This window comes from Furipterus horrens, unplaced genomic scaffold (genome assembly GCF_987537825.1).
Source record: "Furipterus horrens unplaced genomic scaffold, mFurHor1.1.pri manual_scaffold_7, whole genome shotgun sequence".
NCBI lineage: Eukaryota > Metazoa > Chordata > Mammalia > Chiroptera > Furipteridae > Furipterus > Furipterus horrens.
In genome coordinates, this window is record NW_028327177.1 from 76092215 (window position 1) to 76236393 (window position 144179).

At 40.2% G+C, this 144179-nt stretch overlaps 1 protein-coding gene across 1 annotated transcript; it reads left to right on the top strand.

Moving 5' to 3' along the window:
- Positions 1-16712: 16712 nt before the first annotated feature.
- Positions 16713-110539, top strand: RYBP (RING1 and YY1 binding protein). Its single transcript, XM_090283828.1, has 5 exons — positions 16713-16828; positions 17538-17663; positions 106569-106745; positions 106842-106940; positions 107360-110539. Exons 1-5 carry the CDS (start codon positions 16797-16799, stop codon positions 107610-107612), a joined length of 687 nt encoding a protein of 228 aa, XP_090139954.1. The 5' UTR covers positions 16713-16796; the 3' UTR covers positions 107613-110539.
- The last annotated feature ends 33640 nt before the right edge of the window (positions 110540-144179 follow it).

Sequence of the window (144179 nt, forward strand, 5' to 3'; positions counted from 1 at the left end):
TGCGCTGGGCTAGGAGGTGCCCAGGAGTGGCCAACCTGCAAACCAAGGCCAGATGCTTCTAGTGCTGGACCTGGGGCCACTTAGTGAGAGATCTGGGGCACTCCGAGGCTGGATGCTGCTTGTCTGAGAGATCTTAGGAAAATCTGAAACATGAGCCAAGATAGGCCATTTGTAAGAAAAAGTCACTGGAAACAGCTTGGGAGGGGCTACAAGTTGGATAGGGACAAGCCTGATTCTTTAAGTGAAATGACCTAGGTTCTCTCCAGTTCCTAAGGTACTCTAAGTAGATAGTTGCTTCAAGAAACAATGTTGTCTCTTAAACCACTGAATTAGCATTCAGTACAAAGCAGAGCATTAAATCTTAGCAATTAGAATAGAAATCTTAAACCTTCCTAGTTACTGTCCTTCTAGGGTGGCTTTTTTAGCCACCAAATGCTATTTTTACCTTCCTCTTCCACTGGCTCTAAATGTTTCATTAAAACCATTTAAATCTTGGTTACTTAAAACTTGGAAGAATAAAATTGGTGAGGAGAGAGAAGGTGAGGAAGCCAACACAGAATTATCAACTTGTGATTTGGCCAACTGACTACATTTTTAGAAAGGTAACTACCATTAACTATTTCCATCATTCCATTTAAAAAGGTGGCATTTATTTTATTTTATTTTTTTTCAGGTTCTGCTATGTTTTAGCAATGAAATTTGTTTTTTTTTTTTTTTTAAATTTTATTTTTTGGTTATTCAATTACAGTTGTCCCATTTTTCCCCCATTGCTCCCCTCTCCCAGCCCATCCCTTCTCCCACAATTATATCCCTCCCCGTTGTCCATGTCCATGAGTCATTCATATACGTTCCTTGACTAGACCCTTCCCTTAAAAAAGGTGGCATTTAAATTACACAACTCTCTGGGGTTCTCTCTCTCTGTCTCTCTCTCTCCCTCTCTCTCTCTCTCTCTGCCTTTCCCCACCCCCTTCTTTCGCCAAGCACCTGCACCTTTCCTAATCTTCTTGCTCCAGGCTGGTTCTTTACCTTCCTTTATCCTAAGCTCCAAGGGTTCTTCTTTCACCTCTGTTACTTGTTTCTTTAGGGCACGCAGCCCAGCTGGCTCCTTTCTTCTACAACTCACTTCTTCTATCTCTGTGGCTTTCTGAATAAACTTTCACTTGTACTTGAAAAAATAAATAAATAAATAAAATTTAAAAAAGTAATTACCCAACCCTCAAAGAAAAGAAAAAATATGGAAGGACGTAATCTTTAAATAAAAGTCTTTCCCAGGAATCAACTGAGGGTAATTTACTTGTATGTAGGAAAGTATTTATACATTTATCCATTAGTTTTCTCATTTTATGCAGATTGGGGAAAACTTCACCCCAAACTGCATTTTGGTACTCAGACCAAAAGAAGGTGTAACATAAGCTATTTGGAGAAAGGCTTTTTGCTTATTAACTTTACTGGGTATTCCTAAAGTTCAAATCCAGGTCTTAGTGAGTATGTATGTCTTCTGCCTGGGAGTAGTACTTGCAAATTTAAAGGCAGGAGGATGCTGAGTTGATAATGATCCAGGCCTTATTTTGGCAAGCACCAGTAGTTTTGCTTTCTTGAGTAAAAGAAAAGAGGGAAGCCTGTGAAAGCTGCACTTCCTGGTACATTTCTCTGGCCAATCTAAAGGTCCTCTCATTACCTCCTCCTTCTAAGGGGTCTGCATTCTTCTAGCCCCTCATTCATTAAGGACAACTGCAGACAGTCCTAGGTAGACAAATATTCTTGGGAAACTCATCAATGGTGTGGTGAAAAAAGTGGTGCTGTAATAAATCATAAATTCCTAACTGGGCAGGTCATGGTGGGCAGTCACACCCAGGCCTATACTTCTTTAATGAAAGGTTTTTAAGCCAACCATGTCCATTGTTCTTGAACATCTAGGTTAACACACCTTTGAAATGTTAGAAGTAATATCCTTCAAGAGAGCATGTAATTTTAACTATTCTATAATCCAATCCCCATCTTGCTTTCTTTCACCTCCATGTAATCTTCCTTATGTTCTTTCCTTAATTCCAAATGCATAAAAGAAACTGTAAACTGTTATTATCCAGAGCATTTGAGATCTTGCTTCCAGCAATTGTTGTCACTTTGAGCTCAAATAAAGTCATAAAAATTCTCTACGGGTTTGAAATTTTTTACTTAAGACAATGGCTTTCATGCATTCAGGATAAAGACACCATTCCCAGCTAAGCCTACCCTGCCATACAGGATCTAGCCAGAATCTATCTCTTCAGCCTTATCTCTCCTCTCCCTCAGGGCTCTGGTCACAGCTGCTTGCCTTCAGCTCTTCCTAAAACACCTCATCCAGAAACAATCTTCCCTTCTCTTCTCCTGTGCCATCTTAACTCTTTCAGGGATCCCTCCCTCCCTTACAACTCTCTTGACTTTGTAGCAATTGTCACAATCATAATTAATTAATTGTGTAAAGTTTGGCTTCTCAACTAGTATGTAAACTCCAAAAGATTAGGAATCAACTCTATCTTGTTTATCTGATCCTCTAGTTCCTGAAACAGGGCATTGCATCTAGATGCTGCTCAATAAATTGCAATTATTTTTTAAATTATATTTTATTGATTATGTTATTCAGATGTCCCAATTTTTTCCCCTTGGCTCCCCTTGACCTAGCTCTCCCCATTCCCTCAGGTAATCCACACACCATTGTTCATGTCCATGTGTCATGCATAAGAATTCTTTTTTTTTTTTCATGCATATAAATTCTTTGACTACTCCTTTTCCTATACTGTACCTGACATTCCCATGGCTACTCTGTAACTACCTATTTGTACTTCTTAATCCCCTCATCTCTTCACACATACTCCCACACTGTCCTCCCAATCTGGCACCCATCAAAATGCTCTCTGTATCCATCATTCCATCTCTGTTCTGTTTGTTTGCTTAGTTTGTTTTTAGATTCAATTGTTGATAGATATGTATTTACGGCCATTTTATTGTTCATAGGTTTGATCTTCTTTTTCTTAAATAAGTCCCTTTAATATTTCATGTAATTATGGTTTGGTGATGATGGACTCATGTAGTTCTTCTTGTCTGGGAGGCTCTTTACCTGCCCTTGGATTGTAAATGATATCTTTGCTGGGTAGAGCAGTCTCGGCTGTGGGTCCCTGCTTTTAATTACTTTGAATATTTCTTGCCAATCCCTTCTAAGCTGCAAAGATTCTTTTGAGAAACCACTGACAGTATTATGGGAATTCCCCTGTAGGTAACTAACTTCTTTTCTCTTGTTGCTTTTAAGATTTTGTCTTTATCTTTAACCTTTGGCATTTTAATTATGATGTCTCTTGGAGTGGGCCTCTTTGCATCCATCTTGTTTGGGACTCTGTGCTTCCTGAACTTGCATGTCTATTTCCTTCACCAAATTAGGGAAGTTTCCTTTTTTTTCAAATAGATTTCCAATTTCTTGCTCTTTCTCTTCTTCTTCTGGCATCCCTATGATGCAATTGCTGGAATGCTTGAAGTGGTCCCTGAGGCTGCTTATACCATCCTCATTTATTTGGATTCTTTTTTCTTCTTTCTTTTCTGATTTTTTTTTTCTTTTTCTTCCTTATGTTCCAGATCATTGATTTGATTCTCAGCTTCATCCATTCTCTGTTGTTTCTCTACAAATTATTCTTTATTTCAATTATTGTATCCTTGTTTCTGACTGGATCTTTTTTACACTGTTGAGGTCCTCACTAAGTTCCCTGAGCATCCTAATAACCAGTGTTTTCAACTTTGCGTCTGAGAGATTGCTTATCTCCATTTTGTTTAGTTCTTTTTCTGGAGTTTTGATTTGTTCTTTCATTTGGGCCATGTTTCTTTGTCTCCTCATTTTGGCAACTTCTCTGTGTTTGTTTCTATGTATTAGGTAGAGCTGCTATGACTCTCTGTCTTGGTAGTGTGACCTAATGTAATGGGCATCCTATAGGGTCCAGTGTCACAGCCTCCCTTGTCACCCAATCTGGGTACTCGAGGTACACCCTTCATGTGGGCTTAGTATACCCTCCTCTTATGGTTGAGCCTTCATTGCTGTAGGCAGGTCCATGGGAAGGATTTACCAAGGCTAGTGAACTGCAAGGACTGGCTGTGACCACTGACCACCAACCTCTGCCCTCAGTAGGGGCAGGGTGGTTGTGCTTCTATGTGGTCTGTAGCTGTCCACCAGGTGCATAGGCTTTCGGGTTTCCTGAAGGTGCAGGCCAAGGTCAACCCCAATCTATGTTCTGCCTGTGGCCACCCTGCCTGAGCTATAAAGCAATGTGAGATGGCTGCTACTTGTGCTGGACTTGGAGATTCCCAGATGAGGCTAAGCTGTGAATCTATACTAGCTGCTGTAGTGCTGGGCCTGGGTCCACTCAGCAAGCGGTATGGGGGATGAAGGCTCACTGAGGTCTATTGCTATTTATTTGAGAAGATTTAGGAAGTTGTAAAGCATGAGCCAAAACCAGCCATTCATTGGGTGTGGTGGTAAATTGGATAGGATGGAGTCTCATGGTATCTCCAGGGCAGGGTAAACAGTGTTAGCCATGTTGATGGAGTCTCAGATATAGCACGTGAATCTCAGATATGGCATCCACCTGCCTGCTCTGTGATTTAACGTGAGGAGGGTTCAGAAAGAGGACAATGTCTTCTGCCCACCTTTGTGTCAGGGAGAAAGCTGTCCCTATCTCTCATCTTGATGCCAGACACTTCAGTTTCTCCCTGTATGCAACTGGTGCCTTTGAAGTTGCTACCCTGGTGCTGGAACTCAGAGAGAGTGAGTCTGAGTAGGTGAGTTCATGTGTGGATTCTTTAAGAGGAACTGCTTGGGACTCTAGACGCTTCTTTCTCTGACTCAGTCCCTGCTGGGTTTTTTTTGTTTTTATTTTTTACGTTTGGCTTTTCTCTCTTTTTTTTTAATATGCTTTATTGGTTATGCTGTTACAGTTGTCCCAATTTCTTTTCCCTTTGTTCCCCTCCACCCAGAGACATCCCTCCCTCCATTTGCCCCCCCACTCTTAGTCCATGCCCATTGGTTGTGCATATAGTTCTTCCTGCTGGTTTTTGCCCCCAGAAATTATGGAGACTTACCTTCTTGGCACTGGAACTCTGGGCTGCAGGGCATGGTGTGGGGTGGAATGCCTCACTCCCAAGATATCCCTCCTGGATTTTTATCCACCACATGTGTGTTGGACCAGCCTGTTCCATTTCTCTGGTCCTCCTACCAGTCTGGATGGATGTGGTTCCTTTAATTCCATAGTTGTTGGACTTCCATTCAACTTGGTTTCTGATGGTTCTGGGTGATGGTTGTTATATATTTTAGCTGTTATTTTGATGTGGTTGTGTTAGGATACAAGCCATGTGAACCTATGCTGCCATCATGACCGAAAGTTCATAAATTGCTATTGTTATATGAAAAAATTTCATTTGGGGGTGAACCAAAAGAGGAAAAAATCCTTGCCTTTTATGGAGCTCATATTCTACTTGGGCAAGATCTTCTAAACAAGATAAACAAAATAATGGTATGTTAGATGGTGATAATTGCTAAGAAGAAAAAAGTCAAGTAGTGAAGGGGTACATGAGGCATTAGGCCATGGGCTGATGTATGAAATTTTTAAACTGGTTGACCAGGGTAACCACACTGAAAATGTGACTTTTGAACAAAGACCTGAAGGAAGTGAAGCAGGTGAAAACATGGTTACCTAGGGGGAAAGAACATTTCTGTCAGACAGAATAGCCAAGTGTAAAGACCCTGAGGTGGGAAGGCAACAGTTCAAGCAACAGCAAAGAAGCGAGTGTGACTAAAGTAGAGGGACTTGGGCAGAATGTGGTCTTTTTAATCTGTTGTATGCATCAGTGGAATCATTTACACAAGACACTTCTTGAGGAGCAGTTATAACCAGCATCTATTTTTAAACCATAGGTTTCATATAAATTTTAAAGCAGTAGAAATCTGCTTTCAAATGAAATATGAAGTAGAAGTTCAAGATAAGATTCAAAGGAGACTTTTCAGGCGATACAGGAGGGGAAAGATGGCGGCGGAGTAGGGGCAGTGTTCTCAGCTCGCTCCTGTTAAGGAGAGACTCCAGGAACGAATGCGGAGAGGAGTGACTGACAGCACCTCCACAACAGATCTCAAGACAAGGTGGGCAGAGTGACTCTCAATCAACTAACCAGAGAAAAAGACCCACCAAAGAGTAGCTGAAATACAACCAGACAGATGAAAGAAATAACATCAAGGACAACACAGACGGAGATCCAAGATGGTGGAGGAGAAAGTGGAAGCTACACTAACCTCCTCCCAGGACCAGCCAGTGCTGACTCAGCCCCAGTACAGCAGACAAACCATTCCCCTCCAAGTGGCGTCAGCATGAGGGGAAGCAAAAGCCCTGCCTACAGGAATTAAGCTGCCACACCCACGGTCCTTAAGCCTGACGGCTAATCACAGATTGAGTAGATTAACAACTAAAGAAGACAGACAAAGACAGTAGATCCCTGGAAATCTCCAATAGGCTGCCTAGGGCCAGTCTGGTACATGATCTGACGCTACCAGAGGCAGATCCAGGAAGTGCAGATCATTCTAAGAAGCACCAACAAACAATAGGAATCACAAAAATGGGGAGACAGAGAAACAATCCCCCATCAAAAGGAAAGGTAGATTCCCCAGAGAGAGTGCTAAATGAAATAGAGGGGAGCAAAATATCAGATATGGAATTCAAAACATGGATTATGGAGAAGCTGAATGAGCTCAGCGGAAACTACAAAGAACTCCAGGGAAACTACAAGGAACTCCAGAAAAACTACAAGGAACTTACAGAGAATTACACGAGCACAAGAAAGGACATAGAAGCTATCAATAAGAGCCAGGAGGAAATGAAGAATACGCTCTCTGAATTGAAGAACACAGTAGAAGGAATTAAAAGCAGGCTAGAGGAAGCAGAAGATCAAATCAGCAAGCTGGAGGACAACGTACACAAAAACTCCCAGACAGTGCAACAAAATGAAAAAAGACCGAACAAGACTGAAGAGGTTCTAAGACAGCTGCAGGACAACATTAAACATAATAATATTCGTATCATAGGAATTCCAGAAGGAGAAGAAGAAGAGCAAGAGATAGAAAACCTCTTTGAAAAACTAATGACAGAAAACTTCCCTAACATGAGGAGAGAAAGAGTCACGCAGGTCCAGGAAGCACGAGGGTCCCAATGAAGATGAACCCCAACAGGCCCACCTCAAGACACATCATAATTAAAATGGCAACATTCAAAGACAAAGAGAGAATCCTAAAAGCAGCAAGAGAGAAACAACTAATAACACAAAAGGGAGCTCCAATAATGCTATCATCAGATTTCTCAGCAGAAACACTACAAGCCAGAAGTAAATGGCAAAAAATATTCCAAGCAATGAAAAACAAAGGCCTACAACCTAGAATACTCTACCCAGCAAAGCTCTCATTCAAAATAGAGGGTGAAATAAGTAGTTCCCAAGACAAAAGAAGGCTAAAAGAATACATCTCCATCAAACCAGCAATGCAAGAGATGCTAAAGGGTCTGCTTTAAGAAGATAAAGAAACGGAGAGAGACACAGAAGAACACGAGTACAAAGGGGAAAAATGACAATGAATAAGTACTTATTGGTAATAACCTTAAATGTAAATGGATTAAACACTCCAATTAAAAGACATAGGGTCGCTGAATGGATTAGAAAGAATGACCCACATATATGCTGTCTACAAGAGACCCACATTAGAACAAAAGATCTATACAGACTGAAAGTAAAGGGGTGGAAAAAAGTATTTCAAGCAAATGGACATGAAAAAAAAGCTGGGGTAGCAATACTTATATCAGACAAAACAGATTTCACAGCAAAGGCCATAAAAAGAGACAAAGAAGGGCATTTCATAATACTTAAGGGAAAAATCCATCAAGAAGATATAATCTTTATGAATATATATGCACCCAACTTAGGAGCACCCAAATATATAAGGAAAATGTTGAAAGACTCCAAGAAAGATATAGACAGCAACACACTCATAGTAGGGGACTTTAAAACCCCATTGTCAACAATGGACAGAGTTTCAAAGCAAAGAAACACCAAAGATATTGAGGCACTGAACAACACTCTAGAGCAAATGGAGTTAGTTGATATATAAAGAAGTTTTCACCCCAAAGAAGCAAAATATACATTCTTCTCAAGTGCACATGGGACATTTTCAAAGATAGACCACATAGTAGGACACAAAACAAGCCTTAACAAATTCAAGAAAATTGAAATTATATCAAGCATCTTCTCAGATCACAATGGCTTAAAATTGGAAATCAACCTAAAGGAAAAAACTCAAAAACATTCAAACTCATGGAGAATGAATAACATGCTATTAAATAATGAATGGGTTGACAATGACATCAAGGAAGAAATCAAAAAGTTTCTGGAAACTAATGATAATGAACACACAACAACCCAAAACCCATGGGATACAGCGAAAGCAGTCCTGAGAGGAAAGTTCATAGCAATACAGGCCTATCTAAAAAAGCTAGAAGGATCTCTAATAAAAAATTTAACCCTATGGCTGCAAGAACTAGAGGAAGAACAACAAGCAAAACCCAGATCAAGTAGAAGGAAGGAAATCATCAAAATAAGAGCACAATTAAATGACATAGAGACTAAACTAACAATTCAAAAGATCAACAAAAGTAGGAGCTGGTTCTTTGAAAAGATAAACAAAATTGACAAGCCTTTAACCAGGCTCATCAAGAAAAAAAGACAGAGGACCCAAATAAATAAAATCAGAAACGAAAGAGGAGAAATCACAACTGATACAACAGAAATACAAAGGATTGTAAGAAATTATTATGAACAACTGTATGGCAAGAAGTTTGACAACCTAGAGGATATGGACAAATTCCTGGAAACCTATAGTCTTCCCAAACTGAATCAAGAAGAAGCAGAAAGTCTGAATAGACCAATAACAGCTAGTGAAATTGAAGCAGTAATAAAAAAACTCCCAGCACACAAAAGCCCTGGACCAGATGGCTTCACAAGTGAATTCTACAAAACATTTAGGAAAGAACTAACTCTTATCCTCCTCAGACTATTCCAAAAGATACAAGAAGAGGGAAGACCCCCAAACTCGTTCTATGAAGCCAGCATAACCCTAATTCCAAAACCAGGTCAAGACACAACAAAAAAAAAAAAGAAAACTACAGGCCAATATCGCTGATGAACATAGATGCTAAAATCCTCAACAAAATATTGGCAAACCGGATCCAGCAACACATTAGAAAGATCATACACCACGATCAAGTGGGATTCATCCCAGGGATGCAAGGATGGTTTAATATTCACAAATCAATAAATGTAATACACCACATAAACAAAATGAAAGACAAAAACCACATGATCATATCAATAGATGCAGAAAAAGCATTTGATAAAGTAAAACACCCATTTATGATAAAAACTCTCAGCAAAATGGGAATAGAGGGAGCATATCTCAACATAATAAAGGTCATATACGAGAAACCTGAAGCCAACATCATACTCAATGGGCAAAAACTGAGAGCATTCCCCCTGAGATCAGGAACAAGACAAGGATGTCCGCTCTCTCCACTCCTATTCAACATAGTCTTGGAAGTTCTAGCCACAGCAATCAGACAAGAAAGAGAAATAAAAGGCATCCGAATTGGAAAAGAGGAAGTAAAACGGTCATTATTTGCAGATGACATGATAGTGTACATAGAAAACCCTATAGACTCCACAAAAAAAACTACTCGACCTAATAAGTGAATTCGGCAAAATAGCAGGATACAAAGTCAATATTAAGAAATCGAAGGCATTTTTATACACCAACAATAAAAACTCAGAGGTAGAAACTGAAAGAAAAATTCCATTTACTAAAGAGCAACAAGAAAAATAAAATACCTAGGAATAAACTTAACCAAAGAGGTAAAAGACCTGTACTTAGAAAACTACATAACACTGAAGAAAGAAATTAAAGAAGATACAAATAAATGGAAGCATATACCATGCTCATGGATGGGAAGAATCAACATCATTAAAATGTCCATACTACCCAAAGCAATTTATAGATTCAATGCAATCCCTATTAAAATACCAGCAAGGGATTTCACAGACCTAGAACAAATACTTCAAAAATTTATATGGAACCAAAAAAGAGCCTGAATAGCCACAGCAATTTTGAGGAAGAAAAACACAGTAGAAGGAATCACAAGACCTGATATCAAACTATACTACAAGGCCACAGTAATCAAACCAGTCTAGTACTGGCATAAAAACAGACATATAGATCAATGGAACAGAATAGAGAGTCCAGAAATAAACCCAGGTTCATATGGTCAACTAATATTTGACAAAGGGGGAAAGAACATCAAATGGAGTGAAAAGAGCCTCTTCAACAAATGATGTTGGGAGAACTGGACAGGGACATGCAAAAAAATGAAACTAGACCACCAACTTACACCATACACCAGAATAAACTCAAAATGGATCAAAGACTTAAATGTAAGCTGTGATACCATAAAAGTCCTAGAGGAAAAAATAGGCAAGAAAATTTCAGATATCCCACGTAGCAACATTTTCACTGATATATCTCCTAAGGCAAGGGAAATAAAGGAAAGAATAAACAAATGGGACTACATCAAACTAAAAAGTTTCTGCTCAGTTAAAGAAAACATCAGCAAGATGAAAAGGAAACCAATCATATGGGAAAACATATTCGCCAATGACATCTCAGACAAGGGATTGATCTCCAAAATATATAAAGAACTCATACGACTCAACACCAAGAAGACAGACAACCCAATTTAAAAATGGGCAAAGGACCTGAACAAACAGTTCTCCAGGGAGTCCATACAGAGGGCCCATAGATATATGAAAGAATGCTCAACATCACTAGCCATCAGGGAGATGCAAATAAAAACCACAATGATATACCACCTCACACCAGTCAGAATGGCCATCATCAACAAATCAACAAACAACTTGTGCTGGAGAAGATGCGGAGAAAGGGGAACCCTGGTGTATTGCTGGTGGGAATGCAGACTGGTGCAGCCACTATGGAAAAGAGTTTGGAATTTCCTCAAAAAACTAAAAATGGAACTACCTTTTAAACCAGCAATTCCATTCCTAGGATACATACGAAAAATCCTGAAACACCAATTCAAAAGAACCTATGCACTCCAATGTTCATAGCAGCACTATTTACAATAGCCAAGTGCTGGAAACAACCTAAATGCCCATCTGTAGATGAGTGGATCAAAAAACTGTGGTACGTGTACACAATGGAGTACTATGTAGCAGAAAGAAAGAAGGAACTTCTACCATTTGCAACAACATGGATGGAACTAGAGAGAATTATGCTTAGCGAAATAAGCCAGGCAACGAAAGAAAAGTACCTTATGCTGTCACCTATTACAGGAGACTAATGAACAACACAAACAAATGAGCAAAATTGAACCAGAGCTATGTAAACAAGAAGTAAACTAACAGTAACAAGGGGGGATGTGGGAGGGAGAGAAGGGGGTAAGAAGGGGAAGGGTCAAGTCAAATAACATGTATAAATGACCCACGGACATTGGCAACTGAGTGGGGACTGAATGTGGGGGAAGGGAGGGACAGGGTGCAAGGAAGCAAGAGGGGGAAAAAAACTGAGACAACTGTAATGGAAAAACAAACAAAAATTTTTTTTAGTGGGGGACAAATGAAAATATGAAGAATGGAAATGCCAGTTCAGTGAATATTAGGGCAAAGATTTTCCTTCACGTTGTATATTTTTCTCGCTATCTGATCCCTCCAGAGTTTGGCATTCTAAACAAGTAATGACATAAGTTTCTTTGCATAAAACTAATAAGACCAGTTGTTAATAGAGGTTCCTTTTTTTTTTTTTTTTTTTTTGACCAAGTCTTTGACTGGAATGTCAAGCCTAAAGGAGACATACTTGGGCTCAAGTTGTTACCAAAAAGCCCTGAGGAACTGGGAATGACTTTCAAAGGTAATAAAAGTCTGCGAGATAAAAGGCCTGGTACCATGGTTGGTTGCGCGGTCCACAGCAATCTTTCCAGGGAAGAACGAAGGTTGTTTTCCTGAAAGATGGCTAGAAGGGACCTTAAGGTACAATGAAAAACCAGAAAGACTTGGAAAGGACAGGTGTGTACAGGCAAGGATGAATGCCAGGTATGTGGCCCAGCTTCTGTGCCCTGAAGAGCAGACTAAGGGTCACCCTAAATGTTCCTTGGGTAAGTTCCAGCAAAGCAGAACTAAAGATCATAAGTGATCATTTGCTGCTCTTGTTGTGTTTATGCAAATGAACAGGATAAATTAAAAATGGACTTAATGTAGTCCCTTTAATGACAAGGAGGGTAATCTTAGGGAGAAAATCCATTATTCAAGGAAAATCACAATGATCAGTGGTAGACTATAAAGTAGTGCAGCTAACTGTCTTAAAAGTTTCTTTTCATTTAAAATATGGTTTCACTTGAAAATTAAACCATGTCTGTGATATCATCAAAGATATTCAAGTTGCAGGCAAGTAGAATGTCAAGTGCCTTGCAACTGGATGTCTTCCCAATAAGACAGTCTTACAGATTTAGAGACTTGTTTGTGGGTTATGTTACGTAAATTAACATGTTTTCTGTTTTCAAAGGGCATAAGCTTATGACTGCATTACGTGAGTGATTGTCTGTATGTATAAGCCTCACTTAATCCTCTCTGCAGCGCTGCCTCCTGAGACTCAACGGTTTGGCTGAACTAAATGGCTGGGTTGGTGAAGAATGGGGTGGTCTGTGGGCTTCACTTTAAAACTGGTTTCTCTTTTCTATCCGAATGGCTTGGACAGAAAGGACCCAGAGGTCTGAGAGGTGGGAAACCTAAACTATTTCCCTCAGCCCAAACTAAGTATAATGGGCAAAAGGGTTTTGGACAGGTTAGATGTGCCTAGTACACCTTCCTCCAAAGAAGCCCTTTTCTTCTTCTTTTTTCCCCTAATGTGGAACATTGAAAAACTAATCCCTGCCTTTTGTCATCTAGTAGTTATGGATTAAATGATGTCTTTTAACTCTTTTTGCCAAATCTGTTGCCCCCAGAATACAACAAGGATGCCAGCCTGTTAAACCAAGCACGCTGTTGTCTGGAGACTGCCAACTGACCTGGAGTCTGCACGATCCTTCCCCATGTGGGAAGGCCACCCTTCCCTCCACACCCCCACTATTAATAGGGATTTCTGGACCCAAGGGTAGGTAGGACGACGACCATGTCCAGCTTGAAGCAGCTAGAGGAGCTTGAGACCTTCGCCCATTGTCCTTTACAAGATTACAAAGGGTCTTAATATCTGAGAGGGAGGGATCGTTATTTTTTATTGTTAAAATAATTAATTAATGACATATTTACTAAAAAAAAGAGAGAGAGAGAAGAAGAAGAATAATATATGAAAGGGTGAAGCGGGAAAGCTTGTATGTACGAACCATGGGTATGGACTTGGGGGGGGGATTGCTGGGGGAGTGAGATACTGTGTGGAGGGGAGTAAAGGGGAGAAAGTTGGAACTATTGTAACAATATAATCAATAAAATACATTATAAAAAAAGATTCAAAGGCGCCCAGGAGGGGCTCTCTGTCAACTCTACTCATCTTTTTGCAACACACTGGTTCAAGGCAACACTGCAGAGGAAGGATTGCCCTCCCCCCCCCCCCCCCCAGCTCAGGTTGTAACCATTCTCTAAGAATCATAGTCTGCTGTTCTGCTTAGAGCCATGCTATCCTACAGCAGCACACTGTTTAAGAAGTAGTATTGTCTGGCTCCTGTCACTTACAAGGAGACTTCCAGTAGATGATTTACCTACAACATGCAAATGAAATTAAAGCCTCTACAGTTAAAACCACATGGTGATGTGTGGGTCTAATATGTTCCTAGAAATTAGTTCTTTATACTGGAATGTCTTTTTTTCTTTAAAAATATTTTTTAAACTATGTTTTTGTTTTTTTCCTTGAAAACAGGTGAAAGATACAAAAACAAACAAACAAAAAAAAAAAAAACCAACCAACCACTAAAAAGTCTAAGTCTCCTCTGAAGAGTAAATTAGCTTGTATGCGATGGAATTCTACACACTTAAGCAAACAAACAAAAATGACCTACTGATATAGACAAAAATATGGATGAATATCACAATTATTACGTTGAGAAAAAGGTGCCAACTATATGAGTACATATTATATTACCTGTGTATATGGCATTCAAGCAGGTAATGCTAGTCTTTGGTAATAGAAGTTGAAATAGTAGTTACCTGCAGGGAGGGGACAAAAGGATGAAAACATTCTATATTTTGATCTGGATGGTAGATACAAAGATGTAGTATATATATAAAGCCCTGCCTGGGTAGCTCAGTTAGAGCATTTTCCTGCTCTGCCAAGGTTGCAGCTTCAATCCTTGGTCAGGGTACATACAAGAATTAACCAATGAATGCATAAGTAAGTGGAACAACAAATTGATATTTCTCTCTCTCAAATCAATAAATAAAAAGTAAAAAAAAAAAATTCACAGGCCTTGGCAGGTGTCTCAGTTGATTGGAGCTTCATCTTGTATACCGAAAAGGTTAAGGTTCAATCCCCAAAGGACATACCTAGTATGTGGGTTCTATCTATCCCCTATCCCTGGTGTGTCTGGGAGGCAACTGATGGATATTTCTCTCTCAAATGGATGTTTCTCTCTCACTCTCCTCCATCTCCTAACTTCCTCTCTCTCTAACATCAACATATCCTCAAGTGAGGATTTAAAAAAATTCACAGAGCTGGAAAGTGATTTGTGCATTTTACTCTACATAAATAATAATACAGTTGGTTTTCTTCTCACTACCTGTGACTCCCAGCTTCACAATTCTCCAATCCAGAGGCCACTCCTCCAAATGGGACTTTTTACCACCCCTTTTCTCTCAGTACCTTCACACCAGGGGTGGCATCCTGAGAGTATGCTAGGCAGACACCAGAGGCCAAGGCTGTGGGCAGTGGGGCCATGACTTGTGTGTATGCCCCTTGGCTTTCTCTGGCCCCTTTGCCCATATTACCCATGCCTGCCTCCCCCTCTTTCTCCTTTTCTCCATCCCTTTCTGAGAAGGCAAGTGGCAGAGAGAATGGCCAGCGGGGGTTGCTGACCCTTGCTAAACAGTGCTGTCCCTCCTGGCCCTCTAGGGTGTGCCTGCCTAGAAAGGACAGCATGTGCTAATCAAGTATAGAGTTGACACATTCCCTCCCTGTTTTATTCTCTGGCTTCTGATCCCTGGACTGATTCTAGGACTTTCTGCTCTCGGGGCACTCAGTCTCAGTAAGCTTCCTACTTTGCATTTGTTCGTAAATGGGGCCTATCACAGTGGATGCTGAGGACCAGTCCTATCTTCCCTCTACACCCTTCTGCCTACCCCCAACTTTTAGCAGCATTCTTTGACCATGACCCTACCCTCACCCAGGGTTTCACTCCAGCCAAGCCTTTTATCTAATCATTTGGTGTCCTCCCCAGTGCCTAAGGGCAGAGGAACCTGAGTCTCTTAAGTCAATTTGGCAAGCATTCTTGGAGCAAGGCAGAAAGTAAAGGGTGCTGCATGTTCCTTGCCTTCAAGAATCTTCTAAAATGGGAGAAATGGTGCACAACCCAGGCCCAGTCATGACAGTTCTCAACCCAGTATTTTGTATTGGTCCTTCCTTAGTGTCAGGCATTGACCTGTATGCTTTCAGCGGATTACCTCTCCGAATTTTCCAAACAACTTTAGGATGATGTTTTGGAAATGAAGGAACTGAGGCCCAAGATTTGACTGCTGGCTTGTGGCTGCCAGGAATCTAAGAGCTACTTCCCTAGGGAAACGCCCTATTTCTGCTCCGGGCAGGCTACGGAAGGAGTTTGGAAGGAGTTGGAGAGCGAGAGCTCAGGGTCAAACTTTGGGGAACCTTTACTTGTGTCACGCCCTTTCTACACAGTTCCCTCCTGCCTCGGGGGCTTGGGCAGAGGCTCAGGGCGGGAGTATGGGCTGGAGGCGGGGGCTTAAGGAGAAGCAGATACAAAGCTTGACTTGGCAGAGCAGCTGACGGGCGCGGAAGAACCCAAGCCAAAGAGGCCCTACTAGCTCCCGTGGCACTGCAAACCTCGAAGCATAGATAACGCTGAGTTTGTTGCAAGCCCCTGAAGCGCATGCAAACTGCTGGGAGCTACTTCCCTGGAGCAACTTCGGGGCTACGGCACCGAGGGCAGCCGCATTAGACCACACCGTGGAGTCTGAAGGCCACAGCTGGTTCCGGGGCGCGGCCACGTGCGGCCAGCCAGGCTCGCACGCTCCGCCGTGCGGAGCCTCGGGGCGGCCAGCAGGGATGCGCGCTGCCAACGAGCACACATTCCAGGACACACACACACAAGCACGCGCACGCACACACACACACACCGCCCCCCCCCCGTCCAAGTCCGCCACGCCCTGCCCTCTACACCCCGCCTTCGCCCCCGCGGCTTAAGCTGCTGCCCTCCCATTGGCCGCACGGCGCGTGACGCGCGGCGCCCGGCCCCGCCCCTCGTCAGTCACTTGGCAGAGGCGGCGCCGGCGGAGACTAGTCTCGTCCGGGGACTGGCGGCGGCGGCGGCGGCGGCGGCGGCGCCGGAGCTCGAGCCCCGGCGGCTGAGGGCGGGTGCGCGCGGGGGAGGGAGGGAGGGGGGGGGTCGGTCAGCGACGACTCCCCGGACGGCCTTTCTCCTCCGAGCGGCGCCGGATTCGACTTTCGGGGGCGGGGGTCCAGCCCATCCATGACCATGGGCGACAAGAAGAGCCCGACTAGGTACCTGCTTCGAGCCAAAGGGGCGGAAGGGGAGGGAGGAGTGGGGCGGGCGGGGGCCGGCGACGACTAGGCCCCGAAGCCACCCGGGGCGGGGGTAGGCGCTGCTAAGATGGAGATCCGGGGGCGGGGGTAGGCGGCCACGGCGGCGGCGGGAGGCGGTGTCGCTCTTGCTCGGGGCTGGCGGTAGTGCGCGCCGCAGCCATGGCGGCCCTCCGCAGCCGCGGCCGCCGCCACTTCTCCCAGACAAAGGGAGATTTAACCTGGTGGGGAGGGAGGGATGGGGGGAGGGCGGGCGCGAGCCTGGAAGGGGAAGGGAAGAGACCGGCTCAGTCCCCGCCGCGGGCCTCGGCGGCCTCTGCGGGCCCCCTCCAGATCCGGCCGCTGTTCTTTCCCGTCCCCCTCCGCCCCCCCCGCCCTAAGGCCCACGCTCAAGTCCACAAGTCCTCCCGCTTCCTGCGCACGCCGCGGCCCTTCTGGAGTCGCCGCGCCTGCGTGGCCACGCGGCCCGGAGCTTTCGGGGGGCCGGTCGTGGGCCCCAGTCCCTCTTCTAGTCACGGAAAAGGGTGGGAGGGTGGTCCCCCGAATGAAGTTTTCAGCCCTGGATTCTTGCGAAATTAAGACAACTCACTAGCGCCTGCGATTTGCTGTCTCCCCCTTTTTCATGCTCCCTGTTTCCTTCTCTTTCCCCCTTTTCCCCACTCGCCCGAAGGCCAAAAAGACAAGCGAAACCTGCCGCAGACGAAGGCTTTTGGGATTGTAGCGTTTGCACCTTCAGAAACAGCGCGGAAGCCTTTAAATGCAGCATCTGTGATGTGAGAAAAGGCACCTCCACCAGGTACCTGAAGATGTGTTACCTTTTGTTGAGGGACCTTTTTTTTTAAAAGGGGGGGAGAGGGTAGTGGGCTATTCATTTTGCCCTCTTCCCAACTTGTTGATTATGGCTTTTTCTGCGTATCTGGGGTTGTATTTTGTGTTGGGTTCAAAGCCTCATGTTGAGTAAACATGGGAGAGATTTTTTCAGATATTCGTCTTATTTTAAATAGACGCTGAATTTATATTTGTGTCCTGTTGGCTCATAAAAAGAAGCAGCAGTACTTTTGCTATGGATTGTAGGACAGAAGACCTTTTTGCCATGCGCAGAATGTTTTTAATTTGCCTGTCTTTAGTTAGTTATTTTTCTTTTGAGAAATTTAGTGATGGGTTATATAGTAACGCTGGTTGTGCTTTTCCTGTCTTGAGCTGCAAATATCTGTTATTTTCTTGCACCTGAAAATAGACATTGAGCTTTGATAAAGAAAGTGTATTTTTTTGAAAGGCTGAGCTGTCAGGTTTTTTTCCCCTGATTAGCTTATACAGAGTGCTGATGAGAGATGGTGTTGCAAAATGCTGAAATGAATAGTGTGACTATTGAAATTTGTGTTTAAAACTTTATTATAATAAGAAGAATGTTGAAAATATTATTTCATTTTGGTGAAGGTAGTAAATTGCATCTGATATCAAAACTAGTTGCACTCCTGATTTGACTTCTAGATATACTAGCGTAAAATGTCAAAGCTCATTTTATAGTTTTGGAATCATCTTTTGACTTTGTTTCAGTGATAATAGAGTTTGAAGTTAAGCTGTTCTTGATGTCATATGATGTGCAGACATTGGGGTGTGTGTGAAAGAGACAGAATGAGTGCATTTCTTGGTGGATCCTTGAAGACTTAACTTTGATTGCCCAAAGTCTCATTTCATCAGGTACCTCTTTTTGAATTGGTGGTGTTCCAATATGACTGTGTAGTAGTATTCCTTAGTATTAACTGGGTGTTGTTCTTTGACTAAATGAATGTGTCTGTTAGGATATCATTGCTTTATTTATATCTGGGATTAAATATGATACTGGGCAACCTAAAGAATATAACTCTGAGATGAATTGGTTTAATTAGTGATGGAGTAGTTTTGTGAATTCCACCGCCTCTGTAAGTAATGAGACTTGAATAAAAATGCTCAAAAAGTGAAAACATTTCACCATAAGTAGTTTTTAAACTAAATTCATGTCATTATTTTTGTATTATTATTATAGATTTATTTAGTTAAAATAAGAACACTCATTGTGGCATAATAGATTTTGTTTTGCTACCCAAAACAGGGAATTCCACCAAATGGCATGAAAGTTTAGACATGTATGTTATTTAAATCAATAGTGATTGTATGAGTTTTGTGGGGTTTTTTTGTTTGTTTGTTTTTTACACATGTAGAATGCCTCAGAGGCCATACCTCTATTGTGGTTTGGTTTTGAGTGTTACAGTAGATGTTCAAGTAAAGTGACTAGGAAACTCCTAAGAACTTGAAAACTACTGGTGTAAAGAAAGGTTAGGTCAAATTCAAAAGTTTACATTTGATGTATTGCTGGGAACAATGATCTCACATAATGAAACGCATTTCAGCTCCTACGTATGTTAAAAATCTGACTTGTCAACGTGGAAGATTTTGACTTAAAAACAGTATGATGTTTAAAGTTTTTTCAGAGTCCCAGATGATGATAGTGAAATGTTTTTTAAGCAAACATTAAATTATTAATGAAAATATTTTAAGGTCTATTCAGGAACAGGATGCTCACCTACTATCTTGAAATATCTTTTTGTAATTTTTTGATGTCTGTTGCTGAGTAGGCTTTGAACACAGATTTCAGAGTTCTGAGGATAAACTGTGTGTGTATCAACTCATGATAACATAGACTAAATTTGTTTCGTTTTGGTTTTTGCTAATATTTTGGTGTTCTAAAGCTATTCTAGAAGTCATCATTAACTGGAAGGCAAATAACATTGGTGCTTCATGTGGAAAGGTTAATTTCACAGGTTTTCACTTGTCTTAGCCTATCCAGTGTATTGGTTAATTTCTCTGATCCTGGTTACTGCTATGTTTCTTTTTCCTGGGCCCTTCTCTTGTAATTTTCTCTGCCTCAAAGGTTTGACATTTTCTGCCTCACATAATGTTTTAATCAGACTTTGTATTGATGGCAGTAGAAAGCTTGTTGCTGGTTTTGGATACTGGGTAATAGGCAAAATTTTGTGATTTTTTAGAATAACTTTTAAATAATAAAAGGATTTTTCTAACCTGTTGACTGGCAAAGAAATTGGATTTTGTTTTTCTAAGCTGGTGTTTGGTATTAGAACAACCTACCTGGTTGGCTAGCCAGTGGTCATTTTTGAGGTAGTTCATCATTCTTGTCATTATTGTTGCCATCATTTACCAGTCAACCAAAGAAGTCAGCTTTGATTTTGTGGTAGCCCAGTAGGACACAACTGTATTTATCCTCTGAGGGTAGAATTAATATTCCTCAATTTGATTAAGAAAAGATGGCACTTATCCAAAGAACATTTTTAAATTCCCAGAATGTGAAAGCTCCTGCTCAAGACATTGGAGAGGGAAGAGGGTGTTAAAGGTTGGTAAGACATGTAATGGAATAACCATATTTCAAGTTATAAAGAGCTATGGAAGGTCGGAGCAGTCTGGCTTGGGGATCAATTAGGAGCCCCCATCCCCTTATTTCTTCTGGACAGGACAGTTGATTTCTACAAAATAACCTGCCAGCACTTCATGATTATTGTCATGTATATATATTTGTACCAAATATATTTAATTCTCCAGGTGGACGGGAGGTATTTTTCTTTTTGGACCAGCATAGCGAATGAAAGGAACATCAGGAACCCCTAAAGAACATGTTAAGGGAAGAAGGAGGGAATACATAATAGGCTACTTGGAGGTTCAGGGGAAAACAGACCTTATATTTTGAATGTATTATCAATTATATGTTGTGTTTCTACCCCTTGCTGGTTATTTTTTTATAGCTTTATTAAGGTATATAATTTATATGCCATAAAATTCAGCAATTGTAAGTATAATTCAATGATTTTTAGTAATTTTGAAGAGTTGTGCAACCATCCCTACGAACCAGTTTAGAAAATTTCTATATCATTGTGTGATTTCCTCACGCCTGTTGTGTGATATACTTTTAAGTCTTTAACATGGTCACCTGCAGTTGGGAAAGTTGCCTCTACACACACCATGCTGGTGTACAGTATTCCCTCACTTATCGCAGGTATTACGTTCTAGATCCCCCTCGCAATAGGTGAAAATCCGCGAAGTAGGAACTTTACATTTATTTTTGTATTTATATATATTTTAAAGCTTTATAAATCCTTCCTACATATTATAAACTGTTCCCAGTCCCTTATTAACCTTTCCCACTCCCTTATTAACCTTTTTCACACTTTTATAAACACTACTTATGTTCTTAAACATTCTCCACTCAAACCTACGTAACTTTAACAAGATACGTATACAGTACTGGAAAATCCTGTGATATAGCGAAAAATCTGCGATAATTAAATATAATATTTGAAAAAATTCTGTGATACAGTGAGAACGTGATAAGTGAACCGCGCGATATAGAGAGGGACTATTGTACTCTAAGCCTTTCAAGCTAAAAAATAAAGGAGTGTATATGTAAGGTGGCGGTAGGTGGGGAAGAAACACTATTCCTTTCTAGGTAATAGCTAGTATTTCCCAGCCCACTTGACCAGCTTCATGAAAGAGGATACCAGCTTTTAAAAGAAAAGAACAACCCACAAATTCACCAATTTATCAACCATTGTTAAGTTGAACTTCTTGAGTGTTGGGACACAATAACTTTTAGACTTGGTGATAAGTATATTTTACTTTTGGTCTTGTTATTTCTCTGAATGCAGTGATGTCTTTATAAAATCACCAAGATGTTGCTGATTAATGGTACTTTGGTAGTAGTGCTGCATCTTGACCTTCAGCTACTGCTTAAATCATACTTGAAAAATCGAAGATTTTTTTGTTTTGGATAATTACCATAGATTTAGAACTTTATTAGTCTTCAACTCCAGATTTTATCATGGGGTTGAGTTGAAATCATGTTTTATTTAAACTTCTGAAAATTGTACTGTTTTTAGAGACTTTCCAGACAAGTAAAAATGACGAATTTACTTCAGATGTGTACTAAGATTGTGTAGCTTAATTAAAAAATTGGTAGTTGTTTTTGAAGAATTTACTTTCGATGTGTAATAAGATTGTGTAGCTTAATTAAAAAGTTGGTAGTCAGTTGTTTTGTGTGTAAAATGTCTTCTTTGTTCCCTGATTCTTTGTGGTTGTAACTCTGGACTTTTTCTCTCCTTAAATTCAGATACCCTTACAACTCAAAACCTCTTTAGTAGTCATTAAGTACCCTGGAAATCATAGGGGAAAACACACATAACTAGTGATAATGTCAAAGTTTTGGTCTTTGCTGGAAACTACAAAAGTGCGTCTTCCTGTAATACTTTTAGATAGGAAAACTCCCAGAAAGAGGGAGTAGGTGCCTAACCTGGAGCAGAGCCAAGTACTGGGTCATCCACCACTGCTTTTGCTCCTTAGGTCATATTTGGTTTTTTTGTTGTTTTGTTTTTCTAAATCCTCACTCAGGGATATGTTTATTTTTGATTTTCTTAGAGAGAGGAAAGGCAGGAGGAAAGAAGGAAACATTGATGAAAGAGAAACATTGATCATTTCCCCTCCTGGATGTACCCTGACTGTTGATTGAACCATCAACCTTTTCTTTTGGTGTATGGAACAACACTCCAACCAACTGAGCCCCCGGCTAGGGCCATATTGGTTTTATTATAGTGTTTGTCTTTCATGCAATTTCTTTATAAAATACATAGAAAATTACCTATTTTCCAAAGTATCAAGCCCTTCAGCCTCGGAGCTGGTACGACAGTGGGATCAGTTACTCTTACCCAGAAACAAGGTGATAATTTATTTGCTATTATATTGAACCTACTGATTTATTGCTACTGACTTGAGCTTATGTGTACTTGGTGACCTTAGAGTAAATTACCAGCGTACTTTTGGTTAGTTGACAAGTTTTTATTGAGCAGACAGCCATCTTGGGCTCTAATTACAGTGGTATAAAGACAGATAAGGTCCTTGTCCTCACAGAACTTAAAATGCTATGGAAAGAGAAAATAAACAAGTAAATGGAAATAAGATAATTTCAGCTAGTGACAAGTGCTATAAAGAATTTAGAGCAGGATAGGGAACTTTAGAGTAGTGAAAACTGGGTGTTGTGACTGCTTTATAGATTGTGGAGATACACATTTGTCTTTTTAGGAAACACTAATGCTTTCTTTTGGAACAAGGGGATAGTTAGGAGAGCCCCAGGAGGAGCCCCTTGTGTATTCTGTAGTCACTTCCCCTACCCCAGCTGCTCTCCTGACTCTAATGCCAGGGATGAGTTTTGCTTGTTTTTAAACGTTATGTACTTGGAGTCATATAGTATATTCACTTCTGGGTTGTAAGACCCATCCCAGTGTGGTTTTTGCTTATTTTACCAGGGCTCTTTAATCTTAAGTATATTTTAGAGCTCAGCTCTTTTCATGCAGACCCTTACAAGTGTACATTCTAGAGACAGGATCTCTTTTCAGCATCTCTTTATCCCCTGCATACTTGAACACAGCTATCTCCTCCCATCAGCAGCATAAATCCACACATTAGGTGGAGGGAACAAAATCTGGTGTGTTTTTCTAGAGTACATAAATGGAGTAAACGTTGTTTTTCATTGGTAGTATTGTTCATCAGTCATTTTTATTTCAAGGTGAGTTGGTTAAATAGACGGATAATTCCCACTTTCAAGGAACCTAACAAACCAGTTGAAAGATAAGACCATAAAAAGATAACCAATGGTGTAAAGCACCCAGTGACATGAGTGAACTTCACAGTATCCATGGGGTGAATGAGTACATGGTAGAGAACATAGGTGCTTTTTAGAGGAGGTAGACAGTCAGTCTGTAGGGGTGCATTGAGGAGTGCTTCACTCAATCTGGGATTTCAGCTAGGCCTTTATGATTCTTGGATGTAGGGTTTGCTCTATCAGCTGATACAAGTTTATTAGTTCTTTGCTTCCTCCTACCTACTTTATTAACTGTACTCTTTTCAGATGTCATCCACACTTTTCCACTTCCCACAGGCTGGCAACTCCTAAGTACTATTTATTAACCACCTGTCACAACAACATGCACACATACACATGACAAAAAAATCTAACTGGCTCTTTGGCCTCTCCTCTTGGACAACTTAAATTATCTCCTGGTTTTCATTGCCATTAGGATACAGTCCAAATCCTGAGCATCACAGGGACTTCTGATTTGGTCCTTTACTGTTTCTTTCTTTAGAATTTCTGGTAGCACCCTGCTATCACCCTATCTGCCCTCCATACACATTATGAGAGTCTCTCATACTAAACTGCTTGTGTTTTCCAAGCACTGACCATGATGTCTTGTTTCCATACCATTACACATTCTATGCTCTGGATTTTCTTCTGAAACGCTTTTCCTTTTGTGTCCTGGCTGACTCCTTTTTGTTCTTCTGTATGTCTCAGGAAGCCTTTCCATTATTGTCCTTCATTGATTTATACCTCCTCATGAGAGTTGGAACTGTATTTTCACTGTATCACCTTTGCTGTTGAGGGCAGGACCTTTCCTTTCATAGCTTTATTTTCCTATGTCTGTTATAGTGCCTGGCACTTGGTAGTGGGTTAGTTGAATATATATAGAATAAATGAAGACTTGGGGTATCATTGGAGTCCTCTTTAAAACTGTACTAGTTAAGAGTTCTAATAAACTTTTATACTAGTGCTTGTGTCTTGTATATGTGAATATTACTGGATTAGGGAAACGTTGTCTTTATGAAGTATGTCCTTAAAAGTACTATTCCTTCCCTGGCCGGAATGGCTCAGATAGTTGGGTGTCATCCTGCAAACCAAAAGGTCTTGGGTTTGGTTACTTGGTCAAGGCACAGGCCTAGGTGGCAGGTTCGGTCCCTGATTGGGGGGACCAAGAAAGGCAACCAGTCAGTATTTCTTTCTCACACTCATGTTTCTTTCCTTCTTTTTCTCCCTGTTTTTCTGGTTTTGTTTTCTAAGTGTGTACTAGAAATTAAACACAACTAGAACCTCAGAGGCTGTAGGCAATTTAGAGCTTTAGCACACTCACCTATATAACAGTAACTAATTCTTCGTACTCCTTTCTGTTTGCCCATTTGGTGGTTTAAGCAACCACAAGTCATATTGAAAAGTCTGGTAATAAAGCAGAGGTCCTTTTGTTGTGCAAAATTAATTTTGAGGTGTGATAAGGAACTGGGTGAGTGTGCTTGTAAGCTGGCACCTAAAGATAGTTTAAAAATGGCTACAGACCATTTTGAGTGTTAAAAATGTTATGCTCTCCATTGTGTAAGCTCTTTTGTGTCAACATACCCATGGCTTGATAGTTGTACCTTGTACATGGTGTACATTACTGTTCTGTTTAGTAATTTGAATGAATTACTTCTTTTAAGTTGAAATCTTGACTCATTCAAGTTCTTTATTTAGCTATAATTTCACTTCCATGCAGTAATTGACAGAGAGACTGGACGAGTTCTCCATAAAGGCAACACAAACTGTTACTCAGAAATCGTGAATGGTTGAAATTACAGGGTAAACAGTGAAATTTTTATTTTTTAATAGGCTTAGATATTACTTCCTCCTTTAGTTGGGAAAAGAAACTAGTGGGAAGCTTATGTAGTAAAATGCATCTTAAAACTTGTTCAAAACATTTTTCTCTAAGAGCATTAGCAATACAATTTAAGATGAAACTTGAATAGCCTTTGGGAGGGACAGGAAATTAAGGCTGAAACAGGATACCAGTTTCATCATCGTATTGGGTCTTAACACACATCAAGTACATTGTAGTTAAAGGGAGAAAATAAACCTGGTGACTACTTTCTAAAACAGGGCAGATTTCATATATAGGTTATGAGGTTTACTGTTTTCCTTAAAAAATGAGTTTACTGGCCCACATAGCCAACAATGACAAGGATACCATTTGAACTCAGAATTAAATGAATCATTGCAGGAATCAGGGCCCCTATCACTTGCCCAATTTCTGGACCATTTTTGGTTGCCTGGAGGTTGGGATACTCCGATTGGCCAAACCTAACATATCTGCATGATCTGTTACTTGAAGGAAAATAGGACACTAGTTTAACTAGGTGGATAGAAAGTAGCTACCATAGTTTAGTACTACGTTTTGGTTGTGTTACTGGATTAATACTCATGATAGGCTCAGTTATAAATTTGTACTGTAGTTAATTTCTTACTCCAGTATCTTGTTAATTTTTATCACATAGATAAAAGGTTGTCAATGAGCATTGGTATAATTTAAAAAATACTGATGTTCTGTAGGTTAATTTCCTTTATCATCATATATGGCCAGTGATTCTTTGTCCTTTATTTTAGTTAATGAAGGTAATACTTTCTTCTTGCAGAAAATATTGGGGGGGGGGACCCATAAACATAGGTCACTCATAATCCTGCCATCCAGAATCATTTTTATTTATTGAGCAGTTTATTTATTACTGAATCAAAAACGGTAAAGTTTTACATGTGCTTTGTTTTAATATGCTAGTTCATTGAATTTTCAAAATGATGTAGGTGGTAGTTCCATGTGGGAGTTGGGAAATCAGGCAGTATGTGATATAAAATAAAGAGTCTCTTGATTTGAAAAATATGTACTCTAATCTGTTTATATGCTTCATTTTGGAAGAGAAAATTTTTGTGAACACTTCATGGTTTTAGGATTTATATTTGTAGAAAATAAGGCCAAGGTCTAGTTTCCATTTTTCTTTTTGGATTGTTTCAGTTTGGGGAAGAATGAACATGTCATTGAATTCTTAATATCTGTAGCATAATTGACTTCTGCCAAATTTGTTTATTAAAGAACAATTATGTACATAATGCAACCTTGATTTTAATGTTTTTATGCTGAGTTTGTCTAGATTGGTGCTTCTCAGACTTTAGTATGCGTTAGAATCACCTGGAAGGCTTGTTGGAACACATTGCTTGGTCCCACTCCCAGAAATTTTTAGTTAGTATGTCTGGGTTGAGGCCTGAAAATCTGCATTTCTTAACAAGTTCCTAGGTGATGTTGATGTGCTTGTCTGGGGAACACACTTTGAGAACTGCTGGTTTAAATGGCATTAAATTCTCCTGAAGAGAAGCCAACAAGTCTTCCTAATGAAGCTGATGATAGTTTTTGATGTTGGTTATGGAAGATTATGTCTTGGCATTTCAGAGTAAACTTGGGAGTGAAGAGAGTGATCAGCATTCTAGGGGCCATTCTGAAACTGGCACCAGATGTGATGCCTTAACTATCAATACATCATGTGAAGTATGGGAATGTTTATAAATTGGGTTACTATATTAGCTAAATGCATATCTTTTTTACATTCTGAAATCAGATGTTATCTTACATTGCTGACATTTGTACTGGATTTTGGATATATGTATTTTAAAGACCTATTTTTCATCATATGTTAGAAAAGCAGAAACTTTTTTTTTTTTTTTGAAACATCTTTATAATCAGTAAATCAACATTCCAGTAACATGTTGGCAAAGAACATGGACAGGTACTTTATAAAAGAATTAAAAATTAAGTTAGGAAAGATAAGAAATATATAACCTTCCCATTTCTCAAATGAATACAAAACAATATAGCATATTTTGGCAAGTCAAATATTGAAAAAATTTTTTTAGTAAGGTTGGGAAATGGGCATTCTCTTGTGGACACTTGGTGGGTGGGTAAGTTGATTTAAATTTTCTGAAGGTCATTATGGTAGTTGGTAGCAAATTTTTAAAAAATATTTGTACCCTGGACGCAACAATTTTAATTTCTAGGAATTTGTGTGATCTGCATGTAAAAATTTCTCTGTAAATACAGGTATATTAATTGCATCATTATTATAACCAAAAATAAAAATTACCTACACAGGAATTAGCAGGGAGTTGTTAAAAAGTAAGGAATAGGTCACATACGTTCTTGAAGTGACAGAATTACCCAGAGAGAGCTGATGAATGGTAGCAAGGAGATCTTTGTGGTGGTGAGTAGACCTGTATCTTAATTGTGGTTTTGGTTACATAACTCTACATGTTTCATAAGATGGCATAGATCTCTATATACACACATTGTTCCAATGTCGATTTCCTGGTTTTGATATTGTACTATAACCAAGAAGATGCAGCTATTCAAGGAAACTTCATGGAAGGGTATATAAGACCTTGTACTGTTTTTCAACTTCCTATATATCTGTAATTATTTTAAAATAAAAAGAATTTCAGAAAGAATCTGTAATAAAGGATAATGTGAAAATATTAAAAAAGCAAGTTACAAAATGATAAGCAGTATGATCCCACTCTAAGTAGTATTCATAGCATAGTTATTACCACCTAGAAGCAATAACGATGAAAATATTGTGAGTGGTGGGATGATGGATTCTTTTTTGTGTGTGCGCGCTTTTCTGTAATTTCTATACTGTGGACGAGTTGGTATTGCTTTTGTAGTTGAAACAGCCAATTTTCATAATAGGGCATTAAAAACAATGATCTAATTGTGGAATATTGAAATTTAATTGGAACTATATTTTTACATTACAGGGTTTTAAAGTTTATATTACAGTAACTATATTACAGTAACTTGGTATTATAACAGCTATTAGTTAAAATTAAAAGCATATGTACTCTAAAACATGTTGTTTTATAAATTTAAAATTGTTTTGTGTTCTTTGTATTTCGTCGTCGTCGTCGGCAGCCGTCCGTCTCGAGAGACGATGGTGTAGCTTCTTAAGAGTCTATCTGCACTGCCGAGAATGGCTGTGCAGTCCGACTCGGGAGTGACACGGTATCTGTCTCCTCCCGTGTTGAATCGACATCTTGCGATGACGCTGGAGTGTCCTCTCCAGTGAAGCTGAAGCTACAGAGCCTGGGCAGGGTGATATGGAGGGTCTGCTGTTGCCCATGATACCATAATCCTGTGTGATGTTCTAAATCAGTGCTGTCCAGTATAAATATATGCATTACAAGCCACATGTGAATTTAAACTTTTTAGTAGCCAGTAGTAATGTAAAAAGCAGGTGAAGTGAATTTTAAGAACACATTTTGTATTTAATCCCATTACATCAAAAAATACTATCATTTCAACATGTAATCAGTATAAGCTTGCAGTGAGATGTCTTACATTCTTTATTTCATACTAGGTCTTCAAAAGCTGGTGTGTATTTTGCGATTACAGTGCAACTCCAGACTAGCTATGTTCCAGTCGCCACATGTGGCTAATGGCTATGATATTAGAGAATAGTTGAGAGCCAGGGCTTTAGTGTCAAACCTGAGTTCCAGTAACACCAGCTCTGCCATTTGCTATCCTTGTGACCTTGGGCATGTTATTTGAACTTGTGCTTTAGTTTTTCATTTATGGATAATAGTTTCTTCACAGGTGGCGGGTATTCCAAGGATTACATGAGTGAATGTGTGTAGCATACTAGGAACAGGACCTGGCACAGAATACATACTGTGAACAGTATACAACTGTTGGTAATGTTGTTATTCCCGTAGAGGGTGTCTTGGATTGAATGACCAATCATTCTAAAAACATAACTGAACTTCTGGTCAAGATGGAGTCGTAGATAGACACGCTTTGCCTCCTTGCACAATGGTAAGAAGGGTCACAACTAATCTCAACAAAAACAACCAGAAAATCAAACTATGGATGTCCGACAACTAAGGATTTAAGAAAGAAATATTCATGCAGATGGATAGGAAGCGGGGAGCTGGGATGGAGAGGTCAGGGAGTGTGGCAGAGGCAAGGTGGTAGCAAGGCAGCAGTGGCAGCTGGTGTAACTCGGCAGTCCCTCATTCATGTGTGGCGGATACAAAGCAGGAAGGGACACCTGAGGAGAGATCCCAGCCCCAGGCCAGACTGTATAGCCCAGAGTTCAGCTGGAATGTAAGCAAACTCATCCACTCTGGGAACCGGCACCAGGGCAGCAACTGGAGGGGCACCAGTCCCATACGGGAAGTGGGTGAAGTGCCTGAAAACGAGGCAAGTGCTAGTGAAGCCTCCAGAACTCAGGCAGCCACGGCATTGTCCCCTCTTCAACCCCTCCCAACACAGGGAGCCACAAAGTGGTGAAACGGATTACCCCATTCCAGAGAATACCCAAGGATCCACTCCATACAATTTAACAGGTGCACCAAGACAGGGAGTCAAAGCATCTCTCTACCTAGTACACAGAAGCAAACAAAGGGAGGCTGCCAAATTGAGCGGACAAATAAGGCCCACATGAAGGAACAGAGCAGAACCCCAGAAAAAGAGCTAAGTGAAGCAGAGACAGACAAACTATCAGGTGCAGAGTTCAAAACACGTGATCAGAATGCTCAAAGATCTCATGGAATATGGCAGAGGCATAAGGCACAGGAAACCAGTGAAGGGAAGGAAGCTGGGATTCAAATCAACTATTTGGAACATAAAGATAAAATAAATAATTCAGCCAGAGGAAAATGAAGAACAAGAATTTTTTAAAAAACAGGAGAGTTTAAGACTGTGGGACATTGCCAGAAGTGCCAGTATCTGAATCATAGGGGTGGCAGAAGAAGAGGAAGAGCAAGAAAGTGAAAACTTATTTGAAAAAATGAAAGAAAATTTTCTCTAAGTTGGCAAAGGAAGTAGACATACAAATCCAGGAAGCACAGAGTCCCAAACAAGTTGGACCCAAAGAGGACTGCACCAAGACACATCATAATTAAAATGCCAAAGGTTAAAGATAAAGAGAGAATCTTAAAAGCAGTAAGAACAAAGCAGAAAGTTACCTACAAAGGAGTTCCTTTAAGACTATCAGACGATTTCTCAAAAGAAACTTTGCAGGCAAGAAGGGACTGGCAAGAAGTATTCAAAGTGATGAAAAACAAGGATCTACAACCAAGAATACCCTATCCAGCAAAGTTATTATTTGAAATTGAAGGGCAGATAAAGTGCTTCACAGACAAGGTAAAGCTAAAGGAGTTCATCGTCACCAAGCCATTATTATATGAAATGTTAAAGGGACTTTAAGGAAAAGAAGGTCAAAACTATGAACAGTAGAGTGACAACAAACTCACAGCTGTCAACAACTGAATCTCAAAAAACAAAAACTAAGCAAACAACTAGAACAGAAACAGAATCATAGATACGGAGATAATTTGGAAGGTTATCAGCGGGGAGGGGGAAAGGGAAGAATGGGGGGAAAGGTACAGGGATTAAGAAGCATAATTGGTAGGTACAAAATAGGGAGATGTTAAGAATAGTAAAGGAAATGGAGAAGCCAAAGAACTTATGTGCACGACCCATGGACATGAACTATGGTGGAGGGATTGCTGGAGGGTAGCAGGGTACCCTGTGGAGGGGGACAAAGAGGGAAATTTGGGACATCTGTAATAATATAATCAATGAAATATACTTCAAAAAAGATTGAGAAACAATTTTTTAAAAAATATTACTGATTTCTTTATAATATTACCAGTGGATAAATATATTAATAGTACATGAGGTAATCTTTATATTGTGAGTGATGAATAGATAAATACCTGAGCACTCATGTGCAAAATATTGCACCAGGCACCTGAACATTTAGACTGTAAGTCTTAAGATGATACTACTTTATGTTGCATGTTAGTTTTATCTTTTCCCAATGTAATACCCATTGCAATCCTGAGAGGTAGTTGTTATTCTAACTTTCTTAGTTGAAGAAGCTGAGGCTCAGAAAAATAAAGTGACTTAGTTGTTTCATATTTAGTAGAGAAGAAATAGAAAGGTGACTAGTTAAATGTGCAAATTAACATGCTACTAAAGTGTCATAACTGCATTCTTTTGATTCTACATTTGCCTCATCCAGGGCCATTTGAATGAGAAGAGGGCGATAATATGTCAGTTGAATAGCTACCTCAGAATTATCCTGAGATTATTAGCCTTATCAGATCATGTATGGTGTAAGAAGTTAACATTGATTTAGTTTGCTTGTTATGATGTTTCTCTTGATAATGTTTATCTTCTGTTTCTCAGTTAAATATATCTAAAAAAATGGGCTGAGACTTAAAGAACTTGCCTTAAAGTCAGGTTCTTTGAAGTGCTGTTCATTGCTTGACCTATTTAGAAAATGACCCAATTCTATGAAAGAACATTGCATCATGAGAGGCAGTGAGGTTGTGAATGAGTGACTCTCCCAAGGCAGGGGGACAGTCAGGTGTAGTATATGTCATTAGGTGTTTGGTACTCATGTTCAAATATGTAAATCTGCTTTCAGTGTTATACATTATTGTCTTTATTTGCAGTTTCTTCTCCAATTAGGAAACTTGAGGAAGTCACATGACATCTATTTGTTGTTGAGTACTCTGGAACAAGATGTATGATAGTAAACTATCAGCTATTTTTTTAAAAAGATTTTTTTAATCTATATTTTTAGAAATAAGGGAAGGAGGGGAGAGGGAGAGAAACATCAATACATCGATCAGTTGCCTCTCATACACACCCCACCAAAGCCTCAGCCTAGGCATGTGCCCTCATGAGGAATCTTAACTGGTGATGGACTGTTAGGTTTGCAGGACCACACCCAACCAACTGAACACACTGGTCATCATATCAGCTTATTTTGACAGGTACTTTTGGTGTGCATCAGTGATCTATATTTATAATGGGAATTATATTTTGGTGCTCATAACCAGAGTGATAGGGGGAAGTAGGTAGTTAGCATGTTCTTTGTCCCTTGGTTTTCTACGTTTTCAAGGTTTTTTGTTTTCCGTTTTAGCTCAGCATGATTTGCCTGACAATACCTCTCTTCCTTTCTACCCAACCTTAACTGTAGATTTAGGACTATAAATCTTATGCAATGAGCCCATCAGAATCCAATACTAAGAACTCATCATTTCTAATCTTGGTGAATCTTAGCAACATAAAATTCTGCATTGGTGTTTTCTTTATTGAAGGGCTATTGTGAGAATTGTGGAATGTAAGCTATCCTGATTGAATTTTGGGATGAAATTTTATCTAATGAAATCATGTCTCAAAGATTTCTTTTTTGGCTGAGGGGTATCTCAAATGCCTAGGATTTCTTAAAAGTATGACTGTACACAATTTCTGCTACTATAATTATATTGTCAATAAAAACATGACATTATGTATGTACAGAGATTATATGCTGTTTATATTTTTAAATGTGGATTGCAATTAATATTTGAAATGTGTTGAAATTTCAGAACTAGATGATTTCTGCATCTCTTTCAGTTCCTAAATACTGTGATTTGTGTCTGTTTTGGCAGTTCATAAGAAATATCAATAATAAATGTTAACTCTCAATGCCAAGTTGTCAAAAAAATATATAGAAAATAATTTACATGTAATTTCTCACCCCTCCTACCCCCAAGATTTATAAATAGATATGTATACATTTCAGAGTCTCTAAATAGGAAAGCTGTATCTTTCATAATATTTTGGCATTATAGTTTATATGTAGCTGAAATTTCCTTATTTAAGTTATAGTTAATGTTTTTATTTTGAAATCCTTTATGTATGGGTAACAAATCCTGCCTGCCTTTCTCAGTCTAAGAAATTAAGTTTATTACAGACTGACCAAAACAGTATAGATTATTAATATCCTAATAAGGATGTTTAAGATAAGATCTTCCCTCAGAACAGCTAGTATGGAAGATGAGGGTTTTTAAAGTACAAACAGGTGTACTACAGCCCTAGAGTTGTTTTCATTTAGTTCTTTTTATATCACTTAAAAAGAATGAATCTGCTTCATCTTTTTTATTACTTTTTAAAAAATGTTTATATTGTTGAAATGTTTATATTGTTGATCCAAGCTACTACTTGGATCAAGCCCCAAGGCAACTCTTGCTTCTAATAGAACAGGTATACATTGGTCATTTTTCATGCTTAGCATTTTTGAACAACTTTTACTGAATGAGCTATGTGCTGTTAAATGTAACACAGACCCAGAAGGAACTTCATTAGTAAACAGGAAGAATAGTGGGACACTGCTCAGCAAAAGCTTCATTGGTTGATCTGCATCCAGTCCAGTAATAATGCTTACAATGGCCAACGTTTAATAGGCATTTAACATAGTACAGGCACTATGTTAAATCCATTTCATGCATCGTCTCATTTAACCATTGAGTCTGTGGTACATACATAGATAATCCTCATTTTACAGATAACAAAATGAGACCTAGAGTTTATATTCCTAACCCAAGTTAAATAGAGTTGCCCTTGACTTGATTCCCTTCTGGTTTCACAGGATTGCCTGTTGTTTCACTTCAGGTGTTCCCCCCCACCCCCATCTGATAATGGCATTATGATCTGTACAACCACCCAGTCTGTAGACTTAAATTTAGACACCCATCCATAGCAAGCAGACAGGAAAGGGAACCCTTGCATATTTATATGTTGTTAAAATAGTAGATTTTAAACATTCTCATGACAAAAAAATTTATCATGACAAATGTTAACTAGACTTATTGTGGTAATTGTTTCACAGTATAACAAATAGTGAATTGTTATGTTGTACATCTGAAACTAATATAATGATATAATGTATGTCAATGGATACTGCAATATAAAAAGTTTTTTAAAGACACTTGGTAAATGATTTGGAAATAATGCCATGCTGGTTTACTTCGTCTCTTTAATTTCTAATTTTACTCTGCATAGTTTGTTGTTACTCTTAAGATAGGTCCCTTATTTATGTCCCTGTCAAGTTCATACCTGCTTTTCTACTCACAGCTGAGACAGCAAATGATTGCAAAATAGACTTCTTCAGAAGCACTGTTTTAAAAAGTGATCCCTCTCAGAATAACTTCTAAAGAATGTCTTCATCTTAAATTCCAGTCTGTTCTGTGCTTGCAGGCTTTTAAGGTTGTGGAAACAGAGCCATCTCAAAAGTTTTTTAAAACAGTGACTACAGAATCTAAGAGAAGACCTTTCTAGGGAAAGAATATGGCTTGAGGAAGTAAAGGTGAATTAAAATTGGCAAGATCATGAAGTCTGTATTTTAGAAATTTTGCGGCTGAATTAGGCCTTAGAATGGTTGTTCATGCTCTTAGTAAAGGATTCTTCAAGAGGTTAGCTACAGAAGTTTTTGAACTGATTAATTTAGATTGGAATTTTTTTTCAGGAGTCAAATCCTAGGTGATCTTTCCTTTTCAGTTGGTACCGTTTTATAAATGAAGCCTTAGAATTAATGTTAGTATTTTTAGAACTCTTTGACCTAATCATATATATCATGAGAGAACATATTTCTCATGATGAATTGGGATGTTTTGTTAAAGAGGGGATTTGTAACATTTTAAATTTACCTATTAGCTAATAATTACTTAATGGAACATGAACCTTGAGAATAAATAAATTCTATGTGAAAATAGAGATTAATGCTGAATCTCAGAGTTGGTTTCCAAGTCAATGTTATATGGAAACTTTTGTCAAGTCATACCTAGTTTTAAAAAAGTATTTACAAACCGGAAACTTAATATACAAAAATGAATAAATTAAGTACATAGCAACCAGGTTGTTTCCTAAATGGGAATCTTTCACAAAATTTAGTATTCGACTTAATCCCAATAGTTAAATCAATTAGTAACTTGATGAGTCATTTTGAAAGTGTACATTATTTTCAGAATTAGAATTGTATTGATAACACAATCACAGAAAATTGTTATAAGGATATAACTTTGTTTCAGTGACCAATATAATCTACTTAGTTTTGTTTTGTTGTCACCAGAACAGAATAAACAGAAGTTGGTTTTGTTTCCAGTTCTGATTTTGCCAGGTAGATATGTCCTAATTATCCTTTTTTATTTCCTCTCTCCTTTATCCAAACTAGTTTTATGTGAAATAATGCTTTAGAAATGAGACTTTTATTTTTAACTCTTTAGTTACAACTATCGTATCTATAAAGTGAAATTCAAATTTGCAGTAGTTTTTATTCTCCAACTTCTTAGTAATAGGCAATGTCTACTATTTTGGATGTTTTTGTGTCATTTTAACTTTGCTACTTTTAAGAATAATGAATGCAGAGCAATTATCCCCACTTTTTAGTTGTCTTACATAATTTAGAATTTCCTCATCTAACCTTAAAATTCATTTTAGGTGTTAGCCTCGACTTTTTATCACCACCACCACCACCACCCTACCACCCGTCGCCCAAAAAATAAAAAACCCAAACCCTGGGATTAAACAAAAGAAGACTTCTGGCAAATAAAAATTGATTTATTGTTTATTTCATTACCTTTTGCTTTTTTAAACTTGGGGATTCAAAAGTAGGGAAATAAGTCGTACCTCTCCCCTTGTCCAGCTACATGAAAACTTAGATGGCATGAGGCAGGAAAGAGCTAACTAGATAATTGGCCTTTGAGTAAACTCAGCCTGGTTGTGTTTTTCTTTCACATCTTGTGCTGGACATAAAAATGTTTGGATCACATACTGGTGTGGAGATAAGAAAGAAGAGTAGTATTACTCTAGTGTAGGGAATATGAGAAATAGCATAGTGACCTCAATTACATGAAGTTGTAAACAAGGTAGATTTATGATCTCTTCCAGTAATCAGGAAACACACTTTATGCCTTAGTGAAACCCTGACAGTACAGATTGTTTCTGAAGAGATACATGTTATAATTTGTAGGCTGTGTGTGTTTCAGTAATAATGGTATTGATACTAAATTTACAGGTAAGATGTTAGGCTCTATTGACAATTAAAATTACAAGGAATGAAGACAGGATTTTGAAAATATAAGTAGTGAGAAAATACTTTGCTCTATAAAAACTTGTTCTATTTGTAGCATTTCTAGACTACATCCTCAAATAGTAATAACCAACTAGATTTTATCTTCTGATTTTAAAAGATGATATAATGAATTTTGTACACTAATGTATAATTTCTGTATTACTTAACCTTTGTATTAAGCCTCTATTTTATTTTAATTTTTGTATTTTTAAAGTATATTTTATTGATTAGGCTATTACAGTTGTCCCTATTTCCTTTCCCTCTGCTCCACTCCTCCTAATATCCCTCTTTCCTCCAGCAATCCCACTCCCGTTAGTTCATGTACATGGGTTGTGCATATAAGTTCTTTGGCTTCCACCCTTTCCTATATTATTCTTAACTTTCTCTTGTCTATTTTGTACCAACCAATTATGCTTCTTAATCCCTACACCTTTTCCACATTTCTTCCCTTTCCCCTCCCAGCTGACCCCCATACCTATGATTCTGTTCCTTTCTGGTTGTTTGCTTAGTCTGCTTTTGTTTTTATTTTTTTAGGTTCTGTTATAGTTTGTTGTCATTTTAACGTTTATAGTTTTGATTCTTTTTTCTTAAATCAGTCCCTTTAATACCTCATGTAACAAGGGCTTATGATAAACTCCTCTAACTTTATCTGGGAAGCACTTTATCTACCCTTCCATTCTAAATGACAGCTTTGCTGGATAAAGGAGTCTTGGTGGTAGGTCCTTGCTTTTCATCGCGTTGAATACTTCTTGCCAGTCCCTTCTTGCCTGCAAAGTTTCTTTCAAGAAATCAGCTGATAGTCTTACAGGCACCCCTTTGTAGGTGACTCTTCTTTTCTCTTGCTGCTTTTAAGATTCTCTTTCACCTTTGGCATTTTAATTATGATGTGCCTTGGTGTGGTGCTCTTTGGGTCTAACTTGTTAGAGATTCTCTGTGCTTCCTGGACTTGTATGGCTATTTCCTTTGCCAAATTAGGGAAGTTTTCCTTCGTTGTTTTTTCACATAAGCTTTCAATTTCTTGGTCTTAACTGTTCTCCTTTTGGCACCCCTATGATTCGGCTGTTGGCACATTTAAAGTTGTCCCAGAGGTTCCTAAGGCTCTCCTCGCTTTTTTCAATTCTTTTTTTTATTTATTTATTTGTATATTTATTTATTTTTTTAGAGAGAGGGGAAAGGAGAAAGAGAGGGAGAGAAACATCAGTGTGTGGTTGCCTCTCACTTGCGCCCCCAACTGGGGACCTGACATGCAACCTAGTCATGTGCCCTGACTGGGAATTGAACCGGCGACACTTGGCTCGCAGGCCGACACTCAATCCACTGAGCCAAAGCAGCCAGGGCACTTTTTTCAATTCTTGTTTCCTCATTCTGTACTGGCTGTCTGTTTATTTCTTCCTTATGTTCCAAATCATTGATTTGAACTCTGGTTTTCTTCCCTTCATCTTTTGGTTTCATGTGGAATTTCCTTCATTTCACTTAACGTAGCCTTCACTTCCTCCCTTTTGTATTTGCCATACTCAAGCATATCTGTGAAGTCTGTGAGCATCTTTATCACCAGTGTTTTGAACTCTCCATCTGTTAGGTTGGCTATCTCCTTGTTGCTTAGTTCTCCCACTGGAACCTTGATCTGTTCCCACTTTTGGGCCATATTTCTCTATCTCCTCAACTTGACAGTCTCCTGTGTTTGCCTGTGTCTTAGGTAACGTTGTCACACTTGTTATATTGTAAGGGTCAGAGCCTTAGGTATTCATCAGTACAGGGTCACCCGTCTCACCAAGTTGTGGTGCTCTATGTGGGGGAGGGGTCTGAGAGGGAACAATGCTGCTTGCTCAGCATTCGCCCCTTTTATAGGCACTTCTCCCACTTCCTGTGTTGGACTGGCGCCTCTAGGTGTTGCCCTGGCCATGGTTCCCAGAGTGGGTGGGTCTGCAGATGTTCTGGGATCCTGGGGACCTCTAAAGAAACAAACTCTGCTGACAGACGGGCAGTTCCTTCCACTACCCCAGTCCCCACTGGTTTGCACAGTCAGAAGCAATGAGGCTTTATTTTCCCCAGCACCGGAACTGTGAGCTGTGCGGTCTGGTGCTGGGAGTGCTCCCCAGATGTCCCTCAGTACTTCTTTTAGTGTGTGACCGCGCTTTCAGCTGGCAGGCCACAGCTGCTGTCACTGTCGCCGCAGCCTCCACACTGCGTCCTCTCTGCCCAGCTCTGCCCTTCCTACGTGTCTCGAGTATTTCTTTTTTATATCTTTGTTTGTTGGACTTCCATGCAGTTCGATTTTCTGGAAATCCTGGTTGTCTCCAGTGTTAAGATAGTTGTATTCCTTCTTAGTTGTGGAGGGAGACACAGCATGTCTACTTATGCCTTCCTCTTGGCTAGAAGAATCCTCTATTTTAAAAAGCATAACAAAGTATCGTACTGCTATCAGGAATAAAAAGCACAATATTTGTGCTTAATTTTATTCAGTTTTATTAAAGTAAAATTAGTATATAAGAATCTTTATATTTAGCCCTGACTGATATGGTTCAGTGGATTGAGCGTCTGCCTGCGAACCAAGTGTCGCTGGTTCGATTCCCAGTCAGGGCACATGACCAGGTTGCACGCCAGGTCCCAAGTTGGGGGCGTAGGAGAGGCAGCCACACATTGATGTTTCTTTCCCTCTCTTTCTCCTTTCCCCTCTCTCTACAAAACAAATAGATAGATAGATAGATAGATAGTAAATAGGAATCTTTATATTTAAAGACTTAAGCAGGATAACTACCAAAAATAAGATAATGATCATATTTGTCACCCCTGAAAATTTTCTCTTGCCCTTTGGTAATTACTTTTGCACTTTTATGTCCCTAAGGCTACCACTAATCTGCTTTCTGTCACTATAGATTAGTTTGCATTATCTTGAATTTTTATATAAAAATGATACTTTTTTTTTTCTCTTATTCTGTGCTTACAATGAGATTCATCCATGTATATTCCCGTTTTACTGCTGAATAATAATTCATTGTGTGCATATTCTGCCATTTATGCATTCACCTGTTGACAGACTTAGGAGTTTCCATGTTCTGGCTGTTAGACATAAAGCTGCTTTGTACCTTCCTGAACAAGTCTTTGTGTGGACATATGCTTTCTCACTTCTCTTGAGTAAATACCTAGGAGTGAATCTGTTGGATATGTTTAACTTAACTGCCAAACTGTTTTTTAAAGTGGTTTTATCATTTTAAATTCCCAACACACTTTATAAGAGTTCTGATTGCTCCGCTTCCTTGCCAGTTTTGATGTGGTTAGTCTTTTTAATTTTGGACTGATAGAGGGTATCCAATGGTATGTCATCATGGTTTTAATTTGTATTCTCCTAATAACTGATTATTTTGAGCATATATTCATGTGCTTATTTGCCATCTGTATATTTTCTTTTTCTAAATTCAGATATGTTTTCAAAGTCTTGAAGAACAGACTTACTAGTATTTTGATGAAGCCCGATTTACTATTTTTTGTAATTGACTTTTTGTGTCATTTAAGAAATCTTTGCCAAATCCAACATTACTAAGGTTTCCTTCACTTCCAGTTTTGTAGTTTTACCTCCTACATTTAAGTCTGTAGTCTTTTTTGAGTTCATATTTGTATACAAATTTGTGGGGGGGAGGTAAGTTTTTATTACTATGGCTATGTAGTTGTTCCAGCACCATTTATTGAAAAGATGGTCTTTCCTCATGGAGTTGCCTTGGCATCTTTTTTGAAAACCAATGAACTGTATATTTGTCGCTCTGTTAGTGAGCTCTCTTTTGTTCCATTGACCTATTTGTCTTTTTTTCCTTTAAACATGGGTCCTATTGTCTTAATGTAGCTTTATAATACCTTGAAATCAGGAAGTATAAGCCTTCTAACTTGGTTCTTTCTCATAGTGATTATATTTTGGCAATTCTAGATCCTTTGCATTTCTGTATAAATTTTACAATCAGCTAGTCAATTTCTACAAAAAAATACCCTGGAATTTTTATTGGGACGCATAAATCTATAGATAAACTTAGGAAAAACTCATATCTTAACAATATTTGATTCAGCGTTCTAATCCCTGGACATGGTATAGCTCTATTTGTCTTCTCTCAGCAATGCTTTTTGGTTTTCAGGTGTACAAGTCTTAACATACCTTTGTAGAATTTATCACAAAATGCTTAACATTTTTGATGCTATGTAAATGTTACTGCTTTAAGTTTAACAATTTCTTAATGAATTGTAGCTCATTTATAGAAATAGATATTTCTATATATTTTGTGTCCGGCAACTTTGCTAATCTTAGCTAGTCTAGTAGCTTTTGTAGAGTTTTTTTAATAGATGGTCTTGTCCATAAATTAAGTAGTTTTACTTCTTTTCTAATTTGGATGCTTTTTATTATTTTTACTTGCCTGTTGCACTGGATAACCCTTCCAGTACAGTGTTGTATAGAAGTTGTAAGAGTGAACATCCTTGCATTGTTCTTGATTTTTAAGGAAATAAAGCATTAGTCTTTTACTATTGGGTTGGCCAAAAAGTTTGTTTTTTTCCATAAAATGGCTCTAGTAGCTCTTAGTTGTCTTAAACTTCATTCAAAACAGTTCTGTTAGATTGTATTGTGACAGCTGTCATCTCAGCGTGCATTTAAAAAAGACTTATCAAAATTTTAATATTGAAGATGGAAGAAAATAAGCAACATTTTTGGCATATTATACTTCATTATTTCAAGAAAGGTGAAAACACAACTGAAAGGCAAAAGATTTGTGCAGTGTATGGAGAAGGTGCTGTCGCCAACCCAATATTAAGTATGCTATTAGCTATACAGTAGTCCCTCTGTATCGTGGTTCACTTATCGCGGCCTCACTGTATCATAGGATTTTTAAAAATATTATATTTAATTATTTATCGCGGATTTTTTGCTATATTGCGGTATTTTGCAGTACTGTATATGTATGTTGTTAAAGTTACGTAGATTTAAGAGTAGAATATGTTTTAAGAACATAAGTAGTGTTTATAAACGTGTGGGAAAGGTTAATAAGGGACTGGGAACAGTTTATAAAGCCTTAAAATATATATAAGTACTAAAATAAATGTAAGGTTCCTGCTTCACAGATTTTCACCTATTACGGGGGGATCTAGGACATAATACCTGTGATAAGTGAGGGAATACTGTAGTTTGGTTTTTTTGTTTGTGTTTTGATAGTCTGAGGAAGTTCATTTCTATCCTGGTTTGCTAAGAATTTTTATTAAGCCATAGATATTAGACTTTGTCAAATACATTTTTCCTCCTGCATCTATTAAGATAATTATACAGTTTTTCATATTTTAATGCTGAATTAAATTGATTATTTTTAAAAATGTAAGCCAACCTTGTACAGTAGAATTCACCAGTGCAGTCATCTGGGCCTAGAGTTTTCTTTATAGATATAGGGTTTAGTTTAGTTTTAGTTTTTTCTGTAAAATGTACATTTGTTTCTTTGTTTTTTTCCATTTTTACGAATAACTATTGATTTGGACATTTCTAGTATGTCAACTACCTCTGTGTGGTAAAACATTGATTGTTCTAAATTAATATCTCAATTTAATTCCTATCAACTTCAACTGGTCTGCCCAACAGCGGAGCATCATCATCCAGTGAAACATGTCTATCATGAAACTTCGCAAACCGCTTTTGATACATTTGATAAGTCACAGCACCTTTTCCATATACTGCACAAATCTTTTTTTGCATTTCAGTTGTGTTTTTACCTTTCTTGAAATAATAAAGTATACTATGCCAAAAAATGTTGCTTATTTTCTTCCATCTTCAATATTAAAGTGGCTACACATTCACTAATTTTGACTTTTTTTAATGTAGGCCGATTATGACAGTTGTCACAATACAGTCTAACAAAATTGTTTCAAATGAGATTAAAGACAACTGGAGCCAATTTAGGGAAAGAAAGCAAATGACGTTTTGACCATCCCAGTAGATTTTAACTACAAATTAAATTTCTTTAAAATGTATAGGAATAACCAAATTATTTCTTTTTGAGTGAACTTGGCAGTTTGTGCCTTTCAGGGATGTAGGATTTTGTCCGTTTTATGAAAAAAAGTTGTTCGGAATATTCTCAAGTCATCTTTTTAGTATCTGTAAAGATGTCACGTCTTTTATTCCTCGCTGGTACTGTAATTTGTTCTCTTTTTCCGGATGAGTTTGTCTTATCAGGGTTTTATTGCTTTTTACTAATTTCTGGTCTGATCTTCACTTTATGTTCTTTTGCTTATTTTAAGTTTTATTTTTTCTCTGTGTAGTTACATAAGGTATATATTTGAGGTCATTGATTTGAAAACTTTGTTTTCAAGTATAGGCATTTGGTGCTGTAAATTTCTCAAGTACTCCTTTAGTTACAACCCATAAAATTTGATAATTTGTGCTTTCATTTTCACTTAGTTAAAATACTTTCTAATTTCCACTTTAATTTTTTAACTGATACAGTTATGTATTGCCTAATGAGAGTGTGTCCAGTAACTTCGTCATTTTGCAAGCACCATTCATTGTGTGCACTTACACAAACCTAAAGGGTGCTCTGTAATTGTACTCTGCTTTTATACAACTGGCAATGCAATAGGTGTGTTGCACCACAGCATTAAGACAGCTATGATGTTACTAGGTGATAGGAATTTTCAGCTCTATTACTATCTTATGAGATCAACATTGCATATGTGGCCCCAGTGTGAACAAAGATGTTGTTATATGGTGCATGACTATTTACAATTATGTTTAGTTTCTGAATGTGAGGATTTTCCAGATAACCATCTGTTTTGATATTTAATTTAATTATGTCAGTTTTGTTTTTAGGGGCATACATATTTTAGAATTAGTTCTTGATAGAGCCCTTTGTCATTATGAAATTACCTTTATCCCTGGTAATTTTATTGTTCTGATACCTACTTTGTAATGTATTAATATAGCCACGACTGCTTTTTTTGACTAGGGTTAGCATGGCATACCTTTTTCCTTTTTGTATGTGTCTATATTTGAAATGGGTTTCTAATATATAGTTTGTATAGGCTATATATAGTTGGGTTTTGTTTTCTAATCAAATTATCTAATAATCTAAACAAATATTCTAATCTTTACATTTAAATTGTGATGGTAAGACTATTTACATTTAATATGATTATTGATATGGCTGGTTTTAAGTCTACTGTCTTGCTACTTCTTTTCTATTTTCCCATTAATTCTTTGTTCTCCCTTTTCTGCCTTTTTTTGGGTTTTTGTTTTCTGTTTTTAAATCCCATATATGTCCTTTCTTAACTTCTTTGCTATAACCCATTGGTTAATTTAGTTGCTTTAACTTAATCACAGTTTGCTTTCAAGTGGTAGTATACTTCTTTACATATAGTAGTATGCTGTACCTTTCATACACCTAACCTTTGTGCTGTTATTGGCATATATTTACTTCTATATATATTGGAATCCCCTACAGGTTAGTTTTTGTTTTGAGCAATCAATTATCTTTTAAAGAGATTTCAAATATATAACGAAAGGATTCTTTTTTTATTTTCCTACATATTTACCACTTTTGGTGCTTTTACACTCCTCTTTGTATATTCAGATTTCCATGTGAAAATATTTCCTTTGGCCTAAAGGACTTCCTTTAACATTTCTTATAGTGCAGATCTGCTGGTGGTTTATTGTTTTTGTTTTTTTTGTTTTTTTTTAATGTCTCACAAGTTTTATTTTGTCTTTCAGCTAACAACTTTATTAAAATACAATTCACATTACATAGTCCATCCATTTAGAATGTGTTATTCAGTGGTGTTTTTTGTATTCACAGAGTTGTGATGGTTATGTTCCATCAACGGCCCCCCCCCCCATCCCATGTTTTATAGCTCTTACTCTTTAGGGTGCTTCAACCCCTCCCCCCACATCCCGGCTGTCTAGAACCATTCTCTCTCTCTGTCTCTCTGTCTCTCTGCCCCCCCCCCCCCCAATAAGCCTTATGGGTTAGCTTTCCTGTTAGCCCTGTTTGAATTAGTTACTTAAACTAGTAACCAGTTGGGACTTAATTATTGTCATAAATTTCTGAGATGGGAGAGTGATTATATAGAATTTAAGGTATTCATCATTCAGTATATCATTTTTGAGTCAGCACTGACAGGTATTACTTCTCCAATAAGTAGTTCACTTTTATGTTTACTAAGACTTTCTGGGATGATAGGAAAGGGTATTAGATAACACACTAAAGTATTACTAGTCTTTTCCTCTAGGAAAAGGGATGTTTTAATAGGTAAGTTGAGAGGCCCATTCGATGGGAAAGCCACAGATGGGTTCCCCCCAAGATAGCCAGCAGTGAACAACAAGGCCCTTTTGCCTTGTCTCTGGCCTAGAGACTCCTTTGTTTGACATTTGGTGGAATTAATTCCTCTTTGTCAACTAGAATTAGCAGCATGTAGACAAGTGCAGCTGATTGTGTTCTCTTTTTGTTTTGTTTTTGTTCTTTGAACCTTAATCCTTGCATTCCTAAAATTGGTTTAAAAATAAAGTTCTGTGACCAAAAATGATTTTTAAAAATGTTCTAATTTCTCTTGGATATATAACTAGGATTGGAATTGCTGGACCAAATGATAATATTTTGTGGTTCACCATACTGTTTTCCAAAGTAGCTGTACCATTTTACATTCCCAACAACAGTGTATGAGGCTTCCATTTTCTTGCCCTTGATTTTGGAAGATGTTTTCAATGGGTGTAGAAGTCTAGGTTCAGTTTTGATTTTAGTACCTAATGGTGTTGTGTTTTTTCGTTTTCTTTCTGGGTTATATCATTTCTGATCAACAATCTGCTACCATTCTTATTTTTTGTTGCTCTACAAAATGCATCTTTTCTCTGACTGCTTTTAAAGATTTCTCTTTATCACTGGTTTGTAGCAGTTTGTTTATAATAGGACTTGGTGTAGTTCTCGTGTTTCTTGTGCTTGGGGTTTGTTGAGCAGCATTTTGCTTTCTACTTAAAGCTCAAATTCTGTTGGGAACTAAATAATGTAGTCATATAAAGTGAGATATTGTTAAATCTGCATTTGTAGTAAGAAATATATCATAGAAGAGCTAAAGTGCTTTGAATTGCCCTTGGCTATTCCTTTCTTCAGAGAAAAATATCTTTAGATTGTGCCTTAGAGATAATTTTATCCAACATTATATTCAAGAAAACTAGAATTTATTGAGGCTTACTGGCCCAGTTTCATGGAGCAGATTAGTAGAATTAGAATCTGGGCTGGACTCCTGGGCTAACCTTGTCCTCCCACCTCTGACAGACCAAGCATTAGGAAAATGACTAGAGGTATACAGCTTTGAACTCTAATGTAGTAATAAGACTGTTGCTGTGCTCTATATTTCAGGTTTTCTTTACGTCTGAGGTTCAGAACTGTGGTAGGTACATGTGTATTTCATAATGAAGTAACAGTTTCTTCTCAATTTCCAGTTCCCATTTCCCCTCATACAAATACTTAGGTGAGATATTTTCTTTTGTAAATATAAAGACTTTCAATATGTTGTCTTAGAAAGTCTTATTATTTGGTTTGCTTTGTAGGTAACTTCTTATTTGATACAAGCGGGCTTTAGGGCTTTAACTTGCTCTTGACATGTCTTTTTCTTCTCACCTAATTTCCCCCGTGGGAAATAACTGGGCTGGTTGATTCTTTTTTTCTTTTTTAAGTTACCATCTGTGTCACATTCATAGCACTTCCTTTCCCTTTGTAAGATTTCCTTTGTTTTTAGAATCCTTTCATATTGATTATTCTTTTCGGTGACTTTCTTGCGCTTACAGTATTTTTGCAGAGGTAGAATACTTTACATGTCTATCCTTTTTGAAGCTTATGTGGTTGGTTGTATCTTCTTATGCATTTGAAACAGATTTTCTAAAAATGAGGAAATGAGGTCACCATGTCTTGCAGTGTTGAGGTTTGATGTTGGTTATATGAGGTTCTCAGAAGGCATTAGAAGTATATGATGAGAGGAATGTGAATGGAAAACTGAATGAAATGTTAAAATATTTTAGAGAAAATGCTTAAGAAAAACTTGAGAATATTTTAGGAAGTCAGATTTATTGAGCTATCTAAACATAGTAAAATTAACCCTTTCGGTATACAGGTCTACGAATTTTAGTGAACTTAAGTCCTGTAACGTTTTTCTTTCTCATCAGCAGTGTAGGAATTCCAATTTCTGTGCCTCCTCCTCAGTACTTGATACTGCTAGTTGTTTTGTCTTTAATAGCTAGTATAGTAGGTGGCATGTTGTTGTAGTTTTAATTTACATTTTGCTAATAAATAGTGATAAACCTCTTTTCATGTGCTGGTATAAGTAATCTATACATATTTTTGTTGAAGTGACTCCAGATTGGTCCATTTTAAAATTCTGTTGGATAACAGTTCTTTATCAGATACGCATTTTGTAAATGTTTTCTCCTAATCTGTGGCTTTTCATTTTCTTAATAGTGTTTCAGGGGGAGGGGGAATTGGAGGAAGGTGGTCAAAAGTTATAACATGCCAGTTATAAAATAAATCAGTACTAAGGGTGTAATGTACAACATGATTATAGTTAATCCTGCTGTACAATGTGTAAGAAAGTTACAAGAGTACATCCTAAAACTTCTCATTACAAGAATTTTTTTGTAGCTATATGAGATGGTAGATGTTAACTAAACATTATCACTTACAATATGTGTTAAGTCAAAGCATCATGCTGTATACCTTAAACTTACACAAGTGTTTGTCAGTTATTTCTCAATAAAACTGGAAAATAGTGTCTTAAAAGAGCAGAAACTTTTAACTTTCATTACCATAACCCAGAATATCAGTTTTTTTTTCCCCCCCTTTTATGGTTTATGTTTGTCTAAGGACTCTGGTTAAACCAGGACCATAAAGATTTTCTTTTATGTTTTTTTAGGTTTCTTTTTTTTTTTTTTTTTTACAATTTTACTTTTATTTTTATTTTTTATCCTCACCTGAGGACATGCTTAGATAGGGAGAAAGGGGGAAAGAAACATCAGTGTGAGAGAGAAACACCCATTGGCTACCTCTTGCACGCATCCTGGACAGGAATCGAACCTGCAACTCAGGTATGTGCCCTGACTCGGGATTAAACCCACAACCTTTTGGTTTGCCAGATGGTGCTCCAACCAGCTGAGCCACACTGGCCAGGGCTTAGGAGTTTTTATAAGTTTGAGGTTTTACAATTAGATGTATGACTTATTATGAGTTTATTTTGTGGAAAATAAGTATGAATTGAGTTTCTTAATTTTTACATATGGCTATTCCATTTGTTGAAAAACATTTTTTCTCTAATGACATTGATATTTTTGTTGAAAATCAAGTGACCCCGTGTGTGGATATGTTTCTAGACTGTTTTGTTCCATTGAGTCTGTGCGTCTGCCCTTTGGCTGCCAATACCACATTGTCTTTGACTACTATAAGGAGTCAATGTAAATCATGAATTAAGGTAGTGCCAGTCCTTCAACTTGGTATTTTCTCAAAATAGTTTTTGACTATACTAGGTCCTCTTCTTTTTCATGTAAATTTTAGAATTAGCTTGTCAATTGCTATGAAACTTTCTGGAATTTTGATGGAATTGCAGTGAATCTATAGATCAGAACTGTTTGGGAGCAATATAAGTTCCTGTAATGATGGTTATGTTTTGTGTCTGTACTGTTCAATATATGGTAGTTACTTAAAACATTTGACTATTGACTTTTTAAAATGTGGATAGTGAGATTGGAAATTAATTTTAAATTTTATTTGATTTTAATTTAAATTCAAATGTATCATTTTGAGAATTTCTTAATATTGAATCATCCAAATCCTCAGACATGTTATATCTTTTCATATGCTGTTTTAAATCCTTTTGTATTTGTTAACTGTGGTGTTAGAATGTTAAGAGAGTTTATCTTCTGGATATACTTCTCTGAGTTATAATTTGAACTTCGGCAAAGTCAGTCCTTCCTCCCACCCTCCCTGCTCCCTGCTTTCTTGCCTACCTTCCTTTCTCACCTGAGGGTATATTATTGATTAGAGATGGAGAAAGATAGAAACATCCCTGTGAAAGAGAAACATTTATCAGTTGCCTTCTGGACCTGGGATAGAACCTGCAACCTTTGTGTGTGTGTTTTTTTTTTTTTGGTGTACAGGGCTACACTACAACCAACCGAGTCACCAAGCCAGGGCAAAAGTCCTTTTGTTTTTTGTTTTTTTAATAGTCTCTTCGCATGTTTTCTGTCCTTTATCTTTAGTTGTCTGTTTAGTTCAGGGTGCAAAAGGTCTATATAGTATGTGCCCATCTTGCTTTTCGTTGTATTGTTATCAGGCCGTGGTATGATTTTTCAAATGGGTCCTTTAAACCTGCTTCTTTCTTTGAAATTGAGACATGCACGCACACCCGTTTCACCTTGCCTCCCATTTCTCCATTTCCTGGCAACTAGCTACTCATTCCACTTTCTGGGTGCCATCAGAAGGTCTCCATATTCAAGGGACTGAACTTTGCACTCTTTAAGTGGGGATAGTGAATGAAAATGAAATCTTGCTCCCAAAAGATTGAGGTATAAGGAGAATGACAGTTTATTTTGATAGTTCTTTCCACTAACCAAATGCTCTGGTATCGTCTCAGATATATTATACTTTACGTGTCAAGATGCTAAGAACCCAGGTTAGTGATTTGAACTTGCTTGATAAACCTGGAATTTTTAACAATAGGGGTGTCCGTTTGTGTGGCTCCATCTATACCACACTAGAGAAAATACTTTTCTGATTGATGAGTTTGTTCTTGTGTTCTGTGAAAATTTGTAATCCACCTCCAGAGATTGTTTTATGTGGCTGCATCTAGAAATTGTAAGTGCTGGGTCGCTATTTACATTTTTTCTATAGTTAATGATTTTAATCACTACTTTTGTTAGGTTTGTTTTTTTAGGAAAAGGTATATATGCCTCATAAAAGGAATAATATATTGCAAGACTTCAATATAATTTAGCTGCACAATAGGTGATATATTGGTATGCCATAGAAGTAGTACATATATAGTATGCTTTTTTTTTTTAACCCTTGTCTTGAAATAATTGTAGATTCACATGTGAGAAATATTGCAGGAAGTCTCATATACCCTTTATCCTGTTTCTCCTAATGGTAACATCTTTCCTTAGCTATAGTCAATATCACAGCCAGGAAATTGACATTGATACAATCTACAGACCTTTTTCAGATTCTTCTCCTTTTACTTGGACCTGTGTGTGGAGTTGTTATTGCAGGGGTGGAGAATATGAGAATGTACATATAGTTTTATATAATGTTATCACGTGTGGTTTGTGTAATACCATCACAGTCAAGATTGAAAAGAGTCACATCACAAAAATTTCTCTTACTACTGTTTTATAGCTACAGTAACTTCCCCCACCACCAACCTCTCTGAAAACTACAAAATTTTCTCCATCTCTATAATTTTGTCATTTCAAGAATGTTATGTAAATGGAATCATACATATAACCTTTTGGGATTGTTTTTTCACTCATCACAGTTCCTTTGAGATTCATTCAAGTTGTGTGTATCAATAGTTCATTCCTTTTTATTACTGCTTAGTAGTTGGTATACCATGGTATGGGTGTACCACAGTTTTATTATTCACCCATAGAAGGACATTTGGGTCATTTCCAGGTTTTGGCTATGAAGAAAAGCTGCTACAAACACTTCTGTGCAGGTTTTTGTGTGAGTATAAGGCGGAGCAAAAGTAGGTTTTTAGTTTGGAAAACAGTACAATAGTTAATAAATAATACAAGAATAAACTTTGTTTTACATACTCACAATTATAAGCCTAATTTTGCCGCACTTTGTGTATAAGTTTCGTTTCTCTAAGATAAATGTCCAAGAGTACAGTTACTGGGCAGTGCGTTGAATCCAGTTTCATATGTGTGCTATGTTAGAAATTTCTAAACAACATGATTTACCATAGGAAACTGATACCATCTCTAGTTTCCTTTAATCCTGACACAGTTTATGTTTGAAAACAATCAGTTGTTTATTGGTATAAATTTCTAGAGAATTGTGCTTTTCACTTTTAACAGGTTTATTACAAGCTTTATTACGTTATAGTTTACAATTCACCTATCAAATAATTCTATGAGTTTTTTGAACTCAATGAAATTGTACAGTCATCACTGTAGCCCAGTTTTAGAACACATAAAGCACTTCAAAAAATACCTTTGTGCCTGTTTGCAGGCAGCCCTCACTTTCTAGTCACCAGAAATTTCATGTCAGTGGAATCATTCAGTATATAGTCTTTTGTGTCTGGCTTCTTTCAGTTACCATACTGTTTCTGAGGTCTGTTCAACTTGTTACATTATTACAGCGTAGTATTTCCTTGCATAGTTAAAACTATATTTTCTGTATTTACCAATTAATGCATTAGGCTTGTTTCCAGTTTGTGTTTGGACATGCAGTTATTTCTCTTAGGTAACCTAGAAGTGGATTGCCGACTTAGGTGGTAATTGTATATTTAACCCTTTAAGAAAATGTCAGACTGTTCTCAAGTGGTTATACTACTTTCTATTAACCACCAGAAATATATGAGGGTTCAGTTTCTTCCATATCCTCACCACACTTGGTGTTGTTTTTTTGATAAAGCCTTATTAGTGGTTATATTGTGGTACCTTATTGTAGTATTTTTTAATTATATTTTATTGATTATGCTATTATAGTTGTCCTGATTTTTCCACCTTTGCCACCCTACATCCACACCCTCCACTCCATCAGACAATCCCCCCACCATTACTTATGACCATGGGTCATGTGTATAAGTTCTTTGGCTACTCCATTTCTTATAATGTACTTTACATCCCCGTAGCTATTCTGTAACTACCTATTTGTACTTCTTAATCCCTTTCCACCGCTTCCTCCGCAGCCCCCTCCCAACTGGCAGCCATCAAAATGATCAGTGTATCCAGGATTCTGTCTCTGTTCTTCTTGTTTGCTTAGTTTATTAGATTCAATTGTTGCTAGATATGTATATATTGCTATTTTGTTGTTTATAGTTTTGATGTTCTTCTTCTTAAATAAGTCCCTTTAACATTTCATGTAATAAGGTGATGATGACCACCTTTAGCTTTGCCTTGTCTGGGAAGCACTTTATCTGCCCTTCCATTCTAAGTAATAGCTTTGCTGGATACAGTAATCTTGGTTACAGATTCTTGCTTTTCATCACATTGAATACTTCTTGCCAGTCCCTCCCTGCCTGAAAAGTTTCTTTTGAGAAATAAGCCGACAGTCTTACCGGAACTCCTTTGTAGGTAACTGCTTTTCTCCTGCTGCTTTTCAAATTCTTTATTTTTAACCGTTGGCATTTTATTTATGAGGTGTCTTAGAGTGGGCCTCTTTGTATCCATCTTGCTTGGGACTCTCTGTGCTTTCTGAACTTGCATGTCTGTTTCCTTCACCAAATTAAAGAAGTATTCTTTCATTATTTTTTTAACTAGATTTCCAATTTTTTGCTCTTTCTCTTCTTCTGGCACCCCTATCATGTGAATTTTGGACATCTTTTTTATTTTAAAAGGCAATTGACTTTTATTTTTATTTTTGTATATTTTATTGGTTATGCTGTTACATTTGCCCCAGTTTCTTTTCCCTTTGTTCTCCACCTCCCAGCTCCCCCTCCCTCCACCAGTCCCATCCCCCTTAGTTCATGTCCATGGTTCATGCATATAAGTTCCTTGACTTTACCCTTTCCTATACTATTAACATCCCTATCTAGTCTGTACCCTCCTACTATGCTTCTTAATTCCTGCACCATTTCCCTCCTCTCCTCTTCCCCTTCCCAGCTGACACCCCTCCACCTGTTCCTCATACCTGTGATTTTGTTCCTATTCTGGTTGTTTGTGTAGTCTGTTTCTGATTTTATTTTTTTGGAATCTGTTGCTGATAGTTTTGACTTTGTCGTCATTTTAATGTTCATAATTCAGATCTTTTTCTTAAATAAATCCCTTTAACATCTCATATGATAATGGCTTGGTGATGATGTACTCCTTTAGCTTTACCTTGTCTGGGAAGCACTTTATCTGCCATTCTGTTCTAAATGATAGCTTTGCTGGATAGAGTAATCTTGATTGTAGGTCCTTGCTTTTTATCACTTTGAATATTTCTTGCCAGTTCCTTCTTTCCTGCAAAGTTTCTATTGAGAAATCAGCTGGTAGTGTAATAGGTACCCCTTTGTAGGTAACTCTTCTTCTGTCTTGCTGCTTTTAAGATTCTCTCTTTAACTTAATCTTCAGCATTTTAATTATGATGTGTCTTGGTGTGGTCCTTCCTGGGTCTAGTTTGTTTGGGATTCTGTACTTCCTGGACCCGTATGTCTTATTTCCTTCCCCAACTTAGGGACGTTTTCGTTCATTATTTTTTCACATAATTTTTTAATTTCTTGCTCTTCCTCTTCTACTTATCGCACCCCTATGATTCGGATGTTGGCACGTTTAAAGTTGTCCCAGAGGTTTGTAAGCCTCTCATTTTTTTTCACTTCTCTTTTCCTCCTTCTGTACTGGTAGACTGTTTTATTTCTTATGTTCCAGTTTTTTTTTCATTGGAACCCTGGTTTCCTTTCCTTCACCACTAGTTTCATGTGGATTTTCCTTCATTTCATTTAGTATAGCCTTCATTTCTTCTCGATCCTGCTTAATTTTTTTCTGTCGAGTCTTAAGCATCTTTTTCACCAGTGCTTTAAACTGTGCCTCTGTTAGGTTCGCTATCTGATCCCCCCTCTTTTGGGCTGTAATTCTCTGTCTCCCCATCTTTACAGCTTTCTGTGTTTGCTTCTGTGATTTAGGTAGAGCTGTTGTACCTGTTACAAGGGGCGGAGCAGAGCCTTTGGTATTCATTAGTGCCGGTGACCCCTTTGACCAAAGTATGGCGCTGAATGTGGGGGAGGGGTCTGAGTGAGCAGTGCCGGTTGCTGCCACTTTTCCAGGCACTTCTTCCCCTTCCTGTCCTAAGCCAGCTGCCTTCTTTGAGAGACTGGCAATTTCTTCCTCCGTCCCAACCTCCACTGGCTTTCACAGAAGCAATGTAGCTCTGTTTTCCCTGGCGCTGGAACTGTGCGCCTATGCGCCAGGTGGTCTGGTTTGGGCCTGGGATCAGTTTGGTCTTGGGCTGGGATTGCTTCCCAGGTTTAAAATGTATGACTCTGCGGCCCTGGCCGGGTAGCTCAGTTGGTTAGAGCATCGTCCTGCTATACCAAGGTTGCAGGTCCAATCCCTGGTCAGGACACACACAAGAATCAACCAGTGACTGCATAAATAAGTGGAACAACAAATCTCCCCCCCCCCCCCACACACACTTTTTTCCCCTCTTCTCTCTCTCTCTAAAAAAATCAAATAAAATATTAAAAAAAGAAATGTATGACTGTTCTTTTGGTCGCAGCTACCTTCCCTGTGCCGATGTTGCTGTCACTGTCACCAGCCCTGCAATCGCTGCCAAGCTCCATCCCCACAGCTGAGCAGCCCTTCACCTCTGTCTCTCCATCCCAGCTGTCCCTCCTACCTTTCTGGTTGAATATTTCTTCTTTATTTCTTTGTTGAACTTTTATGTAGTTTGATTTTCTGGATCCTCTGGGTTTTTTTAGTTTTGAAGTGGTTGTAAATTCTTTTCTTAGTGGTGAGGGAGACATAGCATGTCTGCTTATTCCTCCATCTTGGCTGGAAGAATTTTGGACATCTTGAAGTTGTCCCAGAGGTTGCTTATACTGTCCTCATTTTTTCAGTTCTTTTTTTCTAGTTTTAATTGGATGTTTTTTTCTCTTCCTTATGTTCCAAATCATTGATTTGATTCTCAGCTTCATCCACTACTGTTGTTTCCCTGTAAATTGTTGTTTATTTCCATTACAGTGTCCTTCATTTCTGACTGGATCTTTTTCATGCTGTTGAGGTCCTCACTAGGTTCCTTCAGCATCCTTATAACCAGCATTTTGAACTCTGCATCTGATACATTGCTTATCTCCATTTTGTTTAGCTCTTTTTCTAGATTTTGATCTGTTCTTCCATGTTTCTTTGTCTCCTCATTTTGGTAGCCTCCCTGTGTTTGTTTCTGTGTATTAAGTGGAGCTACTTTGACTCAGTGCCTTGGTAGTATATCCAGATGTAATAAGTATCCTATAGGGTCCAGAGGCACAGCTACCCCTATCACCCAAGCTGGGTACTCAAGGTGAGCCCTTTGTGTGGGCTGAGTACACCCTCCTCTTGTAGTTGAACCTTGGTTGCCTTTGGCAGATCAATGGGAGGGGTTTACCCAGGCCAGTCAGCTCCAAGAATTGACTGTGATACTGACACTATCTTCTGCCCTCCATGGAGGATCAGCTATACAGGGACAGGGTCCTGGTGTTCTTGACATGGTTTGTAGCTGCCATCTGCATGCACTGGCCCTGGGGTTTCCCTGGTGGTACAGGCTAAGATCAGTCCCCACCTGTTTTTTGCCCAGGGTACCCTACCTGAGCTATAAAGCCATCTGAGATGGCTGCTACTTGTGCTGGGTTTGGAGATTCCCAGGGAAAGCCAACTTTTGAATCTAGACTGGCTATTGCTAGTGCTGGGCTTGGGGCTCACTGAGGCCAGCTGTTGCTTATTTGAGAGGATTTAAGAAGTTGTGCTGTAAGAGCCAAGACCAGCCATTAATATGGAAAAGCAGCTTGGGTAGGCCCACAAGTTGGGTGGGGTGGAGTCTGGGGATCTCCAAGGCTGGTCAAACACTGTTAGCAGGATGATGTAGTCTCAGATATGGCACCAGCTTGCCAGCTCAGTGGCTCTGTAGAGAGGGGGGTTTAGAAAAGGAACATTGGCCTCTGCTCGCCTTGATGCCAGACACCACAGTTCCTCCCTGTATGCCACTGGTGCCTTTCATGCTGCTACCTCAGGGCTGGAGCTCAGAGAGTAAGTCTGAGTAGGTGAGTCTGTGTAGGGGTCCTTTAAGAACTGCTTGGAACTACAGCAATTTCTTCCTCCAACTCCATCCACACTTCTTTTTGCAGCCAGAAGTGGTGGGGACTTATCTTCCTGGCATCAGAACTGTGGGCTGTGGACCTAAGGTGGGTCTGGGACTCCTCATTTCCAAGATACTCATGAATTTTTTTCTACATGTGGGTGAGGGACCAGCTCATTCGGTGTCTCCTCCCCACCTACCAGTCTGGTAGATGTGATTTCTTTAATTCCGTAGTTGTCAGACTTCCATTCATCTTGATTTCTGACTCTTCTGTGTGACGGTTGTTCTATATTTTAGTTGGTTATTTTGATGTGGTTGTGCAAAGAGGCAAGCCATGTCTGCCTATGCTGCCCTCTTGACCGGAAGTCTACTTCATTGTAGTTTTAATTTGCTTTTCTCAAAGGACTAATGATATTGAGCATCTGTTGTACTTAATAGCAATTTGTGTAACTTCTTTAGTCAATTGTTTGTTCATATATTTTACTCATTTTTAAAATTGGGTAGTAAGCCTTTTTAGAGTTGTAAGTTCTTTCTATGTTCTGGCTATATGCCCTTAATCAAATATATATGTGCCTTTTTATTTTCTTGATGTTTTTGAAGAGCAGAATTTTTAATTTTGACAAACTTCAGTTTATCCTTTTGTTATTCTTATAGAAGACATCTTTTTAAGAAGACATCTTTACCATTGAAAGCATGATATATGAGCTGAGCCTTTATTAGTCTGTTTCTAAAATGTTATTGGGTTACTGTCTTGATTCTTTTCTTGGTTTTTAGTTTTCTTATCCTCCAAAAATGGGGGAAAAAACAGGTAACAGTATCTTATATTTTTGTCCCAGAACCCCTTGAATCTATTATAAACCTGTGTTTGGTTTTGTCATATAACTTCATATTGAAAAAGCAAGAAATGATTTCATCTTAGACCTGTTCAGGAATTTTCTTGAAGAGCAAGTAATGTGCTCAGACCCCCACCCCCACTCTGTATGTGTGTGTCTGTTTGTCCTCATTCTGTTTAGAACTCATATCAGAAGAAATAAAAAGGCTCTTTCACTTTTCCTTTTGTAACTTTTTAATGTAGACTTCATTGTTGCGGTAAGGTTTTTTTAAATTGCCATCTGGCAGTTTATTGCAGCATTATAATTCTGGCTGGACAGATGTCAAATTTTTGTCATTTTTCCCCCCTTCATGCCTATATATACAGTTTTTTCTTCATTTGCCATCGACTCACTAGTAGTAAATTATCAAAGTACAGGGTAGTTCTTGAGTATATTCTTAAAAAAGACAAGAGAAACTTTGGTGAAGGAATGCAAACTGTACACCTAATTGCAGTGGCCTCAGGGTTGATTTCTTACCCAGTGATCTTCAAACACGAAAGGCAACACAATGATAACACTTAATTGAAAGTGAGTGTCTCAGGTGGATTTCAAGATGGGGGTACAAGGTAAGGAGATATAATGCTCTTTTTTTTCATATGCTTAGCACTACTTTGCATCAGCTATCTTTTATGACCCTTCACTGCATAGAAGAGTTCTGGCTTGGGGGCACTTGTAAATAAGTATTGACTGCAAGCCATATAAGTGACTGATAATGAAGATCAGAAACTAGGGGGGGCCTGAGATTACTTCTCAGGACACAATAGCATGAAGTAGGTAGTAGACACTTCCTAATTCATATGCATATTGTGTCCGTCAAAAGCTACAAATTTTTCTTGCTAAGAAGTAAAAAGACGTGCCTAATTTGGGGATAAGATTGGGGGAGGGGAGATAAGAGGAATTTAGGTGTTGCTTCACTGGAAAGCTTCTATTTGAGAGAATTCTGTTAGGGAGAAAGTTTGGTGGTATCTGGCATGTTGCTGGAGTAATATAAACTGCAGTGCAAGATTATTTCCATCAGAATTAGCTGTGCCTTTTTGCAAGGTATCTTCTTTGTTTACTTGTACACAATTATGTGGAGGCCTTTGAACGTGGAATGCCTGCTCATGCAGACATTTAACTATACAGTTTTTTAAAATAACGTAGCTGATGCACAGATGTAAAAAAATGGGACACTGTTTTAATATGCATGCTAGGATCTTTTAAACATTTACTATCTTTGAATTTGTCAGAAAGGATTTCAAGTAACAGTTTTCAAGCCTTTTATGGTCATGGGTCCTACTGAGTTAACCACAAGCTTTTTGTTAGGCTGCAGTTAGCAAAGGAGCACCTAGCTGTATAGGTAATCTGATCCGGTCCTCTTACTTGCCACACACTACTTATTTGTTGGTCTAGAATTTGTCATCTGGCCTAAAGTTGATTGTTCTCTCATTTAAACACAATATAGAATGTATTTGATTTGTGTTCTGAGGTGTCTATATATTTTGCTGGCTGGTTTAGCTCAGTGGATTGAGCGTCGGCCTGCGAGCTAAGTGTCGCTGGTTCGATCTTCCAGTCAGGGTACATCAGAGAAGGAAAACTCTGACTCCAAAAAACCTCTGCTGCCTTGCGGCATACCTCTTCAGGGGAAAGGCTAAGGGAGTAAACCCCGACAGAAAATCCGGAGCCGGAGTCCCTAAGGCGGTTTGACGTTGTAGTCAACACCGGCAACTCCTGCGGCGCACCTGAACCCAAGCTGTATCGACTCCGTCTTTCCCTTGGACCCTTCAGCTGCGAAGAGAGGGGGGGTCTGCTGCATGGGCAACAGCAGACCCTCCATATCACCCTGCCCAGGCTCTGTAGCTTCAGCGTCATCGCATGATGTCGATTCAACACGGGAGGAGACAGATACCATGTCACTCCCGAGTCGAACTGCACAGTCATTCTCGGCGGTGCAGATAGACTCTTAAGAAGCTACACCATCGTCTCTCGAGACGGACGGCTGCCGACGACGAACTATTAAAACCTGTAGCATAATGGAAGTACTTTGGCTTGAGCCAGGTAAATTCAGACTTTGCCTATTCCTTCTGATAAAGCAAAGATGTTATTAAAGTTGAACTTGTGAAATACTCTTATAGAAACCTCAAAGATGGAATTTGTTTTTTAAACTTTAATTTTTTTAAATTACTACAGCCCTGATCGGTGTGGCTTGATTGATTGGGCGCCATCCTGCAAAGTAAAGGTCACTGGTTTGATTCCTGGTCAGGGCACATGCCTAGGTTGCGGGTTTGGTCCCAGGTTAGGACACACAGGAGAGGCAAACTGATTTTTGTTTCTCTCTCACATTGCTGTTTCTCTCCCTCTCTTTCTCCCTCCCTTTGCCTCTCCAAGAATAAATAAAATCTTTAAAAAATCAACTACAAAATTGGTTTATGTTAGTTAAATGTTCTTAGTACATTAGAGAATATCCTGTGTGATCAGTTTCTCACTAACTAGACTATCAACATGAATAATACAGTAACATTTAAAAGTATTTCAGACTTCAAAAAGTTGACATGGAAATACAACCAGATAAACCTAGCTATTATAATGCATGTTCAAGTGAATATAAATGCTGGGTTTGGGAAGCATTATAAAGTAATGCTTTTTCTTCTCCGTCGTTGCTATTGCAATTATTACTCCATTATAAATCCATTTTGTTTTGAAGTGTGGAGTATGTTGGTTGAAAAGAGGACAAGTAGTGAACTGAAAGGGAGAGAGTATCTGGAAAATCTTGAGCTCATTGCTGTCTCTGCCTGAGCACCATATGTGACTCTGGGTAAGTCACTGAAACCTTTCCTGGCTTTTGTTTTCTAACCTGTACAATGAAAGACTTATACTTAATAGATCTCAGCAGTGCCTTCCAGCTCTAAATCCTTTATAATTCATGGGTTGTAATTTTTTATAAAGCTGTGTTTTAAATATACTATCTGAGATACTTAGCAATCATTTGCAAATATTTTACAGACTGGAAAATAACATTGCTTCTTCCCTCTTTACCTCTGTGAGAAAAATATAGTAGCAGTGGAAATTTCTTACCATTTACTAGTTTTCATATAAGGGCTCAAACCTCAGGTTGAGTTATCTATACTGTGAACAGATGGTCCTTGGCACCAGTTCAACGCCAACAGGAGTCCCCATTTTGGGGTGCAGAAAAGAAACTATTCAGTACAAACAGCTTAATTTATGATACAACACAGCTGTGGAACAGCTCAATTATGAGACAGCAGGGCTATGGAACAGCATTGGCTCTGAGGTGGCCTTGGGGCTAGACAGCTCTGATTTGTTCCTTTTTGCTCTGCTGCCAGGGAAGTACAGTCCTCAGTTTTAGGTGAAAAGGGAAAGAAAGTGCCTTCTCTAAGCCAAGGGGGAACTGATTTATATAGAGAAAAGTCCCTGCTCCTGGTCCCTGATTGGTCCATTCTCATGTAGATGAGGAGTCCAGATCTTCACAGTTTGGTGTAAAAATAGCTATCCTGATTGGGGATGCTAATGGGGTTATAAGTGTGAACCTCCAGTTGGACAGGGAAAGTCTTTAGTCCTATTGGTTGAAATAGGATTCCAGGAACTCTTTTAATGGGTTGGCTCAGACAGCAAAAATACAGTGCAGGCAGGCAGTTCAGTGCAGGCTTCTCCCTGAAGTGCAGTGTGCCTAAGAGGCCCTTGTTTAGCAGCAGCTGCTAGGTGCTCTCTATAAATTTGAGCCCAGTTAGCCACCAGGAGCCCTTCTCAACAGGTGCATTCATTATTGGGGTCAATAATATGTTCTGTTTAGTACTAACGATAATTGCAAAGACAGCATTCTTAAACCAATAGCCTTTCTTAACTACTTTTGAGATATTTGAGCTCTGTTGTAAGAGTTCCATTGGGATAGTGAATCACCTTCTCCCCTCTGCCTTTATAGTTAAACGAATTTTGTATATCCTTGGGGGAATTGAGAAAATAATCAGTGAACTCATTTTTTGTGTACTGTGGTTAAGGCTGAGAAAGACTGTGGACCTAGAATGAAATAATCTATTCTTATATGAATTTACAAATGCAAAACAAAACTGGCAGTAAAGATGTTCTTTGTACTTGACACATACATTACCCTACTCCCCATATGCTTTTTGTTTTCCTGTAAACCCAAATAGTTAGTGAACACCTACAGTCCCCAATATCACTGATAATAATAATGTGCTTTGCCCAAATCTTTTGGAGTTCCCCACACTTATTTGTCTCTCCCCTTACATATATTTTCCTCCCTGGGGATGTTCTCTTTGTTTACCTGATTAGCTGATTGAAGACTCCCTAGTCATTTTGTTTACTCATCTCTCAGGGCAAAGTTGGTATTCCTTCTTTTGTACCACAATACCTCCTCTGATAACCAACCATCCTCTTTTCACGTTAAAAATTTTCTCACCACTCCTAACCTTATCCACCCCCACAGGCAGGGACTGTTGGCCTTGTCTCTACCTAATGTATGTGGGTTGAGTATTGAATAATTCATTTACACTCTCTTGTTATATAATGGTAGGCATTTATAGTAAGGTTTTCCGCTAAGTAACAGCAGGAGTGTACCTGGGCACCAAACAACAGAACAGTTTGGTCTGCGTGAAGGTAAAAATACAGTCTTGGCTTCATTAACAGAACACTCAAATGAGCTGAACCCATAACTAATAACTACTACCACTACTACTGGCATGAAGACATTAAAACATGTCCCAAGTGATGTACGGCTATAATCACTGAAAAAAAACATGTCCTTAGTAATGTACAGCTATAATCACTAAATACAGGTATGTAATTAGTGGCAGAGAACAAGTCAGTGACATCTTTAAAAAAATAGTGGATTTAGAATAGAAAAGGTAGATAAATAAAGCTTCAAAGGAGATATGTACCCAGAAGATAGAAATGAGTTTGTTTAGTTAGAATGTTTTAAAAGGTCAGTATCATCTCTGGGCCTCTAATAGTAGTTTTCTTATTTGGGAAATCATTGTTTTAAGAGAATTGCTTGATAATGTATGAGCAACTGTATTGAAAGGAGAGAGCAACAACAAAATAGACCTGTGAAGTGTAAGGAAACCAAACAAATTCTAGGTTTCTAGGTTTCTAGCTATCACTTCTTTTGTCCATCAGACATGTTAATAAGTACAGTGGATATTTAGTAAATATTTCTTGAGTCAACTGAAAAAAGTTGAGGCTTCAGGATATAATTAACAAGAAGGGATACTGCATGTTGAATTGAATTGGGGGGCAGAAAGAGTAGGCCACCTAAAGGTACCTCTGGAGTGCGTCTAGAAGCGTCACTGCTAGTTGGGAATGGATTGTGACGTTAAGAACACAGATCTGGCCCATAGTGCATGTGGGAACTCATGCTAATACTGTTGAGGAAAGGAGTGGTAGTGGGAGAATGAATTTTTCCATTATTTGTGATAAACTAAAGAAAGGACATTACTAGAGGTGAGGTTTGTAGTAAGTAGCTCAAGTGAGCTGTCCTTTAATCTATAGCAGAAGGTGGGATAATAACATTTATTGAGTGACTGTTATCTGTCAAGCCTGGTACAGGGCATATTCTGGATGAGTTTTATCTTTACAGCAGCCATGAAGATACCTAATATCTTACTCTCATTTTAAAGATGAGGATAGACATAACCCATCCAGAACATATATACAGTCAGCATGTAATACTAACTTGAGTTGCAGAGGAGGGAATTATATGGAAAAGTGGGTGGAGAAGGGGGAATTAGTGATGGTGTTGTGAAGAATTGCCCTCAACTGTGAACTCTACAGGCTTTTTCTTTGCAAATGTGGTGGATAACTACAGTGAAGCTGGTTTTGATTTCTTTGGAAACAGTATTTGGTTTTGTTCAAATTATTTTCTAATAATTATTTAAGTCTGAACTTTTTAAGTTCTGTTATGGTGAACTTTAGTCTTACTATGAGGATCTTTAACCACTTTGAAAATTCATATTATTTTTAAAAGATTATCTGACAAATGATTTGTGGTGATGTATTGTTAAAATTATGAATTTGTGGAGAAAAGTAACTGTTATATACTTTTGAAAGTAAAACTAAGAACTCTATTAATTTTCCACTTCAGTAGCTTAACCATATTAACCATCCAAAGAAGAAATGAAAATAAAATTTTTATCATTCAAGTATTTGGGTGTATTGGTTGTTTTATATTCCAAAGCCCCCCTTTTTTAACAGATTATGTTATTTCCCTCTTGTGTGTTTACACTTCTCTGTCTTCCATAGATCATATAAATTTATGCACAGTGATTCACTCCAATTAAGTTTTCTATTCCTGCATGCCAGGCTTCTTTGTAGTATCATTTATTTCTAAAATGCCTTACATCAGCTTGTCAGATTCCTCACCTCAGTAACTCCAGAGATTTGAATTATATAGATTTCTATAATATCAGGAAATGTTCGGCTATTCTGTAGGAGTTGTAATGATTTATTGCAATAAACTGCCATTTTTCCTTTGCCTTTTTTATTCACCAGTTCATTGAATGCACTGTTTAGCTTGCATTGGATATTTTGTTTTTTGCTTTGTGTGCCTTAAATATTTTGTGTTGTTTATGGGTTTAGGTTATAATCTCCAAAAGGGAATGTAATATCTTTCATTTGTTTACTGTTAGTCTTAGCCTACTGTAAACAGGCTTATTACTTTAAACAAAGTTTTAATAAAAAGCAGTAATTTAATGTTTTGTGTATGTTTTAAGCTCCTTCAATTGGTGAAGTACTAAAGGTAGAGGAAATGGTTTGTGGAGTATTAAGTTGCTGAGTTTATAGAAATAACTTTTAAATGCCAGAGAGAAATATGTTTGAAAATGATGCCTGATTATTGATAAGTAATTTTGCATTATTTTTTCAGTCCTAAGATTCGTATTATGTTAACTTTTTAAAATACAAGTGCATAGTGTTGCCTTAAGGTAATGATGGAATAGAACACATTTCCAAGACTGTAGCTATTGTTTAAAGGACTGGGTGACATCTTTAAGTCTTTTTATTTTTTTTCTCCCCCAAAGTGTAACTGTTGAGAAGGAAATAAAAATCTGAATGAAATGTGTTTTAAATTATGTCTTCAAAAGGTGAAATGGAATGTTTTTGTTCTTGGATTGGATTTAAAGAAAAAAATTTCACATATGTTTGAAAGTTACAGAAGCTTAGAGGTGAAACGCATTTGCTGAGCAGACATTATTTTTTATTTCATTCAAGACTCTCCTTAAAGACACTTTGTATTAAGCTGACAATACCACATGTATTATATATAGTTCAGGCACAATGCCAGCTAACAGGGTAACAGGGAGTAAAGTCATTAAGAAGCCCAATAATCCCATTTTCACATCAGCTCTACACAGGTATCTCTTGTATAACACAGTACTTCCATAACACGGTTTCATTCTAACACAGTTAGAAAATTGGAGAAAACTCATGTATAACACAAAATTAGGGAAATCCCCGTACAATACTGAACATGATAAAATTTTGGACTGTATTAATCTGATAAACTCATCCATCAAAGGAATAAAACCAACAACATTAAATGCTTTTTGGAAAAATATATGGCCGGAGTCAATTCAAAGTGAAAATCTAATTGAGCCAGCAGAAAACAGGATGGATGCAATAGTAGCACTTGCTAAGTCCTAAGGAGGGGAAGGTTTTGACGATATGACTATAGAAGATATCCAAGAATTGCTGGTGGAAGAAGAAACGGATGAAGCAATTTTGGTGGAAATGACATCTGGAATGTGCCAAGATAACTTAGGGGACGATAGCACTGATGAAAACAAAAAAGTTAAACAGTTTACTTTAAAAAGCATAAAGAAAGGCCTAGACTTAGCCGAACAGTTAGAATCATATTTCTTAAATGAAGATCCTTGCACTGAAAGGAGCACAAAGTTTAAGAGAGAACTTCAAAAGTGCTTAGCACCGTACAGCAAACTTTGTAAAGATCTCTCAGCTAAAAGCAGGCAATCTAAAATAACAGGGTTCTTTTTTGCAAAAAGTAGAGCATAGAAATGAAGATAATGCTGAAGAAAGTTCAGAGGATGAAGATATCTTGACAAAAGGAAAACTCATTTGGTTCATGGAGCTTAGTAGTGATGACGAAGAAAACATTACTTAATTCATATTAATATGTAATACTTTTGATGAAAATTGCTTTAATAAAGATATTTCTCTTAATTATAAAATATAATAGTATGTTTCTTTAATTTTTGGAACCTACCTCCCCCCCCTTTAGTTACTAGTTCTTCGTTTTGTATAACGGATTTACATAACACGACATTTGTTAGGAACCTAACAACTGTGTTATATGGGGGCTACCTGTACTCTTGTCAATGGAACTAGGGAGAGATTGTGGGCATTAAGTGGGATGGGTAATGAGAGGCACTTCTGACATTGGTGTGAGACTGTTTAAATGGAAAATGATGTGAAATAATGGTGCCTGAATGGTATGATTTGCAACTGGTTGAGGTTCATTTTAGAATGGAAAGTTCTTGGACAGAGCTAATTTTTCTCACTGTGTCACATAATTATTCTTAGAATGAGTTTAGTTTTAAAATAGAGACAATGAAAACTTCATTTCATCTTTTGAGATAAATTTCAGTGAAAATACTGATTTTTTTTTTTACTATGTAAAACTGCCTTCTTAATGGTTGAAATCTCCTTTATGCTTTTGCACCTTGACCTTATGCTTTCACACCTTGACCTAATAGTGAAGAGATGTGAACAGATAATCCAAATTAGCCAGTGAATATCAAATTTAGTTTGGAATAATTATAAACATTAGCTTTGTATATAAACAGTATTAGGGGTAGAATCCTATTATTACATATGTCAGCCTAAGTCTTGGTGTCAATTTAACATCATCAGGAATCCCCAGTTTGGGTGTGGTGAAAAAGGAAGCTTTTTCAGTGCAAGCAGCATACTGAAAACAGCACTTAGGAGGTCCTGGGGCCAGGGGTCCCTCTTTCTGGTAGACAGCTCTGCTCTTCACTGGTCTTTCTCCAGTGAAGCATTTGGGGAAACTTGAGACTTTGGTGGAAATGGAAAGTGTGCTCTCAAAATTAGAGGGGGCTGACTTATATAGATAGAAAAGTTTCTGCTCCCGATCCCTGATTGGTCTGTCATCATGCAAATTAAGGCTCCAAATTCTCGCAGTTTGATTGGTCCAGAAGGGACTGCCTTGATTGGTCAGTGAAGAAGCTGATAGGAATATAGCTGTGTAGCTCTGATTGGTTGGGGAAAGCCTCAATCCTATTGGTTGCAAGAGAATTCCAGGAATGCCTTTATAAGGGATGGCTCAGTGGGCAGGAACACAGTGCGGGCAGGCAGTTCAGTGTAGCTCTTCTCTAAAGTGCTGTTTATAGGAGAAGCCCCTATTTATAGAAATGGCTGCTAGGCTTTTATAAAAAATCTTGAATCTAGTTAGCCACCAGGAGCCCTACTTGGTAGGTATCTCCTTTCTTAGTGCCTAGTAGGTATCTTCTTTCTCAGTGCCTACACATAAAACATTGACTAACAATTTTCTTATGTAACAAAACACAAGCTACAGCCAAAGTCTGTCTACCTAAATTCAGGTAATTTTGATAGCTTAGGAGTTTACCTCTATTTGAGTTACAACTCTTATTTGCCTGTAACTTCAGGAGCCATTTTCAATGCACTCCTCTCCTACTTTCTTGAGATAACTGCAGATTAACTCTTAGTTAATTTCTCAAAGCTCTTTGCCTGGGATGCAAGTGAAAATGTATCAAGTAGCTTCCCTTTCCTTGTTGTTTTCTCTTACTCTGCTGGTAATAGGGGTGAGCTGCTTTCTCTCTTGGACAGAAATCACCCACCTCACAGATTTTACCCTTCTTCCACACACCTGAGTTTTGACTAGAGTATCCAGGACTTAAGTGCTTACTTACTGTCATGGTGGTTTTATTGTTTCAGCTCAATACCTCACTTCACCTCCACTCCATTTTTGATACCAACTTGCTTATTGGAAAGGATGTGAAAAGAATGAGTTTTCCCTGGGATTTAGCTACTCAAATGTGTTTGGGGACCGCAGCAGTTAGGTTAAATCAAGGGGGCAGGGGTATTGTCTAGGTTTAAGGAAGGATTATAAGAAACGCACAGCTGTTTCTGAAAACTTAGACGAGCATTCCCTAAGACAAATGGTTCTCTACGTAGACTTCATATTAGAGTCTCTTGGGGAGCCATTTAAAATACTTTCTCCTAGGTGGGCTTCATTTCAGAGCCATTAAATGAATAACTATTTGTGGGGCCAGAACATCATTGTCCTTGAAGTGCTCCCTGGTTGATTTTAATAGATTAGAAAATCAATGATCTTAGGGTAGGCATGGATGAAAATCAGTGCTATGTATTGTGTTTAGTGGGTTTGTCTGTCAGGCTATTTCTTTTAAATTTATTTTTAATTTTTTAATTTTTTAAAGTATATTTTACTGATTATATTGTTACAGTAGTTTCCGTTTTTTTACCCTTTGCTCCCCTCTGTCCAGTACCCCCCTTCCCTCCAGCAATCCCACCCCCCTTAGTTCATGTCCGTGGGTTGTGCATATACGTTCTTTGGCTTTACCCTTGCCTATATTATTCTTAACTTTCTCCTGTCTAGTTTGTATTTACCAATTATGGTTCTTAATCCCTGCACCATTTCCCCATTTCTCCCCCTCCCAGCAGATAACCCTGCAAATGATCACCATACCTATGATTCTGTTCCTATTCTGGTTTGCTTAGTTGGTGTTTGTTCTTATTTTATAGATTCAGTGGTTGATAGTTGTGAGTTTGTTGTCATTTTAATGTTCATAATTTTGATCTTTTTCTTAAGTAAGTCCCTTTAACATTTCATATAATAATGGCTTGGTAGTGATGAACTCCTTCAGCTTTACGTTGTCTGGGAAGCACTTCATCTGTCCTTCCATTCCAAATGATAGCTCTGCTGGGTAGAGTAATGTTGGTTGGAAGTCCTTGCTCTTCATCACCTTGAATACTTGCCAGTCCCTTCTTGCCTGCAATGTTTCTTTTGAGAAACCAGCTCATAGTCTTATCGGCAACCCTTCGTAGGTAACTCTGTGCTTTTCTCTTGCTGCTTTTAAGATTCTCTATCTTTAACCTTTGGTGTTTTAATTATGATGTGTCTTGGTGAGGTCCTTTTTGGGTCTGGCTTGTTTGGGACTCTCTGCTTCCTTTATTTGTATGTCTATTTCCTTTGCCAAATATGGGGAGTTGTCATTCATTATTTTCTCACATAAGTTTTCAATTTCTTACTCTTACTCTTCTTCTGGCACCCCTATGGTTTGGATGTTGGCATGTTTAAAGTTGTCCCAGAGGTTCCTAAGTGTGTCCTCATTTTTTTCAATTATTGTTTCCTCATTCTGTACTGGTTGACTGTTGTTTTCTTTCTTATGTTCCAAATCATTGATTTGAACCCAGGTTTTCTTCCCTTCACCATTGGTTTTGTGTGGATTTTCCTTTGTTTCACTTAGCATAGCATTCACTTCTTCCCTTATGCATTTGCCATACTTACGCGAATTTGTCAAGGCTGTGAGCATCTTTATCACCAGTGTTTTGAACTGCGTCTGTTAGGTTGGCTATCTCCTCGTTTGTTAGGTTAACTATCTTCTCGTCATCTAGTTCTCCCACTGGAACCTTGATTTGTTCCCCCTTTTGGTCTCCTCATCTTAACAGGCTCCTCTGTGTGTTTGCCTTTGTGTCTTAGGTAGAGCTGTTGCTCCTGTTACATTGTAAGGAGCGGAGCCTTCAGTTTTCTCATCAGTACAGGGAGACCTGTTTCACCACGTTGTAGCACTGTATGTGGGGGAGGGGTCTGAGAGGGAACATTGTCGCTTGTTCAGCACTCGCCCCTTTTCTAGGCAGTTCTCCCACTTTGTATGGGACTGGCGCCTCTCTAGTTGTTGCCTTGGCTGTTATTCCCAGAGCGGGTGGGTCTATGGGTGTTCTAGGACCGTGGGGGCCCTTTAAAAAAGCGGACTCTGCTGAGAGATTGGCTGTTTCTTCCTCTGCCCCAACCCCCACTGGTTTGCACAGTCAAAAGCAATGAGACTCTTTATTTTCCCCGGCACTGGGACCTTGAACTACGTGGTCTGGTCTGGTGCTAGGAGTGCTCCCCAGGTGTCCCTCCTGACTCTTTAAAATGTGTGACTGCACTTTCCGGCAACCTGCCGCTGCCACCACTGCGGCCGCCACCACATTGTGTCCTCTCCGCCCGGCTCCGCCCCTCCTACCTGTCTGGATGAGTATTTCTTCTTTATATCTTCGTTGGATTTCCATACAGCTTGATTTTCTGGAACTTCTGGTTGTTTCTAGTTTTGAGGTAGTTGTATTCCTTCTTAGTGGAGGAGGGAGACGTCTTTTTAGGCCTCCATCTTGACCAGAAGTAAGCTGCTATTTCTTTAGCAATTTGTGTGTATTTTGTTTAGCATTTCAGTGCATTCCTAACAATGTATGTAACTTTTTATTCAACAAATGATTTTTAAGTTTCCAACTATATAGTACTGTAGTAGACCATATAGGGGATTTATAGTAGCTGAATACATGATCCCTAAATAGTAGTGGAGATCTGGCTCCCTTCTTGCCTCATCTTTTGGTACAGTTGTAACAAGGACGTATATGGTTTTCCTTCCTACCACAGGCCTGTTTTCCATGTTTACCCGGAAAACCTTTCTGTAATTACCTTGGTGGGTACCTCTTCTGAAAAATTTCTGGACATAGATCACTTTACGTGGCCTCTCCTGTAGAACTATTGTGTGGAGGGGGTCAGTTTAATACTTGTACATGTGCTGAGATAGGCTCTCCAAATAACAGAAGGGGGTGGGGGAAAGCTGCCTCTGCTGTTCACTTCAGAAGGGAGTGGATGGCCTGATTTTAAGTGCCTTATTAGTTGTCATGCCTTAGCTTAGCATCTACCTCTACATCTAGTTGCTAGTATCCAGGAGCTCATTAGAAAATTCCTCCTTTAACTGATTTTTTCCCCCAAAAGTTGCCTGCCCTGAAATACTGATATTAAAGGAAGATTAGAGAGAATACTTAGTCCATTTTTGTTCCTAAACACTCTTCCTTAAGGATCAAGAGACTCTAGAGGTTGTTATTCAGTGGTTTTCAGAAGTATCCAGGGGCCCTGGGAAACTCAGAGCCAGAATTTGAGTTAACTATAGCAGCGATTTTCAACTGGTAGGCTGCAAGAATTTTTAAGACTTTAATAGCTGACAATTCAGTCATAGGCACTGACCTCTTTTCCCTTAGATTGTCCAGTTAAAAAATGACGGCAGCCAACACAATAGCTGTCCAGTATGAATTAATCAAAATTATTCCCTTTTCTGTCAGGTCAGCAAAACTACATTTTTGGGTGTGCCACAGAATTTTAGTAATTAGTTTATGTGTGCCATGATATGAAAAAGGTTAAAAATTTGCTGAACTATTGCAGCAATGTTGTATATTCTTTTTCCCTAGTCTTAATTTTCTGCATTTGCTTTTCATTAGTGTTGACTTATATATATATATAAATATTTAAGATTAAAATTTTTGCAAACTGCCTCACCTTTGTGGAACACAATGGGGATGGAGAATAAAATAATGCTTATGTATTTTTAAATACCAAATCAGTTCATTAAAATATTAGTTTCGTGTCCACTTTTTACTTTGAAACATTTAGTCCTTTCCTATTCTTCTCTTCAATCCCATTAAAGTAATGTATGGAATTGTTTTATTGGCAAGGAGATGATTAGCCATGCCACAGCACTAAGTTTATTAGATAAGTTTAGGAAAATGTAAGATTTCTTAGAACATTGAGTTTTCCAAAGGTTCTTAATATTTTCGGTTTTACTTAAGCATGTATATTCACAACTTTATGCTACGTCTAAAGTACCGAAGACTTAACACAGTACTTGGATTCGAACTGGATCCGTACTTGTCATCAGTTACCAAGATAGGATAATGAGGGCTTTACTCAGTACTCTCAGCCACCAAACAGGAGACTATGTAGCCAGGTGAGTTGCAAGACTATAATTTCATAGTATGCAGTTATTCATTTGTGGCAGATGTAGCTTAATTCTATTTCTCCTGTGGGGGTTTACAGGGTCATTGATTGGCTCACTAGACTGATTTAAAGTGCTTTCAGTGATATTTTCACTTAACATGTTATGTTGTGTACCGGGGTATTTAAATGCCTTTTAGAAATGACGAGAATTCTCGCCACCCGTACGAAATGTGTTAAGAGAGACCATTCTGTAAGAAGCTTTTATCAGGTGGAAAAAGAATTCTGAGATTACTGGGTCTACAATTTTAGAGACAGACAAAACACTGTCTTAAGGCAAATTAATCAAGAAGATCACCGTTCCCTTTAGAAACAGTTCACTGGCTTCTTTTCTCTTGCTGCTTTTAAGATTCTCTCTTTATCTTGAAACTTCGGCATTTTAATTATGATGTATCTTGGTGTGGTCCTTTTTGCGTCTAGCTTGTTTGGGACTCTGTGCTTCCTGGACTTGTATGTCTATTTACGTCGCCAAATTTGAGAAGTTTTCCTTCGTTTTTTTTTTCACATAAACTTTCAATTTCTTGCTCTTCCTCTTCTCCTTCTGTCACCCCTATGATTTGGATGTTGGCATGTTTAAAGTTGTCCCAGAGGTTCCTAAGCTTATCGTTTTTTAATTCTTGTTTCCTCATTCTGTACTGGTTGATTGTTGTTTTCCTCCTTATGTTCCAAATCATTGATTTGAACCTGTTTCCTTCTCTTCACCATTGGTTTTGTGGAGATTTTCCTTCATTTCAGTTAGCACAGCCTTCAGTTCTTCCCTTATGCGTTTGCCGTACTTAAGCATATTGGTCAAGGCTGTGAGCATCTTTATCACCAGTGTTTTGAACTCATGATCTGTTAGGTTGGCTACCTCCTCATCTGTTATGTTGGCTATCTCTTCATCACTTAGTTCTCCCACTGGAATCTTGATCTGGTTCCTCTTTTGGGCCGTATTTCTCTGTCTCCTCACCTTGACAAGCTCCTGTGTTTGTTTGCCTCTATATCTTAGGTAGAGCTGTCGCACCTGTTACAATGAAAGGGGCGGAGCCTTAGGTATTCTTCAGTACAGGCGACCCGGTTCACTACATTGTGCCACTGTATATGGGGAAGGGGTCTGAGAGAGAACAATGCCGCTTGCTCAGCACTCACCCCCTTTTCAGGCACTTCTCCCACTTCCGTATGCAGCTAGCGTCTCTAGCTGTTGTTACCCTGGCTGTGGTTCCCAGAGTGCATGGCTCTGTGGACATTCTAGGGCTGTGGGGGCCCTTTAAACAAGCAGACTTTACTGAGAGACTGTCAGTTTCTTCCTTCGCCCCAGCCCCCACTGGTTTGCACAGTCAGAAGCAACTAGGCTTTATTTTACCTGGCGCTGGTGCTGGGAGTGCTCCTCAGGTGTCCTTCCCTACTTCTTTTAATGTGTGACTGCGCTTTCAGCTGGCAGGCCACAGCTGCTGTCACTGCCTAGCTCCGCCCCTCCTACCTGTCTGGATGAGTAGTTTTCTTTATGTCTTCATTGGACTTTCATGCAGCTTGATTCTCTGAAGCTTCTAGTTGTCTCTAGTTTTGAGGTAGTTGTATTCCTTCTTAGTTGTGGAGGGAGATGCAGCATGTCTGTCTAGGCCTTCATCTTGGCCGAAAGTCCCTCACAACTTTTTTAAGGGCTAAGAATTTATGAGTGGTTTTGGCTCAGGGTTCCTAATGAGGTTGTAGGATGATGTTGGATGGGGCTGCAGTCACATGAAGTCTTGAATGGGGCTGGAAGATCCACTTTTCAAGAGGACGCACATGACTTTGCCAAAGACCTCAAGTTCCTTGCTGGCTGATGATAGACAAGGCAGGAGATCTTAGTTGCTCACCATATGAACTTCTTCTTCAGGCTTTGTACGTGTCCTCGTGACATGACTCTAGGCTTGCCCTAGTGGTCCAAAGGAGAGCAAGGAGGAAGCCATAATGCCTTTATATTTAAGCTTAAAAATCACTTAAGTCATATTCTGTTTGTTAGATGTATGTTAGTTAATAAGTGTGATTCACGATCAAGAAGAAACTTAGGCTCCCTAGTATTTTTGTTTTTGGAAGTGAGAAGTAACAAAGAATTTGGACAGATTTTAAAACCAGCATGATCTCTTTAGTGGTGATAGTGGTAGAAGCAGGGGGTTGCATGTGCTTTGGGAGGTGTGAATAGAGTCTGTTCTTGTTTGATCAGGTTACATAGAGTATATTAAACATTGGCAGCTTTTCTAAATAAGTGATAGGATGAAGGCTTGTGAGTATATATTTTTTGGGTGGAATTAAGTACTGGTTTATTTGGGTGGTATATCTGTGGGTATGTTTTGTTGGTGTCAGTATGTGTGTTTGAAGAACATGTGCATTTGAGGGGTATATATGTTCTTATGTGGTTGGACTTGGGGGTTGCTTCAGGGATGTGGGTAGATGTGTGTATGTGGCTGTCCAAAAGAGTATGTGCTGCTGGTGTGTTTGAGATGAGGATGAGGCAGGGTGACACTAGGGTGTTTTTTCGTATGAAAGGAAGGCTGATTGATGGGAAAGGGCAGATTGAGATCTCATTTGGAGGAATCTAGGAGAGACCACATCTCTGCTTTAGGGAGCTGCCTTTGTCCTCAACTGGGATTACTTTGTTACACACGGAGAGAGACATACATAAGTATATACATATATGAATTTTATATGGACGGCTTTGCTATACAAGCCTATGGAATTCATCTTACCCAAGCCACCCCATTTTAGTCTGGTCTCATCAGTTCACTCAGGGATCTGCTTGAGGTCGCCAAATTCTCTTTAATAGTCCTATTTTCAAGTTGGGCCCAATGGATTTAGCTATGAAGGACATTGAACAAATCTTTGTATTATGAAGACTTATTACCTTCTTTCTGGAACATATTAAAAACTTTTTTTTTTTTTGAGTGGACTTTAAAGTGCAGATTTCGAATTCAGAGCTATTGTTCAAGGTGTCACAGGAGAAAAGAAACACATCTCTCAATCCTATAATACTAGACATTGGTAATCTTAATGTTCAAGATAATATTTTCCAGAGGCTCAGATTATTTTTTTAATTTTTTAATTTAAATTATTTATTTGTTTTATTTATTTTATTTTTAGAGAGAGAGGAAAGGAGAAAGAGAGGGAGAGAAACATCACTGTGTGTTTGCCTCTCACTCGTGCCCCCAACTGGGGACCTGACGTTCAACCTAGTAATGTGCCCTGACTGGGAATCGAACCAGTGACACTTGGCTCGCAGGCTGACGCTCAATCCGCTGAGCCACAGCAGCCAGGGCTAGATTTTTTTAAAGAATTTGAAAAGTATTCTTGATCACAAAAATATTAGGTTGGCCAAAAAGTAGAGTCCCCCCCTCCCCACTGTAAGATGGCTCTAATAGCATTTGTCTTTAACCTCATTCAAAACAATTGTTATATTGTATTGTGACAGCGTGCATTAAAAGACAAACATCAAAATTGATAAATTTTTGTGTAGCCATTTTAATATTGAAGATTGAAGAAAATAAGCAACATTATCAGCATATTGTGTTCCATTATTTCAAGAAATGCAAAAACACAACTGAAACACAGATTTTTGTAATATATGGAAAAGGTGCTGTGACTATTTGAACATGTCAAAAGTGATTTGCGAAGTTTAGTGCTGGAGATTTCTTGCTGGACAGTGCTCCACAGTCCGGTAGGCCAGTTGTAGTTGATAGTGATCAAATCGAGACATTAATTGAGAACAGTAAACATTATACCATGTGGGAGATAGCTGACATATTCAAAAATAATCCAAATCAAGTGTGGGAAATTATTTGCACCAGCTTGGTTATGTTAATCCCTTTGACGTTTGGGTTCCACATGAGTTAAGCAAAAAAAAAAATTTCTTGACTGTATTTCCACGTGCAATTCTCTGCTTAATGTAATGAAAGCATTTCATCGTTAAAACAAATTGTGACAGATGATGAAAAGTGGATACTTTACAATAATGGGAAACGGAAGAGATGGTGGAAGGCTGGTCTTTGTCCAAAGACGGTGATATGTATATGGTGGGAAGGGAGTCCTCTATTATGAGCTCCTTCTGGAAAACCAAACTATTCCAGCAAGTACTGCTCCCAATTAGACCAACTGAAAGCAGCACCCAACAAATAAGCATCCAGAATTAGTCAACAGAAAACGCATAATCATCCATCAGGATAACACAAGACTGCATGTTTCTTTGATGACCAGGCAAAACTGTTACAGCTTGGCTGGGAAGTTCTGATTCATCCACCGCATTCACCAGACATTGCTCCTTCGGATTTCCTTTTATTTAAGTCTTTACAGAATTCTCTCAATGGAAAAAATTTCAGTTCCCCGGAAGATTGCAAAAGGCACCTGGAACAGTTCTTTGCTCAAAAAAATAGAAAGTTTTGGGGGGAAGGAGGTGTAATGTAAAAAATGCAATAAAGATTAAATCTTTTGGTTCCCGGCAAAAGATGGAGGCTTAGACTGACACACTCTGTCTCCCTCTACAACTAAGCAGGAATACAACTACCTCAAAACCAAAGATAACCAGAAATTCCAGAAAATAAAATTACATGGATGCCCAACGTATGAAGTTATAAACCAGTGGTGCTCGTCTGGACCGGTAGGAGGGGCAAAATCAGAACCGGGACAGAAAGGTCGGGCTGGGCTGTCCGTGGTTGCAGCAGGGATAGCAGCGGGACTGCGAGAAGCAACAGGGGAACAATCCTGGCTGCAGTCAAAACCCGGCAGCTTGCGATTCCAACACTGGGGAAGGCAGACTCACCCATTGCCTTGGATGGTGAGGCCGTGGGGAAGGAGCCTCCTGGCCTCAGCAGAGAGTAACAGCAGGAATCCATCTTGGACCCCCCCCCCCCACACACACACACACACAAAGCGCCACAGAGCAGTGAAAAAGGTTGCTGGTTAGTGATGAGTGCACAGGGCACCGCTCCCTACAGCCCGCCCAGGAAACAAAGGTAAACAGAAAAGATGACAGAATGGAAAAGACCATGATTGAAATCCCAGCGAGTCAGCTCACCAGGCAGCAAATGAGAGACCTAACCGATGAGCAAATAAGAAATCTTTCTGAGGCTCAGTTCAGAGCTATAGTCATAAGGTGGCTTACAGAACTAACAAACGATTTGGAACAAGATGGGGAAGAAATGAAAGTTAGTCACACTGAAACAAATGAAAACACACGAGACAAGTGGTGAGGAAATGAAAACCAGAGATCAAATCAACAAATCAGAACATACAGAAGGAACAGTCAACCAGTGCAGAAAGAGGAAACAAAAAGGGAGGAACATGAGGAGAGGCTCAGAAACCTCTGGGACAGCTATAAGCGAACGAACATTCGGATTATAGGATTGCCAGAGGGCAAAGAAGAAGAACTAGAAATAGAAAAATTATGTGAAAAAATAATGAAGCAGAACTTTCTGAACTTGGGGAAGGAAATAGACTTACAGGTCCAGGAAGCACAGAGAGTTCCAGAAAAACTGGACCCAAGGAGAACCACTCCAAGACACATTATAATCAAAATGTCAAAAATTAAAGATAGAATCTTAAATGCATCAAGAGAGAAGAAAATAATTATGTACAAAGGGGTCCCAATTAGACTATCAGCTGATTTCTCAAAGGAGACCCTGTGGGCAAGAAGGGACTGGCAAGAAATATTCAAAGTAATGAAAATCAAAAACCTACAGCCACAAATACTCTATCCAGTGAAGCTGTCATTCAGAATAGAAGGACAGAGAAAGTGCTTCCAGGACAAAGGAAAACTGAAGGAGTTCATTAGATCCAAACCACTGTTATATGAGATGTTAAAGGGACTGGTTTAGAAGAAGGAGGATCAAAATTATGAACATTAAAATGAAAACTGTAACACAACAACCAACAAACAGAAGCTAAGGAATCAAAACAAAGGCAAACTGAGTAGGCAACAAGAGTGGAAAAAGAACTATATTTATGGGGAACATTTTGGGGGGGGGTCAGCAGGGAAGGGAAGGAAGATGGTACAGGAATTAAGAAGCATAGTAGGAGGGAATGGAGTAGACAGGAAGAGGTTGAGAAGAACTATATGCACAACCTAATGGATATGGACTAAAAGGGGGGGACAACTGGAGGGAGGGAAGTCACAGGGTGGAGGGGAGCAGAGGGAAAAGAAATTGGGACAACTGTAACAGTATAATCAATAAAAGATATTTTTTTAAAAAAGATTAAATCTTTTTAAAAAGATAAAAAGTTTGGAAAGATGGAATTATGAAGTTGCCTGAAAGATGGCAGAAGGTAGTGGAACAAAATAGGGAATACATTATTCAATAACGTCATTGGTGAAAATGGAAAAAGTGGTTTTGTTTTACCTAACCGAATGAACTTTTTTTTGACCAACCCAATACTTAAAATTTATTTAGGGAAATTAAGTACACAAGCCAAACTCAATTTAAAATGGATAAGCAAGTTTAAAATGTAAATCCTTTGTTAATTCCTCTGTAGTAAGAGGCATTGGTGAGGCTGAAATGGAGAGGGAAAGATGGAATGATTTTGGATGTGTGTATTAAATTGTCCCTTAATGGAAATAATGTAGGTGACTGTATTTATGGGAAAAAGTAGAATGGCATTTATGTGTGGTCATTTTCAGTCATTTTAATTTAGCCAAGGTTTTGGATACTGTTCAAGGCATAATCCAATTTACAACTTAAATGCTGAATTTTCAATTCTTGTAGTTGATAGGAGAAGAATCAGACAGTTTGAACAGACATCCTGAGATTCTGCAAGTTCCAGATGGGATCTTAGCCATTCTGTTCTTGTTTGTTTTTATATGAACTGCCATTTGCTGAATCAGTCATAACGGGTGGGATCTACAAATCTTCTGAAATTGCATGCAGATATTTATTTTTGTGTGTACACTTTTTTTCTAAGTAGGTTAATAGTTTTTATCACATTCTCAGAAGCTTCTGAGAAAGACACCACCCACCCATATTAAGAACTACTGAAGAATTTATTTGCGATACAGATAGTGTTCTTTATCTCTGTTTCCTCAGCACTTAAACAGTGAATAAATATGTTTCAGGGACACAGGTCTGGTATTTTTGTGGGAAAATTTATTATTGTAGATGTCTCATAATTCCTTCCACTAACCCATTTTTTGCTTCCTTTTTCTCCTTGAGCCCCAAAACAGCAGAACAAAATGTACAGCATTTTAAGGAGTGTATTTGCCTGGGTCACGTTTAAATTTTTTATATTTTAAGCACTTTTTTAAGGCAATAGGTAGATATACGGGTAGATGATGTCAGCCATCTTCGTAAACTTCAGGATAAGTTTTAATGAAAGTTAACCGTTTTGGAATAAGTAGGAAGTGTGGATCAAATTTGACTTTATAATGTTAGAATATTTTGAAATTAATTCAATTTTATTTTTAAGCACTGTATCTTATTGCGGTGGTAACTACTCTAGGCAAGTATTCTGTGATCTATAGGAGTAAATTAAATCGTACCTTGTTTTGCCTGTTCTGGTACTGAAATGATGACGCATACTAACATTGTTGACATTTCACTTGTTATTAGAAAGTGGTAGTATAAAAATCTCCTGTTGATACTTGGTAAGAATAAGAAATGACATCAGCTGGGCCTTGGAGTAGAGGAGTAAAAGTTTTAGTTATCCACTGACCCTTCTGTTACAAACTGGGAAAAAATTTTTAGGAATCTTGGTTAGCCACTGACCTGGTTGCTACTAATGTGGAGGCAAATTAAACCCAAATTTTTTAAAAAAATTGCTCATTCTTTCTAAGCCAGTTTACTCATCTATAAAATAAAGGAACTTTATCGTTATTATGAAAAAGTTACTTTGAAACTAAACATAAGGGAGAGAGTATCCAGTATACTCCAGCAACCTTTGCAGATATTCTATCTTTGTACTACAGGTTTCCTCCACTATCTGAAAGTAAAGTGTTCCTATTTAACCTTTCTTAAGTAGAAAGGCATAAAACAAAGAAGCAATTACCATTAGCTTATATGGAGAATTTTTTCTAGTGTTAACTTCTCAGAACACCACACTTTGTACACTCATCAACCTAGTCAAGCAACACTTTATTTTATCCATTACTGGCAGCAAACTAAGAGACCACTTTCCTATTAGCAGAATCAAAGTAATTTCACTAGCCTTGAGGAGTCATGCCATCTGCATATAAATAGTATGAATGGTGGATGCTTACAGCTTCAAACACACAATGTACATATCTTGTACAACAACATCAGAACACTTAAATACATCCAGTTTTGTGCCAAGCATAACAACCTTATAAGCTCTCTTACGCTTTGTGATATCTTAGAACAGTGTTGCTAATGATGCACAAATTAAATGGAGATAAAGCACAGATGCTCACAGACACAATTCAGAGCTCTGGCGGCTGGATGCTGAGTGTGGTTCCCAGGGAAGGAGCTTGGCAGGGTGCCTCTCACTACCAGGGGTGCACGGTGCATGCTGCCTCTACAGTAGCTGTAGTAAAACAAACACTGAACATTATTTCACTTTTCGCCTTTCTTCATAAAAGTGAAAATCCTCTTTTTCTGAAATACTGATGTAGGTCTCTTGTAAAAGTGAGTGACGTATGCAGACTTTCAAAAAGTGAGGGATACCAGTATTAGCTTGAACAGCTGCAATAAGATTACCTTTGGAATTGTAATGTATAAAATGTGTAAACTCATTACCCTACTGGTTATAAACTAAGGCCTTTTTTAAAGTATATTTTACTGATTATGTTGTTACAGCAGTTACAATTTTTTTTCCCCTTTGTTCCCCTCCGCCCCATAGCCCCCTTCCCTCCAGCAATCCCACCCCCTTTAGTTCATGTCCATGGGTTGTGCATGTAAGTTCTTTGGCTTTACCCTTGCCTAAATTATTCTTAACTTCCCCCTCTATTTTGTACCAACCAGTTATGCTTCTTAATCCCTGAACCATATCCCCATTTCTCCCCCTTCCCCCTCCCAGCTGATAACCCTCCAAATTATCCCCATTCCTATGATTCTGTTCCTATTCTGGTTTGCTTAGTTGGATTTTGTTTTTATTTTTTAGATTCAGTTGTTGATAGTTGTGAGTTTGTTGTCATTTTAGTGTTCATAGTTTTGAGACCCTTTGACATTTCATGTAATAATGGCTTGGTGGTGATGAACTCCTTCAGCTTTACGTTGTCTGGGAAGCACTTCATCTGCTCTTCCATTCCAAATGATAGCATTGCTGGATAGAGTAATCCTGGTTGCAGGTTGCCTTTCAACACCTTGAATACTGCTTGCCAGTCCCTTCTTGCCTACAAAGTGTCCTCTGAGAAATCAGCTGATAGTCCTGTAGGCACCCTCCTGTAGGCAACTCTCCACCTCTCTTGCTGCCCCCAGGACTCTCTTATCTTTTACCTTTGGCATCTCAATCATGATGTGCATCCTGGTGTGGTCCCCTCTGGGTCCAGCTCGCTTGGGACCCTCTGTGCTTCCCAGACCTGTATGTCCATCTCCTTCGCAAAATTTGGGAAGTTTTCCTCATGTTTTTCAATTCTTGCTTCCTCATTCTGCACTGGTTGACTATTTTTCTTCCTTATGTTCCAAATCATTGATTTGAACCCCAGTTTCCTTCCCTTCACCATTGGTTTTGTGTGGGTTTTCCTTCATTTCACTTAGGATAGCCTTCACTTCTCTTAGGATAGCCTTCACTTCTCTTATGCGTTTGCTGTACTCAAGCATATCTGTCAAGCCTGTGAGCATCTTTATCACCAGTGTTTTGAATTCTGCGTCTGGTGGGTTGTCTTATCTCCTCATCTGTGAAGTTGGCTATCTCCTCATCGCATAGTTCTCCCACTGGAACCTTGATCCGTTCCCCCTTTTGGGCCATACTTCTCTGTCTCCTCATTCTGACAGGCTCCTGTGTTTGCCTCTGCATCCTAGGTAGAGCTGTCGCTCCTGTTACATTGTAAGGGGCGGAGCCTTAGGTATTTTTCAGTACAGGGCAACACGTTGTGGTGCTGTATGCAGGGGAGGCGTCCGAGAGGGAACAATGCCACCTGCCCAGCACTCGCCCCTTTTCCAGGCATCTCTCCCACTTCCATATCAGACTAGTGTCCCTCTAGCTGCTGCCCTAGCCATTGTTCCCAGAGTGGGTGGGTCTGCGGACGTTCTAGGACCATGGGGGCCCTTTAAACAAGCGGATTCTACTGAGAGACAGGCAGTTTCTGCCTCCGCTCCTATCCCCACTGGTCTGCATAGTCAGAAGCAATGATATTTGATTTTTCCTAGTTCTGGGAACGTGAGCAGTGAAGAGTTGGGAACACTCCCCAGGTACCCCTCCCGACTTTTTAAAACATGTGACTGTACTTTCTGCCAGCCTGCCGCTGCTGGCTCTCCTGCCACCACCACACCGTGCCCTCTCCGCCCTGGCTCCACCCCTCCTACCTGTCTGGATGAGTATTCTTTATATCTTTGTTTGCTAGACTTTCATGCAGTTTGATTTTATGGAACTTCTGGTTGTTTCTAGTTTTGAGGTAGTTGTATTCCTTCTTAGTTGTGGAGGGAGACGCAGCGTGTCTGTCTATGCCCTCCATCTTGGCTGGAAGTCCAGACTTTTTATCAGACACTTAGAACATTTTGGAGTTAACTTTTATTACTAGGAAATAGGAAAACAATGAACTACAATTTCCTTTAGGTTACAGAGAGAATGGCCACCTCCATCCCACTCTCCTCAAAAAAAAGAAAAAACAAAAACAAAAAACAGTCCTCATACGTTAGTTCAGTGGTGAAACAGATGGAACACCAGAATAAAACTCTACAAAAGTTAGAAATTAAATGAGTATAAGCAGGACAAACAAGCAAACCCACAAACCCAAAGAAGATTATGTGATCAAATGAATGAGAATCACTGGGTAAAAACAAAGTTACACAGATTTAATGTAAGTCTTTGGATCTTTAATATTCGCTATCTATTGTGAACCTTAAAGAGGATACTGGGAGGTATGTTTCTCAAATTTATTTCTTCAAGAAACATCTATTTGCACATTGCCAGACACTACTTGACATCTGCCCCACGTTTCTGTAAAGTCACATTATGACTACAAGTCCAAGCTAGATCTTTATAAAGGTTTGAAGATCTTGTTTATTCCTTACAGTCCATTTGTCTCCTTCCTCCTCTATTTTTCATCACACCAACTGGACCTGTTTTCCTCTTTGCATGAAAATCTGATATACTTTGTACTTTTTTGGTACAGTATTTATCCTGCTGTGGCTCATTATGGTTCCTGTCTTTTTTTTTTGTTTGTTTGTTTTTTGTTTTGTTTTGTTTTTCATTTTCTTACAGCTCCTTAGTAGGGAGTCACTTTCGCCATTTAGGAGACGCCTAGATGTGTATAGATTTGAAACCCCATCCTCCCTGATGGGGAACACAAGCCAGAGACAAGCACCTGTTTTTTTCTAAAGCACTCTTGATTTCTTCTTTCAGCAGTATAGCTATGCACAGACTGAATTGGAGCTTCTGGCAAGATCCTATTTATCCACAGATGGCTTTTCAGGAGCTTAGGTGCCACATGGAAGCTTGGCTGTCCAGCCCCCTTATCCACACTATAGTCATTGCAGGCTGTGGATCTTGGATCATGGATAACTACTCAAAACAAATTAGAGTTGGGGAGATCACTTTATGCTGTACCTCCCCACAATTAAACCACTTGCTCTCCTTATCACTTCTTTATTTGAAACATGTTTATACTTTTCTTAACTCTGTGGGATAGTTTTGTTCAGTTTTGCCAAAGCCTAATCATCAGGGGGTTCATCATGTTCTTCAGTAGCTGAAAAGGTTGAATGAAACTAATTCTGTTATTACTGTTCACAACAAATAAGTTAAGTGATAATATTATTTAGAGTTTTGTGCTTTTTGTAAAAATTAGGAATTGAATTTGCTGATTTTTTTCAGAAGATGGGTCATTTGTTGGGTAGAAAATGCCTCCTGTGATTAAGATTTTAATGGTTGGCCTAATATGTCTTCACTCATATTCCTATCAGTCAAAAATATATTTCCTAGCTGCTGTTTGAAAGGAAGGTTTTTGATCTTGAATTACTGTATCATCATTCCCATGAGATAATATTTCATACTGACAGAATGAATATGATTCTTGATGTGTTTGTATCTTCTTGAAGTTTTCCTTACTGGATTTACGTTTGGTGTGTATATGCATACTGAGATAACATGGCTGTAGCTTATTTAAGAACAGCTAAGTGCAGGAGGAAGTTTTTAAACGCCTTTCTTATGATTGATGGATTTAATACAGTAATAACTCAATTACAAGAACAATTTAACAGACACTTGGAGGAGATGCTGAATTAGTGGTCAGAAATTGAATGCATTGTAATCTGCTTCTGAAACAATTATATTCTCAATTCTAGCATATTATTTTAAGTGCATTTCCATCTCCCAGAATCAGGGCAGAGTATGGGTGTGGATGGCTTTTACATTAACAGCAGCCACAATGGGCAGCTCCTAGGGTAACAGAAATGGCTTAACTCTAGGACAGTATCATTGATCCATACCGTAAAGATAGTGGCATGGCTAGAGGGCTGGAACAGCTCTGCATACTTCTCCAGGAACTCTCACTGGAATAGTAGCCTAAAGTAATCAGAAGGCCAAACTGTTTTCCATGTAGTGTTTAATAATATGAGGACTATGGAATACCGTTTAAAAAAAATAACTTTAAAAAACTATTTTGCATTGGGTAGATGTACTTTCCTTGGAAATTCACTCATGAATCACCAGTGGTGCTCAATAAATGTAAGATAGCAGTTAATGCTTGTCTTTTTTTCTTGTTGGAGTACTTATGTAGCATCCATCACAACCCTCTGAGACATATATTGGTATAAAACTTGGAAAAATATTCTTTTGTTTTTACTAAAAACCAAAGGTTTTAAAACTTAGCTTTATGAATGTGTGTGTGTGTGTGTGTGAAAACCAAAATAACTTCTATACTTTGTCCCCCCAAGTGTTTATTTGGCCAGTTCCAGCATTTTATCCTCAGCCATATTGAGAGATATGTAGGACAGGCATTCTCTTTTTTAATGGTTGGGACAACTGAGGCTGAAGACTGGTTCTCTGTTGTAAGTCATTGTGCACGTTGATTAAAAGAACTAGAGCTAAAATTTTGCTTTCTTAACACCTGTCACTTCACAGGGCTAGTTACATTCAGATAAAGAAATGCCGCAAGCAGATTATCTCCATAAATATTGCTTTCCTCTATAAACCAATAATCTAATCTCAGATTCATTAGAGTTTGCTGAACCCCTTCAGATTTTCATTCTGTCATCCAAAGTGCTAGATAGATAGCCTTTAGCCATCCAGCCATCCTTTCCAGTTTGTCACCTCTCCTGATATTTTTAAAACCTTGCTCATTTGGGTCATTTGCGCAACTTTTAAAAGTTAGTTGACAGTAGGTTTTTGAAAAGCTGTTTAGATCAGTCTAAAAAGCGTTATTTCATTATTGTGCTTAAATTAGACAAGTGGTTGATTACTTTCATTCTCTTCTTTCTGAGTCCTTGTACCTCGTTTAAGACATTGAGACAGTATCTACGTATGCAGTCCAGCAAACTTCTGGTTTACAGTAGTCCCTCTCTATATCTCGGCCTCACTGTATCGCAGGATTTTTTAAAATATTATATTTAATTATTTATCGTGGATTTTTTCTATATAGCGGGATTTTGCAGTACTGTATATGTATGTTGTTAAAGTTATGTAGGTTTAAGAGTGTAAAATATGTTTAAGAACGTAAGTAGTGTTTATAAAAGTGGAAAAGGTTAATAAGGGACTGGGAAAGGTTAATAAGGGACTGGGAACAATTTATAAATGTTTGTAAAGTCTTAAAATATCTATAAATACTAAAATAAATGTAACGTTCCTATTTCATGGATTTTCACCTATCACAGGGAGCCTAGAACGTAATACCCGTGATAAGTGAGGGAATACTGTATTTTTAACTCTTTGAAATGGACACAGGTTAAACACAGAAGTAGAGACAACAGTCTTTCTGTCCATCATACAGTTTTGATAGTTACCATATTGGCAAGCTTGTTAATTTACACAAATAATGTAAAAGTCATCAGCAAACAGTTGACTCAACATCATTATTCATTAGGGAATTGCAAGTTAAAATAGCCACATTGAGATTCTACTATACACCCACTGTAAAGGCTCAATAAAAACACTGACCCTACCAACTGTTGTTAAGGATGCGGAACAGTTAGAATGCCCATATTTGGCTGAAGGAAATGTAAGATAGCACAATTCACTTTGAAAAAGAGTTTGGCAATTTCTTATAAAGTTAAATATATACTTGCCATAGGTATTTTAGCCAAGAGAAATGAAAACATATCCACACAATGACTTTTATATGAATGTACAAAGAAGCTTTATTCATAATAGCTGAAAACAGCCTAGCCCAAATATCCATTAGTAGGGTGGGTAAAGAGAACACAAAGCATCATGGATGAATCTCAGAAATATTTTGCTCATTGAAAGTAATCATACACAAAATGAAGATTATATGCCATATAATTACATTTATGTAGAACTCCAGGAAAAGTCTAATTTAATCCATAGTGAAAAAACAAATTGGTGGTCTTTTGGAGCTGGGAATAGGGACACAAAGGAACCTTGATTGGGTATTGTGATTACATTGCTATATACATGTGTCAAAATGTAAACTATACTCTTAAAACTATTTGCATTTTGTTTTCTCTAAATTATACCTCATTAAAATTTATCCTATACAAAAATTGGCCAAGTCAGCAAACCTCAGCACTCGTTTTTCTTTCTAGCCCTCTTTGTTTGTTCTTTTGTGTGGATGGTGGAGAGCCTGCAGCTGTAAGCAAGCAGGGAGTAATTTTAGAGGCACTGCCAGTCTTCAGTTCTATGAAAGCTGTGGAGAGGGCTAAAGTCAGCAGGAACAGTTTGTTTCTTTCCTCTCCCATAGGCTACTTAATCTTCTTTGGAACATGTTTAGTCTCTTCTACCCTCCGCCCCCACCCGGAGCCCTGGGTGTGGAGGCGAAATATCTCCAGATTATTACAGAATTTGAAATCTTTTCTCTTTCCTTCCTCAGATACCAGGAAAATATATACTATGTTCTAAGACCACCTTATGTAACTGACATCTGTTGACATTCCACCTGGCATTTTAATCTGTGGCTGCAAAATGTTTGTGGTGATCAAGTATGTCTTTAGAACACAGCAATATTCTGTAGAGGCATTAGGTTAGTGAATACATTCTAAGAATATGTACTCATTATGAGATCCAGAGCTCCCACTTTCTTAGACACCACCCAGCTTTTGTCAATGATTATGGTGTCTGAAATGCAAAGCTAATAGAAATAGGTTGTAAAGATTTATCACTTTGCACAACTAAGGGTATTTTATTCCTTCTGTAGCTGGTCTATAATGGTTTTCTTTGAGTACAGTGCTTAGGAATGTAAAATAGCCTAAAGAACATTCATTTGTTTCAAAAAACTTCTCAATCCTAAGGGCTCAAAAAAGGGTGGGGGCTTATTAAAAGACCTCAACCTGAAGGTGACAGCTCCAGCAGAGCAACTTGAAGAACAAAATAAATAATGGTAATGTAACCAGGCTTCATGGGGTCCAGCCACTTATTGCCATGTGTACACATAACACAAATATTTGTGTGGAATGAAATAGGTTTTTGTTAATAGGGTTTCCAATTTGAGGGGCTGGGAGCATTCCTTCTCTGAACACCTCTCTTCCACAAGACACAGAACCTCCCTTGCTCCCCAAAAGATCACTAACCAAAACCACTCCCAGAAGTTCCCCATTATTGCTTATCTGTCCATTTGGAGCGTAAGCCAGCTATACAGACAGGTCTCCAGCTTCTCTGGGGTATGCACACGTGGGTTTCAGAGTCACCATCATCTTGTAGCAGCTTGCTCTCTCTCAGGGTCTACGGTGTGCTGCCATATCAATACAGACAGCTGTGCAGGGTAAGTGCCATCAGCAAAGAACTTCCTAGCTCATGCCTCCCTGCACTGCTCGCAGGGTGAGGGAGAAGCAGCAGTGCAGGACCCATTTGCTGTGCTGCACTAGTGTCCCAAAGACTGAAGCCCAGCGAGGCATGTATTCCAATGTGGGACCCTACCTCGGGGAGCTAGTTTCCAACCATGCAGGGCCTAAGCCCCAGGTGGACCCAACATCTGCCAGTCCCACGAGCACTCCTGTTCGTGTTCCTGTTCGTGCAGGGCAAAGCAAGAGCCCAAGAAGCCAAGAGAGAAGCCTCCGCCCTCCTGCAATTTAAGAAAGTTCTCTCCCAGAGAATTCCATGTGCTCCTGAAGCTAGAGGGAGTGTCCAGCTTTTCAACCAATGAAGGCCAGTGTCAGCCATGTTTGCCTTCCTTCCTCTTCCAGCCATTGTGTTTAGTATGGGGGAGTTGCTTTTGTTCAGTTTGCCTTGAGCAATCTTTCTGCTCCATTGGCCCCTCCCTTTAGAGAAGGCAGGCTGCTTTGATCTGCTGCTTTGGCAGCTCTCCCCTCCACTCTACCTTCTCCTGGTAGGGGGACAGCTTCTTGTGCCGATTGGGGTTCAGTTAATAAATACAGTGGGAAAAGAGGAACTAGAAAATCACCATTAGGCCAACACGAAACAAAAAACAATAGTAATTTTTGTAGAATCCACATTTGAATGCTAAAGTTAGTGAGTGAAAGTTTTGGGGAAAAACAGCATATTTATACATATAATCTCAAAATATCTCTTCTAAGGTGTTTATTTAAAGAATAGTAACTTTAAAGTGAAAAAACCTGACAGACACCACCATAGCCAAGTGGTGATTACATCACCAGTAATAAGATATAGAAACATCATGACCCCCTTGATATAATGTGCCCGGGAGGACATAAATCTTTGCTGTCTTATTAAAATTTATAGCCGCATTCTGACCATAAGAAAACATCGGATATATCCTGGTCAGTTTAGCTAGGTTGGTATAGTTGGCTGGAGTGTTGTCCTATGAACCGAAAGGTTGCAGGTTCAATTGCCGGTCAGGGCACATGCCTAAGTTGTGGCTTTGGTCCCTGGTAGGGGCACCGAAGAGAGTCAACTGATGATGGATGGATGCCTCTCTCTCTCACACATCAGTGTTTCCCTCTCTCTAAAGTGTCAAGCCTATTAAAGACAGAGACTAGGAAGCTATTGTAAACAAGAGACAAAAATGAGGACGGAATGTGATGTGGGAGCCTAAACCGAAGAAAAGGACATTCATGGGGAAACTAGTGAGAATTTTTTTTAAGTGCTCAGATTAATGAAGAGTATTGTAAACAAAACCAGTGTTAATTTTCTGGTTTTGATAATTATACTATGTTTATATGAGGTGCTCTGTACTATGTTTGTGACTCTGAAATTATTGTAGTTAAAAATTAAATGTTTAAAATTTATTTTAAGAATTCTAAAGAAGCATTAGAGAAATCTGTTTTATCTTTGCAAGTTAGTGAATCAAACTTTCAGCAAATCTTTGAAGTAAGTAAACTTGCAGCAGTATAGTTTAAGAGGAAAAAGTCTTTTTCAAAGACATTTCAAAGTCATTTATGGAACATACTAGGATCCTTACCTTGTTGCAGATGTATTACAAGTCATGCAGATTGGCTTTGTTTGATACCAAAGACAGATACTTAATTGAGTGGGATACCGATTTGAGAACTTCCTGTATTGGAATGGTGGCAGATGTTTGCATGTATGTACTATACCACCATCCCAATTTATCCAAATATCCCTTTGTATAAGCTCAGGATTTAAGTAAATCTTTGTAATTGAAGAGCTTGCTGATAGTGTGAGAATCCCACTTCATGCCACAGTACTTACTCTTGTGATAATGTAGTTTTTCCTGGAGTGAAGTAAGCTTTGGGAAGTCAGTTGTAACCTACCCGTAGATCTTTGTTTTACTTTGATGGGGAAACAGAAATGACCAAGAGCATTTCTGAAGGACTTAGACTTCTAAAGAATTTTGTGCTTGTTCCTTGGGCCTAGATAGTTAAAAATAAAAGCACTGTGGAGCATAAGGTCAAAGCCTGCATTTTTCACACCTGTAATGGTTGTAAGTGTAGGTATTAAAATAGTAGGGATATTTGAGGTAGGAGCAGGGGCAGCAATGTGAGGGGTGTATGTGCAATCTAGTGAAGGAACAGAAATGAAACACCTCCTTGATTGGCAAATTCAGAGACCTGTTTTCAGTCCTTATTTGTTACAGCTTCTGTCTTCATTTGCTACAACTTCTGTTTTACTCGCTTTCATTGGCTTCAGTTCATTTCCCTTCTTAAATTCATTGGGTGGGCAGTGTGGATTAGTGCAGAGCATAGACTTGGGTTAAACTCTACTTGCTTGAGCTTTCTTTTTACTGTTGGATCTTAGGCTTTGGTTCCTTCAGTGACTTCAAAAAGTTATGAGAATGCAGAACATTCAACACAGTGCCTCTTTACAGGAAGCACTCTTATTACCTTTGAATCTTCCTACTTTTTCCCCTCTTTTAAACTGGGATCTCTATCTTTGGGATATTTATATTAATTGAGACCCTCTTATTCCTAGGCTTTTTGCTGGGGAATGGCAGTATAAAAGATGAGTTGTACAAAGTCCCTCAGTTCTGAGGCCCAGAGAGACTGTTAAGTACAGCACTATAATGCAGTGTGATGTTACATGCTGATGCAGCATCTGCTGTCTGCACCACCTTATACAGAGGACATACATTCTTGTAGCCAGCATTAAGTTAGCTACTGTCAGGAAACAAGCAGTTATTTTGAAGCAAGTGTGGGGAGTATGGCATACAATTTAAAGTTCAGTACTGCCTCAGAGATGTTCATGATCTAGTAGGGAGAAATAGATAAACGGTGATACTAAAATATAGAACATTAAGTAGTAAAGGTGTGTCAGAGTGGTATGGGGAACCTGTCAGATCTGGCCACAAACTGTTATTTGGCAGAAGAAATTGGGAAAGTGGTGGCATTTGAGCTGGGTGTTAAAGTAGGTGTGGGTTCTGCAGGTGTGAAGTGTGGGGAACAGTATTTCAGAAGCTTAGGGGTCAGCAGTTAAGCAAGTGGTATAAAGTATATTCTGAAAAGAGAAGAGTCTTGTGTGGCTTGAGCTGGAACTCAGAAGCAGCCTGGGGTGGTGAGTGGAGGAAAGGTGAGCTGGTGAGGAATGGTGGAATTGTGAGAAGCCCTATTAGATCAGGGTAGGGAGTTAAGATTTACTTTTGTAAGCCACAGGTGGTGACAAAGATTTCAAGCAGAGAGAGAAGCAGCTAAACTTTCTTTTTTGGATCTGTGGCCTCAGTAATACCATGTAAGATAACTAGAGGGAAGATGAAAAACCCACCAGATAGGACATTGTGGAGGAAGGTGTTTAGTTCCTGGACTAGAAGAGAAAAGGACAGTGAAGATGTAGAAGTGGCAGTAGGGGTGATAGACCATTACCATAAAATACAACGCTGCTCAGACTAAATCCTCTGCATAGGTCTTTTGCTTGCTGAGGATTTGGTCCGAGTTGTATGCTCTTTTTCAGTGGGATTGCTCTTGGAGAAAAGCTATGGGAAATCTAAAGGGCACATTTATTATGGGACATTTTGAATGACCACAGTAAATGGAAGGAAGTGATATCTATAGTCTGTGTTGAACTACCTTAAGCCCACTTTTTGAAAGTTATTCTAGTGTTTATTAAGTTTAAAATGTTTTTTTGTTTTTTGGTATTTTTTCCCCGGAATGTTTTCTTAACCTGCAATTGGAGGCATGGCTGCTTTTCATGTTTACTTTTGGAAGTTTTGCTGAGAAAGAATTTAAGCCTTCTAAAGAAAGTCTCTTCCTGTGATGAAGCAAACTTGTATAATAAAATATTTGGCATGATCCTAGGGTAGCAGCTCTCAAGCTTTTTGGTCAGAGGATCCCTTACACTCTTAAAATTATTATGGACCCCAAGGAACTTTTGCTTATGTTCATTGTATCTATAATACTTCCCATACCAGAAATTAAAACTGAGATATGTTTACAACACAAGAATATACAAACATACATTTCATTAGCTGTCAGAGCGGTGATATGTAGTCTTTGGAAAGTAAAAGGCTAGTAATGTCGTAGAATTATTATGGCCTTGTAGGCCACTCCTGAAAGAGTTTTGAGAGCCCCTAGGAATCTCTGGACCACACTCCGAGAACTACTGGGCTAAGATATCTGTCCATTGCTGCCAGGTTGGCTTAAGAATCTGAACCACTTGTAGCCCCTTTTACTTAATATATGTCCCCGAGTTGCAGAAAAGTTATAGTGCCTACATGTAGTGGTGCTCAATTATATGTTAAGTAGCTGTGCTTTCAGGGTATAAGAGGCATTTGAATATTCAGAATGATAATGTGGAATGTAGAGTAGAATATTTTAGATTGTGCCGTTTATTAAATTAAGAATGATATATTAGTTTTGTTGGAGCCAGTTATATCTGGTGAGTATGTGTAGTACCGTGTATATTGTACAGTTGAAGTTTGGTAGCCTCCTAAAGATATTCTCTTTTAAAAGGTATATCTGGAAACCAAAATTTTCTCAATGTGCAGAAAAAATGGCAGTTATTTCCATGAGGATCTTTATTGCTACTGCATAACGGCATAATTAACTTTGGAAGCTAACAAAGGATTTCTGTCTCTAGAACCATTTCCTGGAGGAAGATTCACCAGCCTCTTTCACTTAAAAATCTTTTCATTTACCTCCCAGTAGCTGAGAAAGGGTGATAGACACATCCATAGCTGGAAAAGTGCTTTGAAATGTGCATATTGTTTTTAAGGGAAATTATTTTATTGAATATCTGTACACATTCTATGTACATATCCTATGACAAGAGCTAAGTGAACTTTACCTAACTTAATCTTGACTTTAGCCCTGTTAAATTAGGTGTGGCCCCATTCCCGTTTCAAGTAATTTACCTGAGCTTAGTATTAGTAGCAGGACCTGGATAAAAGTCCAAAGGCTGTCCTAACTCAAAAGTCCATACCATTCCTACCACTTGTGATGACAGGAGGAAAGATATGTGGGAGGAAAGGGATGACTTGTTTGTATGATTTTGTTTTTTAAATTGGACAATTGGAGTCAGATTTGAGGGGAAATGCTAGGTTTCTGGTACAGAGCAGAGGGTTTCTCCTGAGTCAAGGATATGTTGTACTGGTAGGAAAGAAGAACCTAGAATGCTAACTAAGATCCCTTCAGGTCACCCAGTGGCTCACTCTAGAAGGTGAGCCAAAGGATTTGAGAAATTTCATGAAGACAAGTGTTTACATGAGAGGGAAAGAACTATTTAGGCTAGAAAAGAATGGCAAGAAGTAATGCTATTTGCGGAGCAAAGGGAAATTAATGCCGTGCAAGGTCTGATCCTGGCAGACCATACGATGGTGGTTGTCTTCACTGAGGGTCACAGAGTCACATAGGGTCCGTATTACCATGGTGTGGCATGGCCTGACACTGTGGCAAGACCATCTCTGGCCATGAGTACTAATCTTTCAAGAGCAAAGCCAGCTAGGCCTACACCAGGTACTAACAACTAGTGTAAGATCTTATGTTCCTGCGTCAGAGAAGAATTAGGTTGGAGCTGTTGTGTGGTTATGTCTTCCCATATGTGAACAGATTTCTCTTAAGATTATCAGTTCTTTTAAATAATGGCAAAGAAAGTACTTACCTGGAAACTCCCTGGGAATTTACTTGTAAACCAAATGATCTACCATATTTCCTCATATGCTACTTATTCTTTATTGGACTGGGATTCATTGGATTGGTGATTCTTAGTAATACCACAAGAAATATGAAAAAGGTACAGAAAATTTTAAGGTATTAAAACCCTTCTATTAAAAAGCTCTCAGCCTAGTATGGTGTAGCTGAAAGAATATCAGACTAACATTTCTGGGATTCTGATTCTCTTTGGTGTGGTTGTTAACCCTCTCTTTTTTTAGTACCTGTCTAACTTAATCTTAGAACTGTTGAGGATAAAATGGCACATTAGTCATTTAACAAAAAGTAGATGCAGGGGAAAGTAGTCTGTTTACTTTAAATATGTCCTACATATTTCTAGATTTTTTAAAAAGTCTTAAGTTTTAAGATCTCGTGGTTATTTTTGTGTGTGTGATTTTTTGAAATTTAAATTTTTATTTTTACAGTTGACATACAATATTATATTAGTTTCAGGTGTACACCCCAGTAATCAGACATTACATAACTTACTAAACAACCATTCTGATAAATCCATACCCATCTGACAAAAGGTCTCATGTTTATTAATGTTGGAGTTAGAACTCTTAACCACTGTGTCTTTCTCACAGCATTTTCTCCTCTTGAGTTATCACTGGTATTAAAAAAGAATGAGTTGAGGCTGGTGGGTAAAATGAACAGAAAACAAGTTGTTCTTGTAGGCCTCTTTTCTGAATTAGTCATAAAAGCCAGGGGCCACTCGTGTTTAGTGGATTAGGTATTGTTCAGATAAACAAACTGATAACTTTGCAGGCATTGACTAATTTAAAAACTGGTGCATTCCACAGATTATTTGCAATTTGATTGTTTACAACGTGGGATACATTACTGTTTGCAAACTAGTTCATACAAAGATCAGATTTATTAACCTAATTGTGGCTTTAACAAGGTACTTTGGAAAAGGAAAAAATGGTGCAGTTTATAAAGCATTTTTACACATTTGGCCTATCTGGTTCCCTGAGGTTGGGTTTCCTGTTATTTCCATTTTATTTTTAAAATGTTTTTGTCAGCAGGTGTTATTGAATAATGGCCACCCACAGAGTACTTTGCTTTATTACAAGCTGGTATATATGTTTGGGGCATCAGTAATAGAAAAATACAGTTATTGTCGCGTGGGTAAAGTCTGTCATAGCCAGCCCAGTACACGTGTATAGACTGACCTTTTGAATGTAGGGACAGGAAAATGGGTCATGTGGAGGAGGCTCCTTGTGATTACAGTAGCATAATGTGATCTGTCCTAAAGAATCCTGGGCTCCTGATAGAGTGAGCTGAATGGGAATGGCATTCACAGAGTTGTTAAAACCTTGAAGTTGCTAATTCTTCAACTAACAGATTGCCAAAACAAGGAAAGGGTTGGAGGGGGCAGGGGGTGGTTTGTGAAGGCAGTGTCCAAAGAACTCAAGGGCAATGGAAGCTGACTTGAAGACATTTTGCAAGTTGTAAAGTACTTTCCTCCCTTTTTTTTTTTGATGGATGAGTTGTCTGATTTCAGGGCATTTGGAGTATTTTAATTGAAAAGTGAAACACCAGATAGAATTCTATAAGTGGGCAAAATGCCAAATAATTTAGGAAGAGCTGGACATGATCAAGGAAATGATAAGATTTGTTAGAGATCCTCAGGCTCTTTGTCGCCTGAAATACGAGGACATGTCTTTGCCTTGTTGCTGTTGTGCTAGCTGGAAGATAGAGAAGCATGAGAGAAACTGTTACGGAGCAAAAGGGGGTTCTTTTACATGGCACTTTAGTGTAAAACCCAACTACTAGTGTTGAGGAAAACAGGTCTTTATTTACAGTATTCCAACCTGGGGAGGGCAGTGAGCCCTTCAGCTCAGAGCCCTCTACTCCCACAGGACCCAGCACTTCCCCTGCTCCTCAAAAGGCTAGAAGCCAAAAACATGCCCAGAAGTTCCCCATCCCTTATCTTTCAGCTCTCTCCTTCAGGATCTGGGGCACGATGTGATCCACCGCCATATAACAGTCCAGGAAAACATGCCCTGTTACACTGGATCACGCAGGTTCTCCCTGTCCTTTTCAAAGCCGCATGGAGTTCTCCCTTTCCTTTCCAAGCCCCATGGAGTTCTCTCTTACTTGGAAACCGAGTGGATCTCCTCTCTTCTTCCCTAAATGGTTGGTGCCTATTTTTAAATCCCTGACTGCATCCTGTGATGCAATGGGCATGGTAACCAGTTCTGACCATTCACAGAACCTTGCACAGGCTCTATGCTCTTTCCGCACCAGTCCATGGTCAAAACCCCTCCTATCTCCTTGGTGCCTTGGAAGAACCAAAGCAATTTGCATAACTAAGACACTAGCTACTAGCCATAGTCATGCAAAGGCATCTTAAAAGCTGTTCCCTTTTCCCCATCCCCCAACCAGCAGGCTCTGGGGATTTTTGGAGACCCCCCCAACTCTGTAATGTAAGAAACAAGGAAATAGTGACTCTTGCACCAGTAGAAAATCATTAGTAACAAAGGACAAATGTCATTAGAAGGTTTTAAGGGCAAATGTAATTAGAGGATCTCTGAAAAGGAAGTTGACAGCATTAGCATATTTACAAATCACAAAAGGGGCATTTAGATAATTGCTGTAGAATGTAACTCAGTAATGCAGAAATGGGGAAGAAGGAGAGGGGAGGGGAAGCTTAATCGCATTTCTATAAAACCAGTTTTCTTTGTCTACTTGGCACGCACGTTCTCCTGGCTGTGAGGGTGCACCCGACTCTGCAGACTCGTGAATAAACGCCCAGCTTTGCTGCTCAAGTCCTGGGTCCCAGTATTTATTGTGAGCATTTCTCACAGTAACAAAATGAGTGTTAAGAACTCAGGTTCCCCCGAGTGCACAATTGAAAAAGGAAAAGGGTATATGGGAGAAATGTCTCTAAAAAATAGGGTTTGCCTGTGTTTCCCCAAAGTGGAATGAGTACACATATGAAAACAATCCCAGAAGATCCTGGTTTGCGATCTCCCTTGTGTTCATTCATTCATGTATGCTTGAACTCTGAAAATTTTCCTTTTTAAAAATTAAGGTGTCCCTAGATAAAGACTTACTTCTCTTTTTATGGAGTGGACTTTTCTGAAATATTAGCTGTTTAAATGCAAGTAAATAAACATGTTTTCCTGATGTCTATTGCAATTTCACAGCAGATTTCATTTGTAAAAAGCCATTGAACTAACAACAGATTATAAAATAATTCTAGGAAGACAGATGTCTCCATAAAAACTTTTTATTTTTCACTTACACTTGACATACACTATATTAGTGTTGGGTGTACCTCATAGCGACTAGACATTTATATCTTAGGAAGTGATCACCCTAGTAGTCTAGTACCCACCTGGCACCATATATAGTTATTACAATATTTTTGACTATAGTCCCTGTGCTGTACTTCATATTCCCAGCGCTGTTTTGTGACTGCCCATTTGTTCTTCTTTATCCCTTCGCCTTTTTTCACCCTTTCCCCCAACCTCCCTCCTATATGGCAACCATCAAAATGGTCTATCTATGAGTCTGTTTCTGTTCTATTCTGTGTATTTTGTTTAAGAAGATATATAGTCTTGAAGAAGATGATACAAAAAATTTGTTTGATGCCATACTTACTCATAAAGTCCCCTGTTCACTATATAGCATTTCTGGTCAAATAGGGATTTTTGTTTGTTTGGTGGTGGTGGCGGTGGTAGTTGATAAGCTTTCATTGGAGATTTAGGCACCAAATATTATAAGCTGTGTGCTGTCATCTAATGTTTTCAGCTGTATTGTAAAGGCTGTTAATTGCTTGCTTAAGGTTTGTTAGTTGGGAAACTTAGGTAATTTTGGAGAATCCAGACTCGGCTCCATTTTGAAGAACTGACTTTCTACAGCATTTTGAAAGTTCTGCCTGTTAAACGTTTCATTTACAATTTGTTGTGTGACAATTAGAAGGCTTCCTTGACATAAATCAGTGGGAAGTAACTATTTCTCTCTGATAAGCAGTGTTAAATATCATGATAATGGTTCAACCCTTACATTCAGTGTTCCAAAGGCAGTGGAGAACATTCATTCTCGCTCCTCCTGCCCTTTTCCCTTAAGGATACCCCAGTAGTACTTTTCTTGCCATAGTAAGGATGGTGAGACTAATGAGGGTTATGGGACTCTTGGCTGGTGTCTAGTTAAAGTGTACCCTTGGGTTGACCTGGGTTTTTCATCCATAGTACCCTGTGCTCGAGTCATATCACCCTTACTTATTCCCACCCCCATATACACAAACTCATAACAACAAGTCTGGGCTCTTCAGAGGTGGAGAGACCCACTTGCTGTTACCTTCATAAGAGAAGCCCTTGGAGAGTCCAGATGGATCTGGGTTAAAAACCCCAGCTCAACCACTTAACATAAGTTTCTTAATCTTTCTGCTTTGCAGTCTTCTTAATTTTTAAAATGGTGACAAAAAATACTCCTATAGAAGATGTGGTGTGCCTGTTCTGGGCCACCTGTGAACCAGCTCTGCCTCTTCAACTTCAGGTGCCATTTGTCACATCCGGTCTGGAAGCTGGCTGACCTGGCCCCACTAGAGTGAAGTGTGTGTAGCTCTGTTACTGGAGGTTGGTCATTTCCATTCTGTCACATGCAGTCAGAGTGTATTAGCCTAGAAATAAGGAGGGGACAGATGGCAAGAGCTGCCAGAACAGTTCAGATATGGTAGCACCTTCATTGCAAGAACAAAAGGTCTTAATGGGAGGTCTCATACTGGTGGTTCTTCTCATTTTCTTACCCTGCCCCTTCCAAGAGGTTTGCACTATTGAACCAGTGAGTGTTGGTATGTTCTTTGTTCAAAAACACTGTGTGTCTTTTCAAAATTAATTAGGTATATTTTCCTACCTCATCTTCATTCCCTGACCCTGGGGGAATTAACTTGAAAAAGCAGCTGTAATAAAAAGTAATGAGTGCTCATCTGTTGTTGAGGTTTTTTGTGGAGAAAGATGAGTTCAGTTAGTTGTTACATGGTGGATTTAGCAAGCACCCCATATTTCTTTTTAACAGTCAGATCTCAAATAGCCTTTCTTGGGTCCTTCTCATTTGTGAAATTTTGCTTTGGTCGACCATTAGAGAAGAGGAATATCTAAACATTTTAGTCAAATTTATTTTCTTAGAAGCACATGAGAACATGCACACAGTTGTGCACACATGCTGCATGTTAAGAATTATAGCTCATTTTGCCTTTTTGTACATGTAGATTTTGTGCTACAAATACTGGATTGTGTTGGCATGTGCTGAAGAATTCTGATGGTGTATTTGCTGAAGTGTTAAAGAATGATTCCAGTAGCAGAAACATGCAGATGGGCAACTCGCCTGTTGTCCACAGCGTGAGAAACGCTCGCAATAAAAACTGGAACACCGGACTTGAGCAGTAAAGCGAGGCCCTTTATTCACGAGTCTGCAGAGCCGGGCGCACCCTCATAGCCAGGAGAATGTGCGTGCCAAGTGACAAAGAAACCTGGGTTTATAGTCTTAGTGTCCCCACCCTGAAATTGCCCTGAAAGTGATTATCTTCCCCACCCTAAAATTGCCACCCTAAAATGATTAACTTCCTCGTTCTAAAGTGAGAGCGATTAGCTTCCCCGCCCTAACGCGGTTAGCTCCCCCTCCCCGCTCCTTCTTCCCCGTTTCTCCATTACTGGTTACTCCGGAGTTACAATCTAACACGGTTATCTAAATGCCCCTTCTGTGGTTTGTAGATATGCCAGTGCTGTCACCTCCCCTCTGAGACCCTTTTAAGTACATTTGCCCGTTGTTATTGCTGATTTTGTACTGGTTTGGGAGTCACTATGTCCTTGTTTCTTAAAACAGTATGCCCATAGCTTTGGCAGACTGGCCTTGTTAGGAAATAATCTATTCTGGATGTCTGGGAAGCTGAGGGCTTCTGTAAGGCACACCACACTCGTGCTGTTAAGGGCAGTTTGTGAGATGCCAGTAACTTTCTCTTCTCTCTGCTTCATCACCAGCTCTTCCTTCTACTGTTAGTTCCTTCTACTCACCAAACCAAGCACCAGTTCTAATGTCCTTGGTTTCTGACTCTCTTCTTTGATTTCTCATTTCCATATTCTGCATACAACCCCTGCTTTACCTAGTATCCGTCTCCTGTCTCCAAAAAAAAATAAATAAATAATGTCCCCATTTCTTCCCCAGGACTTTGTTGAGTGTATTCTTTATCTCCTTTTTTCCATGACTTAACCCTATCTCTTGTCAGCCTTTGATCTTTCTCCCTATTTCAATGTGCAGCACAATTTATCTCCCTTTCCTATATAAAATCCCCTCAAATCCTTCCAGTAGTAACCAGGGCCAGCTTTACCTCAACACCACAATTCTCAAAGAAGGCTTCCTGTTTCCTCTGTATTATTGCTCTGGCCGTTTTACTGCCTTCATTTTTGCAGCCCTGATCCTATATGCTGGCTGGTTTGGCTCAGTGGATTGAGCGTCGGCCTGCGAGCTAAGTGTCGCTGGTTCGATCTTCCAGTCAGGGCACAACAGAGAAGGAAAACTCTTGACTCCAAAAAACCTCCGCTGCCTTGCGGCATACCTCTTCAGGGGAAAGGCTAAGGGAGTAAACCCCGACAGAAAATCCGGAGCCGGAGTCCCTAAGGCGGTTTGACGTTGTAGTCAACACCGGCAACTCCTGCGGCGCACCTGAAGCCAAGCTGTATTGACTCCGTCTTTCCCTTGGACCCTTCAGCTGCGAAGAGAGGGGGGGTCTGCTGCATGGGCAACAGCAGACCCTCCATATCACCCTGCCCAGGCTCTGTAGCTTCAGCTTCCCTGGAGAGGACACTCCAGCGTCATCGCAAGATGTCGATTCAACACGGGAGGAGACAGATACCGTGTCACTCCCGAGTCGGACTGCACAGCCATTCTCGGGGGTGCAGATAGACTCTTAAGAAGCTGCACCATCGTCTCTCGAGACGGACGGCTGCCGACGACGATCCTATATGGCCTGTTCTCCTAAAAACTGGCAGTTACCTCCTGATCGACGAAGCTTGGGCCCCTCTTCCCAACCTTCATCCTACTTTGTCTTTCTCTGCAGTGTTTGTTTATTCTTTATTCATCTGATAAATAGTTTTATTGACAAAGATGATCAAGATGCCACCTTGCCATTGAGGAGTATGCAGTTAGTTGATTGGCAATTATAGTGCAATGTGGTGAGTGACATAGAATGTTGTGAGGTGTCCTAGAGTGGGACAGGCTCCTCTTAACTGATTGGATTGGGCTGGGAGTCCCCTGAGGCTGGCACCTGGAGTGCCTGTTACTGTCTCTGTTGAAGGTATTCTTAGACCGATGTCCAGTTGTCCTCTTTATTTTTTTTTAATTTACTTATTTATTTATTTTATTTTATTTTTAGAGAGAGGTGAAAGGAGAAAGAGAGGGAGAGAAACATCACTGTGTGGTTGCCTCTCACTTGCACCCCCAACTGGGGACCTGACGTGCAACCTAGTCATGTGCCCTGACTGGGAATCGAACCAGCAGCACTTCGCTCGCAGGCTGACGCAGTTGTCCTCTTCTTTATGTGTTGGGTTCCCTTGGAGGAAAGAACTCATCTGGCTTCATTGAAATTCTCCATCAAGGTGTAGTTTAGTAAAATTTTAATGGTTGACTCATGGTGTTAACTCTGGCTGAGTCTTGTTTAGTATACAGCACTCTGACTTAAACTTTTCGGTAGTCCCTGTAGACAGCTGATCTGTTATGTCCCCAGCGAGTGATAGTGAAATGTTTCTAGTGGCAATCAATCTTCTTTGTGAATATTAACACAATTACATTGGGTTGGCCCAAAAGTTCGTGACTTTTTCCTCCATAAAATAGAAGACATTTTCACCAATAGCTTTATTGTTTTGGCTATTTTGAGTATGTTGGTTATCTCCTGCTATTGGCTTGTAGGCGGTGCTGCTAAACATCTTTCAGTGTTTAAGACAGCCGCACAGAAAGAATTATTTGGCCAAAATGTCAGTAGTACCAAGAATCTTTGTAAACCACTTTTGACACAGTCTCAGTCACAGCACCTTCTCCATACACTGCACAAATTTCCTTTTATTTGTTTTTTTTTTTTTTTTTTTTGCATTTCAGTTGCATTTTTACCTTTCTTGAAATAATAAAGCATAATACACCAAAAATGTTGTGTATCTTCTTCCATCTTCAGTATTAACCCTTTGAGTTCCAGCGTCGCTCCCAGCGACTCGTTTTTCGATGGCTATGAATGTAAATAACAATGGAATAATTCATATTTTATGTTTTGTTCTCTTTTTTTGTACCTCAGGTTATATAATGATATAGCTTTTTCTCATGTTGACCCAAATTTCAAATTTTTATACTTGTTCAAGTACTGACATAATAATTGTTTTAATTTTTACTTACATTTTAAACGGTGCTTTTAATTTCATTTATCTTTGCAATAATCATCGAAACTATGCAGTATGCATGATAAGGAAGCTTTTGCTAATTGACATTTTCTTTGCTTCATGGTATAGCGTTAGCATCTTTTCCGGTGTCTCAGCAGAGTAGGTTTATTGCTCTTGTGGCAGAAACGCGGAGAGTCCTTGAGACATTTCACCGCCTCATATGGAGAGACAGGGACCTGAGTATGGATATGATATAGAGTAAGGGACCTTATACCATCTTACAATGAGTCAGTCTTTCCAATGAGGGGACATTGTTTACTGAGGAAATGCGAAGTGCTGCATCCTAGGTCCATTTCGCCAGTGATGGAATCACAGAGCATCCTTGAAACATTTGACCCCTTCATCTGGAGAGGTAAGGGGCTGATATCTTCCGACAGTGAGTCAGCCTTTCCGAATGAGAGGAATGGTGTTTACTGTGGAAATGCGCAGTGCTGCATTGGCTCTCAGGATATCCCTCTAGCACAGCGGTTCTCAACCTGTGGGTTGCGACCCCTCTGGGGGTCGAACAACCCTTTCACAGGGGTCACCTAAGACCATCGGAAAACACATATATAATTACATACTGTTTTTGTGATTAATCACTATGCTTTAATTATGTTCAATTTGTAACAATGAAAATACATTCTGCATATTACGATTCATAACAGTAGCAAAATTACAGTTATGAAGTAGCAATGAAAAGAATTTTATGGTTGGGGGTCACCACAACATGAGGAGCTGTATTAAAGGGTCATGGCATTAGGAAGGTCGAGAACCGCTGCTCTAGCAGATTGTAAACACAATGAAGGTTAGTCTCTGCGTCGAAGCAGATTCAGATAGCACCACTGCCCAACGGTATTTGTGGTAAACGCGCACTTCTGCTTTGAATAAAAAGTATCAAAAGTTGGTATCCTCTGGGTGAAGCAATATTCTTATCATACTGGAATGGATCATTCTTCTGTGCTGCAAGAGCAAGACTACTTTAGAGAGTCATAGATGAAGAAAAGGATTCAGTTGAACTTCAGCCAGGGAGGGATTTTATATGATTCTTACGGCCAGTATTCATTCGTTTTGAGCCTGTGATTTTTTATATTGGAATGACATATATAGAAAAACTGAAAATGATTGCCCCAGTGAAGAGAAAGGAAACTTTGTATGAAGAAGAAATTTCAAAATTGATCAGCGATGAATCGAGTGACAGCGATTTTGTGATAAGTTATCTTGAAAGGAGTGCATCTGAAGATAAAGTTAATACGAAACTGAAACTATCTTCTTCTGAAAGTGATGCTAGTGAAAGCTGTTGGGTTGAGAGGGATGCAGATGGGCAGGACACAACACAACTTCAACATCAATTTACAGAGCTTCCAGGTTTGAAGCATGCCCCACCGTCTGATTCTAAGGCAAGTGCTTTATTGCTTATTTTCATCTCTTCTTCACTGAAGTGCTGCTGAAGGTGATGGTAACCGAAACCAACAGATATGCACTACGGTACCTTCAGTCACACAGAAACTTATCCCCTAATTCTAGAGTGAGTTCTTGGAAACCAACGACAGTTGCAGAAATAAAAGCTTTGATAGTTTGTATACTGAACATGGGCATAATTACTGAACCATGCATGTACAGCTACTGACTGAAAAAGAAATCTTTGTCAACTCCTTGGTTCTGGCACATGTTCTCTCGTAACCGATTTCAGTTATTGATGAGGTTTTTTCATCTTGTAGACAATTCCAAAATCCCCACTCTTGATGATCCATCTTATGACCCATGTGCTAAATTTCAGCCAATAATTGATCACGCCAATAGTATCTTTCAGCATTACTATACTTCCCACCAAAAACTGGAGCATCGATGAGAGTTTGGTTGGTACCAAAAGTCACAGCAGATTATTGCAGTACTTGCCAAATAAACACCATCATCACTGAGGAGTAAAATTTTGGATGATGTGTGATGTAGTCTCAAATTACTGTCTTGTATTCTATGCTTACCTTGGAGCAAAAAGTAATACAAAGATGATGTGAAGAAACATGGTTTGGCCTATACTGTAGTAACTAAATTGCTTACCATAGGACAATATACAAATAAAGGTTACCACATCTTTTGCAAGTTTTTTTAGTTCAGTTCCCCTGGCTAGGTACCTCTACTCAGTAGGGACATGCATTACAGGAAGACTTCATAGGAATCAAAAGTTTCGCCCTCACCAGATTCTACAAAAGTTCATTGTGGGAGAGGTAAATTTTTTAGAAATGCCTTCCTGTGACTGTGTGGGTTTAGGGAAAGGAAATCTCAAAGAAAGCAGATACTGCTCCTGAGTTCTTATTCAGGTACAAGAGTGTCAAACAGCATCAGAAAGAAATATGACACCACTTTCCAAGCCAGATATCATATTGGAATACAATCGATACATGGGAGGCATAGACACATCTGATATGATGCTTTATGTGTATTTGGATGAAAGAAGAACACTAAAGTATTGAAAGAAGGTTATGTTCAATTTATTATCAAGAATGCTGCTGAATGCATACATTCTTTATATAAGGAAGATTTTTTAGGTGGGAACAAACCAGTGTCGCGATTGAACTTCAGCACCTCTATAATAGAAGAGCTTGCCAAAGAATGGCATGAAGTTAGAGACACTTAACAAATCCAGCAATGAAGAAAATCCACCACGTCCCTCTCACATATATGGCGTAAAGATGCTTCTAGAAAGAAAGCTAAGATTGTGTAAGTAATGCTCAACAATGGAAAGAAAAATTAAGTCGAGAACAGTATGTGTGAGATGTGACAAAAGGCTGCACCCAAGATGCGTCAATAGTCACAAATGTTAATATATAAACATTTTACTATTATTGTATCGTTTTGCATTTCATTTTTGTTTATAAACTGTTTTTCACTATTGATATTTATTGATGCCGTTTGTGTTCAATTTTTTTGTACGGTATGAAGGTTTTTATTTTTTTCAAAAATTTATGCAATATTTGGCATACTTGTTATTCATGTTGTGCTGTATTATACTTCAAAAGCCATATAGACAAATTTATTTTTTCTAGAATAATTGTTACAATAATTTTAATGCAATAAGTTTTTGCTAAATTGCATCAAAAAACTGCTTACAAAAGAATGTATTTACTATATGTTGTGAAATTTTCAGCAAATTATGAATAATAATGTTTTTATAGACTTTTTCATAAAGTACATTTCTCAGCAAAATAGTCTGGCATTTCTCACATGAATTTTAGCAATTATGCATGGCACTCAAAGCGTTAAAATGGTGGCACAAAAATTCACCAATTTTGATTTTTTTTTAATTGTTTTTCTATTACAGTTGTCCCCTTTTCCCCCCTTTGCTCTCCCCTGCTTCACCGATCTCCCTCTTTCACAGTCCATCCCCATTTTTAGTTGGTCATGTCCGTGAGTCATTCATATTAGTACCTTGACTAGACCATTCCTCTTCTTTCCCCCCTTCTCCCCTACCCGCTTCCCTTCTGGTCACTGTGTTCCCTGTTTATATGCCTCTGGTTCTGTTTTGCTCATTTGTGTTGTTCATTAGTTTCCTGTATTAGGTGAGATCATATGGTACATGTCTTTCGCCACCTGCCTTATTTTACTTAGCATAATACTATCAAGTTCTATCCATGCTGTCACAAAAGGTTGGAGTTCCTACTTTCTTTCTGATGTGTAGGTAGTATTCCACTGTGTAAATGTACTACAGATTTTTGGTCCACTCATCATCCACTGATAAGCACTAAGGTTGTTTCCAGCATTTGGCTATTGAAAATAGCACTGCTATGAACATAGGGGTACATAGGTTCTTTTGAATTGGTGTTTCAAGATTCTTTGGGTATAACCCTAGCAATGAACTCACTGGTTGAAAAGGCAGTTCCATTTTTAGTTTTTTGAGGAAATTTACTCTTTTTTCATAGTGGCTGCACCAGTCTGCATTCCCACCAACAGTGCATTAAGGATCCCATTTCTCCACATCCTTGCCAGCACTTGTTGTTTGTTGATTTATTGATGATGGCCATTCTAACCAGTGTGAAGTGGTATCTCATTGTGGTTTTAATTTGCATTTCTCTGATGGCTAGTGATGTTGAGCATCCTTTGAGGTGCCTATGGACCCTCTGTATATCTTCCTTAGAGAAGTGTCTGTTCAGTCCTTCATCCATTTTTTAATTAGATTGTCGTCTTGGTGTTGAATTGTTAATTTCTCTCTATATTTTGGAGATCAAACCCTTGTCTGAGGTATCATTGGCAAATACGTTCTCCCATACAGTTGGCTCCCTTTTCATTTTGCTGATGTTTCTTTTGCTGAGCAGAAACACTTTAGTTTGATGTTGATACTTTTTTTTTAATGTACACTGATAGGACAGTTGTCACAATACAATCTAATAAAATTGTTTCAAATGAAGTTAAAAGACAACTAAGCGCTACCAGCGCCATCATATGAAAAAAAATGTAATGGGCTTTTTGGCCAACCCAGTGCTTCTCTTTGATGGATGAGAATGTGTTAAAATGGCTACTGCTGCCTTTGTTAGTTACTTTTCATATGGGGTCCTGTGTGCTTTTGCGGGCCAGGCTTTTAGAGTAGTACAGTCCTCCCTTTCTCTAGGGATACTTTACATCTGTTTGAATCCCTTGCCCAGTGACAAGTGAGGCCATTTGTGATGGAGGCTGAGGTGTGTACCTGACTGGCGTTCATGGTGTGGCACCCAGTGACCAAGGCATGGGTTGATGGAGGCCAATGGGAAACTTGCTCTGAGATTGAACCTTTGTTGGTATGTTCTCTGGCAAAGCTACACTACCACCAAACCAGTTCTGAAATACTTAGAACAAACCCAGTGCCTTCCACGCTCAGGCTCACCTTGATGTGGCTGTGGAGTAAGTGTCCTTCCCCCTCCTTGTCTAACTGCCTTCTCAGCCATAGCTCTCCTGCTCCCAAGAGGTGCTCCAGTAACCCAGTAACCATGCTTAACTTAGGGGTCAGCGTATCATGTATCTAACAACTCTTCTGTTTTCTTGCCCCTCAAAATGCCAGAATTATTTAAGAAGGAACCTTTGTTTTTGTTTTTCTCCTAGGTTTGCTTATTTTTTATACAGTCCTCCATCCTGGGGAAAGGAAAGGAAGTTTAAGGGCCCGCCTGAAGGAGATCATTACATTGTGGCAGGCAGTCAATTTCACCTCATGAATTGGTCCATTTGGGTGTTTGTTTCCCCACCTTGTACTTGGAGAGTTTATTATACTGTATATGTTGATCTAGATGGGACTGTCTTTGAAAATTAATATTGTATAGATACAACGGATAGACTTTCCTTTCTTCTTTTCCCATTTGGGTCTGAATGATCATGCATTGTAGGGACTGTTTGGCACCACTTACAATTGTAAACAAGTGTTAAGAGCCAGTGTCAGTTGGAGATTGGTAGGGACATAATGGTTGATAACACAATGTATTACTTGTCTAAGATTCATTATAGTGACTTTCAGTCTTCAGCCCCTTGGGAGCTAGTACGAATGGTACTTTTTATTGCTCTGTGTGTGTCCTCCCAGCCAGTCACAGAGCTGCAAAGGAGCAGACCAAGTCGGAATAATTAGATTGAGGAGTGAATATCACACTTATGATTTTATTTTATTTTCAAAGGATTACCAGTATCCACTTAATAAAATAAGAGTAACCCTCTGCAGCAGGAGTATTTGAAAGCTTGTCAGTATAATCTTGACAGCTCAAAAGAAGTAGTGTCCTCAGCACTCTTAGGAAGTGTCCTTTTTTTATTGGCCAAAAGACATTTTTTCTGTTTGTGTCACATGTTTATGTCATTAAAGGCAGATGTACAGAAAGTGAATTTGAAAGAGGAAAAGTTTTATAGACTCATCCATGCTACATAGAAGTAAGTAGTAATGTAGAAATAGCACCATCTAATTGAGTTTTGAGGTGCCAGATATAAAGTAATCAAATGTCTTAAGAAATTGAGAGACAAAAATAGAAACTGAAAGAAATATTTATAAAGCAAATAATGATGTATCTTTCCTTGACTGTTTTAGAAAACCTCGAATCAACTCTCAGCTGGTGGCACAGCAAGTGGCACAACAGTATGCCACCCCTCCACCCCCAAAGAAGGAGAAGAAAGAGAAGGTGGAGAAGCAAGACAAAGAGAAACCTGAGAAAGATAAGGAAATTAGTCCCAGTGTTACCAAGAAAAATGCCAACAAGAAAACAAAGTAAGTCCCTGGGTAACTCAGCATAGAATATTATTTTGCAGGTGAATCGAAGATATCTTTTAAATGCCTCTTTTGGTACCTCCCTCTCCTCTTTAGACCAAAGTCTGATATTCTGAAAGATCCTCCTAGTGAAGCAAACAGCATACAGTCTGCAAATGCTACAACAAAGACCAGTGAAACAAATCACACCTCAAGGTATTTGAAACTAGAATGAAATATTCAAGTGCTACTCTGGTTTATTTAATCATAATAAACTCAGATGGTTTTGTGTCTGTGAGTTTGTAGGCTAAGAAGGGATGGGGTAAAGAACTATGTATGAGACTGTTAACTTCATATATATGTGTGTGTGTGCGCTACTTTTATATTCGCTGTGGTCAAAACAGGAGACAGCTCAGTTGATAATTTTGAGCAGTCCAAAGCTTTGCTAACTGAAGGTGTTTTCTGTTATTGCTAAAGTTAATCAGATTTTGTGGTAAAGCTTTGGCATAGGTGGTGACAATGTAGATTAACTGCCACAGTGTCATGAAATTTCTGTGTATTAATGATGTCTGCCAGAAATCGTTTTTAATCCATAGCTTTTTAAATTGGCTATCCCCCTGTGGTATTGCTTTCAGACCCCGACTGAAAAATGTGGACAGGAGCACTGCACAGCAGTTGGCAGTAACTGTGGGCAACGTCACCGTCATTATCACAGACTTTAAGGAAAAGACTCGCTCTTCCTCCACATCCTCATCCACAGTGACCTCCAGTGCAGGGTCAGAACAGCAGAACCAGAGCAGTTCGGGGTCAGAGAGCACAGACAAGGGCTCCTCCCGCTCCTCCACTCCAAAGGGCGACATGTCAGCAGTAAATGATGAGTCTTTCTGAAATTGCACATGGAATTGTGAAAACTATGAATCAGGGTATGAAATTCAAATCCTCCACCTGCCCATGCTGCTTGCACCCCTGGAGAATCTTCTGTGGACATCAACCTGTTAGTGATGCTGCCAGGATACTTTCTGCTTGCCATGGGCATTTGGCCACCAAGGAATTTCTCACCCTGACTATTACTCTTGACACTTTTATGTATTCCATTGTTTTATATGATTTTCCTAACAATCATTTATAATTGGATGTGCTTCTGAATCTACTTTTTATAAGAAAACAAAACAAAACAAAAAAACTGCTGTGCACAATTTTCCATGTACATTACAACTGGTTTTTTTGTTCTGTTCGGGGGGAGGGTTGGGGGAACTTTTATTTATTGTGTTCACAAACTCCATCCTTACAGCATATCCTTCTAAGTTTAGTTCTTTCTTACAGTTATACTATGTACTATCAGTTTTGATATAACTATATAAATATAAAATTATATATAAATGGTTATTTGAAACCAATCCATGGCAACGCTGGTGCTTGTTACACTGTGAAGTGAATACAACATTGAACAGTTACAGATCTGGGACAGTCCCTTCTACAAAAGAGCTGAAATTAAAATCAATCTTACATGAAGTGTGTTCCAGCCCACGTGGGAACTTGACTCTCATCTGTCTAGAGAATACTGGACAATATGAAAATATATATTTTTAAACAATGTGATCTCAAATTAAAGACTGCTCCAGATAGCCTGCATTTGCAATGGAATAACTGACAAATCACAGGTGGTTAGTTGGAAGGCTTTATCATTCAGACGTAACTAAGCTAGCTCCAGAATGCCAAGTATTCATGTAAATTACGGTTACGTGTTAACATTGCTGTTCTTACATAAGCACTCATGAAAATATGGTATTCTGTAACTGGAATTCCATCTTTTCCAGACCTCTACTCATGTCTGGGGTGAATCTATAAATTGTCTCTTAGTTTTAGGAATAAAACAATCTAAACTGTATTTTTGGTCCATACATGAAGCAAATCCCTATTTCCACTTCGCACATGACATTGCAGTGGTGATTTTGGAATTGAAATTTGTTTGCTTTGTATAAACCCCTCCTTTTCCTTACCCTACCAATTCAGCTGTGAGCATTGTTTTTCTTTCTTAAAAATCTACTCTTGTTTTACTAATGAAAAATTGTTACCAGCCACATTCAGTCCAGACATTTCCCAATTCCCTGCTGTGGGAAGAAACTCAAGTGGTGAGTGTTTGAAATGCTAGCAGCCATAGTTGCAGGGAAAGCTCATACTTCTTGGGAGCCTGTGGTCTTTTCTTCCTTAACATAAAGATAGCTTGAGTAAACTCTGTTTTAAAGTTTGTTTTTCACTCATTTTTTTTTAACTGTATTGCAAAGAAACACACACATATGCACACACGAAGACCACTAATGATTCCAACCTCCCCACCCCACACCCACATTTTAAAAATGTTTCGTTTTGCTCTTTTTGGATTTAGTGTCTCGCTTCTGTTTAACACTTAACCATTCACATCCAGAGTTTAGAGACTTCAGGGTCATTTCAGGAATGGAAATTTGATGTCACCTTCCTTATTCATACTTTAGAGTCTTGTAAAAGGGCAGCTGATTTGTAAGGAAGCACCTCATTTTGGTGTGAAAAACCTGGTTTGCTTAAGAATAGAAGTAACTTCTATCTGGAGGCAAAAAGTTAAAAAAAAAAAAATTAACAGCTTGATTTGAGTAGCCAGCAGGAAAGGTTCCTTTCACATTTACATTAAAACTATTCTGTAGTCACTGTTGTACCATAATTTAAATTACGTTCTCAAGGCAAAGGTTTGTAAAGCAGTGCCATTTGTTGCTGTGGTCCTACTCTAAAATGCATAGACAATGTTGCCCTCTTTAAAATAATGCTCGTATCTGGGATGCAAGCTGTGCTTATCTTTTTAAATACATTTTTCAAGTATTTATTAATGAACCAAAGGAAATCAGATGCTTTCTATAAGCATTAGAATATATAATACATAGTGATTTGACTATGAATCTTAAATCCACATTTTAATATTTGTGGGATATTGCAAAGACATTCCTTCTAAAGTTTTAATATTCCTTTTATTAAGGATCTCAGGGAGGGTAAATTAATCAGCCATATTTATTTTCGAGATATAAGGAATTGCTGAGTTTCTTAAATTAACTTTTTGAAAAGAAAAATGTCACTGAACTCGTGGGTTGCACTGCTTTTTGAACCAGTAAGTGTTGGTATGCACTTTGTTCAGAAACACTGTGTAACTATCAAAAATAGTTCCATGTAAAGTGATTGGACCCCTAGATTAGTGGAAAAAGCTAATTAACCAGCTACTCATAGGCTGCTAATTCATTGCCAATGTCTTGCTTTTTCAGTTTTGCCTCCGTGATAAAATTAAAGAATGGGAAAGGGCGAAGTAAGCGAGGGTTGCTTTCGAACAGGTGGGATGATATCGCCATTTTGATAGGAACTGCAGCTGACAGTGTAACATTTCTTGGCAATCAGATGCTACTGGGCCAGTCCTTTAGCTGCTATTGTGTACTCTGTTGAGGTAGTGAGGTGGGTAGGTACTTGAGGCTTTTAATTTCTGAAATGGATGGTGTCCCTAAGGCATGTGTTCTGGAAATGGAATTCATGTAATTTCCTGCATTTGCATTTTGCTCGACATCTAGTAGGCAGTGTGTAAAAACACTAGTGTAGATTAGAAAGTCTATATCAAAAGAGGGCCAGCAATACTTGGTATTCAGTGGCACAGTAAGCAGGTTATAAAAACAAAACAAAAGCACAGTGTTATGCTTGCAACTTTCCATTTGTTTTAGCACCACACTATCACTGGTGCATGCACACACACACAGAGCTTACCTGACATGCTCTGTTTGAGTCATGCAGTTAAAAAAAAGGTAAAGACATCTTGACACCCACAAAACCTTTTAATCAAAACCTTTCAATTTCAATCTGGATATTTCACAACATTGGCAGAAGCTTCTGTGAGTTTATTTCCACTAAGGTGTTTCACCTGCCTTATCAAGACCATTCTCAGTCTACTTTTTTAAGCTACCATATCTTAAATTATTGAAAATTTATTAATTGCTGAATATATAATAACCTTTGCTTGTATGTAATCGAAAATGGTTTAAGAGCCAACATTTAGAGTATGACAATGGAGCTGAACAGTTTTTAATGCGCAAGCAGTTCTGTTCTTGTGTATGACTTGTAACCTTAATTTACTGTGTAAAGATGGTTACATTATTTCCTTAGCTTTGTTTGTTGGAGACATAGAGAATGCTTGTTAAGTATGTCAAAACATAATCTTGTGAATTTTTGTTAATGTATTATACGAGCTATATTTTTCATTTGCCCAGAAAGACAGCTTGTATAACGCTTTTGGAAGTTTCTGCTCTGTAACGTCTTTAGAGTTGACAGTCTTAGGTTTGTTTTTTTCTTCATGCTAAAGTGTAAGTTGGTGGTTTTGTGAACTGGTCAGAAATTCACAGGTCTTAAATGTTTTGGGGAAATTTATATTGGACACTGCTCTTTGTCTAGCAAATAAAAGATGTTAATATATTCCTGTTACTGGCATGTGCACGACTATGTTATTAGAAGCCACTTTATCATTTTCTTGCTTTAAATAGAAATGTCTATTTATGAATTCTGCTTGTAGTTTTTTTCACAAATAAAATAGTAAAATTTACATCGAAATCTTTTATTTTTGTATGTGTAGATTTTAGCCTCTAGGGAAATAGTTACTTTTTGAACTCAAATTTTTAACTTGTAGACCACTGTCAGTGTGAATAGGAGGCTAAGAGTTTGTTTATTAGAAGCTAAAGTTGGTTTGCATTGCTACAGCAGGAATACAGTTGAACACAAGAATGTCCGGATTTTGAAAGAAAATGAATCACTGTATTTGAGGGTATCTTTTGAAATAGGTGGCAGTGATCTAAATAAGGGAATGGAGGTGATGGCTCAGAGTGGTTAATTCAACGTGTGAAACTGAAAATCTTCGGAAGACTACCTGTTTCTGGCCAGCTGCAGGTAGGTGAATTTGTGACTTGATGTGAACAAAAGGCAGTGTCAAACCTGGAAGCCACACAAGCAAAGGTGGCTTATTGCCTCTGTTGGGAAACTGCTTCTACTTCCAAAGAATATGGAAACCACTTAAAAACTTCAGAATCCGTCCCCAGTTACTCTTTGTCCTGGGTCAGTACTTGAACACTGAAAGGAAGAGAATATAAATGGTACAGGACCCTAATTTGAAAATTGGTTTGTGTTGGTAAAAGAAAACTTGGCAAACTCTCTTCTCCTTGTCATTATTTTCCAGGACCAAGTCACAACCTAAGTCTGGCTCCTCAGAACTTTTGGGGGTCCCTGGAAGGGTTGAAGGGCAGGAACAGATGCTGTCTGATATTTCCCAGGTGCCGTTGTGGATACCGATAAAATAACTGGACCTTCTCTGGTACCTGAGGAGTCCTCCATGAGGGTCCCTGCTGCTGGTGGCACTGGTATCACCATTTGGAGAGGATGGTAGATCCTTCCCACACTAGATAGAAGCATGCAGCAAGAGGTTGGTCCCTACAATGGAAGTGCAAGTCTTAGGAAGAGGGTGGGTTTTTCCAATTGTGAGGATGAGAAAGGAAGCAAAGGCTGAGCCCCAGCACAGTTAACACATGTTAAGACACCTGCTGAGGAATACCATGGCTAGATGTGACACCACTGTGGTCAGGAGCTCTTTCTGATTTAACCTTGGTCAAGGGTAAGAAAGTGCCCAAGCTTATGCTCTGTTTTCAGTATCTGCTTGGGGCAGCGAAGAAAAGATGAGAGATGGGAGGTTGGTCTATCTCATCTCCAGCCTCCCGGCAGCTCTGAAGAGCTACTCTGAAACCTTAAAATCTTAGCAAGGAAAGGTTCAGAGCCATCCTTGTGTTAGGATTAAAAATTCTTTTTTTTTTTTTTTAATGTATTTTATTGACTATGCTATTACAGTTGTCCCAATTGTTCCCCTTTGTCCCCTCCACCCAGTACCCCCTTCCCTCCAGCAAACCCCACTCCTTAGTTCATGTCCATGGGTCATGCATATAAGTTCTTTGGCTACTCCATTTCCTATACTGTTCTTATCCCCTTGTCCATTTTGTGCCTACCAGTTTGTACTTCTTTTTTTTTTTTTTTAATGTGTTTTATTGATTATAATATTACATTTGTCCCAATTTCCCTTCCCTCTGCTCCCCTCCACCTTGTGGTCCCCCTCCCTCCAGTTGTCCCCCCCCTTTTAGACCATGTCCATTAGTTGTGCATATAGTTCTTCTCAACCTCTCTCTGTCGATTCCATTCCCTCCTACCATGATCCTTAATTCCTATATCATCTCCCTCCCTCTCCCCATTTCCCCTCCCTGTTGACCTCCCCCCAATATGTTCCCCATACCTATAGTTCTTTTTCCACTCTCGTTGCCTGTTTAGTTCGCCTTTGTTTCAATTCCCTAGCTTCTGTTGTTGTTTCTTGTGATGCAGTTTTCATTTTAGATTTCATAGTTTTGATCCTCCTTTTTCTAAACCAGTCCCTTTAACATCTCATATAACAGTGGTTTGGATCTAATGAACTCTTTCAGTTTTATTTTGTCCTGGAAACACTTTCTCTGCCCTTCTATTCTGAATGATAATTTCGCTGGATAGAGTATTCGTGGTTGTAGGTTTTGGATTTTCATTACTTTGAATATTTCTTGCCAGTCCCTTCTTGCCTGCAGGGTCTCCCTTGAGAAGTCAGCTGATAGTCTAATTGGGACCCCTTTGTACATGATTCTTTTCTTCTCTCTTGCTGCTTTTAAGATTCTCTCTTTATCTTTAATTTTTGACATTTTGATTATAATGTGTCTTGGAGTGGTTCTCCCTGGGTCCAGTTTTTTTGGAATTCTCTGTGCTTCCTGGACCTGTAAGTCTATTTCCTTCCCCAAGTCTGGGAAGTTCTCCTTTATTATATTTTCACTCAATTTTTCAAGTTCTAGTTCGTCTTCTTCGTTCTCTGGCAAGCCAATGATTCTTATGTTGGGCCTTTTATAGCTGTCCCAGAGGTTTCTGATCCTCTCATCGTTGCTTCCCGTTCCTTCCCTATATTCTGGTTTGTTGAGATGAACTCTGGATTTTTTTTCCTCACAATCTGTCTCGTATGAGGTTTTGTTCCTTTCGTTATGAGTGTTTTTCGCTTCTTTCTCATCTTTTTCCAGATCTTTTGTGAATTCTGTAAGCCACCTGATAACAATGGCCCTGAACTGAGCCTCTGACAGGTTTCTTATTTTTTCATCTGTCAGATTCCTCATCTGTTGCCTGGTGAGCTGTGCCACCGGGATTTCTATAGTTGTCTGCCTCATTTTGACAGATGCGTTTTGTTTTCTTGGGCCGGCTGTAGGGGGCGGTGCCTGTGTACTCGTCACGACCCAGCGACCGGCGGCAATCCGCAACCTTTCTCGCTGCGCCGTGGCGCTTTGTCGTCACAACCCAGCGACAGGCGCCTATCCGCGACCTATTTCGCAGCCCTGTGGCGCTTTCTTTGGGGGCGGGGGTCCAAGATGGATTCACACAGTTATTCCGCTAGGAGACCGGGATCCGTCCTCCCATCCCTGGGCCTCACTGTTCAAGGCGATGTGGTGGTTGCTTTCCCCAGCGTTGGGGTCGCGAGCTGCCGGGGTTCGACTGCAGCCGGGATTGTTCTCCCTGCCGCTGGGATTGCTCTCCCTGCTGCTGTCCCTGGTGCGACCGCAAACAGCACCGCCCCCTTTCGCTCTTCCTACCTGCCCAAAGGGCGCCGCTGGTTTATAACTTCATACGTTGGGCTTCCGTGTAGCTTTATTTTCTGGAATTTCTAGTTATCTTCTGTTTTGAAGTAGTTGTAATCCTCTTTAGTTGTAGAGGGAGACATAGCGTGTCCGTCTAAGCCTCCATCTTGGCCGGAAGTCGGATTAAAAATTCTTGATCAAGATCCTCTTTGCTAATCATCAAAAGAAGCCAGGTCTAATCTGGCTGCATGCTAAGGCATTTGTCAGGAAGGGAGTCTTCCCAGCAGCCTGGGCTGTTACACACAATAGAAATGGGCCACTGAAAGGCTCTGAGCTTTCCAGGAAAGGTCACATTACAAGTCTGGAAAGATGGGGTGGGGCTCAGACCCCGAACCAAAGGTAGATTCTGGGTGTTAAGATCTGCATGATAATCCTGCCTTCTCTCCAGGCATTAACCATGAAGCTGGAGGTGGCGCTCACTGTGAGGCCCTAAGGGACTAGGCATTGCTAGAATCCCAGTAATGCACCCAGTGCAGTTTTAAAAGCAGCCAACTGGGAGAGGAAGGCACAGCCTGAAAATGGCCCACTCCTGCAGATTCTTTTTACGTAGACCTGGCAAAAAAAATCATGCCACTCCCCACTATTATCCCCTCCACAAGCTTGTACGAGACATCACTAATCAATCATAGTACTCTCTCAGCTGAATTTTGACTCAGAATCCTCAAAATGGCTCTGGGTACCATGATCCCTGTTCCTGTGAAGGAACACTGATTTGTCATTCTTGCCCTGGACAAAACCCACCCAAAGCACCTGGGAAACCTTACAAGGCAGTTTTTAATCAACTCAAACTGTGGGCACTCCCTGGAAGTGTAACAACTCCAAGAGGAAGGCTGGCTAAGAGGCTTGAAAGGAGTCAGGGAAATACGAGAAATCAATATCCAACACTCTCCAAAAGATTCAGCTCCCTGTTCAAAAGTGGACCAGATCGAGTCCAGTGTTGAGCACAGTAGCTTTAAATACTAGATCCACAGGCTTGCCAGCCATGTAGGTCAGACAGGGACCTGCCCCAGCAATCATGCCAGTTCTGTCAGCCTCAGGAAGTCTCACATAACAAGGCACAATACCAAAGGGATTCCTAGAAAGAGCAGCATAAACCTTTGGAGTCAACCGGTGAGACTACACCCCTACCTGGCTAGGTGACCTTAGGTAATTTGGCCTCCCTAAGTTTATTGTTTTCATCTCTGAAACACCCTCTAGTGCCGTTCTCTGCTCCAAGGGGCCATGGGCCAGTGCCCCAGTGGTTGCTTGTATTTTACGGTGTTTTAATGATAGCATTTTTTTTTTCCTGAACATTTTGTTTTGTAATTGCTTTATCTCATTTTAAAATTTTATTTATTTACTTATTTTCTTGACCCAGAGGAAGGAGTAATTGGTGGAAAGGCCACATGTACAAAAGTCCCATGGCATTTTTGACAGCTGTGTGGTGTTTCTGTGTCTATAAGTAGTGTTAACAATGAATATGGTTATTCATTAAAATGTGATTTTTAAAATGTTTACTGTCCTGTTATGAAAAGAGAAACTTTAGAGTCAGTGGGAGAATTAAAGAGCTACAGAGTGTCTGGCACCGCTACACAGTAGGAGCTTAATCAGCATTAGTTGCTGGCTTACATATATATTCATAAACATGTGTGAGCTTCTTACTGAGAATGGGATATTGATAGTCTCCACTTCCATACTGTCACAAAAAGTAGGAATTTTTTTCTTCTGCATAGTATTTCATATGCTCTCACTTATAAGAGGGATCTGATGAACAAAATAATCTAATGAGCAAAATAGAACCAGAGGCATAGAATCATCACAGAGTAGACTGACAATGGCAAGAGGGGAGGCGGGGGAGAGGTCTGTTTTGAGAAGGTAAAGGGATTAGTCAAGGAATATATATGAAGGGCTCTTGGACATGGACAACAGGGTGGGGATTGACTGTGGAAAGTGGGGGGCAGGTTGCTGGGTGGATGGGGGCAAAGGGAAATAATTGGAACAACTAAAAAGATTTTGAAATCTTATTTTTCAATTATAGTTGACATACAATATTAGTTTCAGGTGTACAGCCTACATATAGATGGCTACACATTTATATAACTTAAAAAGTGATCACCCCAATAAATCTAGTACCCCAGAATGGGATTTTTTTTTTCTTTCATGATAATGGCACAAGCTCCTAGCACTAAGAAGTTTGAGCTGCAGACCCCTAGATGAGCCACAAATACACTCATGAGTGAATTCTAGATGAGAACTATTTTATCACCCTGAGTATTTCAGCCATTGCAGCAACCTCAGAATGCGAAGAGCTCTGTGTATGGGGGAGCAAGGCAAATCTGTAACAGAACCCCTGGGCTGCTCCGATTGAAACAGAACCCACGGGCTGTTTAGTTAGGGGCCCGATTGCCTGCCGCCAGAATTATAACTCTGAATACCAGAGTTTGGTGAAAAGAAAAAGAATTGTTTATTTACACATAGTCCTGCCTCCCCCTCCCAGACCTGGCTAGTCTTAGGAAAGTCAGAAACACCGTTTCCTTACTTCCTAGGCACAGTTCAGCTTTACCAGTAGCTGCCAATCACTCAGTTCTGATTGGGGAGGTCCTTTCTGTGCTGTGGTGCCCTCCAGCTCTCAATGCAGGACCACCTGGATTCTCAGCCTCCTTGCAAACTGCCTTCTTCCTGTAAACCGCGTGGATCTCCTCTCCTTCTCAAAGCAGTCTGGCAAGAGCCTCTTCTTAAAGCAGCCTGGAGATCCCTTCTCCAAGCCAGATGGAGGGAGCCCACAAGAGCCAGAGAGTGAGGGCATGAGGGCCAGAGAGAGCCTGAGAGAGAGAGCCTCCTAGAGCCAGAGCCAGCCCAAAATGTCCACAGCTGCTTCTCTTCCTCCCTGCCTCCTCTCTCCCTCACTGCGTCCTCTCACGCAGTGGGTGTTGCAAAGAGTTCTGACCATTCACAGAACCCTACGTAGGCTCTGTCTGCTTCTTCGTACCACCCCACAGTCCAAGATCCCTCCCATCTTCCTGAGTCTTAGAAGTAAAGCGGATCTTTGCAACAATGTTTCCAGCCACTAGCTCCAGGCATGCAAGGGCATCCTGAAAGCTGCTTCCTGCTCCCTATCTCCCAGCCGCAAACTCGGGTTTGTTTTTGGACTCCCCTGTTTCTGTAACAAATCTATAAATGTATTCTTTGTCTCTTCACATTTGAAGGGATTTGTACCCATTTGGAGAAGCTGATAGTAATCTCATTGGCTGGGATTATAACAATCTGCTGGAGTGAAAAATATATGAAATTGAGGTATTCCGAAGAGCCAAGACTCTCTAATAAAGTATACTGTAAGGGTACAGGAGACTCCTGCTTGCAGAGATCATCCTGACTATGCAGACAAGGCAGCAAACAAATGGGGTAATAAGAGGGAGAACTGCGAATCTCCCATTCATCTTGAGCAATCAGCCAATAACAATCATGCTGTGGGGGACAGATGGGCCATTTTCCCCATGTGGCCAACAAAAGGTGAGGACCACTTTGGTGGGCACCTGGCCAGGCTCACCACTTTTCTGTAGAAGCTGATAAATCCAAGTGGGAACTTTTGCCCAAATGAGTCTGAAGTGGGAATGAAGACACGTGTAAGTGGGGATGGTGGGAACAACGCTTCACTGTAGGCTCTCCTTTCATGTTCCCAGCTCTATGACAGCTTCTCATTGCACTGATTCTAAACCAGCTTTACTCAACATGGTTGGGCATCATAGCAAAATGTATTTAGCAAAAAATGGCACAATTTATGGGTACTGTTTCGTGTGCTTTAAGAATATTAACTCATTTAATCCTCAGAGTAACAGTATTGAATACAGCTGGGGCAGGGGGGGCGGTGCAAACTGCAGCCAAACCATCCTTATAGCCCATAAGCTAAGAATGGATTTTACATTTTTAAGTGATTGAAAAAAAGTTTAAAGAATAATATTTGTGACAGGTGGAAATTATATGAAATTCAAATTTCAACATCTCTAAGTGAAGTTTATTGGCACAGCCACGCCCCACTTGCTCATGTATTGTTTATGGCTGTTTTCCACTACTACAGCAGAGGGGAGCCCTTGCAAAAGAGACTGGCCCCCACAGAGCCTAAAATATTTGTTATCTGGCACCTTAAATAAAAAGTATTTTGTACCCTGGCAATGCACTGCCATTTCCTCACACTCTGTGAGGGAGGTGAGCACTGACAGCCCTCAGTGGCTGGAAAGAACCTAAAGGAAAGAACCCCTGCCTGCCTATTATACAAATAAGGAACCCAGCATGGTGATGTTGAGGAACTTGCCCAGGGTTACCCAGCTAGCAAGTGAAGGAGTCAGAAATGAACCAGAGCTGTCTAATCCACAGTCCCGGCTTTCTGTTTTCAAGAAGTTCAAAAGGTAGCTTATTCAAAATATGTTCCTTGAAACACTATTAAGGCCAGATTCCAAATAAGTTTGGTAAATGCTGTTTAATATACAAGTTCTCTTGGAGTTTTAGTCACATTGGCAAAGCAAAGGCTCTGTGAAGTTCTGCAGGAAAAGGCCATTTAACTTTCTTTGGCATGGTGTTTTAAAAACTTATTTGGCCTACCTTCTACCAACTAATAACTCTAAGGAAAGGGTTAGTGAAAACACCTGTAACTAAGACATACTAGGTACAAATTGCATCTCTGACCGTGTGCAAATTATTGAGCCTCTCTGAACCTCAGATTTTTTCCCTGTAGAATGGTGAGGTGGTCATAAGGATTTAGTGAGCTAATGAATTCCTGACTCCTGGTAGATATCCACAGAATATTGGTTCCCTGCCACGCCCTGGGTAACGTGGGTGTCTGTCCCACAGACCTGCCAGTTCCCATTATGGAGGCCACATTAGGAACCACAGTAGCTTTGCGAAGGGATAGTTCATTGCACCCTCAGGTGCCTATTTAGTTACAGATATAAGACCATTCAGAACGATAAAATGGAACCCCCACCACAAAATGGAGAAGGACTGGCATTCTAATTGCAAACGGGAGGATATACCCAACTGTCTTTGTGCCAACAACATGGCCATGGCTTGGCACCTTGAGGGAGCTGTGCTCTGTAGTCAGTTCTAGGGAGATGTGACCACGTACTCCAGCTGTCAGCAGGGCTCTCCAGTCCACTCTCATGTCAGTCACTCTCCTCCAAGGTGAGTCCTTCTTGACTCCCCACACACCAGAAGCCCTTCTTCCTGACAGCAGGTGAGAGAGATGCTGGCAGCCTCTTGGTGGTGCATGTGCACTTCAGCACCTTCCAAAGTCTCCCCCGCCCCCCACCCCAGGCTGCCAAGGACTCTGCTTCTGAGGGTGTAGAGAAGATTAGGAGCCAGCAGTGCCCTGTCTGCCTGGGAAAGGCTGTACGTTTCCCTGGAGGAGAGGGAGGTAGCATGATACCAGGCATGAGGAGTAGCTAAATACACAATAAAATTAGTAGGAGCATGGAGTGTGGGGAAATATAACCTCGATACGGATTTTAGAAATAAAATGCAAGACCTCGAATACTCTTCTGTCTTAATGGGCGCTTCAATTAAAGTTTGGGGTAGGCTGTTACTTTCTTGCCCCCTACCCACATCAAGCCTACTTTTGGGAGGGCTACATATATATTTAACAAGGCTTGGGTTCCAAGGACCCACTAGGCACATCTCCTTGTCCCCAGGAGTTGGCAGACAGAGGCAGCCACCCTCTCACAAATACTCCTGAATGGAAAATCTGGTCCTTCACCTTCCACTGTTTTTAGTTCGTCTCTCCCCCCACATAAAGCCAACCCCCCTGAGGAAGACCAGCACTGACTCTATCTTGCCCCCACATAAACCACCCCCTCCTCAGGAACACCAGCACTGACTCAACTCAGTCTCTCTCAGGAAGACAACACTGACTCAGTCTCTCCCCTCACATAAAGCCCACTTGGTTGAGCATCAGTCCACAAAGCAAAAGGTTGCCAGTTTGATTCCTGGTCAGGGCACGTGCCTGGATTGTGGGCTAGTTTGTCAGTTTGAGGCCCGAGAGAGGCAATCGGTGGATGTTTCTCTCATACGTGAATGTTTCTCTTCCTCTCTTTCTCCCTCCCTTCCCCTTTCTCTAAAAATAAGATCTTTTAAAAAACAAGCCCTTCACCCCTAAACCCCCAGGAGGACCAGCACTGACTCTCTTGCTATTTGATGTTAACATGATATCGTTTCTAGACAGCAACCTGGCTGATGCCCGCACACTTTCAGACACCTTCCCATACTAAAGACCCTCAGGAGAACAGGTTCTCCCATTCCAGGGCCGCAAGTCCTGCTAGGAGTTGCCTCCCTACTGCTGCATTGAAAGGCTTAACATTTTATTTCCTGAGTTTTGTATCTCTTGACAGGGCTGCCTTTCTCTTAATTTGTCAGATGTCAGCACATTTACCTTTACTATGGCCCACCTTTTAAGCCTTTGCCGACAAGGAGTCCACCCTGGAAGTGAGAGTCTGAGCTGGCCCCCCACTAAATAGGCACCCTAGACCATGCACAAACACGACTGGCTTTACATTCAGACAATCCTTGCCCAATGCACAGCCAGACTAAAAACCAAGTCTGTCTGATTAGAAGGGCTGTATTTGAATATAAGGACAATAACATCTCCCAATTATGTGGTAAAGACTCTTAATTGCCTCCCAATTTCTATATTTCCCCTCCTTTTTAGTAATGGAATCCCAGTTGTTAGCAAGGCAAATTCCCTTCTGGGATAAGACAACATTCCCCAGAATCCCTTGCAGCTGTGTCTGGCCATGTGACTACATTCTCGCCAATGGGAAGGAAGCTGAAGTGTCTGTCATGTCACTTCTGGAAAATGTCTTCAAAGATGGGAGGGAGACAGCATCCTTTTACTTTGCCTGATTGCTCAAGTTTTCATCTTGGAACCTGAACATGATGGCTGGCATTCTATCAGTCATCTTGGAGTATGAGGTAACCTTAAGGATGGAAGCTACATACTAAGGTGGGGGGCAGGGAGAGAGAGAGAAAAAGAGAAAGAGATACTATTATAGAAATTGGCTCATGTAATTATGCAGACTGAGACGTCCCACAATCTGCCACCTTCAAGCTGGAGGGAGACTCAAGAAAGACCAAAAGTCTGCGTCTGACGACCTGACAATCTGGGATCTGACAATATAAATCTCAGTCTGAGTCCATAACTTTAGAATCAGAAACATTGATGTCTTGGGGCATGAGAAGAAGGTTGTCTCAGCTGAGGCAGAGAGAGAGGGAAGTCACCCATCCTCCACGTTTTTGTTCTACTGGGGCCTTCAACACTGGTGAGGGCAGATCTTCTTGACTTAGTCTACTGATTCAAATGTTAATGTTTTCCAGAGACACCCTCATAGACACACCCAGAAGTAATGTTTAACTAGCTATCCTGGTGTCCCTTAGCCCAGGCAAGTTGACAGGTAAAATTAACCATCACACAGTATTATTTTGGATTTTTCTGTTATATGCAGATAATAAGAAATTTCTGGTTAAACTGATGCCCTGGAAAAAAAATAGTTTTCATTCAGCATCATGTAACCCAGGTTTGAGTAAGTGTGGGCAACACCAGCTCTAAAGTCAGTAGATTTAGGATATAGATCCAGTTGTGACTTAATAGCTGGGTGACCTTCAGTGACAATGGAATACCTCCCATTATGGAGGTTGTGTGTAGTCCAATGTAATTTTCTTAATTGCCTACTTTGTGCTAAATATTGTGATGGCCCAGAGCTGAGTTATAGAGTTCCTGTCCTCTAGTAGAAAATTTCTTAAGTGCTATATCAAGTTCCAGCTCTCCAACTTAGTTTCTGTTCCTGGGAATATTTGAAGGAAGAAAGACAGAAGTTAGAACTTAAATCAGGGGTTCATGAATGGGCTTCAGAGGATCTGTGAGGTGAATTGCTTAAAATGATTTATAAAAATGTGTCTTTTATTGCAATTATACATTTTTATTGGAGGCAGTGTTCAGAGGTTTCATTGGGTTCTAGAATGGTTCCATGATCCTAAATTGAAGTGCCACTGTAAACTAAGAAGGATCTAGATAATTTTGGTATGGCTCTCTCTTCTCGTTTTCTAAATTATGCCCTCCCCCAAAAGAAAGCATCTATATTATTCAGAGAACGTGGTGGTCACATGAGTTAATAGGGAGCTGTTGGGAAGCTTCAAACTGAAGAATTCCTAGCTCAGTCAGCTTAGACTGTTTTGCTGCTATATAACAAATGACCTTAAATCTCCAAAGTTCACAACAAAGTTTGATTTGTCACCCATGCTACAAGTCTTTTCCAGCTCTCCTTCAAGTCATATTTTCTCTGGAAACCAGGCTGATGGATCAGCCTTGCTCTGGGATATTATGGTCGGTTTTAAAGCAGGAAGGATAGCAAACCATGCTCAGGCTATTCAAGCCTCTGCTTAGAGATGGCACATGTTGTGTCTGCTCACATGTGATAAGCTAAAAAAGCACGTGATCACAGAGAGTAGGACTGTATAACTGTCCCACAGGATAGGTGCCACAGGGAGGGTAGCAAATATTTTGAGCATTAATTGGTCTACTACATCATTTTATTAGAATATTTACCAAGAACCAGGAAGAACTAAATATAACCTAGTCCCTCCAAGCACTCCCCTCATCCGTCCCTACCCATATCCAAGGGGAGACTCTGAACAGAAAAACCTAGTTTTCCATTCTTGCTGCATTGTTAGAATTGGAAGAAAAATGTAGCCAGCCATATGCACTTGGTACTCAGGAAGAGCCAGGCTGCCGTTGAACGCAACTTCATGTTCCCAGTCACCTTTTTGCTTCTAGTCAGACACCTTTAAAGTGAAAATTGAGAAATGTTACTATAGTTAGGGACTTTTGTGGCTTGAAGTTTTGGGTAGGGAAGAGATGTAATGTTAGTTATACATTTCTTTGTTTCTGCTGTAGAACATCTTTGTGTGAATCTAGTCCATATTTGTAGTTCTTGACAGGGAGTTGTCTGTGATGATCCAAAGGTAGGACTTCTAAAAAGTGTGTGTTTAACGATGTCCGTGGTTAGCCCAGCTCTTTACTCCCAGTCCTGGCTTTACAACAGGGTGATTTAGAATGTGGTGCATGCTCCCCTGATGCACCCTATTAAATATGCCCAAAATCTAAAGAATCTCCTAGATGGACAAAGAATGTTAAATGTTATGGATTGAATTGTATCTCCCAATTTTTATATGTGGAAGCCCTAACTCTATTACATATATTGTATGATTCTATGGATATAAAATGTCCAGAATTGGTGAATCTGTAGAGACAGTAGCCTAGGACTGGGGAGAGGGTTGGAGAGAAATGGGGAATTAGTGATACAGGGTCCTTTGTTTTTTTGTGGGGGGGTGGGTAGTGATGAAAATGTTCTCTGCAGCTCATCTTGGTGATGCTTATACAACTCTGTGACTATACTAAAAATCATTGAATTGTACTCTTTAAATGGCTGAATTGTATGGTATGTGATTTATATATAAATAAATCTGTTGTTAAAAACAAACAAACAAACAAACACTGATATCCTGGCATCTGCATGTCTACAAAAAGCTTTTGTGTTAGTTTAGGAAGTAGTTGGTTTATGTATTACATATCAACTTCACAATACTGCAGATTTGAGGGTAGTCAGGGTTATAGACAATGGGTCAGACAGACCTGAGGGGACTCTTGAATGAATGACAACAACTTTGGGACTCAATTTCATAGTCTGTGGAATAAGATGAATACTAGAACCATAGGAAGGAATTTTATGTTCATAGGCAGAGCTCTGTTCAATAGACTACAAGAAATACTAAGATGCTTTTTGCCTGTCTTCTACCCAGGAAGAATGTATTGGAGGGATGGATTAAGCAGGACTCTTTTGGTTGCAAGAGACAGACAACAAAATAAAGCAGCTCAAACAAAGGGAATGAATTGGCTTACGTTACTGGGAAATCCAGTTAATGGGAAATCCACTTCAGGCTGCATTCAGAGGCTTAATGGATGTCACCCCTCCATCTTTCTCTTTTTCACTCTACGGAAGTGATTAAGAGGAAAGACTCTGGAGCCAGGCTGACTGGATTTCAATCTTGCTCATCATGGGAACTTTGGCAAGTTACTTAACCTTTCTATGCCTCAGTTTCCTAGTCAATATGAAATGGCGATGGTGGTAAGAGGAGAGTTGTGGGGATTCAGTGAGGTAATATATGTAATGTGCTTAGCATAGTGCTTAGAACAGTAAATGCTATATAAGTATTTAACTATCATTATCATCATCATCATCATCATCATCATCATCATTTATTTTTCTATCCAGCTGCAGCCAGAAACAGTCCATCAGGCAAGAAAGTTGTTTCCTAGAAGCTTGAGTGTATATCCCTACAGTACAGAATTTTTTAAAAATTTTTTTCTAAGAGGAGAACTACCTTCATACACTAGCTATAAGTCCTAGGGCGTTTGGGTCATGTGCCCTTTCCCGACCCAAACAGAGGGATATAATCTTATGCGTGGCCCAACCATATACCTCAGGAGTTGGGTAGCATAATGACAATCTGGTGAGACCACATGGAGACACATAGAGTTAAGAGACAGAGAAAGCAAATAAAAACCAGTATCGCTACAAGGACATTTCCCAGCCACTCCAGTTATCACTAGAAAAATGAGGCCTTCTGGGCTTCCTTGAGGCTGAGCAATTCCATGTGGCATGTATTATCCACCAAATGATAGATGATTTACCTTCCCCACAGTTGGGACTAAGCAGACCTAATATGTATAGCCACTGGAATATTGTCTCTCGTTGTGGTCTCAGAACTTGAGACCCTTTTACTTTTACAACCATGTTGAAAGATGGTGGTCTTCAGTCTGCATGGAAAAACTAACAAAACCTACATTTTAAATGGTTTGGGATGGCCTGAAGTGGTTTCCGGTTAATCCCAGCTCCATCAGGCCATCTCAGAGATTTGCCTCATCTGAGGCTGCTGGAATGAGGAAACAATTTTGCTAAGCCAGCCCGAGTCTGCATTACCAAATATGGAGTTCAAGTATTCCTTCCTCTTGGAGAAAATGAAGCAGAAGCTTCCAACAAAGCATTCTGGAAGTTGGTTTGTAATTAATCTTTCTGTGTAACATGAAATTTCTCAACTAAATGGGATGAGAAAAATAGGTTCAATTTTAATAATTAATAGATACTTGTAAATGGACTTGGTTATTAGCCAAGTCTACACTGGTTCAATCTATCCCCTCTTTTAAATTTGGGTTTTCTCAGGTCCTTGGCAAATGGGCTCTGTGTAGAGACAGCTTCTGGAGCCTGGGGCACAAACATCACAGAGGCCCTGACTCCAGTCCCTGCCCTCATTTAATCTGTGACCTCACAGACGTGTCTCCAAACTATAATTGAATTCCCATTTAAGCTGTTTGACCTTGACTTCCCACAGAGCAATTCCTTGATTGACAGAACATGCTCTGGGAACCTGGGAAGCTTCAGGTTGCCACCTCTGGCCCCTCGGGCAGAATGCGGCCTCTGGACGAGTCTTATTTGGCTTTCTGGGATTGAAAAATATTCTTGAATGTGAATCCCTTTGGAGGCTGTGTTAGTTTGCTAAGACTGCCGTAAGGAAGTATCACAGACTGTGTGGCTTAAAAGAAATGTATGGTCTTACAGTTCTGGGGACCAGAAGTCCAAGATAAAGATGATGACAGGGTTTCTTATGAGGGCTGCAAGGGAGGGATCTGTTCCAGGCCTGACTCTTTTTGGCCTATAGAAGGCCATTTTCTCCTTGTGTCTCTTCACATCAGCTTCACTCTGTGTCCAAATTTCCCATTCTTTAAAGGACAGCAGTCATATTAAATTAGGCCCCACCCTAGTGATCTTGTCTTAATGTAATCTTCTGCAAAGACTCTGTCTCCTAATAAGGTTACATTCTGAGATACTGAGGGTTAAGATTTCACCATACCAATTTTGAGGGAACACAGTTCAACCTACAACATGCCATGGTTCCCTCCACTCACACTGGGTGCCTCCCACTAATTATATTCCTCCTAGCCTCTGTATGCTTTTGGACTGTGGCTCTGTCCCCATTTAAAAGTTCATTCATTCCTTTAGTCATCTGTGTGTTCGGTCAATCAAACATAATAGTGCCTCCTTGGCAAGATGGCTGAAAAAACGTGATAACATATTTTCATTTTTAGCTTAATGTTTGGCATATAGTGAGTATTCAACCACATTTATTCATCTGTTCATTTACCAATACATAAGAAGCACTACTGAATGCCAGGAACAGGGCTGAGCTTGGTGTGCCAGGTAGAGGAGGTCACAGCAGAAGTGCATGAACCAGCTGTGAGAAATGCTCTGCAAAGCTGGGGCAGGAGCCAGATAAACATGGCTGGAGCAGAGAGAGAGGAAGGCAAAAGACAGGCTCCAGGGGACATGCCATGAAGAGTCTGTGGCCCATGGAAATGCAGCTGGGATTTCTCTGAGTGTTGCATACGGTGACATGGACAGGGTGACACTAAAGGCATCAGGTTGGAGTGGGGCAAGAAGAGACCCAGGAGAGTCAAGCTGCACAAGTCGTGTTGACTTTGAGGCAGAGTGACTGTCAGTCATTTATCTGTTCATTCCACAAGTACTTCTGGGCACATGTACTTGGCAAGTAGCTGTTCGATGTCAAAGACACTGTAGCAGATGATGTGAAGTGCCCATGTCGGGGGCACTCTGTGGGCAGATAGACTGCTGTGAATGCCTTTGGAGGCTGTATTAGTTTGCTAAGACTGCTGTAAGGAAGTATCACAGACTGGGTGGCACATCGATGAGAGTGTTCCAGACAATGATAAGAAAACAAGGCTTGATGAGGCAAAGGAGACAGATTTGGCTGAACAGAAAAGGCCTCCCTGAAGAGGTGATGTCTGAGCTGAAGCCTGAATGGTGAGAATGAGCTGGATAGAGCTTGAGGAAGAATATCCCAGGTGAAAGGCACAGCATGTGCAAAGGCCCTGAGGAAGGCAAGTAAGGCATAGGACACGGCTGAGACAGAACCAGGGCCCAGGTAAGGCAGGGACTTCCAGGCTAAAGGAGGCATTCACACTCTAGGGGCTGTGAAAAGCCATGCAAGGAGGCTTTCAGCAAGGAGTGACAGCTTTGAAAACACCAAAGCGGAATTTGAGGGCCTCTGCTCACATATTCTACTTTTTGATTAACTTGGTTTCAGTTGAGTTTTTATCACTAAGATTCTTGATGAACGTATTTGGGAAGAAAAACTTCTCTGGGAGGCAAGTATCAAAATTCAAGAGTCACAAAATGTTGAAGCTGGGTGGGGCCTCAAGTGTGAGCCAGGCCAGCAGTGTTCCACCTGCTCCCTGAGGAAACTGAGGGGTGCCAAGACACAGGCCACTCTCATCTGGAACAGCACATGGAGGTCTGCAAGCACTTTCACTAGTGGTGTCTTTGCCTGAAACTCTTTGGAAACCACTGAGCAAAGTATACAGGCGAGGAGAAGAAAGGCCCAATGTTGAGCTTCTTGTTAGGGCTCCACACAAGACTGAGATGACTCTCCCTGACCCAGAGCCCCGAGTGGCTGGCAGTTCCCAGGACCATGAAGTGAAGCCTAAAACAGGGGCTTGGGGCACAAGCTTTGTCATCAAATCTGAGTTCAAGTCCTGGATTTACCTCCCGCTAGATGTGAGATGTGGGCACATCACTTCAATCTCCAAGTCTCAGTTTCCTCATCTGAGGTAAAATGTGCGAAAGCCCCGTGGGAATGTGATTCTGCACATCAGGCATGTCACACAGTGCCTGGCACTGTGAACATCAATTTAGCTACTACCCTGATACTATCGTTTAACAAGGATAATTATTGTACTCCCAGGCCCTCCTTGCCCATCTGGGGAGAGCAAGCAGCAAACACAGAGCCTGAGGAAGGCAGGGCTGAGGGTTGGTTTGTCAGTTGGCATAAAAATCTCAACTGACAGTCAGTTAATTTCCAGTGGAAATGAAGTGTGGGAGTTCAAATGAATTATAACTTTTCTTCCAGCCGTGACTCTTTGTCATGGGTTAAAATTGTAGCAAATGCCATCACTATTTGCACATCTTTGTTTTATTTTTATTTGTGTAATAAGCACTCAAAATAAATAAATTGGCTGTGTGATTTCAAGTAACTAAAACAAAAAAACAAGGAAGAAGAAAAAACTCTGCCTTGCTGGTGTTTCAGATTCCTCTTCGCCCAGATTCAGGCACCATGGGGCTTCTTCACTGTGAGACATGCTTTACTGGATTATGTTCCCAAGGCTCAGAGGAGCAGACTGGACATTAAAATGTATCCTTAGTCCTTCAGTAATTTAAAAAAATGAGAAAATATAAAGCTAACATTTATTGAGCTGTTTCACTCTTTTTATACACTTGTATTCTCTTGACTAGTTTCCCAAGAAGTCAAGGACTGGTATTATTCCCTTCTGCAGGTAAGGAAACTGTGGATGAGAGAGGGCAGATAACTTGCCCAAGGTCACAAAGTTGGAAAGACCCTGAGAGCCCTAGATGAAGGGTATGGAAAATTTCATGGCTTCAGAGAAGATGCCAAACTCCTGGCTGTGAAGACTTCTTTGGAAGTTGAAATATGGCTGCTATATTAAAATAACGGTGGCTACACCTTTCAGGATTACCAGATCATTTTGGTGGAATATAGACTGGTCACAGCTCAGAGTACTAAGTCACTAAAAGACTATTTACTTCAAAGAATAGTTGGTCTTCCTCAACATAAAACCTCCAAAACTTTCAATGTCAGATTTTTGCTGTGATATAGCCACATGACAAACAACTTTCTCCAAATCTCAGTCACTTAAAACAACCATTTACGTGTCTTACTCTTGGGTCTGTGGGTCATCTGGGGTAGGTCTGCTTTAGACTTTGGGTCTATGATCAGGTATGTTTCACATATTTCTTCATTTTGGAACCAATGGTTACCAAGAGGATAATGATAAGTGGAGGAGCAAATAAAGACACTGAAAACCTCTACTTGCATACACTCACTACCTCGCTGCTGGCCAAAAGCAGTCAAATGGCCAATACCCCATCTCTGTGGGGAGATGTAAAACCCACTTCCTCTGCAATCCAATCTACTACACAAAGGCAACTCACCCCAAACCATCTTGCCTTTTTGCCATGGGTGAGAGCTTTGCCTCTTCTTTTCATGATGATCTGGTTGGAGATCTTCCAAAGGAACTTCATAAAGATTGAAGGAAGAAATAGGCTGTAGTAGATTCTGCTTGCTAAGAATCCATTCTGGACTCATATTAGACTTCCAGCCAAGATGGAGGCCTAGAATGACACGCTTTGTCTCCCTTCACAACTAAGAAGGAATAGATCTACTGCAAAACCAGAAATAATCAGAAGTTCCAGAAAATGAAGTTACATGGAAGTCCAATGTATGAAGTTATAAACAAGTGGTGCTTGTCCGGATGGGTAGGAGGGGTGAAGCCAGGGAGAGAGGGCAAGCTGTGCTGGTGGCGGCAGCTGCAGTGACGGTGGCGGGATGGCAGTAGGCACAGACACCCATATTTAAAAAGAGGCAAGAAACACCTGGGGAGCATCCCCGGCTGCAGACCAGACCCATCACCTTGTGATTCCAATGCCAGGGAATGCAGATTCCCATTGCATCTGATTGTGAAGGCCAGAGGGGGTGGGGATGGAGGAGAAGGCTCCCGGTCTCTCAGCAGAGAGTAAATGGCAAGAATCCATGTTGGATCCCCGCCCCCACAGACAAAACGCCACAGCGTGGTGAGAAGGGTTGCCTGGTAGTGATGAGTGCACGGGGCTCTGCCCCTATAGTGTAGGAGGTGTGACAACCCTGCCCAGGAAGCAAAGGTAAACACAAGACTGTCAAGATGACAGAGATCATGATAGAGATCCCAATCACACAGCTGACCAGACAGCAAATATCTGATCTAACAGATCAGCAGATAGGAAATCTTTCTGAGGCATAGTTCAGAGCTTTGGTTATAAGAATGCTTACAGACCTAACAGCAGATCTTAAACAAGACGGGGAAGGAATGAAGGCTAGTCCTGCTGAAATGAATGAAAGCACATACGAAACAAGTGGTGAGGGAAGGAAAACCAGGGATCAAATGAACAAATCGGAACATAGGGAAGGAACAAACAGTCAACCAGTGCAAAAAGAGAAAACGAAAAGAGAGGAAAATGAGGCGAGGCTCAGAAACCTATGGGACAGCTATAAGCGGGCCAACATCTGAATTATAGGGTTGTCAGAAGGTGAAGAAGAACTAGAAATTGAAAAGCTTTGTGAAAAAATAATTAAGCAGAACTTCCCTTACTTGGGGAAGGACATAGACTTACAGGTCCAGGAAGCAGAGAGATTTCCAAAAAAAAACTGGACCCCAGAGAGAACCACACCAAGACACATTATAATCAAAATGTCAAAAATTAAAGATAAAGAGAGAATCTTAAAAGCAGCAAGAGAGAAGAAAAGAATTACATACAAAGGGGTCCCAATAAGACTATCAGCTGATTTCTCAAAGAAACTCTGCAGGCAAGAAGGGACTGGCAAGAAATATTTAAATTAATGAAAATCAAAAACCTACAACCACGATTACTCTATCCAGTGAAGCTGTCATTCAGAATAGAAGGGCAGAGAAAGTGCTTCCAGGACAAAGGAAAACTGAAGGAGTTCATTAGATCCAAACCACTGTTATATGAGATGTTAAAGGGACTTGTTTAGGAGAAAGAAAATCAAAACTATGAACATTAAAATGAAAACTATCACAACAACCAACAACAGAAGCTAGGGAATTGAAACAGGCAAACTGAGTAGGCAACGAGAGTGGAAAAAGAATTATAGGTATGGGGAACATATTGGGGGGAGGTCAGCTGGGAGGGGGAAGGAGGGAAAGGGGAGGAGATGGTACAGGAATTAAGAAGTATAGGAGGAGGGAATGGAGTAGATAGGAAGATGTTGAGAAGAACTATATGCACAACCAATGGACATGGACTGGGTGGGGGACAACTGGAGGGAGGAGGTCACTGAGTGGAGGGAAACAAAGGGAAAAGAAATTGGGACAACTGTAATAGCATAATCAATAAAACATATATAAAAAATAAAAGAATCCATTCTGCTAGTAAAGGATTTCCACTTTCCTTTTATGAATCACCTCAACTAATTCTCAGTCCCTATAATATGGGAGTGAAATTGTTGTGCTCTCCTGCCAACTTCAGCGGTAGACACCTGATTCATTTCTGGTCAATGGGAATACTACGTCCCTTTGACCAAATTATTGGTTGGGGGCTGGTCACGTGACCCAAGCTGGGCCAATGAAAATTAATACCTAGGACTTGTGGTAGAACTATTAGAACAGAGGGTCATGTTTCCAGTGAGTTTGTGAAGTGGAGTAGAAGCCACAAGTGCTTTTTTTTTTTTTTTAATGTCTGGTACCATAAAGCAAAGCTAACACTGTGGAAAATGGGGCCCGAAGTGAAGAGTTGTGAGAACACTGTTTCACATTTGTGTCCAGCTGTTCCTGAAAGCCATGAACTTTACAATAAATTTTTTGAATTGGATATTTGTTCCTTGAGACCAAAAACACTTTACTAATTCAGAAACAAACCTAAAGGTGATAAAGTGAAATGACCAAGATCAGCCCTGGGTTCAAATTCTTTCTTGGCAGTTAGAGCCGTGTGGGCTTGTTGAGTCTAAATCTCCTCATCTATAAACTGGAAATACCGTGATGACTGTTGTGCTTCTAAACCATATAAAACTGGTCTTCTGGGTTTGGCAAACTGTACTTACTCAATAAATAACTAATGTTTAGTATAGTCAAAGGATTCAGGAGCAGGCTTCCTGTCTTCCCTAAGTGAGTGTTCCACTTCACAGTTTGTTTGCCAACTGATCCCACAAGTCACAGGACACTCCTTCCTGTCGACCCCAGAAGGATGAGGCTGGCACAGGATGTGAGCTCTGGCAGCTGTACTTACTCTCCTATAACCTCCCGCTCCTTCCTTCTCCCCTCCCTCTCCTCCCACTGGGCCCAGAAGCCACAGCACCTTGGAAATGTCCTCCATCCCAGCACCACAGACCAGCCCCAGCTATGCCCCTGTGGGAAAGTTCCCTCTCTCTCATAGCACCAAGGCTCTCAGAGGCAGGAGATCGAGAAGCCTGGGAATTCCTTCTCTTTGGTGGAGAGAAGATCGAGGCTCTCAGAGCCAGGCAGTGACACCCCCAAATTGAAACCCTGATCTCTGCCTCCACCCCACTGCCCTGCTGGTTACAGGCAATTTTAGAGGACATGCTAATGGACATTTTTAATCTTAACAGCTTTGTATTGATTTGGTCAACTATCCTCCAGCCCCTCCCACAAGAGAATGCCAGACCCAGAAGGACAGGGATTCCTGCCTGCTTCCTCCTGACCGTGTGTCCAGAGCCTCCACTGGCATCCAGTACAGAGTCGGTGTGCCCAAGTGTTTTATTAGCTGCATGGGCAACAGCAGACCCTCCATATCACCCTGCCCAGGCTCTGTAGCTTCAGCTTCACTGGAGAGGACACTCCAGCGTCATCGCAAGATGTCGATTCAACACGGGAGGAGACAGATACCGTGTCACTTCCGAGTCGGACTGCACAACCATTCTCGGCGGTGCAGATAGACTCTTAAGAAGCTACACCATCGTCTCTCGAGACGGACGGCTGCCGACGACGACGATTATTTGTAGCTACCATTCAACCCACCTCACCTGGGATATGGATCCTGTTAAGCACCAGCTCCAGCCTGGCAGTGTCATGTTCTCCAGGAGAGCCCAGGCTATGTCCCAAAGCTGTTCGGGGGATAGGAATCTTGGGTCACATTTGGTGGGGACTGAGTGAGGAGCAATAGACTCCTTCTTGGGGAGGGGGCTGCTCCCAGGCAGCCAACATGAGGGCTTCCCTCTCTGGCTGTCATTTCTGAAGTAGAAGGAAAGAGGGTGAGCAGGGAGGCTTAGGCCTCTGGGGGACTCCTTGATGGCAGGAGCCTGGTTGCCACCTCTCTGGAGTTGTCCTGTTGCTTGCAGATTTTTATGAATATTGCTTTCTGAATGCTGTGGGAAGGGAGATGGGACAGGAATGTCTACATGAGGAATGTGGCTTGGGAAACCCATAGGCCTGGATGGCAATAGTCTGCGCTGTATTCGCTCAGCAAATATTTACAGGCCCCTCACCATGTGCCAGGCAGTGGCTAAGGCACCAAGCAGCACAGTGGCAATCCCTGCCTTTGTGGGGCTTGCAGCTTAGGGCAAAAGAGAGATTAAAAGTGAACTGTAGATAAACAATGACAAACTATTATCACTGCTAAAAAGGAAATAGACTGGGTATGGGAATGGAAAATAAAAACAGGGAAGACCTTTCAGAGGAAATGGTATTTGAGCCAAGTTTAAAGCTGGGGAAAAGCATTTCAGACATGGGAACAGCAAGAGCAAAAGTTCTGAGGTTAGAAAGAGCCCAGCACATTAGATAAACGAAAAAGGTCCAGTATATTGGAATGTAGTCAATGGGGTAAATGTGGGATCCATTAACAAGTACAAAATCTTGCTGGCCCAGTGAGCTATGGGAAGAAATATAGATTTTATTGAAGAGATTTTAAACGTGGTGCCTTGTCTTAAGTTAGCTTTTTAAAGGAACCCTTTGGGGAACAAGCAGAGAAGATTACAGGATAGAAGCTGGCAACCTTTCTCTGTAAAAATCCAAACAGTAAATATTTTTGGCTTTGGAGGTCATATAGTCTTTGTTGTGACTAATTGGCACTGCCATTATGTAACACAAAAGCCACCAGAAGCAATTTGTAAGCAACAAGTATGACTGTGTTCTAATAAAACTTTATAAAAACTGGCAGCAGCTAGATTACCCTACAGGTGGTGGTTTGCTGAGTACTGTTGTAGGGTAACAAAATGGAAATGAGAAGAGCACTGTGGTCCTGAGCAAGTGACTTAACCTCTCAGAGCCTCAGTTTTCTCATCTGTGAAATGGGCACACCTCAACGCACAAAAACATAAAATTGCTGAGAATTAATGAAGATAAAGTGCATGCAGAGCCCTGGCTTGTGGTAGGTGATGGACATGCAGTGACCACACACTAGTGGTGTTACAGAACCCCTGGGCTGCTCCAGTTGAAAACAAACCCACGGGCTCTTTAGTTAGGGGCCCGATTGCCCGCCGCCAAAATTATAACTCTCAATACCAGAGTTTAGCGAAAAGAAAAAGAATTGTTTATTTAACAGTTATATAGATTTAGTTACTTGCGGATTTCTGTTATTAAGTCTTATGCTCTTTAAAATACCCACAAACACATATCCTTGCCTCCCCCCCTTCCAAACCAGGCTAGTTTTAGGGAAGTCAGAGAAACCGTTTCCCTACTTTCCCAACACAGTTCAGCTTTACCAGCAGCTGCCAATCATTCAATCTGATTGGGGAGGCCCTTTCTGTGCTGTGGTGCCCTCCAGCTCTCAATGCAGAACCACCTGGATTCTCAGCCTCCTTGCAAACTGCCTTCTTCCTGCAAACCACGTGGATCTTCTCTCCTTCTCAAAACCGTATGGCGAGAGCCTCTTAAAGCAGCCTGGAGACCCCTTCTCCAAGCCACATGGAGAAGGCCCCTTCACCAAGCCCCGTGGAGGGAGCACATGAGAGAGCGAGAGAGCGAGAGCTCCAGAGCAAGCGTGCCAGAGAGAGAGAGAGAACTAGAGCCCGAGAGCGAGCGCGCAAGTGAGAGCGAGAGAGTCAGAGCGCCAGAGCCAGAGCGAGAGCGCGAGTGAGAGCCCGAGTCAGAGAGCGAGAGAATCTCAGAGTGAGAGCACGAGCGAGAGCCAGAGAGAGTCTGAGCTAAAATGTCTGCAGCTGCTTATATATCCCTGACTGCGTCATCTGACGCAGTGGGCGTTGCAAACAGTTCTGACCATTCACAGACCCTTACGTAGGCTCTGTGTGCTTTCCATACCGTCCCCTGGTTCAAGACTCCTCCCATCTGCCTGAGGCTTTGGATGCATTAAAGCCATTTTGCATAAGAAAGACAGTAGCCACCAGCCTCAGGCATGTGGAAGCATTTGAAAAGCTGCTTACTTCTCCCCATCCCCCAGCAGCAAACTCTGGGGATTTTTGGACTCCCCTGTTTCTGTAACAGTGGCAGCTCTATTATACAGAGCCAGGATGATCGTGTTTGTAAAACAAAGACTTTAAAACATGGAATCAGTAGATCTAACTAAGTGCTGGTCCCAGTTGTTGATTGAAATGTTTGTGTATGGAACTGAATGAAGGCTGAAGTGACATCGATTAGGGCCCTCTCTTAGCAAATCTTGCTCCCTCTTCCTCAACTGACCCTCCTGTCATCCTTTTATCCCTTTAGGAGACATCTTTGCAGATGCAGAGCCACTATGCTGCCCCTCAGGGCTGCATATGGATTTAATTATTTCTTATATCTTTCTGTTGCCTTCCCCCCCCCCCCTTTTCTAATATGGGAGATTCATAGACTTCTTTTCCTGGTAGCTTGGTAGGAAGGAAACTGTACAGAAGGCTAAGTGTTTGTTTTTCTTGAAAATCCTGGCTGGGGAAGGGGCAGGTAGGTACAGAAAAGTGAGTGATCTAAGGAAGCACATTTGCCTTCACCTTCTGGCCAATCCTGAGGATAGAGTTCAGGCTGAGAGGCAAGGAGGCAAATGTGGTGCCTTTTTTACCACCATGTTGTTGAGGTTGTTGTCATGGGCACTGACCTCTGAGAGCAAGTACTTCAGAGGAGGGGGAGGGCCTCCTCCTGAGTGGGACCCTGTTATGAAGCCCAGAGAGGTAGGGGAGGGGTGAACAGGGTGCACAGAAAAGCAGGGAATGTGGCTAGGACTTCTGGCAGAAAATGGGTGGTCCCCAAAGCCCAGAGAGAGAGGGAAAGAGAGAAGAGATGGATGGATGGCTACGTAAATACACAGATAGATATATAGCAGTTCTTTTCCATGCCATCAAATGAGAGCCATTCATTCAACTGTTAACAAGGGTTTCGTGAGCATTACTATGTACCAGGTGTTTGTCTGACACTGATTTTTCAGTACCAAGTGAAACAGCCATGTTCCCTGCTCTGATGGTTTCCTCAGTCTGTGGTGGGCCAAAAGAAACTACTTTTATTCCTCTGGTTACACAGCAGCCCACAATCACTCCCTCATCAACCAGGAAAAGGCAGAGGGCTAAGCATAAAGGCCTGGTACCCACATAAGTGCATTCAGAGACTGACAGATATCATTGAGCCAAACCATTAAAGTATAGGAGTCAGATTCTTCTGGGTTCATATCCACGGTTTTGCCACTTACAAGTTGTGAGAAATTGGGCAAGTCCCTCTGTTAACTAACATCAATTTGCGGTCCTGCTGCCCACTGCCACCCTCCAGGCAAAATTCCAGAGATAAAGATTTGGTGATAAAGGAATTTTTATTCAAAAGCGTCACAATTTTGGAATAACAGCTTTCCACAAGAATTAGTCACTTAAGCCTATCAATTAAGACTAAACTAACAGCTGGGTTCTCCTATCATTCCCTCTGTTAGTTTTTAGTTATCTTATTTCTATAAGGCTAGTTTACAAGCTAAAACAACGTAAGATACAAAAGTTACACAATTTTGGAAGGCTGTCAGGCTTCTGCCTCAGAGCCTGTTCCCTCTAGAACACCCAAAGAATAAACCTGCCATCCTTTTCCAGGCCAGCCCAATCCAAGGCTGTGCCTGGAGTTCCTTGCCATCCAAAATACCATCCTTTGGGAAATGCAGGCAGCTGCAGCATGATCCTCCAGGCATCCTTGAGAAAGAAAAGCCTGAGAGCCCTTCCTTTTAGCCCATAATTCCATGTGCTCTGGAGGCATTCAGCTTGTCAGCCAATCCTGTCCTGGACTGTTTACCATTGCCTCAGCAAACTCCTCCTACTGCCCCTCCCTGCTTCTTCTCCGCAGTGATCTGATCAGATCTGTGTATCAACTCTACCTCTCTGAACTTCAGTTGCCCATGTGTTCAGTTCATTTGTCATTGTTGGTGTTTAGAATACCACAATACAAAATAGACAAAATCTTAGTGTTTGTGCAGTTTACACTTTGGTTGGAGGAGACAGACAATAAACAAATACATGAATCTCTAATACAGCAGTTGGTGATGAGTGAAATGGAGAAAAGTAAAGCAGAATCAGAGGAATGAGGAGTACCAGCATGTGGGTGAGAGGTTTTATTTGAGCAGACCCTTGAAGAAGGTGAAAGAATGAATCATATGGATATCTGCTGGGAAAGCATTTCAAGCAGTGAGAAAAGCAAGTGCAAAGAACTTGAGGCAGGATGCGATTAAAGGTGTGATTAGTTTAAGGTTCTTGAGATGGGGAGATGATCCTGGTCAGTCCAGTGTAATCATAGGGTCCTTATTAAGAGTCAAGGATCAGAAGGCAATGTGAAAATGGAAGCAAGAGATGGAAATGAAACAAGGAGGGACCACAAACCAAGGAACAAAGCTGTCCTCTAGGAACTGAAAAAGACAAGGAGCCAGCTTCTGTGCTGCAGACTTCAGAAGCAACACAGACTTGATGAGCCCTTGATTTTAGATCTCAGACCTCCAGAACTGTAAGAGAATACATTTGTGTTGTTTTTAGCCATTAAATGTGTGGTCATTTTTAACAGCAGTAATAGGAAACTAATGTAAGAAGTAGCTCATTTCTTTTCTTGTAAAATGTGGCCCTATAGACTTAGCAGTGGGGTGAGGGTGGCCCAGAAGCCCTGCCCCAGGCAAGAGAGCCACTCAGAGACACCAGAGAACCTTGCCAAAGCTGAAAGGATCACTCCCCTGGCCTTCACGGGAGCCGGGTATGAGGGCCTTGTTCTCCCCCATCCTACCCCAACCACAGGTGAGGGCATCTCTTCCTGCGTTGTTCCACTGGGTATTTATCTCCATTCCCCTATCAGGTCCAGGCACCCCAAGTTCTCCCTTCTCTCTAGCTTCCAGGAACCACCCAGCTGGTGAGGTCTGTCCCTTGGCTTAGCCCTTCATGTATCTGATCCCTTCCATTCCTTCCTCATTTTTCCACTATTCCTCCACCAATGGAGACCCCTCTTCTGCATTCTCGCCATACCTAAATTTAGACCTTAATACACCCTTGGTATTTAAATGCTAGTTTTGTTCTTTGCTTTCCCTTCCAAGAGTAAGACAAATAGCTCTTATTTATGGAGCCCTTATTGTGTGCCATACAGAGCCACTATGAAGAGGGGCTGAGGTGGTGACTAATCAAGTAGGATGTTAGCATCACCTCCTGGAGCTGTACAAGGTGACAGCAACTATGCCAAATGCTCATGAACTGCTATAATGACCCTGGGGGAATTCCTTACATCAGTTTACAGAGGAGCAAGCGGTTGTGGGGCAGAAGGGACATATTCTCAGTTTCCTGAGCCTTACATTTTTTAACCTCTTATTGAGCCTTTTGTCAAAATCCATGACCCTGTGAGATTGGTGCTATAGTTGTCATCCATTTACAGTGTGGAAACTGAGACTCAAGAGGGGAGAAATCACTAGTCCAATGTCACAGATGTAGTAACCAGGTGAGAGGGGGTTCGAACCTAAGTCTCCCTAGCTCCCACATCTAAAGTCTTAAGTCTCATTAAGGAATTAATGAGGGAGGAATAAGCCAGGAGGCGACCTTCTATTTCTTGACTGTGAACTTGGGGATGCTTCACTATCTGGTTTGTTATAATTCATAGCTATGGGTAACTGTGAAGGTCAAATGAACTCACATCTTTAGCAGCCCCTTGGGAACAGGGTGTCAGTGTTAGATTGGGAGGGATTTTTCTGGGCTCACTGTGTGGTTCTCAGACTCCTGGGGAAATTCTGCCCCTCAGCCCACCCTGACCCAGAGGACAGCCGGGACTTTTCTATTGCCCTTGGAGGGTCTGAGACCCTGGGCTTTCCTGGAAGAGGCCTTTGCCTTACCAGGGTCTTCTCACAACTGGGCCCTTGATCTTCCCAGGGAAACCCCAGAGAATTTCCTCCTGTTGTTGCTTCTTTGTCCCTGGGGGCCAGAACCCAGTGGCTGTGGTATTTGGAGTGGCTAATGCCCCCAGAGAGTCTGTGGGAGACTTTAGGAGGACAGGGGGCATTTCAGGGTAGCTGGGGAGGGTCTAGCCAGTCTCAGTGAAGGAGCTGTCTCCCACCACTTTTGGAGGTGAAGTTCGGGGCTCCCCAGGTACATTTGCATTGAAGACCTTCATTAATCCTAATATATCCTCCATGAGGTGAATATTAATAATCATGAAAATTTACATTTCTTGGTTGTTTACTAGATGCCAGACACCAAGCTGAAGTCTTAGGATTTTTTTTTCCCTCTTGCCAAACTTACAGAGTAAGTGATGTTATTGATACTATTCCCACTTGTGAGTGAGAAACCACATGTTCAGTAAGTGACAGATGCATCTGTGAATCCAGTATGAGTTCTGCCAAGTGGCCTCTGATTAATAGATAAGGAAACTGGGACTCAGAGAGGTTGAAGTTATTAGTGCTGCCCTTGTAAACCTTCTGCCTGGTGCCTTTGTGGAGAGTAAAAGAGATTGGAGTTCACTATTGTCCCGCGTTCTGATGAGGCAGCCCTAAAAGGGCTGGTTTTGGGGAAACGCCCTGGTCCCTGAGGGCCATGGACCTCTGCTTCCTCAGCTATGAAAGGGCAGAGGTAGCAGAGGTGGGCCTGACAGGTATATAGCTCCTTCCTAAGGCTTCTCTAGCTCAGCATTACAGGGCCTGAATTTTCTAGGGCAGCAGTTTGACCCTAATCCAAGCCCCATAACCAGCAGTCCCTGGGCCTCCCCCTCCCCCACACCAAGCTCTTATAACTGGTTGGTGAGTTATTGGTTCAATATTTTTATAGGTTTTCCCTGCTTCTCTCCTCTACCTCCATCCCCAGAAAAGCAGTTATAAGACTTGAGCCAAAAACACAGCTCAGTGCCAGCCCCTGTGAGGGCAAAGTGGGGAGCTTCCCACCATGCACAGGCTGGGTCCATTCCTGCTCCCTCCCTGACTGCTCTGCCCCTTCTCCTCACCCAGCTGCTCGGAAGAGGTTGCTCTCCTCTCTCAGGCTGTGCCAACTCCCAGGAGGGACTCCAATGCTTCTGGGACTGTGTTCATAGGCTGACCCAGGGCCAGTTAGCCAGGAAGGTCAATCTGTGATTGTTTCACAGTCAGACTCCAACATAATCAGGGCCACACTATGAGGCAGGGCCACTCATAGCACAAGTCACAGCTACAGTCTGCCAGTCAGGCATTGTCTCACTGTCACACTTAGCTACAGAGTCAGGACTATATGGTCAGACATGGCCACACACAGTGAGAGTCACAGCTATGGTCACCTGGTCTCCTGCTACCTGGTATATTGCCATCTGTCCAGTTAGTTGGTTGGTCAGTCAGTCAAGGCAGGATCAATTAACCAATCTCAAACAGCCAGCCTGTCACCTAGTAGTCTTCTGTTATCTAACAGCCAATCAAAATCAGTCAGCAGTCACCACATTCAAGTCAGTCAGTTGGCAGGATATTGTCTCACAGCCAGACTGTTACACTATCATAGTCACCCAGTCAGCCAGTCAGCCAGGGGGTCATCAGTCAGTCTAGTTAATCTCAGGCAGTCTATAGCAATCAAGGCTGCCAAACAGTCATTTTCAATGACTAGGGCAGGTAGTCGGTCTACCCAGTCAGACCAGTCATTTGGGCACAGTCAGTTTCTGTCTTTTAAAAAGTCAGTCACAGACTTCTGGCCAAGATGGAGGCGTAGACAGATGTGCAGTATCTCCCTCCACAACTAAGAAGGAATACAACTACCCCAAAACTAGAAACAACCAGAAGTTCTAGAAAATCAAACTGCATGGAAGTCCAGCAAACAAAGATATAAAAAAGAAATATTCATCCAGACAGGCAAGAAGGGCAGAACTGGGGTGGAGAAGACACGGTGTGGTGGTGCAAACAGCGGTGGCAGCAGCAGGCTGGATGAAAAGCGCAGCCACACGTTTTAAAAAGTCAGGAGGGACACCTGGGAGCATTCTCAGCTCCTCACCAGATCTCGCAGCTCACAGTGCCAGCACTGGGGAAAATCAAGCCTTGTTGCTTCTGACTGTGCAAACCAGTGGGAGTTGGGGCGGAGGCAGAAATTACCAGTCTCTCAGTGGAATCCGCTTGTTTAGGGGGTCCCCATGGTCCTAGAGCATCTGCAGGCCCACCCACTCTGAGAATGACGGCCAGGGCAGCAGCTAGAGGGGTACCAGTCCAGTGCAGAAGTGGGAGAGGTGCCTAGAAAAGGGGTGAGTGCTGGGCAGGAAGCATTGTTCCCTCTCGGACCCCTCCCCCACATACAGTGCCACAATGTGGTGAAACAGGTCGCCCTATACTGACGAATCCCTAAGGCTCTGCCCCTTACAATGTAACAGGAGCGACAGCTCTACCTGGGACGCAGAGGCAAACAAATACAGGAGCCTGTCAGGATGAGAAGACAGAGAAGTATGGCCCAAAAGGGGAAACGGATCAAGGTTCCAGTGGGAGAACTAGGCGATGAAGAGATAGCCAACCTAACAGATGAAGAATTCAAAACACTGGTGATAAAGATGCTCACAGGCTTGACAGATATGCTTGAGTATGGCAAATGCATAAGGGAAGAAGTGAAGGCTATGCTAAGTGAAACGAAGGAAAATCCACACAAAACCAATAGTGAAGGGAAGGAAATCAGGGTTCAAATCAATGATTTGGAACATAAGGAAGAAAAAAAGTCAGCCAGTGCAGAATGAGGAAGCAAGAATTGAAAAAAATAAGGAAAACTTCCCAAATTTTGTGAAGGAGATGAACATACAGGTCTGGGAAGCATGGAGGGTCCCAGGCAAGCTGGACCCAGAGGGGACCGCACCAGGACACATCATGACTAAGATGCCAAACGTAAAAGATAAAGGCAGAGTCCTGGGGGCAATAAGAGAGCGGCAGAGAGTTGCCTACAGTGGGGTGCCTATAGGACTATCAGCTGATTTCTCAGAGGACACTTTGCAGGCAGGAAGGGACTGGCAAGCAGTATTCAATGTGATGAAAGGCAACCTGCAACCAGGATTACTCTATCCAGCAAAGCTATCATTTGGAATGGAAGGGCAGATGAAGTGCTTCCCAGACAAGGTAAAGCTAAAGAGTTCATCATCACCAAGCTATTATTATAAGAAATGTCAAAAGGACTTACTTAAAAAGAAGACCAAAACTATGAACATTAAAATGACAACAAACTCACAACTATCAACAACTGAATCTAAAAAATAAAAAGAAAATCCAACTAAGCAAACCAGAATAGGAACAGAATCATAGGTATGGGGATCATTTGGAGGGTTATCAGCTGGGAGGGGAAGGGGGAGAAATGGGAATACGCTGCAGGGATTAAGAAGCATAATCGGTTGGTACAAAATAGACAGGGGGAAGTTAAGAATAATATAGGAAAGGGTGAAGCCAAAGAACTTACATGCACGACCCATGGACATGAACTAAGGGGGGTGGGATTGCTGGAGGGAAGGGGTTACAGGGCGGAGGGGAGCAAAGGGGAAAAAAATTGAAACTACTGTAACAACATAATAAAATATATTAAAAAAATAAAATAAAATAAAAAATAAATAAAAATATTTCCTAAAAAGAAAAAAAACGTCAGTCACAGTCACAGGCAGCCACAGCCTGTGGCCTGGTCAGTCACACCACAGAGAAACACTAGACAACCAGTCAGTGAACCTCAAAGTCAGATGTGCAATAAAGGTAGTCAGTCAAGGCTTGTTGTCAAAGTCAGACATCCAGTCATCTGGTCAGTCTGAAAGAGGTAGTAACTGCCCCAGCCATCTAATTTGGGCAAGATCATCATTTAAAACTATTGGGTAGAAGATCATCGTCACCCAATCAGTCTGAATTAACCACCAACCACACTAAATCAGTCAATCACAGTAGTCAGAGAGTCAAAATAGTAAGTTACAATAAGTTGCCTAGTTATTCAATCAGTTTTGTAACCAAGCCCATGGTTATCACCCAGCCAGCCAGCCAGCCAGCCAGCCAGCCAGTCAGTTGTGTGTTAGTGAGTCCATCTTCCAGTTAGCCAGGCACTTAGCCAGTCAGATCAATCCCTCAGCCCTGTTTCAGTGGCCCAGGTGGTTGTAGTTAGCCATAGGCTCCCACAGTATAAGGCCTAGTCAATCCCAATCACAACCAGCTAGCCATGGTGAAATGCCTCATTAGCCACCATCAGTCTCTCTTCTGACCTTGTCAACACTGAAATGTAGTCTGGCTTCTTATATAACCAAATGAATCATTAGCGAATCACTGACAGAAACCCTAAACCAAACCAAAAATGTGCCTTAATTCCCTTCAGCAATGTCCAGAATCAGTGGTCCCAAATCAGCCACCTCTTCCTGATTCATCAGAAAGGATGGGGGTGAGGGGTAAAAAAAGTTGACATGTGATTCCCACTTGTCAGCGAGAGAGGTCACAGACTGATGGCCATGGAGACAGGGCAGGGAACCCTTGGCCAGGTTTCTACTCCCACAACCTGAGGGTTTTCTCAGAGCTGTTATCCCCAGTGTCTTCCTAGAAGGGGATAGTGAGAGCATGCATTGTCTGAGAAATCCCTGGCCTCTTCCTCTTTCTCCCTGTGTCCCTCCTCCTCCTCTTACTCCTCCACTGCCTCCTCCATTGTTACCTCAACCTGCTCTACACAGATAGATACCTACCTTTTTCCCAGTAGCTCA

What these genes read in the sequence shown, in the direction of transcription:
- RYBP (XM_090283828.1), top strand. Translation starts at nt 16,797, where the DNA reads ATGACCATGGGCGACAAGAAGAGCCCGACTAG. An exon ending in AGAAAAGGCACCTCCACCAG is followed by an intron (nt 17,664 to 106,568) that starts GTACCTGAAGAT and finishes TGACTGTTTTAG; the next exon opens with AAAACCTCGAATCAACTCTC. An exon ending in GAAACAAATCACACCTCAAG is followed by an intron (nt 106,941 to 107,359) that starts GTATTTGAAACT and finishes TATTGCTTTCAG; the next exon opens with ACCCCGACTGAAAAATGTGG.